Raw genomic sequence first — 121896 nt, 5'->3', positions numbered from 1 at the left:
GGAAGGGTGGGATTCATTTAACGTTTTATTTTTATGGACATTTTCACTGAAAAATATAATTGTCCCTCTACATTAACTGACTAGTGAATTTTTTTCATCACTTACTGAGACTGAGCAGGTAAAATCTCCATTTTTTCTTTTAGTTCTCATTCTGTGTTTTGAGAATTTGCTTCAGAAATTACTTTGAAGGAAAGCAGATTAGAGAACCGCTTGTGGGTGAAGAGGGGGGTCAAGCGTGTCAGTGTGTGTGTGTGTGTGTGCGCGCGCGCGCATGTGCGTGTGTGTTCTATCTTCCATTGCTTCTTCACCTCTCCAAGGCATGCAGTGATTCTGGCTCCTTATGCTCCAACTGAATCCCAAGGGGAGTTCTTTGCTCACAAATGTAGTGAAGAATTCTGAAAAATCCGTTGGGCCCAGTAACATTTACACATACTGCGATGCTCTACATATCCCCAGGACAGCAGTCCTATCTCCTACTGTCATTACGATTAGAACCCCTGAACGTAGCGGCACTCGGCATAACTCCAGGGTAGGGGGTTCTGTTATTTCCCCAAAGGAATCACATCTTCCCGTCTCTCAAGCTACCAATGCTAGTCAACTCCACAAGGACATAAACCCAACTACGGAGAAGGGTCTGACTCAGTAATTCAAGAAAGTTGCTTATTCTACTATATTGCTGTTTCTCACTCTCTGTGTGTGTGGTTGTGTCTTCAAGTCAGCGTTGACTCCTGACAACTGCCTGGACCAGTCCCTGCAAATTTCTTGGCAAAATTTCAGAAGTGGCTTGCCACTGCCTGCCTCCTCGGGCTGAGAGAGAGTGACTGGCCCAAGATCACCCAGCTGGCTTCGTGCCTAAGGTGGGACTAGAACTCACATCCAACTGGCTCTCGTTTCTCATTAGGTAAAGCAAATCATTATGTATATGTATAAGCACGCACATATGCATACCTATACTTACACCTACACCTATACCTGTCTGGTCTCTTTCAGGTCAAGTTCAATCCCTCTTAACTTCATGGAGAGACCATGAAAGAGATGACAAGAACCATCCTGGCTTTGTCATACCTGATTGAATGGTGCTTTGCATTGTAGACAATCATAATAAGTCCCATACTTAAGAGTTCCATGAAAGAGTCCTTTGGATTTTAGCCTTTGAGATAGATAGATTAATAGGCGTATGTATTTTTAAATTGTTTTTCAAATTAAATTGTTGGGAGTTGTAGGGCCTTTCTCTGTTGCCAACTAAAGTGCCATCTACACATCCTTGAGCTGATGTAAAGCAACACTGGCGTAAAACGTTCCCATTTTTCAGTCCCTCCCCTACCTCTGCTATAGTTATTCTGATTCACTGCCAAATGGCGCTGTCCTGACTGTGCAGGTTTAATGCATGATAAACAAAACAAGTGGTTGACTCCTCCAGTTTTGTCACCTCTCCTGTACTGTCATGGTGCTGCAGCTGGAATGGGACAGGTCTGGCTCCAAAACTCAACCTGTCTTCTCTAGCCTTTTTCTTGTGTGTCTCCTCCTCTACCCTTATATCTCCTTCTACCATAATTTGAGGTTGGTTTTCTTCCCCCCCAAAATAATATTAAAACAAAAAACTTTACTCAGGTCACCACAGCAGCTGAATCTCAAGCAGTGCTGCTACTTGAGATTCCTATCCCTTTCCCTTTTTGATACAGCAGTGCCAAATTCCAGGCTCTGTTGAGGAGGCAGCAGAATGGTGGCTCTGCCATTCTGACGTTATTTTAGCCTTTCACTGAATTGGTAAGGGCCAGTGAGTTAACGCACTTACGGTTCTAACAGCTGAGCGGTCTACTGACGTTGTTCCGTCCTGATAGATCAGCAGCACAGAGCTGTTATATCCAGTTTTTGAGGGAAACAAGACCAGAAGGGCAGCAGACAAGGACCAGAAGGGAGGGGATGTGACTGCATCAGCATGGAATGGCCAGTAAACCCTGCTGGGATCCATACATAACGGAGTTTACACACTCTGTGGCTGCCATTGGACGCTGGAACAGCTAAGGATGACTTGAGGTTGTCTCACTCACGAGCTGGATGAGATGACAGCAGCGTCACGGGATATGATGAATGGAAAGGTTTGTGCCAAGGTTAGGTATAACGGGGAAGACCCGTCCTTCCAGTATATCTGGAGGGCTTCTCATTGCAGAAAGCAGATATGACACTTTAACAAAGAGGAGTGTATTTCTACTGTGTCTATAGCTTTTCAGCTTTCATTCTATAGCAACATCTTCACCATAACCCCTTAGACACTGGCATAATTACATGAGTTACATTAATCATAGTGATTATTAATGTTCCAATTTTAGGTTAAATGTTGAGCCAAGAACTAAACGTGTGGGGTTCCCCCCCCCCTTACCTTGAAAATGACAACACTGCAGGTGACTAGGAAGTAGAGTAGAGGCTACTGGCAAAAAACACCAGAGCTGCACCATTTATGGAGGAAATTTCACCTTGATATGCCACATGTAGGCATTCTAACTTCCCTGGGAACTGAGCTGTTCCGGTAAGAAAAGGCAGGAGGGAGTATACTTCAGCCCATCCCTGCCTGTCACTTCTCCCGAAAAATTTCCCTCCTCTTCCTCTACAGGATAAAAAGTGCAGCCTCCAGAGGTGGAGCCATCATTCAGCCAGAAGCTGGGAGGGCAGCAAAGAGGCTCGTCCTGCCGGGGAAGGGGAACGCCGGAGAAGCAAACGTTAATACGGGCTTTTGGTTGTCCACCTTTGGCTAAGCTGCTCATCGTTCTTCTTCTTCTTCTTCTTCCTTGAACTTAAGGGCTGCAGAAAAGCGACTGGAATAACCAGGATCTGGACGCAGTAGAGGAACAGACTGACCCTAAAGTTGCGAGCAGAAGCTCCGCGTTTCTCTTCGGAAGCAAAGGGACGGTCGCGTAGCCTCGCCGTGGCTCTCCCCCTCTGGACGACTGTTGCTCCGTTCCGCGGAACGGTTGGCTCGCGCTCTCTGCTCCCGCGCTGCTGCCCCTGGACCCAGGACGCTGCCAGGACGCGAGAGGGCTGCCCATTCGGTTCCGGTCCGGCCTATTGATTTTTCGTGGGAGAGGAGAGAGATCCAGGATTGCGGCCCCGCGCTTGGACCGTCTTTCTGAGTAGAGATGCGGAAGTTCTCGCGGGGGTAGTTCGGAAGTTTGCCCCCGCGGGCCGGGCGGCTGGGCTGGGGGCAGAGCCGCCCTCCGGCTGCGTCCCTGTCGCCCCACACACGAGGCGCGCTCGGACGCGAAGAGCCGCCGCCGCCGCCGCCGCCGCGCTCGTCCGCTTCGCACCGCAGGAGGGTCCCGTCTCCTCCTCCCGGCCGCCGCCCCCTTCCTGACCGCGCTCTGCGCAAGGTCCCAGCGGCTCCTCTCTGCCTGCTGGCCGCCTTGACGTCAGCGCGGCTTTCCCGAACTGCTGCGGCGGTTCGGGCTGGAGAGCTGGCCGGCGGGACCGAGGCACAGCGAGGCTGGCTGCGCACCCGCAGCCTCCAGGCGAGCGCAGCCGCGGCCGCTGCCCGCGCCCGGCCCCCGCGGCGCAGGTTCTCCGCGCCGCTGCGCCAACGGGCCGAGGGGGCAGCGCGGTCCGCTGGCGGCGGAGGGCTGGAGGGCAGCCCTGAAGAGAGACCGCCGAGACCCCGCCGCTGGAGGTGACGCGCCGAGGGCAAGGCGAGCGCCCCCCGAGCGGGCCCTGCCGTGAGGCGGGAGGGTCGCTCCGCTGCTGCGGTCGCTGCGAGGAGGAAGAGGGGCAGGAAGAGGCTCTGGAGGGAGGCGACGGTTCCCGGGCGCCGCTTCACCGCAGGGGGGGCAGCCGCGCTCCCGAAGAGCACCGGGCGAAGACTTGCCGGGCGGGCCGAGGGCCGGGCGGGGCCGGCAGCCCCATCCGCGAGGGGACCCCGAGGCGGGGAAAGCCGCCGGCCGGCCGCGCGGAGGGGCGCCCGCACGTGGCAGCGCTGGGCTGCGCCCGCGGCGTCCCGAGACGCTTCCGGAGCCAAGCGCCGGCGGCGGCCCCCGCGGCTGCCGGTCCCTTTGGGCGCGCTGCGCTGCGCTGCGCTGCGCTGCGCTGAGCGGGCTCGCTGAGGCGGAGGGGCCGCCGCAGCGCCCACGATGGCCCTGAAGGACGGCGGCGGCGGCGGCGGCACCACCATCCTGCCCATCAGCGAGATGGTGTCGTCGTGCTCCTCGCCCGCGGCGGCGGCGGCGGCGGCGGGCTGCGCCTTCCCCGAGGTGGTGGAGCTGAACGTGGGGGGGCAGGTGTACGTGACCCGGCACTCGACGCTGCTCAGCGTGCCGGACAGCACCCTGGCGCGCATGTTCTCGCCGCGCCGGAGCGCCCCGCGCGAGCTGCCCCGCGACAGCCGCGCGCGCTTCTTCATCGACCGCGACGGCTTCCTCTTCAGGTACGTGCTGGACTACCTGCGCGACAAGCAGCTGGCGCTGCCCGAGCACTTCCCGGAGAAGGAGCGCCTGCTGCGCGAGGCCGAGTTCTTCCAGCTGGCCGAGCTGGTCAAGCTGCTCTCGCCGCGCGTGGCCAAGCAGGGCTCGCTCAACGACGAGGGCTGCCAGAGCGACCTGGAGGAGGGCAGCTCGCCGGGCAGCGGCGAGCTGCTGGCGCCCCACCCGCGGGCCGGCGAGCGGCGCGCCGGCTTCCTCACCGTCGGCTACCGCGGCTCCTACACGGCGGTGCGCGACAACCAGACGGACGCCAAGTTCCGCCGCGTGGCCCGCATCATGGTGTGCGGCCGGATCGCGCTGGCCAAGGAGATCTTCGGCGAGACGCTCAACGAGAGCCGCGACCCCGACCGGCCGCCCGAGAAGTACACCTCCCGCTTCTACCTGAAGTACACCTACCTGGAGCAGGCCTTCGACCGCCTGTCCGAGGCGGGCTTCCACATGGTGGCCTGCAACTCCACCGGCACCGCCGCCTTCATCAACCAGTACCGGGAGGACAAGATCTGGAGCAGCTACACCGAGTACATCTTCTACCGTAAGCGCCCCCCTCCTGCCCCCGGGGAGACGGGCCCCGCGGCCGGGGAAGCCGCGTAGGAAGGGCCCTCGCGCGCCCCCAGCGAAAAAGTTTCCGGCAGCCTTTTCAGTAGGAAAGCCTCGCCGTTAGGGCGACCATCTATCTATTCAAGTTGGGCGCCGCGCCGCTCCCGGCGACGCTGGGCGGCTCCCCAAGTAAAAACACCGGAAAAAAATAACAGCGAAACAGTGAAGACAAAGGGGCAGAAAGGGGGCCAAACCGGGCAACCGCAGAAAAGCTACCCCCACTGCTCAGAAGGGGCTTTGACCACCCTAGCCAAAAGCCTGGGCAGGGGCCCTCTGAAATCCAGGAGGGTGGGTGGGTGCGGCTGTTCTTAGAAGGTGCCTCGGGAAACCTTGTCAGTTAGAGCCCACCCTTGGGGGGCTTGGCCCCTGAGGCACTACAGTTCATAGGCAGTGTTCGCTTTCTTCAAGGAGCCTACAGCAGCGTATGCTGGATTTCTCCCTCTGGCTTCACACTCACAACAACCCTGTGAGGTAGCTTAGACTGTGAGGGCGCTGCTGTCTCAAGAGCCATGGCTTAGCGAAAGCCATGGCAGAGTGAGGAGTGAAGCATGGTCTGTGGAACTGTGAGTTCCACAGAGACATTTTCAGTTCCCTTTTTTACTTTGTTATCATTTTCCTTAGTGATTCCTTTACAAAAATCATGTATGGGTGTAGGAAAGGGCTAAATAAATGATAACATATTAGCACTGTGCCTAATAGACATCTTATCTGGGTAAATGTGCGGGAACAAATGAAACAGCCCTCCAGACCATCCTTTTTTTAGTGTGAATTCTTTTTTTTTTCCCCCTAGTTGAAATGAATCAGTGCCAAGAATTGTTTTTAAAAGATTTGGGGGAGTAAAGTCCTAGGTAAACGCATAAGTTTGTGTTTTTGAGATCTGTGGGATGAAATGCCAATCGGTAAAGAGGGTGGTTGGCTTTTTCTATTCCCCTCATGTTTCTGGTTCAATTTTCCTCCTCCTCGTATGTTCATTTTTTGGAGCTGATTCACATACATATTCAGAACATGATGTTACGGTAGTCTTTATAAGTCTAAAGTATGAACTGTTTCCACTGATGCAATGTTGACTTGATATTGGTTGATATGGAAGTTCCATATGTGGTTATGGAAATCATGACTTGATTCTGCAGTCAGAGAGTGTGTAAATACGTATGTGTGAACTCGTTTGCTTTCATTTTGCATCAGGAGTATAAATCGAAGGAAAAAGTTCTAGTGGAGACAGGAAGACCCCAACTAGCCTCTTTCCAAGATTTGTGGTGTATGGCTGTAAAACATAAGATATTGGAGAATGGATTTGATCTTTAATTTTGGTCCTGCTAGTGTTAATAACCTCTGCTTTACAAAAATAATCTCTTCTAGGTTTAGAGAGTGATGTGGTTTGATTTTAAGGCTTTAACTGCTTTTGTTGAATTGAAGCTTTGCAGAAGATTAAAGCAGGCAAGGCTAGAAGTTAGGAAAGGTTGTTAATATTTTATCACTTCCTTCCGTTCTCATTAACTACAAAGTAAACAGACTCCATCTGGACATATTTCAGTGGAGAAAGAACAGCAAAAAGAATATCACTTTCCAAAAGACTGCTGGAAAGATCTTACCTTACCCTAAGAAGTAATAAGAGGAAGAGAAGGGGAAGAAAGCTTCACAGTAGCTGTTCTGTTTTTTTTCTTCTTCAATTGCTTTACATTCAGACTGGGAATATATAAATTACAGCTTTCATGTTCAGAAATGGAGAAATAAACTGTAGCTGGGATTGCTGATTTTCATGAAGTACATACCTCGGTTGGCTCTAACTAAAAGTAATTTAACTAATGAAAATGCAGGTGGTTTCAGATAGAAGCATCATCTGGCAGAGATTTTTTTTCTTCCAAGATTTAGGAAGCTCTTAATATTTTTGAGATATGTTCGGAAAGCTCAGACTTAAACCTTGCATAGGAGAGAGAAGAGGGAGTAATTTTTCCTGTTCATCCTGTCCATCAGGAAGATTGGTTCATGTGGATGGTTGAAGATGTGTATGTGCATTGATACATATGCAACATGAAACTGGAGCATTTGAATACAATTGTACATGTGACTACAAGAGAGCTGGAATTCCCACTTTAAAAAAATACAGAATATAATGAAAAGTAATTTATGGATTGTTACAGACTAAGGAAGGCACAGTAGCAACTGAACATAGCTTATGCATCCTGGTGTGTGAGCTCCTGAAGGGGTTATGCTGCACATATCCTAGGTCCATAATTACTGCCATGTGCTGCACTGAGTTCATTCCGTTCCTAGTCTATTGCAGTGATATTAAAAAGGCTTTGTGTTGAGCATTGTGAGAACTAAGACTCAGTGAAGAACCTACCTGATCTTGGTAAGCTTGTGATGAGGGAAGAGAAGAGATTAATCCCGTGAATGACTCTGACTTGTCCATTTTTTGTTATGGAATGCCCACCTCTGTGATGCTAGATACAACTGTGGTATCGTGGGGCTTGGAATATTTAATCTCCCCCCCCCCCCGCCGCCCATATAATCCTATAAAAATTCTCTCCACCTACTGTTTGAATGAGGAAGAAGAAAATTATTGGCCTGAAGTGGGGGGATTTTTTTTTTTCCTGTGTCCAAAAAAGGAAAGGTAAAAGTAGCTCAACTGCCTTGGCATGAAGATAATCTCACCTCTGAAAATTTTACCCAGGCTGTGATGATGATTCTAGAGTTTTTTAGTCATCTCTCAACCACACTCTATGAAATTAATGGAAAAACTTGGGCTGAAAACTTCTGCTCCGTATATGTTCATCCAGAAAGATATTTCTGAAGAAATTACTTCGTGGACATTTCTTTGCAGCACTTTGGAATTTGTTTGCCACGGCCCTTCTCAACTCCCCACACCCGTGGGATTTCCTAGAGATATTTCATTCAAGCGCTCTACAGGTCCACCACTGCTTATAGCTTCAAATCCCAGACAAGGTCAGCCAGAAACTATCATCTCCTGAGGCCGCGGAGCAAGTAAGCATGCAGAAAAGGGTTCCATTTTCTAAACTGGCAGGTGTCCAAAGGATGCATATATATTGATGACGTTTGGAAGAGTTATGGTCTCCAGGCTGGCCAGAGCAGTTCCACATCATAAGGTTCTTGTTTGAAAGAGTTTCTCTTTGACAAGTGCCATGAGTAATTCACTTAACTCCAGCTCCACCTGAATCCTTCAACAGCCGCTTAATAACGGTAGCAGCCAGTCTGAACACATAGCAAAGAGCAAAGACACCAGACCGTTCTATTCTTTATCTGGCTCCTCCTCTGCCTTAATTACATTACTATTTAATTTTGTAATTCTTGAGTTTGCTGTTGTTTGCTCTTTCTCTCTCTCCATTCCATTTTCCTTTGATGTCGTATCTTAGATTTAAAATTTTGCTGTTGTTGTTTTTTGATAGACTTTGGGGCAGAAGAGCACGATGAAAATGCTTTCAATGAAATGAATACATCCTTAAACACAATTTTCTACGGTTATTAACACGGACTCAAATTCCAGTTAATTTTGTTCTTCTCTGTGATTCTTATGTTGCCCTTTAAGGGCGCTGTTGTTGTGATGCCCCGGAAGTCCTGTGCAATCCACAGCCAAATGTGCCACCATTCTGTGGCTTATGCACCCCAGAACAAAGATACTACTGTTAACATACAAAGAGTTTTCTCCCCCTCCCCATTCCTCCTTTACCTTTGTTTTTTAGAGGAAAGGGGCTTTCGGTTTTCTCTCTCTGTCCCCTACCTTGTACCATCTTTCCTCTTATATTCTGTGCTCTTTCTCAGTTCTCCATCATGGTTTGTTCCTTTAACCATTACAGGCTGTTCTGCCTTCCTTGCACTGGTACCTGGTTTTCTCCATTTGACATATTTGGTTCGTTTCTGTGGTGCCTTCTGGGTTTTCATCTGGCAGGTGAGCTTCCTCACCATCCTGGCCAAAAGGACACACGGATAGGCTTCTTTGCAAGCAGATTCTTTGCAACCCACATTCTTCATCTTCCAAGTTCCATCAGACCATTCTTGGGATATGCAGAGTTCTGTTTTGTCTTGTTATTTCCTTGATTATTTATTACCATTTGCATTCCACTCTGCTCCAGGTGGGAAAGCAAACCACAGAAACATGAAATTGACTACAGCAGCACCAACATTTAACAACAGCAGCAGCAGCAATGTAATATTTATGAAAATACCCTGTATCACAAGTCATCTACTACTGGAACACCACTTTCTATCTGTCAATAGACAGACAGATAAAACATTTAGCTGTCCTCTTCAAGGTAACTTTTAAAAAAGCCCTTTAAAGAGAATGAGAATAAATCTCTGTGGGGCTCAACTGCATTTTTAAAAAAGTGTTCTCAGTACTCATGGAGGTTTTTTCTAATAGCATAATACTTGCCAAAGTACATTTTCCCATTCAGATGGTCTCCCCCTTTGCCCCAGTCTTCAGTGTTAATTGCTATTGGTTAATTAGTAAACCCAGGATCAAAGCTATGAAAACCAGACTGGTTTTTATGGACGTTATACCCACCACATTCGATACATTAGAAGATTTAAAACTGAGGCAGACTTTAAAAACCATTTGATTCTTTGCCCGTCCACCAACTTTAAGTAAGGTTTTCTTTCATCCTCTTAAAATGACAAGACATCTGGCATGACAAGAATGGTGAAAATACTGATTCTGGACTGACTTTGCTATAAGCAATATAATACTTTTAGATTCAGATTCATTATTTTGAATATAACTAAAATTGTAGTTTGTGAAGTATATTTAAGAACTGAAGAACAAAGTATAGGCTTTTCACGTTGTGACCGGATCTCTTCAGGATCCTCCTTTTATAGGAAAGATCTGTCATACTATCCTTTCTCACTGCCCTCCTCATCTGTCAGTTTGCAAATCTGTGATTTGGCTGGTGGAAAATATGTAACTTTCTCCACTTCCATTCAGTGGTTATTAGTTTTCTGATTAGAATCTTCTAAGCAGTTTATGAGAAGAGTTGAATACAGTACATAAAAGGAAACTCCAAATATGTCCCTTAAAATTATTAAGAAAATTAAATAGTTTTTAAAGTGCTGGGAAACAGGTTAGTATTGACATTTGTAATAACATGGCTAAGTAGAGCTACTCCTCTGCTTAGAGGACTAGATTGTCTGAATGAAAGTATTAATACTTTTTTAAAAACTGATACACGTGTTTGCTATAAATATTTGGTTGAGTTAATACTACCTTTGTATTACTGAAAAGACCAACTGAAAAATGATATCGGAATTGTTGTGGTGGTTCTAAGTTTTGTCCAGATACCTAAAAGTATTTTATAATGCCTTCTGCTATTATAACTTACCTAAGCAGAAGTAATTTTCTGTTTTTCTCCCCTTCCCCCCTCCCCATAGGGACATTTTGGTTCTAGTATTATTGAATTTCTTTTTCACATACTTGTTGACAAAATGAAGACTTATAAACTCCCTGCAGCACAGAACTGATTTGTTTATGTTATCTTATAAAGTGCCCAGTAGTTGCTAGGATAATATAATGTATTAATTCTTCTTACCCTAGCAATTCACTCATTTTAAATCTTGATTATTTTTTCATTTTAATAGTTTGCCCATATTGTCATCTTTTCCCTGTTTCTTTTTAAAAATATGTGGAATCTTTCACTGGAAGACAAATGATGCATGAGTAAAAGTTCTACTTAATTAAAAATTCCTTGTACCAGACTATTTTGTCATTCTTGGAATTATATATTAAGGAGGAAGCAAACGGTCTGCTATACAACATATAAAATGTGCAGCTTATAAACAGTTTAGCAAGCAATATATCAGCTTATATTTGTTTTTGGAACTTTTTAAAAAATTAAAAAGCTATGAGTTAGCCAAAATTATATTCTCTTGGCTTTAAATGCTGATGGATCCCAATGAAATAATGTAAAAGTGTTTACATTTGGCTAGATTTTATTGACTTTCAGTATTGGTAAAATATTAGCTACTATCTCCTATTTGTTGTTATTGATGTCAATAGCATCTGTTACATAACCTGGAACAGAGGCTAATCTAGGATTTGGTGGACTCCTGCAGAAGACCTCTGTGGCTGCTGCTGCTGCTGCTGCTGTTGTTCTTTTTAAATCTGCCTAGAAACCATAACTATCAGTGTAGAATTCATATTTCTTTTTGTAAGATGTATAGCTGGCTGTGGTTGTTAAAAATCTGATGAGAAAAGCTATTCTGCAGATGTTCAGAAACACTGTGCTGATTACAGAAGTACTGCAGTATCTTAAATGTTCTGTGTTTGAAGGTTTACTCAGATTCAACAACGAAAAGTGTGTTTAGAAAAAGAAAATGTAAAAATCACTAAGAGTACCTGCAGAACAATAATATTGAGAATTAGCAATATTTTGTAATCATCCACTGTTTCCTCATTGGTCTATCTGGTGCAGAGTATATCCCTAAGGGTTATACTTTTTCAAGATTTAGTGGATATTTATTTTAATGCAATCTTAAAAGACCATATGTATATGATTTATGTAAAAGCTATTATTATGAGCATAGAGCAAAATAAAATTGCCACTAACTCTTACAGTCAAGATCAGCTCCCTCTTTCTTTACCGAAGAGTGCCATTCTTACTAAATCGGCACTTCATTTACAAAGGTGTGAAAATGGAAACGCTGCTACTAATTTCTTTAGGAAAAAGAAAAACTAGGCTTCTTGGGTTGCTCCATGCTTACAAAACCTGCCTGGAAATCAGAGACCGGCAGGGGCGACTGAATTCTTCCTCTGATAGAGTCTCCATCTCGGGGAGAGAGGTTGTGTTGACCTGACTCGCTCTTAATTGCCACACTGGGGCTGGTTGTGTGCGCTGGTGCACTTATCCTGGAAGCTAAATGGGCAGGGTGAAGGAACGCCTTTGCAGGGGCCTGCCCTTTGCCCCGCTGAGCGATACAAGCACGGATTCGTGACGGAGACCAGCGAGCGGGAAGGGCAGCAACAGCTTTCTGCTCCTTGCTGCTCACCCTGGTTACCCACATCTTGCTGCAGGAGAAGACAGCCGGGGCAGGAGTCACTGATAGACCAGCTGTGCTGCAACTGGTTCTGCTGAGTTTGAGCTGTCGCTTCTGCAGGGTGGCTTCAGACATCTGCTCGAGATCCAACCGTCTGCCAGCAGCCGGGAGAAGATTCGGAAAAAACTGGACCCTTGATAGTTCCGGCTATTGTTGGGGGGTTATTAATGAGAAACAGATAGGCCATTAATACAGAGAAAGGGTTGAGCTAAGCAGTAATCCGCAGTCGGTATCTATAAAAACGCTCTTCCAGAGCCAGCCAATTCAGAGGGGTGGGGTAAGGTTGCCAGCTGCTGTGGCTTGCTTTTCTTCACTGTCCCTCCGGGAGCAAAAGGGGACGGGAGCTTCCTGTCTGCTGAGGGGTGGCAACAAGCTGCAAGGGAGACGAAAGCACATCTGTTTGCTAGATTTGGACCCCACTTTCTACTCGAGACGGTGGCATTCAAATGACAGTGTCCAGTCTGGTTTCGGTAAAGGCATGAACGTGTTTGATACCAAGCCTGCAGCATAAAGGAAGTCCCTGAGGCTTAAAATCTCATCCAGGACCTCTGTGGGGCGGGGACAAGGGGATGCAACGTGGCCCAAGCAGCATTTTGGCTTGGTGATGCAAGCGCATCCCCTTTTCTGCACGCACTGCAAATATCACACTTGTCTCCGGGAGGGGCAGAGCATGCGCAACGTTTTTGTCATTCTGGCGCGAGTAGCAAGAACTTGCCAGCTCCCCTGGCTTAATGCTTCTGAACTAGGTGGCATTTTTGTTTCAACTACACTATGGATGAAGCCAGGCTTAACTCAGCTGAGTTTCAAAGTAAATGTCCACTGAATTGCTACCTAGTCTGTTCTCTTCACAGGCTTTCAGAAGGGGGAAAAATCTTTGGGCTTCAATCGTGTTGATTTTTAGCACATATTGTGCTTGACAATTAGCCCTGATTCTCTATATGTTTCTGTCCTAAGAGAAGCTAGAGGATTAGGAGAGGGGTTGGAGCCATGCTAATGAGCTAATGCCTTAAATAGATGAAATCCACTTATTGATACTGCTGTGAAATGACTTCTGAACTGATGTGGCGAAGCTTCTTTTAATGGAAGATCTATAGAGTTGATCTATCGCCACTGTTAGAATGCTGCCGAGTAAACGTGAAAGCCCATCATAATAAGGTTGCATGTCAGGAAAGGCAGTGACTGATATTACTCTTTCCTTCTGGCAGGTCTTGGGAGATCTTTGTTGTTGTAGTTTATTCCTCATTTCATGTTGAATGCATTGGGGGGTATGATAAAGGCACTTGTAACCATGTTGCTGCTTAGAGCAACTGAGAAACGAAAACAGGAACTACGTGAATGCTGATAAGAGTTTCAAATTCTAAATACGTTGCCGTTTTGTCAAACTTTGCTGAACTTGATGGTTATCAGTGAATCAGTGGCAAATGAGGAAAAGAGGTTGGAACTTGTAGCTGAAAATTATCCTAGGGAAACAGATGCACTTGAATTTCATTAACTGCCATAGAAGTGTGAGTTGGGAATGAATTCTGGTTTGTGACCTACTTGGCTTAAGCTCAGAGATTGGAAAGGTGGAACAGGGTCTTGTCAGCAGAACCATATCTGTTTTATCCTGACTTTTGCTTTAGGCTTTAAATAAAGTGTTGGAGACTTTATATCATACATTCACTATCATTCATTTATTTATTTACTGCTTTTTCCTGCCGTTGAATCTGCTAGACTCACGGCAACTTACCACAGTATGAAAACATAGTGAAACATCCATAAACAAATAATGGTATACAAGATAGTTCATGAATAATAATAATTAAAAAATTGCAACAATACTCTAGGTAGTATTTCTCAACCTTGGCAACTTTAAGAGGTCTGGGCTTGTTGAAGATACTGGCTGGGGAATTCTGGGGCTTGACGTCCAGACCTCTTAAAAGTTGCTAAGGTCGAGAAACACTGCTCTGCATAATACCAGTAAACATAATAATAAACAACGAACTAATAATCCAGTTCCTAAAGGCATGTAGTCCTTCTCCAGAAGCACGTTGTCTTCACGGCTTTCTGGAAGGCTATCACTGAAGGAGCCAGCCTTGCTCCAGGGGAATAGCTGCTCCAGAGTATGGGGAGCATATCCCCTAACTGTGTAGCCATATACATCGGACCGTCTCTCAGCCCCTCTTTTTCTTTCCCACTCTTTTAAAACCTGCCCTCAAGTGATGAGACCTAAAATGGCTGCTGCCCTGATTTAGAAAAGAGAATGGTTATCGGCACTCTTCCTGAAATACTGTGGAACCATGCAGGTTGTTTTTTTTTCTTTTTTAGCATCATGGCACTACATTTTAGCCCATCCACATGACACTACCCAACCCACCTTGGCACATCTCTGACAACTAAGAACCTGATTTGTATTTAGGGGAGGGGGGCAACAGGATATTTTGAAAAGCATCCAGGAAGAGGGCAGTAGCTATCCACCTCTCTGTTGTTGGCATGCAAATACATAAATATTCCCATGGAGTCATGAGGAACTGATCTTGAATCAAGGGAGTCTTTACCTTTTAGGCAGACCCTTATCTATGTGTTTGCATATATTTTTCCATAAGGAGACCAGCGTGCGTGCATGCGTCCGTGCGTGCGTGCAAGGAAGGAAGGAAGGAGACATCCATGGTCCATTTTTCTTCATATGTATGCTTTATTGTTTAGTATCATACTTTAATAGAAAAACAGTATAGCAATATTTAAGCATGACTTGGGTATTTTTGGTAGCACCACCTTTTTTCAAAAATTGAGAGCTTCCTATGAGTTATCAGCAAAAGGTCCCACGCCTAGGAGGGGAATTTGGAAGACTGGTTTATACTAATTCACTCCACTGGAGCTGAAAGTTGGCTAAACAAATTGACAGCCCATCTTTGCTGTTTTATCTGGAATCTTTTAAGCCAGAATTGGACAATCTTTTAAGCCAGAGATTAAACTTGGGATACTCAGTAAGCAAAGGGGAGGGCCTGCCATTCAGCCACAGTCCTTTCCTTTACCTTGGAAATGCAAATAAAAATTTTGTAGGAATAGCTGTGGCTTTACTGGTCTCCCTCTTTTGTGAGGGAGATGGGGTTAAAAATGTGACCAGGATTTGGAGCTCAATTTACATTCATGTGGTGATATGTTCCACTTTTTTTAATGATCTGGTAGACTACAATGTTTGCGTTCCTGCAAAAACCTATAGGAGTGGCCTAGTTGAATAAAAACGATCTCAACGGTATCAGGTTTACCAGTTCTAGTAACTGACATAGTGTCTGTTCCTAAACACAGTGATGCCAAAATGATGAAATGTCTGTCGTGAAATGCAGGTATGTAATGCAAATAGGTAAGGGGTGGGGTTTACATCACAAAATCACAACACGTGTTTTGTCATTCCCCCCTCCCCTGTGCTTCTGGGAATTGAACAACCTGAACATTAGGTGTGCCAGGATAAAATCAGTCTAAACCTGAGCCAGGTTTTCTCCCTCTTTCTCTCTCAGTGTCTTGAAGTCAGTCTTGACTCCTGGCGACTGCCTAGAAAGTCCCTGAAGTTTCCCTGGCAACATTTTCGGAAGTGGCTTGCCATGGCCTCCTTTTTCCTAGGGCTGAGAGGGAGAGACTGGCCCAAAGTCACCCAGCTGGAATTCATGCCTAAGGTAGGACTAGGACTCCCAGTCTCCTGGCTTCTAGTCCAGTGCCTTTAACCGTTGCACCAAACTGGCTCTCAATCTTGAGTATATCAGTCTAGATCTATAGCATCTTTCTGCCTGTAACTAAAATCTCCAAGGGTTAAAATCCAAGGAAGCAGTTCAACTCTGAAAACAGTCATGGATTGGATGCTTGATCCAGATGAGTCAAAAGGCGTATCAAATAATTGCTCATTGCCATTTAGAGGAAAAGGCAGACTACTCATCTAATACATAATACTTATTATTTATTCATTGGCTCAACTACTGAAAAGCAGGACCTTTCTTCCAGCTGCCTTATGCCTCAGCTTCCAGAAGAACTAAAGATTACTTTTCTTGTACAACATGCATACCAAAAACAGCTGGTAATCCTAGGAAAGAATCAACGATATCATTTATTATAAACGGTTAACTATTTCTATCTTTCTCCTTCCATTTCCCTAATAAAACTGGTATCCTAATATTGCTGGTGTTGGTTCAGTGGGAAAATATATGAATTGCAACAAAAGGAAGTAGGATATTTCCCTATATGAGCTTTTATCTGCTGTGGAGCCTCAAATATCCCATATATGCCTTCTTATAGAGAGCAAAACAACCTACCATTTAATATCTAAGTCTGGTCTTAAAAAGCGTGATGGAGTTCAGGTTGTTGATGGTATAAATTAAAGCAAGCTTCATTTTTCTAGATGCATTTTTTTAGTATTCACTGTTCTGAATAAGTTTCTGAATTCATCTCTCCATAAAAACCAAATGTGCCAAGGAGTTCAATAGTGCCAATAAACTGGAATTTATTTGTTTAAATTTAGGCCTCTGGTTTTTTTTAACTGTGAAGCTAATACTGCAGGAATAGTTGACAGCCAGCCAATAGCATCATAAATAGAGATTGTTTTTTGTGAGTTATATTCTGTGAAAAAATCTTCAGGGTAGTAAATAAGTACTACGAAAACATTTAAGGAATATAACTCTTTTAAACATTGCTTCATAGTCAGCAATAATTTTACTTTTATTTGTTTTTACATGTATTGCCTTCAGTTGTGGCCTAACAGAATCTGTCTAGAACTTTTACGATACAAATTCATATTTCTGAGTCTTACCCTTAGGTGGGTCTAGTGTGGAAGTTCTGGTGATTTTGAAATGCAGCTGATGAGCAACGAACACATTTATTTTAAGCGGGATAGCTGCTAAGTTGCTTCTTCTTTTTTCTTTATATATATAATTTTTAGACAGTGGCAGTATATCACTAAGTGTGCATTAGTATGGATCACCAATCTCTTTACTTGGGGAAAGGAAGAAATAATCTCATTTGCTTTTTCCATGGCATACAAAGAATTGAAGAATGAACTCTTTGTATGCAAAGGAAATATTAAATATTAACAATGAAATAAATCAGAAATAACCAGAAGTTGTTTATTTCTTGTACGCTTTGTTTACTGTCTAACCAGATTCCCAATTAAAAAAAAAAAAACCACCTAAGGGTTGCTCACATGGAACAGACAAGTTCATTAAATCCTTGGTTGGTCTCTACGGCTAAGTACCAATGCATATACTTTAGAGTAATGTTTTGTTGATACTTTGCCTCCCCAACCAGCATAATCCCATTAGATGCAAAGATTTGTCTCATCCTGCATCCTTTTTTGACAGTGGACAATCAAAAGCTTCCCATGTATGCAGAAGGAGGCCATTGCAAGCTCCCTTGGCAGATTAACCTTCCAACTTAGCCTTCTTGGTAAAGTTAAAGATTCCTCTGAGTTGACATCCTGATAACCCTATGGAACAAAAGATAGAGTTTTCTTAGTGGCCTTTCAGCAGCGTACCACTGCCTTCATCCACAATGTTTTCTGGTTTCCCAGTGTGGCATACACTCTAGAATTCCTTGGTGGTCTCTGACCTCAACTCTGCTTGTCTTCTTACCATAGAGAAGGGCGGCCAGATGTTGTCTCTTGCTGAGATTTGATAGAGTATATCTGCCTTTAATTCTTCATAGGAAAATGTGCAGTTTACATATTCTATCCCTTGGTTTGTCCCATTTGTTTCTGCTTTGTACCTTAGTTGCTACCTCTGATTTCCCAACCTCTTCTTCATAAGATCCTGTCTTAGTGACATGGATTGCCTTTGGTGAATTTCCTCAGTTTGTCACTCTGATCCCAGATACCTCAAACCAGCACTTCCCCATCCAGAAATGTTGAAAAACAACTTGGGAAAATACCTCTTGTTGAAAGATATCTTAGACTGACAAACTTTCTAGAAGAAGACAGGACTACGAACTCCATAATGCTTCTTCTCTATCTCAGAGGCCAAGGCCACTCTATTATGGGCAGCCTGTACAATTTGCTCATCTCTTTTAATGAGACGTAAAACATATGACAGGAGTGCCTTACAACTGTTGAGATCTTGCAGTTCAACCTGTTATCCCTTATCTTTACTGAAAAGGATTGGAAGGATCTTGTGTGTTTTACTTTCAGAGAAACAAAATACTTTAAATCCTTGCAGTGTTTGAAATTCTTATTCATCAGATGGAATTCTGAATGTTGAAAGCCATTTGTTGTAGCACAATGAAAGTATACATTTAGAATCCAGATAAAGTTGAGTCTGAGAAAACACTACTTTCCATTTGTCTTGGGTGGGAATTATGGTGTTGAAACCCAACACATCATGGACCCAGTTTGGGGAGTAATTTTTCTTTAGTGTAAAAGAAAGAGAGAAACATTCAAACTGCTCACAAAGTAAATTAGTTTGACCATGGGGAGAGACACTGCATGAATGGCTGCCAAGAATGTCCTGCATTGATGTGAAGATTGTCTCTGTGATCAATTTGATTGATGTAGTTAATAGTCTGCAAACAAAACATTTCCCGAAGTTTCTGTGTGGCTGTTCTAAATGTTGAATCAGCTCCTATAACTAAAGAAGGAACATCAATAACCTACTTCTTGCCACTTTATTGTCATTTTTCTACGGGACATCAAGTCGAAGATGAGCCACTATTATCCACTGTTCACACTACATTATTTTATTTCTAAAAGTGAATAGGTTTGAATTCTTAACCCTTAGTAACACGTGGTTTATATGTATTAAGATGTGAAAATTGGAGTGGAAAGGGTGCATTTAGGGATCAAATAGTTTGCAAAGGACTTCTCAAACATCGTGTTTCCTGCTTCATTCAACACAGGTACATTCTTTGGGAGGAAACGGTCACCCTCTCCCAAGTCTTGCAGGCCAGAACTTTGCTTATGTTGGGATCACATGATTTTAAATGCCCATATTTCTTCAGTTCCTGAAGCAGCCTTCGAAAGCTGCTTTCCACTGAAAAATGATGGTATTAGCGAGAATATAGAACCTGAACTTACTTTTAATTCAGGCCCTAGATACCTTACCATCTGTGTTGGCAAGTATCTTTTTTTAATACTGGAATGAACCCCATGCTGTCCTGGCAGTTAGTGACCAGATTTCTCAGATGGCCTTTTTAATCTTGTGCTTGCCATAAACTGGAAAATATCCCAGTTGACCAGCCTTGGAACACTCCAGGTGCCAGGAGAATATCTGCGTACTGATCGATGCCTGCAGTATGGTTATTCTGTTTGTTCTAGTCTTTGGCATTCTTTACCTTCTGAACTGGTTTATTTATTCTGTATTCCTTAACTTTTGAACTGAACTGATAAATCATATATTTATGTACACTGGTTAGCAATCCTGAGTGTATATCAGTGAGATACAGGCAACAGCATGTTGCAAAGCAGTTTCTGCATGAGAGATCTTAACTTGCCCAGAATAACTTGAGCAGACTTGGGGTAAAATTGGGCTTTGGTTGTTTTTTGGCATACTGACCAAAATGTGCCTACCTTCCATGCCATGTAGTGGGGGATGCTGCCTGTGGCATCGTTATAACTAATCTACACCTTCTCTATTTTACTAAAAAGTCTTATGTGAAAGTCTTAGTAGACCAAACCCTAGAGGAGCGAAGGTCAGTATCTGCGGAGCCATCGCGTGATGGCTGTGACATATAGAAGATTAGAACTTTGTATGTCAGAGAGAAATGGTGAAGAGTGTGAAGTAACAATTGAATGAAGTGAAAATAGATATGGTATGTGTGAAACCAAGACAAAGGGGAAGGATGTAATAGATCCAAATGACAGTACAGGTAGTCCTTGCTTAATGACCATTCGTTCGGCGACTGTTCAAAGTTATGATGGTGCTGAAGGAAATGTACTTTCACCTGGTTCTCAAAGTTATGGCGGTTACAGTGCCCCCACAGTCACATCATCAAAATTCAGGCACTTGGTAGCCTGCCCACATTTACGACAGCAGGGTGTGCTTCAACTCCCCCCGCTTGCCCATCTAGCCTCCCATCTCTGCCCTTTTGGCCACACTGTGGTCCACCACCCCTGCTGCCTCCAGCTGACATTTGCCATCTTCCTCCTCCTACCACCTGGCCCTTCACAAGGCAGCTGCTGGCCATGTGTGGTTTTGAGGCCTCCAGAGGTTTCAAAGCCGCACCTGTCCAGCAGATGCCTTGAGGAGGGGTGGCAGGTACAGGGTGGAGCACAGGGCAGGGGGGCAGCAATGTGCAGGTCAGCGGGGGTGGAGTGCAGAGTGGCAGGGGCAGTGGAGCACAGGGCAGCCAAAAGGGCAGAGATGGAGTACATGGGTGTGTGGGGGGAGTTGAAGCGGAGGTGAGCACAGAAGGGCAGGAGAAGCATGAGGTCATTGCCCAACAACGGCACAATCCTGGCCTATCGACTGCAACTGGGACTGCCAAAACTACCATCACTAAGCGGTGCATTCACGTGATGTTTCACCTAATGACCGCATTGCTTAGCAATGGAAATTCCAGTCTGATTAGGGTTGTTAAGTGAGGACTATCTGTGCTCTGATCTTGTTGCGTACAGTCAATGAATACATGGAGTGATCTGAGGCTTAGGGCTAAATGAACGAAAGGGCTAAAAGTTGTCACAAGTGCATATGAAAACAGAAATTCATACATTAGTGATAGTTGCATTTTAGGTTCCAGTGAATGCTGATAATAGAAAAACCAGGCTTGAGTTTTAGGAAAAAATACGTAATAGTCTGAATTAATGTGATCCGGGCAAAAATACATTCTGTTAGGCAAAAGAATAAATAGGTGGGAACAAGGCAAGAAAGTAGGGGGAAAGTTATTGGGTCAGAGACACAGTAATAAGAATGCTGAATGTTTGGTGAGTATCTGCTTTAAAAGGAACTTTTTGTTTCAAATAAATGTATTAAGCATAAAATTACTCATACAGATACATGTCAAAGGAATGAATAGAAATCTAAAACATGATTAATTTGATTATTTATGATGAAAGGTTAAGCTACTTAGGGAAAGATACAAGGGTGATGAGAAGTTCTGAATATCGGACAGACCATTTTTTGACAGTGTCAGAATTGGATCCTGGGGAATAAGACGCATATGTAAGAATTGATTTGATGATTGTTGGGCCTGACTCCATCTGAAGCCCTAGAGACTGCTAAACAAAGACTCACAGACTGGCTACCAGGCTAAGGAGATACAGTAAACTAGAGAAGCAGAGGCCAATAAGATAAAATGCCCTCTTTTCCAAAGAACCGTCCAAGGTGTACTCCCAACTGCAGTGCAACAATATAGTAACAGCAGAGCCACCAACAGCAGAAACTGAACAGTACTGGAAGAACATAGTGAGAAAGAGAAGACACATAACACCAGTGCAAAGTGGCTGCAGGACTTGACAGCAGACCACATCAATCTTCCAGAACAGGAACCAGTCACCATCACAATAGCAGACATCCAACAGTGGGTCAAGAACATGAAGACCTGGACAGCACCTGGCCTGGCCATGATCCACACCTATTGGCTAAAGAAACTAACAGCAGTCCATGAACACCTAGCAGCACAGATGAACCAGCTGCTAGCAGGAGGCTCCCACCCAGACTAGCTAACACAAGGAAGGATGGTGCTGATCATGAAAGACCCCCACAAGGGAACAGCACTGTCCAACTTCCAGCCAATAACCTGCCTCCCCACAACATGGAAAGTCTTATCAGGCATCATAGCCTCCATGCTACAGGACCATATGGGCCAGTACATGAGCACAGCTCAGAAGGGCATTGGGAACAACACCAGAGCCTCAAAACACCAGTTGCTTACAGATAGAGCAGTTGCCCAAGATTCAAGGTCTGGGCAGACGAATCTGAGCACAGCCTGGATTGACTACAGGAAAGCTACAACTCAGTGCCACACACATGGATCTGTGAATGCCTGGCGCTATGCAGTCGACAGGACACTAAGGACCTTCCTCAAGAACTCAATGGGACTGTGGAAGACAACACTGGAAGTCAACTCAAGACAGTTCACACAAGTGGCCATCAAGTGGTGATGCACTGTCCCTGCTGCTGTTCTACAGAGGCTTAAACCCCCTCAGCCAGATAATCACAAGGACTGGATATGGGTACAAGTTCAAGAGTAGAACTACCATGAGCCACCTCCTCTACAAGGATGACATCAAGCTGCATGCTATGAGTGAATGAGACATCGACTCGCTGATCCACCGACACAGATCTACAGTGAGGACACTGGGATGTCATTTGGACTGGAGAAGTGTGGCCAGGTGGGTAGTAAAGAGAGGGAAGGTAGTTAAGACTGATGGGGTGGAACTGCAGACATACAGTCCAGCTACAAGAACCTTGCATCGCACAGTAACATGGGAATCACAATGAGGAGGCAAGGAAGACAGCAACATCCAAGTACCACCAAAGGATAAGACAGGTCCTGAAGAGCCAGCTCAACGGGAAGAACAAGCTCCATGCCATCAATAGGAACATCTGCATAGTGTATGGGCTAGTCCAGATGAGAGATTCCACAGAAGGTTGTGGAGAATAACATGGCTAAGATCCTGTGGGACTTCCAGATCTAGACAGACAGGCAGAACTGGCCAGTCAACTAGACATCATGGTAGTAGACAAGGATTCAGAGACAGCAGTGGTGAACGAAGTAGTGGTACCACGTGACAGCAACATCAGGAAGAAGGAGTATGAGAAGCTGGAGAAGTACTAGGGCCTGAAGGAGGAACTAGAGAGGATGTGGAAAGTAAAGGCCAAAGTGGTCCCAGTGGTGGTAGGAGAACTGGGGCTGTGACTCCTAAGCTGGGAGAGGGGCTCCCACAGATCCCAGGAGCAACACCTGTCCAGAAGAGTGCAGTGCTAGGAACAGCTAAGATACTGCTCAGAACCCTCCAATTCCTGCCCTCTGGTAGAGGACCCAAGATTGAAGAAGATACAAACCACCCATAGGGGAGAGGGATTTTTTTACACACACACACACGAATATACATAGAGACTGGTGTGTCACAGTTCTCCTTTGCAGGGTAAGTAACACTGTGCAAAACAAAAAAAGGAGTAAGAAACAATAAGGAAAAGAAATAAAGGCCAGGGAAAAGTGGAAAGAAAATAACTGGATCTAGTTTACACCAGCGCTATCCGTTAGTCCCTTCTGTGCCTTCGCTGTCCTCGTGAACCAGTTCTGCTTCCACCATGTCCATGTAGCTATTAATTGCCTTTGCTTCTTCTCATCTCTTTCCTTCCGAGAAACTCATCAGGTCCCTTCCACCATGACTTCTTGGGCTTCCTCATTCTCTTGATCCATTCGCCTCAAAATACTTATTTTGTCCTGTTCGTAACTTTTGCTCTCAGTCCACGTTCATTCAGGACTCTTACATTCCGACTCTTGTTTCACCATTCATGGTTCTTAGATAATCCTTCCCAGCCATGCTCAGCTTCCTTCTGTGTTTCTTCTAACATATCCCTTTCCATATAATAAATTGGACAAAAGGATGCTCTTACAGCTAGCCCGTTCAAGTTGTTTTTCCTCTTTTTAATACTACTACCGTTTTTGCATGTTTCTGCTCTCTGAACTCCAAAACTCCTATTGGCATAAAGTGCAACGTAAATTACATAGAGCCCGTAATTGAAACATACAGTCTATTTAAACAATTATGCAACAACCTATATTAAAAAAAAATAACGCATTGTGGAAGATATATGATTGAAAATAATAATGTAGATAAAATACATATCTTCATATCATAGATTCCAGTAGGAAAAAAGAGCTATAAACACAAAGTCATATCCGTTCATCCAGGAACTTGATTAAAGTGCTGCAATGCTTTCTGTTTTGGTTCATTAATGGCCCGCATTTTAGCTGCTAAACTATTTATGGTTTTAAGTACGTTATTTTTAATTGAATTATTATGGTTCTAATTGTTTTTAATTTATTGTAAATTGCTTTTAATTGCATCTCACTTTGTGATTTGTTTTTTAACATTGAAAAGCAGATTAAATTTTTATGAATAAATGCATGTTTATACAGAATACGTTCCATTGACTTTGATGCAGTTTACATTGAAGTAAGTTAGTAAAAGACTGAAGCTATTTCTCTTATGCGTAATCAACTTCCGAGCAAATACATTTCCACTTTGCATATGGTACTATACTGCAGATACTAACAGTTGTGGTAATAATTGGTTTTAACTTCCTTTCAGCTGTATTGTATCGAATTGGCTTTAATTATTTCTTGGTATTTTTGCAAAACAATTCTTCTTCCTCTAAAAAAGTCAAACGCTTTTAGAAAAAAACAGATGCATTAGGAGGAGGAGTCTGCTGTACCAACTCCCGGTTTAGTGGGCTTTTTTTCTTCTGCCATGAAGATAATGCAAAGAAGTGTCATGTTTTAATCTTAGATAATTTAAGGAGATACATTATCTGTTTTGCCCGTTAATCTGCAGTTCCGGCTTTCTGGTTCCTCTGTCTTTTTCTTATTTGCAATTTATAATGTCCACTTGTTTATTTTTTTTTAAGTGAATTTTCAGTCTAAACTGAATGACAATTTCATTGCCTGCTGTGAGTTTTTCAGAGACCTAGATCCCAGCTGTGCTTATTAATATTGCATGGTTTATTAGGGAAAGTATATTGGTGATTTTTTTTCTCAAGCTAAAGGCCATGGTTAAGTCCCACAGAGATTTGAATGGCATGCTTTCTCTTAAAAGCATTGGCCTAATTATTTCATAACTATATGAAGGAAATCCATACAGCCGCAAATAGTAGTTATTATGTGTTTGTCATCCTTGCATATATCTGTTTCTTCCAATTTTAAAAAGCAAATGTTGCATAAACCTGTGTGAAACAGTTCATTATCCCTGAGTTTTAGTATGACAGAATATTAACATACATAATTACATATTTCTGTTATTCAATCTTGTGTATCCCATACTTTTCAAGTGTGAATTGTACATAATAATATTAATTTGCTTTGATTGGTTAATCATCTGTTGTGGTACTTTGGCATGAGATTAGATCTATGAGGTGTGGATGACAACTATGAGTTCTTGAAGTTTTGAAATGTGTTTTTTTTTCCCCCGTATACGAATTATCTTGTATTGTGTTGCTTCGTGAGCTCAAGGAATAGTTGTGTGTACATCAGATTTGGACTCTTGGAAAAATAAGAATCCTATGCTATATGCATCCCTGAACATGTTCAGTTGTATCATTCCCTCTGCCTTTTAATCCAAGGAGTAAATAAGAGTATTGAAGTAGAGGCCCAGAACTGAACCGTCAGGCTTGACCTAGACCGGTACTGTAAGTAAAAGGCTCACAGTCAGAGATTCAAGGATAAATTCTTAATAAGAGAGTTTTATTACGGATAGCAGAGAAGCTTTTAGGACAAAGAAAATCAGCAATCACAAACTGTAAGGTTCGGGTCCTGTACATAGCAGGGTTCAAATCTTGTTTCTTTCTCTGCTCTGTGTATCGTGCCAAGCTGAGAGTTGTTCATTGGGGAGCAGGATCTGTTGATTCTTGTTGTAATGGACCAGTCTGGTCTCAGATCCTTTGCTCTGGAGTTTGTCCAACCCATCCCTCATGTCTGTTTGATCCTCTCTTCAATTTGATGGGGAACCATTTTGAATATTTAGAGCCAGCTATGTATCCAGTTAATTGCATGTCATCCAGTTCATGTCTAACTAGCTTGCTAATTAGAATATCATGTGATACAGATGCGATAAGGTTCATTTGCATTGTTCATGCATAAATCTCTTTGTGATCTGCTCTTGAATCTTCCTAAGAATCAACATCAGACTGATTGTGGTTCCCTGGATCTTCTCCCCCTGCCCCATTCTTTTATGATAGGGATATTTGCTTTCTTACTGTCATCTGGCATGCTACCAGTTCTACAAAACTTTAGAGATAATGCACAAAGGTCCGGCCAGACCTTCACCTGTTCCATCAGTACTGCGGGATGTAATTCTTCTGACTCCGTAGATTTAAAGTCATTCATTGTCAGTAATTACTCCCTGACTTTGTTTTTATAAATATCAAATTTCAGTTCTGCTTCTTCATCCTGCACTTCATCCTTATGGAACACACACTTTGTAGTTGGAGAAGATTGAGTTAAAATACCGTACAGCTTGAGTAGGTCTCCCTTCTCCTTTTTATTTGCTATTATCACAGAAACTTCCAACTCAGTGTGGCTTTCCTGCCATCATTTGTACAAATCAGGGCTGCTGTATATATTCTTCCTTTGTGACCTGCCTCTGTTTCCCCCTTATAGGTAGCAGTTTGACTGTCAGATTGTTACTCAGGTTTTTTGTATAATCATAATTTCTTCTTCTGTTGTTTTCCTTTTTTCCACTACTTAGTACTGTTTGCAATTTTGCTTTTAGTATTTCCTTTCTTTGGGATCCCCCTATCCCTTTCCTGTCAGCTTCTTTTGCTATGGAATCCTACTTAAATTGCTCTGAGTTTATTGAAGTCAATGGCTTTTGAAATCCAAAATATGTAATTCGCTACAGGTAGTCCTGGCTTAACAACCACAGTTGGGATTAGAATTTAGGCTGCTAAGTGATGCAGTCATTAAGTGAATCATCACATAACCAGACCCGATTTTACGACCTTTTTTGCGGCAGTCGTTAAGAGAATCATGTGGTTCCCCATTGATTTTGCTTGCCAGAAGCCAGCTGGGAAGGTCGCAGATGGCAATCACGTGACCCCAGGACGCTGCAACTGTCATAAGTGTGAGCTGGTTGCCAAGCACCCAGATCATGATCACGTGACTGCGGGGGTTCTGCAACGGTCATAACTTTGGGCACCAGTCGTAAGTCATTTTTTAGTGCCGTCATAACTTTGAACAGTCGCTAAACAAATGGTCGTTAAGCTAGGACTACTTGTACATATATGAGTACAGTAAGATTTAATTTCCCTTAAAATCAAGTATTCCAGCATTATGCGGTCACTTTCCCTCAACCTTCCTGGGGCTAAGTCTTTTACAGTGGTAAGTCAGTGATGGCCAACCTTCAGGTACCTTCCTCCACCTGACAGAGAATGATGTCAGTAGTATGGGCCAGGAATTTCCTGAAGGGATCATGCTCGAAAGAGTTTGTTTGCCAACAGAATTTGGGGTAAAGTTCCCCATCGCTCTTTGAAATACATGTAATTTGTTATTGAAAAGCTTCATCCCTATCTTCTGCTTGATTAAATAGACACCAGCAACAATACTGATTTTATTCCTTCTTCCAGACCTTTACACAACACCAGTTACATGCCCTTCAGTTTTTGTGCAGATGTGGATATTTGTAACACACATTGCAACTCCACTTCCTTTTCTGTTGTTTCCATTTCTTTTGAACAAGTTGTATCCATCAGTTGCTGCTCTTCAATCCAATCCCACCAAGTGTCAGTTATACCTACAGTATTATGTCATGTCTGCCTTCCTGTAATAACAGCTCAAGCTTATCTTTTTTTATTTCCCATACTCTTAGCATTAGTGTTTAGATAATTACGGCAATGAACTTTATGAGCCGATAGTCTTCCCAGTTTTTCATTGAGTGGTTTAATTAGCTGCATTACAACATGTGCACTCAGTTCTACAGCATGCAAGTATTTGTTCGAGATCCTGCTTTCAGGATTTTCATCTTTGGCCCCTGTGAGATTCAGTTTGAAGTATGCCTGCTCAAGCTTGCCATGCACCTTCTTCACAGTCCTTATTAAATGCAGTGTGTCTCATGCCAACAGTTCGTTATCCAGAAATGCAAACCAACTTCTCTCATGTGTGCTGTTTGCCTAATCAGTTATTCATCTGCTGTATTATTCTTTCTTTTCTTCTTCCCTAGACCAGAAAGATAAATAAGAATGCCACCATGAATACCTCCATGTTCTACAGCTTCCTTTGTAGATCATCAAAGTCTAGGATGATACAGTTGTCACAGCTCTTGGCAGTACCATTTGTGCCCACATGGATGAGCAGGAAGTGATAATTGTCAAGGTACTTAATCAGTTTGGTGTTTGTTCTGTCCCATCCCGAACCTGCTCTTCTAGAAAAAGCACACTTCACAAACCAGCAAGTCTGGCTGTCACGTTGATTTCTGTTCCTTGTGGTGGAGTTGTCAATTACTAGGAATTTTCTGGCAGGCAGCCATTGTATCCCCTCTGCTCTTCAGAGTTCCAGGTTCTTGTCCCCTATGTAGCTCTGTCTCTTGTTCCTCCCTGAAGGCTCACAGCCTAATTCTTCTGGGAGTGCCTGTAAGCTGTTTCTGAGCCCCAGGAATTGCAGAATATCTTCTTCATTCCTCATTTCTGATTTTCACTGTGGAGTTTGCATCATTTGTTTCATTCTGTTCCTTATGAGGAGTTGCTTCTTCTGTCTTCTGCTACTTTGGCCCTTCCTTTGTTTAACCTATTCAATTTGGAACCTCTCTGATGAGACTGAAGTGCAAACATTCACTGCTTCAATCCATTTATTTTTTTCCCCAAGCATCACAGAGAGTTTGCATTTGCTACATATGTACTGTAAGTCTTCACATCATGTGTCCAAAGTATGGACACATACAAGCAAGGTCATTTGTGCCTCTAGTGAGAATGCTGGGTTGATTGTTTAGTGATCCATTTGTTTTTTTCTTGAATATTCTTGATAGTCTCAAGAGTCTTCTCCTACACCAAAGTTCAGCAATGTCAATACTCTTTCCTGTGCTACTCCTTCAAAGTCCAACTTTCATAGCGTTGTAGGAAAAATCATGGTTTGGACATTTCTGATCTTTCTGGGCATAAACACATCCTGGCATCTGAATATATTTTCCAAGACCTTCATTGGTACTCTTAAATGCTAGTCTATGACATATTTTTGACTGCTGGGTCTCTTACTGTTAATAGTACGACAGAAGCTATCCACTACTTCAGTATCTTCATTGTCAGTTCTAAGGCTGGTTACCGTACCTGTTCCCATTAGTTTGGTCTTTATCTTTAATTTTACTCCCATTTCCTTGACTTTCATTACTAGAGCTTCCAGATCATTTACGTTATCGGCTGTCAAACTAGCGTCATCAGCACAGCACAGGTTATTGATATGTCTTCCTCCAACTTGCAAACCATGCTCATCTCCTTACAATTCAGTCCCCCGAATATATATTTAGCATATAGTTTGAATAAATAAGGAGAGGGCAGACAGCCTTTTCTCACTTCTTTGCCAAACTGGAGCCATTCTGATTTGCCAGGTTCCATCTGGACTATAGCATCCTGTCCTGTATATACGTTTTGCATAAGGACAATTTCATAAGAACATTCCACAGCTTGACATGATCAACATAATCAACAGCCTTTCTAAAATCAATAAGGCTCCTCCCTCCCTCCCTCTTTCTCAGTTATCCTGTGTGCATCAGCAATAAGGTCTCTTGTTCCCAGATGTTAAAGCTGGTTTTATAAAAGGCCTCAGCCTTTTCTAAAACCAGCTTGAACATCTGTTATCTCCCTTTCCATGTAGGGATCTAATCTACATTGGATGATCTTAAGCATTATTTTGCTAGCATGCAAAGTTAAGGATATTGTGCAATAATTTGCACACTCTGTTAAGTCTCCTTTCTTTGCTATTAGTATGTAGACTGACCTCTTCCAATCTGTTGACCATATTTCTGTAGGTATTCCATCAATTCTCATAGCCTTATCTTCTAGTACTAAAGGTTCTTGTAAATAAGTAATATCTTCTAAGGTATCTTGGATGTTGACATCTCTACTGTACAGAACTTCAGTATACTTCTTCCATTTTTGTGTGATCTTCTTTGAATCAGTTACTCTCTCCCCATGGGCATCCTTCAGCATACCAATATGAGGTTGTAACCTCCTTCTGAGTTGGGAGATCTTTAGGAAGACTTTCCTTGTTTTTCCACACCTGCTTCTATATTCAGTGACTTTATAAATGTCATTGCAACACGATTTGTTATATTTTTCAACACCTCTCTCAAATTCTTTGTTAATTTCCGTTCTGAGGTCTTTGTTTTTCTTGGCTTTGACTTTTCTTCTGGGCAATTTCTGCCATTTGTTGTGACATCCAGTTTGCTTTTTTCTGTTGCTTGGTCTTTGGCAACCTCTCCCCATTCATTTTTAATGACTTCTTAGAATTCATTCCACAGTTCCTCTGGTTCCCTAGCAATAAAGTTCAGGACTTCAAAGCTATTTATTTATTTGCTTGTTTGCTTGTATAGCCATCCATCTCATGAAGGTGATTCTGGGTGGCGTACAGTGATGAAACCACAAAACCCAGTAATGTAGTTCATAAAATATGTAAACCAAACTATAACAGGTGCCTGGGGTCAAAATACATTCCCTTTCAAATCACTAAAACAAAACACTTGTCCTATAGCCAGGATACTGTGGAAATCTACCACTGTCCCCAGTTGTCTCCAGTTGCTCTGAGAAATGCCTTTGTCACTCACTCCACACTGGCTGGGGGGACTCTTTTTCCCCTTTGCTAAGCAGGTGCCATGAGGGAAGAACAAGGATGGGAACTGAAAGGTAGCTTAGCTGCCCTTTCTTGTTTCCACTGTCCAGGTGGCTGCCTGGAAGGGGCGCTGCCCCCCTCGGTGGGAGGGCAGAGCCCGGCAGTAAAACTGTAAAACTGCTGTGAGCAATTTGAGGAATGAGGATGGTAGAGATGTGGAGGTTCACTGCTAAATTATTTTATTTATATCCATAACACTGGTAAGAAACCTGCATGGATGAATTCACCAGAAGTGAGACTCACCTTGAGGGCTTCTTTATCTTTTCTGTTGTCATTACCTTAAACTAAGAATTTACAGTACACTTCCACTAAACGTGATAAAGCCAACTTTTATGGTGACAGTGATGACTGCAATGAATATTAATAAAATACATTTCAAAACAGGAGCCCATAAAGTCTTGATGAGCAATTAGTTGTCAGAAAACAAGTAAAGGGTTTGAACCAATGCATTTAAAATGCCCTGCTTGCAACTCTGTTACCAGAAACGTGACATTTTCTGTACATTTTTGACACTTGGAGCTCAGCATCCCTGGATTTGGTCCAGGGTCACTCAGTTGCTGATCCTTACCATAAATAACATGAAAGAAGTATGAAGCCCAGTGTCAGTAATTGGGGTAATAGAACATAAGCATGTAAACATATTTAATGATGGGAAAAAGTCAGAACTAATTAGGATATAAGATGCAAATGAAATAAGGAGAAAAGCAAAGATTTCAATTTTTCATTGCAAAGAGTGCTTTGCACTTGCTCGTATAAATTTTTTAAAAGCTGGCTTAGGAAATTGAGTGCGTTCCATTCAGGTAGAAAAGGCAAGGGAAAAATTCTCTTTAGAATTTTTATTATTGAGGTTTATATCCTAGGATACTGTTTAAAAATGCATGGTATTTTTACATTTTACATTTACGGTCAAAATTGTCTATGCTTTTTAATGGTATGAAATGATTTAATGATGGGATTCATTAAATCAAAATGTAATATATATCATAAATCTAAAAACAAATGTAGTTCATGTTAGGATTTGTAAATATAGATTTCATAGTTAAAGAAGTTGAGATATGGTGTAAGCTAATTTTGCAGAGAATTCTGTAAAATGAAATTTTTAAAAAGAAGCTGTTTGCTTGCATTTGTGTTTAGAATCAGGCCAGCTGATGATGTAATATGAAAAAGTTACTTGCAACTTGAAAATTTGCTGGGCTTTAGGCTTTTGGAGCAAAGTAAAGTTATATTATTGCTATAAATAATTCTGCAGAAAATTGATAAGGCAGTGTATTTCAGAACATCACACAGTAGCTTCACTTTGCAATATACAAGAAGCATGAGATATGGATTTCACACATTTCAACAAGATACCTTTGTCAGCTAACTATGAATGGGTGCCATAAGACATCACTGGTGCACAGATTTAAAGTTCTGGGTTGGTATTCTGGATCAATGGACCTCTTCATAGAATGTCAGAAAGGCTGTTATGCTCAGAAGAAGATGGATACCTCCTTTTTTTGACTTGAGGCAATAAAAATATTCATTCATTCATTCCAGGTATTTTTATCCTGTCCAGCTTGAAATGACATCTGACGGTTTACAAAGTAAAAAAATAAATCAAGGTCAGAATCCGGCACGTAAACAGTATCAGCATCTCGCACATGGGATACACACGGCCACCCAGTTGTCAGAGGTCAACTCCCAATTGCCTGTTCAAACAAGGTGGCCTTAGCTGCCTCACAGAAGGCTCATGGGGGAGTGTTGGGAGCAGACTGTCCCAAAACGTCAAGGCCATTGCAGAAAAGTCCTGAGAGCCCCCTCCCTGCATGAAGGGAGTAATTGGCCGGTATCTTTAATGATTGCTGGGGGTAAAATCTTGAACACTCTAAATTTCCAATCAGATATATAGTGATTTAATTAAGGCAGAGGCTTTCTGAAATGCTTCCTTACCGTAGTTCTCAAATCTGAGCTGTATTGTTTCTTCTCACCTAAACTGCTCTCCTCCTCTGCTTCCTTCCCCCAGTTTCACATACTAAGATATTCTGGAGCCAAGGTACCTTAATAGGTCAAGCTAGCATAATGAATTGGATTCCCAAGCTTTTTGGCTACCAACCCAGTAACCACAGGATAGATGTTATATTTGCATAACTGAATAGGTGCTACATAGGTGTTACGTTTGCATCACTGCTCTCACCTGTGAGCATCCTGGCTGCTGGGTTCTGTACCAAGTGTAGCTTCCAAGTCATTTTTAATAGCAGCCCCATTTAGAGCATCTAATAGTAATCCAAATCCATGGTGATTGAGGCATGAGTTACTGGAACCAAATCTTCCCAGTCCAGGTAATGCTTCTGCCTGCTGCTCCAGCGGGAGCCATAAGATCAAGAGTACTCCCAAGTTATAGACTTGATCCTTTGGAGGAAGATAAACCCAACAATAGGACTGTCCTGGAGCCAAGATGTTTCTGGAAAAGCAGTTTCATCTTGCTGGGATTTAGCTTGAATTCAGCTTCTCAGAGCGTCCAGGCACTGGGATAGGACTTTCACAGCATCTCTGTTCTGGCCTGGGGTGATGATGTACAGTTGAGTATCATCAGCATAGCTAAAATACCTCACCCCTAACTGATGGATCACTTCTAGCAAATTCATGTAAATGTTAAAAACTGGTGAAGAGATAGCAAGCCTTGCAGCACCCTATACTGTAGCAATCAGCAGCTCAACTGCTTCTCCCATGTACTCCCCACTGACTGGATCATTCACTTAAGTAAATGTGGAACCTCTGCAAGATGGTGTCTCCAGCTCCTATGGGCAGTCCAGTAAGATAGCAGAGGTCTTGAAAAGTCTAATAGGACCAAGAGGGGAGCACTCCCAGCTTCTAGGTTCTAACAAAGGTCATCCATAAAGGCAACCAAAGCTGCTTTCTCCCCATACCTGTGTCCACACTCAGATTGAAAGGAATCCAGATAATCTACTTCATCTAGGAACTCCGAAGGTGTTCCAAAGGTGAACTTCAGATATGTTGTACTCTGCATTACTAAATTTACCTTCCTCAACTCACATCTTCACACTCAATGCATTAAGCTTCCTAGGAGAAATATGAGCTAATATGGAATTGGAACAGCTGGAACTGGACATAAATATTTCATTTTAAGTTTCTTTTTTTTAGTCAAAGAAACAGAATCGTGCATCCTATGTGATTATTAAAAATACTTTAATTTAGTCTTCCCCTAAATTAAAACAGGCATATTTTATTGTTCATCCACCTATAACAGGCAAGAATTGTCCCTTTATGAAAATATAAGAAACAAACTGTAGGGTGTTTTTTTCCTAGTGCCAAGCTACCCAAGTCTACCTCTTTTTCCAATTTAAGATTGAGGCAGATTTCTTTGCCATATCCAGCCATGTAAACAAGAGAATAGTAGATTGGTAGTCTCAATAAGCCAGGGGAGAGAGGAAGAATTCACCAAATTCATTGCTGGTAGAGGCCTAAATGCATCTGATTCAGAACACCATTAACTACATTAAATAGTTCTGGAAGTTTCAAAAGCTGGTACTAGAGAAATAGTCTCTGCTGTGAAACATGGAAGAACATGGCTTTATTTAGACCCGTGATTGCTTAATTCATTCAACTCATAAACAAAGTGCAACTTTTTAATATAGAACAAGAATCTTGTACAGAAATTGTACCTTTTGCAACCTGTCTTTCAATTTCTTTGGTTAGCTGTCTCTTTAGTCATAACAAAGCTGTTATTTTCAGGCCTTCATCAAATGCTGTTTGTGCCTTGATTTTCTCTCTCAGTTTGCTTGCGCTAATACAGAAGCTAGCTAGTCTTCTAATATGGCAATTATGCTTTCCATCTGTTCCCATTTCTTATTTGCATCTACTAACTTGACCCATTGCCTTAAATACTAGCCATTTTCAGAAACACAGTTACCGTGCTAATGCTTTCAATTCATTCTCATTACCTGGAGTCCTGTAGTTTTATTTCTATCCATTTCCAAATCAGTTCCTTGTTTATGTTCCCATTCAGCATTTGTTCAGTGGTTCTACCCTGCAGAACTTTTTTCCCTAGTTCTTTGTTCTTTTTTCCCCAAGATAAATTGGGGAAAATTTGCTTCCCATCTTCTATTTCCCAAAGTTAGACGGTAACTTCTCTGAGATACTCAGTCCTTGAAACCAAGTGATGGAGGCTAGCTAATGAATTGCATTATTTATTTGGATAATTGCTTCTTAACAGAAAGTTCTCCAGATCTGTCATTGTATTAATGATTTGCTTAATATCCGAGGCCGTGCTAGACATGACAATGAGCATTTGGATACTGTTGAAAGTGGCCACTATAAGTAGTTTCAGAATCTAATAAAATGATTTTTAAAATCCACATTAATTATCGTACCATAAGTATCCATGCCATCCAAACCTCAGGTCGTGATCTTCTAACTCTAAAAGTCTCTTGTTTCTCAGCAGTATCTACTCTCATCTGTTCTTTCAAGTCTTCCAATGGTGCACTCATTGCTACTGTAATTGAGGAGATTATTATTAATGCATTTAAAAGAATTGTGTTAGCCAGAGTCACAGTGGGCTCTGATCTTGTGTATCCTACATAGGAAGCCGTATGTAGCAATAAAGTAAAGTTGGCCAATTTTACGCATATTGAATATTAGAGGAAACTTCCAGAAGGCACCTGGAAGAAGTGTGATATACTGAAGGGGCTTAATCAGTGGGCCAGTAATAAAGCAATAAAACTAGCCATTCTGTGAAGTGGTTGGACTAATCTCAGCATTGCATCAACATATCAGTGTGGTATAGTGGTTAAGGTGTTGGACTGGCACTGATGAGATCCAGGTTCTTGTCCGTCCTCAGCCACAGAAGCTCACTTAGGTGACTTTGAGTCATCACTCTCTCTCAGCCTAACCTATTTCACAAGGATGTTATTGTAGGTAAAAATGGGAGGAGAGGGCACTGTGTACACTGTGCCTTTAGCTGTGCCTTTAGCTCCTCAACAAAAGTGGGATATAATTGTAACAAATAAATAATAATAAATAAATTCTGGGATTATGGTCCAGAACTGATGGAACTGAAGAAGGTGAGAGGTGTTTGGGGGGCCTTCATCCAGAAGTCACCCCAAAAATCCCAAGTTTAAGGATAAGGTCATTTAATGGAAGATGTCTATGTCCTGAGTTTTCACTGGGTGAAGGAAGGAAACTACCTTCCAGCCTTAACAAAGTAGTTCAGTCTCTTAATCTCCAATGGAGACGAATACCATATTTTTCCGTTAATAAGACGCCCCCATGTACAAGACACCCGCCACTTTTCCAACCCAAAATTAAGAAATCGATATTTTAAAGATAGTGCAGAACACATTTTTATTTAGTAATTAGTTAACATTTACCTGATACACTCGGTGGGAGGAGATCCAAACCGTCTCTCTGCACTCTATTTCCAAGCTCTTTTGCATAACTGATTACATTCAATCACAAGTGAAACTGCAGATAGCTTGTCTCTGCAAACAGACTTCCTCCAATTGGTTTGTTCAGCATCAGCTGACATCAGTTACATAAGGCTCGTGATTGGAGGAAGTCTGTTTGCAGAGACAGTATGGGCAGTTTCACTCGTGATTGGAGGCTTGTGATTGGAGGAAGCCTGTTTGCAGAGACAAAGCATGGGCAGTTTTGCAACCACGCGGTTCTCTCCTCGGCTTACTTCCTTGCATAAGATGCCCTTCAATTTTTAGCGTAAGGGTTTTAGAAAAAAGTATCGTCTTATAGTCGGAAAAATACGGTAATCTGTTTCTGTGATGGAATGGAATTATGAAGGCCAGGCTCAGGGAGATAAACATTTTCTTAGCTCACCAGAAGAGTGTGGGAGGTAAGAAAATGTTTATCTCCCTGAGCCTGGCCTTCATAATTCCATTCCATCACAGTTTCAAACCAATATTATGTTTCAAGTGTGCCCATGTGGATCACTTAAGGTGAAAATGTCCAATAATGGAATGTACTTGAGGCTGATTCTTTGGTATCTGTGCAGATAGGCCCAGGATCTCATGGGAAGTACACATCTGGATAGATAGGAAGATGTTACAGTAGATACTGGTTATGGTTGACCCCGGGATGGGCCCTTTTACTCATGTCCATTCATGGAAATGTAAGCAGTTATAATGTGGTACAGTACATGCTCTAAGAGAACCATGTACCACCTCAGCCAAATGGGTTGGTGGAGCATTTTAACCAGATCCTGAAGCAAATGTGATTATTTCTTGTCCAAATGCAGCTGTGTCAGTAATAAAAGTTGCTAGGAATGTTTCTGTTAGCTATCGGGGAAATTCCCCAGTCATCATCATCTAGCATCTCCTCATTTGAGGGTGGTGTTGTTGTTTGTTGTTTGTTTTGTTTTGTATTTTGTTCTTTGGGATGGGGTGATCCTGAGGCTGGGCCACTTTAATATATTGATATTTTACCCAATGCCTTGGATTGATCCCCAGTACAATCTTAGTTGCATAAGATAACTCAGATTATTAAAGAAAAAGAGCAATCAGAAGAAAAATTGGGGATAATTAAGGAATCTCATAACTTGTAGCAATATCAGCTGGAGTTTGTCCTAAGGCCTGGTGGTGCTGTTAAAGTTTGCATAGATCTTAGACCATTAAACTAGGTTTCCAAATTTGATACGTAACCCAATAAGTGTAGATCAGTTATTGGGCTGACTGGAGCAAGCTCCCTGCAGCTCTTCCTTGGGCTTAACTCAGTTGGCAGATACCACTAACTCAGTTGCCATAGAAAATGGTCTCCTCTGCTGGTCATTTTCACTTTTTATAGGTACTTTTTGGCTTGCAGGAGGCAGCTGTTAAATTTCTACGGCTGACAGATTGTCTACGTCAGGTGTTGGAAGAGTTTGCAGTTCCCTCTATAGATAATATTATGTGTAGCAAGTCCTGGGGAACACGTATATAACTGCACGTCAAGGACCGGAAGCCCTGTATCAGGCAACCCGTATTGCTAATCCATCTGATAGCACAATAGCCTGCCAAAAGATTCGGTATTTGAGTTGTTTGCGCCAGAATAATTCAGCCTGTCCAGCCATGCTTTCGTAAGAGCCACGCCTCGGACCAAGAGCTCTCCTTAACTGAGAGTGCAAAATAAGAATATAAGGAATTGGAAATTCTGCTGCCTTCCTTGTCAGTTGTGTTTTTGCGGGGGATGGACGCATCCAGTTCAAGAGTGAGTCTCTCTAATGCTTCTCAAAAGAATATTGGACTCAGCCCGTTGGAAATTACCTTGTTGTTTAGTCGTTAAGTCGTGTCCGACTCTTCGTGACCCCATGAACCATATTGCGCCAGGCCTTCCTGTCCTTCACTGCCTCCCTGAGTTTGCTCAGTTTCATGCTCATTGCTTCAGTGATGCTATCTAACCATCTCATCCTCTGCCGTCCTCTTCTCCTTTTGCCTTCAATCTTTCCCAGCATCAGGGTCTTCTCCAAAGAGATCTCTCTTCGCATTAGGTGACCAAAATATCTGAGCTTGAGCTTCATTATTGATCCTTCCAATGAGCAATCAGGGTTGATTTCCTTTAAGATTGACTGGTTTGACCTCCTAGCAGTCCAGGGGACTCTCAAGAGTCTTCTCCAGCACCACAGTTCAAAGGCATCAATTCTTCGGCGCTCCGCCTTCTTTATGGTCCAGCTCTCACAGCCATACATTACTACTGGAAAAACCATAGCTTTGACTATGCGGATCTTTGTCGGCAAGGTGACGTCTCTGCTTTTTAATATGCTATCTAGGCTTGCCATAGCTTTCCTCCCAAGGAGCAAGCGTCTTTTAATTTCATGGCTGCAGTCTCCGTCTGCGGTGATCTTGGAGCCCAAATAAATGAAGTCTGTTACTGCTTCCATTTCTACCCCTTCTATTTGCCAGGAATTGATGGGTCCAGATGCCATGATCTTAGTTTTTTTAATGTTGAGTTTCAAGCCAGCTTTTGCACTCTCCTCTTTCACCCTCATCAAGAGGCTCTTTAGTTCTTCTTCACTTTCTGCCATTAGGGTGGTATCGTCCGCATATCTGAGGTTGTTGATGATTCTCCCTGCAATCTTAATTCCGGCTTGTGATTCTTCCAGCCTGGCATTTCTCATGATGTACTCTGCATATAGGTTAAATAAGCAGGGTGACAGTATACAGCCTTGTCGTACACCTTTCCCTATTTTGAACCAATCGGTTGTTCCATGACCGGTTCTAACTGTTGCTTCTTGGCCCGCATACAGATTTCTCAGGAGACAGGTAAGGTGGTCTGGTATTCCCATCTCTTTAAGAATTTGCCACAGTTTGTTGTGATCCACACAATCAAAGGCTTTTGCATAGTCAATGAAGCAGAAGTAGATATTTTTCTGGAACTCTCGTGCTTTCTCCATGATCCAGCGAATGTTGGCGATTTGATCTCTAGTTCCTCTGCCTCTTCGAAACCCAGCTTGTACATCCGGTAGTTCTCGGTTCATGTATTGCTGAAGCCTAGCTTGTAGGATTTTGAGCATAACCTTGCTAGCATGTGAAATGAGTGCAATTGTGCGATAGTTTGAGCATTCTTTGGCGTTGCCCTTCTTTGGAATTGGAACGTAAACTGACCTTTTCCAATCCCGTGGCCACTGTTGCGTTTTCCAAACTTGCTGGCATATTGAGTGCAGCACTTTAACACCATCATCTTTTAGTATTTTAAATAACTCAGCTGGAATCCTGTCATCTCCACTAGCTTTGTTGTTAGCAATGCTTCCTAAGGCCCACTTGACTTCACTCTCTAGGATGTCTGGCTCAAGGTCAGTGATCACACCAGCGTGGACATCAGGGACATTAAGATCTTTCTTGTATAGTTCTTCTGTGTATTCTTGCCACCTCTTCTTAATCTCTTCTGCTTCTGTTAGGTCCCTGCCTTTTTTGTCCTTTATCATGCCCATCTTTGCACTAAAGGTTCCTTTCATATCTCCAATTTTCTTGTAGAGATCTCTAGTCTTCCCCATTCTATTGTTTTCCTCAATTTCTTTGCATTGTTCATTTAAGAAGGCCTTCTTATCTCTCCTGGCTATTCTCTGGAAATCTGCATTCAGTTGCTTATATCTTTCCCTTTCACCCTTGCTTTTCGCATTCCTTCTTTCCACAGCTATTTGTAAAGCCTCATCAGACAGCCATTTTGCTTTTTTGCATTTCTTTTTCTTTGGGATGGTTTTAGTTGCTGCCTCCTGTACAATGTTACGGACCTCCGTCCATAGTTCTTCAGGCACTCTGTCTACCAAATCTAATCCTCTAAATCTATTCATCACCTTCACTGTGTACTCACAAGGAATATGATCTAAGTCATACCTGAGTGGTCTAGTGGTTTTCCCTACATTCTTCAATTTAAGCCTAAATTTTGCAGTAAGAAGCTCATGATCTGAGCCACAGTCAGCTCCTGGTCTTGTTTTTGCTGTCTGTATAGAGCTTCTCCATCTTTGGCTGCAAAGTATATAATCAATCTGGTTTCGGTATTGACCATCTGGTGATGTCCATGTGTAGAGTCGTCTCTTGTGTTGTTGGAAAAGAGTGTTTGCTATGACTAGCTTGTTCTCTTGACAGAACTCTATTAGCCTTTGCCCTGCTTCATTTTGTACTCCAAGGCCATACTTGCCTGTTATTCCGATTACTCCTTGACTTCCTACTTTAGCATTCCAATCCCCTATGATGAAAAGGACATTTTTATTTATTTTTTTTTTGGTGCTAGTTCTAGAAGGTGTTGTAGGTCTTCATAGAAGCGGTCAACTTCAGCTTCTTCAGCATCAGTGGTTGGGGCATAGACTTGGATGACTGTGATATTGAATGGTTTGCCTTGGATACGCACTGAGATCATTCTGTCGTTTTTGAGGTTGTACCCCATTACTGCCTTTCCCACTCTCTTACTGACTATGAGTGCAACTCCATTTCTTCTAAGGGTTTCTTGCCCACAGTAGTAGATATAATGGTCACCCGAATTAAATTCACCCATTCCCGTCCATTTCAATTCGCTGATTCCCAAGATGTCGACGTTCAATCTTGTCATCTCATGTTTGACCACATCCAGCTTGCCTTGGTTCATAGATCTTACATTCCAGGTACCTATACAATATTGTTCTTTACAGCATCGGACCTTCTTTTCGCTTCCAGATACATCCACAGCTGAACGTCCTTTCGGCTTTGGCCCAGCCGCTTCACTCTTTCTGGAGCTACTTGGAATTGCCCTCCGCTCTTCCCCAGTAGCATATTGGACACCTTCCGACCTGAGGGGCTCATCTTCCGGCGTCATATCTTTTAGCCTTTTAACATTGTCCATGGGGTTTTCTTGGCAAGGAGACTGGAGTGGGTTGCCATTTCCTTCTCCAGTGGACCACATTTTGTCAGAACTCTCTGTCATGACCTGTCCGTCTTGGGTGGCCCTGCACGGTATAGCTCATGGCTTCACTGAGTTACGCAAGCCCCTTCGCCACGACAAGGCAGTGATCCATGAAGGGGGGAAATTACCTGCCTTCCCATTAAGGCCTTCAATTGCATTAGCCTTGTATATAGTGTAATGGGCAGCTAACTTACTGATTCGAATTCATATGGATCATGCCCTTGCAGTCTTGTATCTGGCCACTCAAAGACATGCCCACTGAATTTAATGGGACTTACTCTCAGATAAATGAAAGGGGAATTGCAGTCTTGCATTTTATTTGAATCAATGGGAGTTAGGGCTAATGATGGCCTCTACATCAACTTGATATGCCAACTGCACTCTTGTGGCAAGTAACAAGGGCATGACAAGGAGGAAACAAGTTAAATATTCCAAATCAATTTGTAAGACAGTTCAGGACAAATCCCCACTTTGCCAAATAGTGGTTAGTTAGCCTTTGGAAAATTATGATTATGAGGAAGTATTTTATAGGTGGTAAGAACATGTTGACAGTGTCATGTGTCAACTTGAACCTGGCGGAATAGCTTTCTTCATCTGTAAAGTTCATTGGAGACTCTGGAAGACGACTGTGATCTTTCCATTTAAAAGAGGAATAAGAACATCCATTTATGCTGCCCTGGTCTCCTTGGGAAAAAGGTGGTTTACAAGAATAGATAAAATGATAACATACTTCAACTCATTTACTATCTATAAGATTCTGCTTTGTCTGTCACAACTGTTTGTAGAATAGAAGTACTGTAGACTCTGATTTTAGAATTTTGGATGGGGATTCTATGACCCATATATCAAATTTCCTAGGGAAAGATTATTTAGGAGCTGGCAAATATTACTGTGTCTGCTGTTTGCTGTTAAATTTTAGCTCTATATTTTCTGTTTATGATTCATAGATTTAGAAATCTGAATGTTAAAGGATAGTTTCATAAAAAAACAACCATGACTTTGTTAGATTTGCTGCATTTTCCAAACAAAATGGCCTCATACATAATTTGTCACACCTAAAACATAGAAATAACACGACTATCAAAAATGTAGGCTAAATGAGTCTATTTGAGGGGTGGAGGATTTTGTAAGTAAAGAGAGAAAAATAAGGGGAAAAAACCAACCAAAATAAACCAGGAAATCAGGTGTTATGAATCAGTTATTTATAATTTTCTTTCTTTTAGTTTGAACTTTTCTGCTTGAGAAAGTACAGGCATTTTAAAGTGGTGGTAGGAAATTAGTTCATAAAGAAGAGAAAGTTTAATATACAAAACAACTGTATGTATTATAGAACCTTAACATTTGGTTGTAAGTTAATAAGGATATGTGATTATTATGTTATGTTATGTTATGTTATGTTATGTTATGTTATGTTATGTTATGTTATGTTATGTTATGTTAATTATAGCTAAGTACGTTCCTTTTCCTCCAGACCAGAATTCTTAATTGTTAATGGCATGTTTTCTTTCTTTTCATGGCCTTCGTTGCCTTTAGTCAGTTGAATTGTATACATTCCCCCAAATGTTCCTTCTCATCTTTACTCATTGATGACATTACTAGAAAACATCAGCAATACCACAGTTAACTACTATTGGTCAGTAACATAACAGCATTAAATTGGATTGAATGCTAGCAAACTAGCTAGCCTCCAGTAATATTTGTACCCAGAACCATATGCTATTTTTTATTGTTAAATAGACAACCTTATATTAAAATTATGTCGATGATAAGTACTGTAGATAAAATAAAAAGTAGTGAAGACATCCATTAGAAATCATTTCAGTTCATATTTTCTCATTTTCTTTTAATATATTCTATTCATTATGATGGTGAACAAAATATTTACTTGTGGAATGAAGAGGGCTAGATAGCAGGAAAGACAGGAAAATACTAGGTACTAAAATAAAAATACTTCAGAGTTCAAAAGTTTCTAGAATAAAAATGAATCTAATAAGAACAACAAACACGAAACTAAGTTCTTATGGCCTCTAATCATGTATGTTACATATGGGCCATGAAGTCAAGATTTCACAGCCAATGGCCATATTGCTTCGGCCCAATATTGGTTTTCCATACCTAAGTTCAGTTCCTGGGACTGGAGTCTTAAACCGAAAAGAACTAAGACGTTACATTTTATTCTTGCTATTGTAGTGGTAACAAGAAAGGTGTTTTTCATTCCCTTGCTTTATTTATTCCTTGGGTGGCTGTGCTACTTACATTGTTATATTTACTCTTGGTCATCTTGGGTTTTAGAAAAGGACAAGATTATTTGGTCTATTTTAGTGCATATATTGTAGGTAACTTGTACACTCAAAGCATCACATGAATTTGGCTCCCCAGAAAACAACATTGCAAGGGAACCGTTCCTTCAAGTCTAAAGGTTCAGCAGCATTAACTCTGCATATAAAAATGCATAAAGCTTGTGGTGATCTTTATGATACTAATGGATTTACTTCTGGTATATGTACAGTATTTTATACTTTAACCTTAGATGCCAGTGGAAAACTTCCTCTTGCCTCATCAGGTGTTACATATACTTAAAATATTTCGCTCTCAGCAACTTTACGTAAATATTTTATGATGATATCACTCAGACCTGTGCAGGTGCAGAATGTGAGTTTTAAATCCTGCAAACTTCTCCATAGTGAAGAATTTAATTTGAACATGATGTCCAATGTAAATGTAGTCCTTTCCATAAGCCGTGCACATTACTTTGCCTTAGTACTGAAAAATGAAAAAAGACAAGATAGAAAATATGATTTTAGGAGTTCAAATTTTCACAGTAACTCTTTTGAATTCTATGCGCATGATGTATGCTATTGCACAGCATGCAGCATTTTAAAATAACTTGTAACTAAGACAAGTGAACAATGGAAAAAGGAATACAGTTATTCTGTGTGTAAAACACCCTCCTGTTGTCATTACTACCCTTAGCAGTGTGTTTTTTGTTTCAGCTTTCATCTGTGTTGAGTCTGTTCTAGACTTCGTTGAGATAAAGATGAACAGGATAGACCATTTTTTCCTGGACTCATTTGGACACAATTACTTTGCTGCGCGAATAGCTGTTTATGTCATTAATTACCTAGTTTTCCATTTTTTTTATTATGCACTGTGTTTTTGTCTATTCCAAATTAAGTATTTGTTTCTTTCAAAGGTCTCCTACAAATAAATAGACAAATAAATAATAATCTGGTACGTTGAAGTTTCTGTGGTGAAGGAACCTTGGTATTCCTTGGTATTCTTCGTTTCTAGATGGACAAAGCTAATTAACTCACACACCCATAACTTACCTTTCACATGCCTGATGGAAAGTGGATAGTTTGTTTTAAACTTTATTTGATGATAGGCCACACTTCTACAGTCTATTCTGAGCCTTGATCTGAGTATATAAAAGGTGGTATATATTTCTCCCAGTACAATCTAGCTTCCAAGTATTTTCTTATTGTTCTAAAAAAGAAGAGCATAAGAGAGAACAGTGCAAATGTGAATACGTAAAGAACATATGAGAAAGAGACAAGGAGGGAAGGAAAGAAGGATTAGAACTTTAAGAAGAGGAAGAAAAAGTTGCTTTTTGGTGAATGGGCAAGGTTATCTTTGTTCTATAAATTATATTTGCAGACTAAGATTCCTGCTCCACTAGAAGTGGAATTTAATGGGTGATTATAATATGTCCTCTGTTGAATTTACATTTTATAACAACATGATTGTCCAACAACATTCATTGAAGGTTCTGGTAGGAATAATAAGTTCTAAGATGTCCAAGATAGAAGTTGATCACAAAAATGGATGCTCAGTAACTGTTGCTGCTTTTCATCAACTTTAACTGTAAACCTGTGGATAGGAAAGTGCAACAAAAGGAGGAGGTTTGGCCACAACACAAAGATATGTGTTTACATTGTCTGGTAAAACATTTGAGAATAAGCCCATCAGTAAATGGTGAAGAATCTTTCGGAAGTGACATATTTTACCATAATGTAAGAGGAGAAAATGGTTAGTAAGCAGGGGAACGTTGACAACTGAATAGGCTTGTTTGGGGGAGCCAGAGTGAGACACAACTTCTGCAAGAAACATATGATTGGCAATGTTCTCTGGACAAGTTCACATCAGGTGTATTCACTGAACCTTCTTTGTGCCTGAGTTCTTTAGTTATACCCAGCCAGTAAAACCTCGCCATCTGTGAAGTTAGGTCTTCTCTCCGTTTTAGGGTCTTTCTGCAGGATATTCCCTCTCGAAGAGCCTTTGCTGAACTGAAATGTCTCAGAATCTAATGATATGATATGAATATTTTCAGGAATTCAGGTTTTATTAGGAAAGATGAGGGAGGGACTAAGGCAGGCATACAGGAATCACAAGGATCCAAAGAAGCCTGGGATTTGTAATCTGACACTATTTTGCGTGGTGGCTGCTGTTGTATTGGGAAAAATTCAATCGAGTAGAAAGAAGACCTACATCAAAAGCTTGAATTGGTCTGTCTTGTATGTTGGGCTGTCTGCCAAAAGATTTGAGCCATTTGGCAGAATTGTCAGCTCAAATAAGAGAAGATATTCCTTGACAGGTTCAACTCCTTGACAATATCAGTGATGCTTGGAAGATGCCATTATCCCATTCTGCTGATTTTCTTCCACTTTCCAATGTGTACGGAAATGTGACAACATTTGTGGCTCATCTCCTAGCCATTAGGTCTCCTAGTGCTAATTTGGGGCAGCTCATTAACACAAGGGCCATGCTGAAATGCACAACCACAAACAGAATCTCAGTGAAGTCAGAAAATAAATACCTGTATATTTATAATTGCATGCCAATATTCAGTGGATGGAAATCCTAAAGCATCTGTATTCTTGTGGATGATGACCTGAGGCCACAGAACCAGATCGCCGTAAAGCAAGACAGCAGATGCAATACAATTCAGAGACATTTTCACAAAAGTTTGCAAACGTTGATGCTTCTTCCCCCCCAGTTGCAGATGGTGATGATTTGGAAAAGGAGATTTTGATACATTCAGTATAATGTGGAAGGGGATGCAGTACGTGACAGTATAATAGATATTTCCTTGCTAATATATAACCATTGTATGCCTATCTATATCATTTATACACCAGCCAACACTTAATAAATGCTTTTGATAGTCAAGTAGGTGGTTTCAATAATACAAGTAGTCCTCATTTAGTGACCACAGTTGGGACCAGCAACTTGGTCATTAAGTGAAGCAGTCACTAAGTGAAACCGCAACTGTGCTTATGATCTTACTTCAGCTTTCCATTGCTTTATTGACCTACTTAGTTGTAAATGTGAGGATTGGTTGTAAAGTTACTTTTTCAGCACTGTCATAACTGCGAACGGTGTTAAACAAGGCAGTCGCTAAATGAGGACTACCTGTAAACTATTAATATAAAGTTATGAAGATTAAAAGGAAAGACATTTGTATTTTTCTCATTTCTTCTCATATATTTTTGCAACTCTATTTCTTATTAAACCCTATGTTCTGAAATGCACAAAAGATCTCATTCCCACTGGACAAATTTTTCCTAATAGCACAAAATGTATTCAGCTGTACATTAGAATAAACCCCAAGGAGTGATAAAATGGACAGGTAATGGAAGGATGCCTACATTGTGTGAGTTTTGTAGGACTCCTGCTTATGAAAAACTTTTAATTAAGGGGGAAAAGCCTTTAGCCATCTTCCATAGTTAAGGAAATTGATGTTCCTCTTCAAAAATGCATTTGACCTTTCTTTCCTGTGGAAAAATATCAGAAGGGGGTGGGTGGGAGGAAGGTAAATGACGAAATGTGCATGAAACATCATCATGCAAATGTTGTGGATTATATACTTGTCTGGACATAGCATGGCAGGTTTGTGTGATGACATCTCATGTGAATGTTGTTATTTTGGCATCATCATAGTTTGCTGCAGGGCCTCTACATATCCTATTTTAAGAGTGTGTTTTCAGGAAATTCAAATTTTCTGAATTCAAGAGTTTGGGTTGATTCCCCCACCCCACCCCAAGACTTGCAGGTAGAACTGAACCGAAAATGTCCTTCCCTGAAGACTTTATTATACATGTCAAGCCTCACCCATCTGGGCAGAATCAAGGAAGCAAGAACTACACAGACTTAATTAAAGCATTTTTTAATGCCAATCTGGAGTAGATACAGGATCTTGGAAAGTGTCAGTGGAATTTATAGTTACTTTGTCAAGGTGGAGTATGAACGAACTGAAACACTTCTTCCTAGATTTCTCATTATACTGGTGTTGCCGTTTATAAACTGCCAACAGTTTAATAATTTGCCTTCTATCTCTTGTCTGTGTATATCTATTCTGATTCCCATTCCTTTCCCACCTCTCCAGAATCTCTTGCCCAATCATTTTAAAAACTTTACTTAAAACAAAGGCTGAATCCGTGTTAGCACACAAACCTTGATTTACAAGGGGCTGCCACCCCAGGTTATCAAGCCATAGGGTCAGCGTATACTAGTTAGAGATGGTGGCTATGTCTGAATTTGCAAGCCGTGGACAGAACCCAATATTGGCTGTTATTGCGCCTCCAGAATCTGCACCCTCATAGAAACAAGAATTAGCTTTCGAAATGCAATGGTTAATAGCAGGAAAATTAAAAGAGAAAAAATAAAGTTGCCTACTGTTCATCTAGTTATTAGACACATAAGAATGTGGGGGGTTTAGTGAATAGTTGTTGCCATTAAATCACCCATTGGAGCTGCTGATTTACGTCTTAACTCTGTGTTTAATACACTGTAAACAAACAAACAAAGATGCTCTTTACGGTAGAGGAAATCTTTAATGTCAGTGTTCACACAGAAGTAAGGTGGATTAGGATAGGGAAACTCAGCTTGGCATAGCTTATAGAGTGACTTAGCAAACAGAATTGTATTAAGGAAGCAAAGAAGGCTCAATATGCTAATTAACACCCCCCCCTTCATATTTCCAAGTTATATCCCCACCCCTCTTTATTTATTGATACTATTTATACATCACAGTAACCTTAATTCTTGGCTAAAACACTTCAAGATCTAGCTATATTTCATATGTGCATAATACATATACAACACAAGCAGATTTAAATGTAGCACATTTGAGAGGAGAAGCTATGAGGTAGGAGAGGAGATTTTGCTGAATCCTCTTCCATCTGCTGATTCAACCCCCTCTCCCCTCACTATTTCTATGCAGTCATATGTGGGAAGTTAAAAATACCAGGGCCAAACTGTTTTTGAGATTCTAATTTATTTTAACTAACTTTCACTAGAACAAACCACTGTTTCCTGAGTTCAAATGCCTCACTGTCTTTTATATGTAAAGGAAAGGGCTGAAAGCGTGTTGCTCCAAGTTTGCACACCTGCTTTCTAACCTACACCTAACTATGGGCGTAAAAATAGCCCATTTTAAACACTGGATTTGCTTTGTCTTAAAGAAGATATTTATATCGAAAAGGAATTGGCAAAAGGAGTCATTCATAAACATTTACGATAGTTTGATTTTTGTAAGAAAAGTATAGGGTGGTATTTTAGAGTTGGTATAAGGTGATGAGGAGAAATAGAGGAATATGTCGGTACTGGATGCTAGTAGATTAGGATGCAAGGGAATAAAATGGACATGTGAGAAGGAGAGTAGTGGAAATGCTGAAGGATGTGGAGAGTAACATTTCAAGCAGCAGTCAAGGAGATCGCGGGTGCATGAGAGATCAGGCGGTTCATTATGCAGAATGGTGAAAGGGACAGAGGAGGGCCTGTGGTGAGGGCTGTTGCTTCTCTCATTGCCATAGCTGGTGGAGACAAGTTGCTGGCATTAGAGTTTTGTGTCTTGGCCTGCAGAAGGAGCTGAGTGCCAAGAAGGAAGATGGAATAAAGCACTAGCAAAACGGAGGAGATCCTACAGGAATACTGAGGAGAGTGGAAGTTGGAGTTGAGAGGACACACTGAACTGGAACTGGTCTTTTGGCAAAGAACTGGGAAGTTGTGTGATTGAGACTGGGCTGTATGACAGGTATTTGGGTTGGATGTTCCAGGAGAAGGGGGACTTCATTTTGATGCAGGCCCTCAGTTCTGGGCCATCAACCTCTGTCCTGGGTCCAGGAGCCAGATCCCTTGCATCCATCCATAACTTGGTAATGGATGAGTTTGTGCATCTGGCTTTTATCACTGAGAGCCAGTTGTATGAAGATGTATGTAGTTGTATGTAGTCTATCAGAGATCTGCCTCTGTAGCGTTCTAGTCTTCCAGCAACCTCAATGCCAAGATTTGGGAAGGGCGATGCAATGATTTTTCATGGCACCTGAGCTGTGACGAGCAAACCAATTTCCTGTATAGGCATTCATGCTCAGTTTTGGGCATTTGGGATATTGGGGGTGTCAGGGGATGATTTTGGCAACATAAGTCTTCTGGAGGCTTAAAGCACCAATTTTTCCCTTTAAACCTCTTTGAACCAAATTCTTGCTTACTCTGGAGAGTACTGCAGGAAAAGGCTGCAAACGCAGAGTTGTTGATGACCTCCCTTTACTTCATGAATAGACTGGCCCTGGAAACTGAGATAATGCTGTGCTGGAAACAAGCCTGTTTGCAATCAATCAAAAGTGCTTCAGTAGCTGCAGTATTAAAGTCAAGGATGGAGATGGTGACCATTATTCAAGAGGCTTAGTTAGTGAACAGGTGTGCTTCTTCGTAGGAGTTAAGGTGTGAATACCTACTGTACATAGGAAATTGGGTTATAGAGGCAAGGGGTCTCTACCAGCAACAGCTCTACATGAGTTCTTGGATCTTGTAGTGGACTGGGGTTGGAGTCCCCCAGGTTTTTAGTTATGGAGATTTTAGTCTCCATGGATGGAATCTGGATGGACAAAGAATTCCATGATCCCAGGGCTCATGGAGGTAATTCTCACCCAATGCATATAGGTAGTCATCTTCTCAGAGGAGATGAGGCATGATCTGGAGATGGAAGTTATCAGTCTTTTGCCACTGCCAGATCATTCCAGATCAGTTCATGGATTGCCAGCAAGCCCAACCTCTGCCAGTATGGAGCACTGATGGACTTTAGAGGTTTCCTGAGGATGCTTTAGGATTTTCCATGAAATTAAGCAGCAAGTTCTTATTGGAACTTGAGAAGCACAGATAAGTATATTGGATGGAATTGTTCCTGAGCAACCTACCTATGGTCATTGATTTCTTGGGGCTTCTTAGTTAACCAAAGAGCTCTGAAAGGTAAAGAGACTTAAGAAACTTCTAGAGCAAAAAAACACTCTTAATGAAAAATGAAAATGAATATGACCAAACACTGCCACCAGACACAGCTACAAGTTCATGTTTGGGAATGTTATTGCATCTTACTGCAGCATCTGCAGTTTCTAATCCAGCCTTCTTGTTGAAGGCTACCCATATACCCATACCCTTTTGGAGAGGAGCAAGTAAGAAGTTTCTTCTGCAGGCTGCTGTGACATGTTTGATTTTAGGAAAATAAAATTGTTCATGTTCACTCAGGGTCAGACGCTGCTTGGACAGAATTTAGTGAGATGACTAGAGTGATGTTTTGCGAGGATATCTGGAATTCTTTTGAACTAGTGGAGTCTGAGGAAGTGGATAGGTTTCTTGATAGCAAAAGCTCAGCCACTTCCAAAATAGGATCCTTGCCCAACCTGGCTCCTTCAAGAAACTACATATATGCCCATGTATGGTTTTGGGCCATGATAAATGCTTCTTTAGTGAAGGGGGTGGTCATTATCTTCCTTGAAGGAACTGGTGATATGCTCCCTGCTGGAGAGGCCATCTCTCAATCCAACCACATTGGACAACGTCTCTCCAATTTCCAATCTTACCTAGTTTCAAGCAATTCTAGACAAAGTTATAAAGCCTCAGCTACAGAGAATTCTAGATGAACTGGATTATCTAGATCTTTTCCAGAGCCTTTGCCCAGTTGCTGCCTTTTTTGGACTGGGAAGACCTTATGACAATGACTGATTATACAATTAGACTAATTAGACTACTGTAATGCCCTCTTCCTGCAGCTGTCTTTGAGGATGACTCATAAACTGTAGTTGGTCCATAATATGGTAGCCTGGCTGCTGACAACCATAGGTCACTTCAGGAGCATCACGTCTGTGCTGTGGTTACTGAACTGAGTTGAATTCAAACTGCTGGTGCTCACCTCTGAAGTTCAAAATGGCTCATCTCCCCCTTACGTTCAAGACCATCTCGTCCTACTAGTTTCAATCTGAGAGGAGATGCTGTAAGAATGGAAGGGCCTATATGTGTGCAACAGTTATCCCTGGCAGTTTGGTTGGTCTTCCTATTAGCTTTTTAGAAGGATTTTAAGACAGTTTTCCTTTGAGAAGCATGTGGGATCTAGTGATAGGTTCAGGTTGCAATTTTGTTTTGGGGGGAGGTCTGGGGGGTGTTATTTTTTATTGTCCATACTTTTTTGGTTCTTGTGAACCACCTTGAGTCAGCTTGACTGGGCAATATATACGAATACTGTGTGTAATAAATAAGGCAAAATCCTGTTAGACCATATGTTTTAATTTCTTCCCAAGGAATAAAAGATTCCATTGCAGGCCATCTGCTTCTCCTCTTGCTGATGTTTGCTGTTCATATGAAGACTCGTTTCTTGCCTTGTAATTAAGTGTCTGAAATCAATGTTGTTTTCCATAGATTAAAAAAAAATCTGTCTTGAAATCATTTTTTTTTTTTCAAGAGTCATTCATATATTTTTCTTTGGAAATGTAAAGGAATGTTAGTGTCAGCCCATTGGGCTTTTGTGTGTCAGCTGTTTCTACAATCAAGACGCCTTTTTCTGTTGATCTGTTCTGCTAAAAATACTCTGCTGTCATATGAGCAGAAACCGTAGTTGCTTGCACTTTTCAGAAACTTTTACAGTTAAGCTGACTGATTTAATGGGGGATGTATTTAGACTGGTGAAAAGTTGACCTAACCTCTGAGAGTTTTGTAAATAGGCAAAATTTAAATCGAAATGTATAATTTCAGACCTAAGCTTGAACCTTTTACTTGCAGGTTGGAATCTAAAATCTTTCCAGTGAAATATATCTACATATAGAATATCGTAGTCAGTATTAGATGTTCTTATCTACTTGAGGAACAGATGTTACCTCATTGCATGCATATAAGAAAAACATGTATATACATCCAAAAGCTTTCTTAAATGTCATTAAGGACGTAATATTTCAACAGACATTGCATAAAACTTTCATTAGTTTGTGTCTGTGGTTTTGTGTGCATATATCTCTAATCGCCCCTTTCATGGATCACTGCCGTGTCGTGGCAAAGGGGCTTGCATAACTCAATGAAGCTATGAGCTATGCCATGCAGGGCCACCCAAGCCAGACAGGTCATGGCGGAGAGTTCTGGCAAAAAGTGGTCCACTGGAGAAGGAAATGGTAACCCACTCCAGTATCCTTGCCAAGAAAACCCCATGGACAATGTCAAAAGGCTAAAAGATATGATGCTGGAAGATGAGCCCCTCAGGTCGGAAGGTGTCCAATATGCTGCTGGGGAAGAGCGGAGGGCAATTCCAAGTAGCTCCAGAAAGAGTGAAGCGGCTGGGCCAAAGCGACGCTCAGTCGTGGATGTATCTGGAAACTATCACCAAATAACTTGGAAGCTATCACCAAAAAAAGATGTCCTTTTCATCATAGGGGATTGGAATGCTAAAGTAGGAAGTCAAGGAGTAATCAGAATAACAGGCAAGTTTGGCCTTGGAGTACAAAATGAAGCAGGGCAAAAGCTAATAGAGTTTTGTCAAGAGAACAAGCTGGTCATAGCAAACACTCTTTTGCAACAACACAAGAGACGACTCTACACATGGACATCACCAGATGGTCAATACCGAAACCAGATTGATTATATACTTTGCAGCCAAAGATGGAGAAGCTCTATACAGACAGCAAAAACAAGACCAGGAGCTGACTGTGGCTCAGATCATGAGCTTCTTACTGCAAAATTTAGGCTTAAATTGAAGAAAGTAGGGAAAACCACTAGACCACTCAGGTATGACTTAGATCATATTCCTTGTGAGTACACAGTGAAGGTGATGAATAGATTTAGAGGATTAGATTTGGTAGACAGAGTGCCTGAAGAACTATGGACGGAGGTCCGTAACACTGTACAGGAGGCAGCAACTAAAACCATCCCAAAGAAAAAGAAATGCAAGAAAGCAAAATGGCTGTCTGATGAGGCTTTACAAATAGCTGTGGAAAGAAGGAATGCGAAAAGCAAGGGTGAAAGGGAAAGATATAAGCAACTGAATGCAGATTTCCAGAGAATAGCAAGGAGAGATAAGAAGGCCTTCTTAAATGAACAGTGCAAAGAAATCAAGGAAAACAATAGAATGGGGAAGAAAGACTAGAAATATCTTCAAGAAAATTGGAGATATCAAGGGAAAGTTTTGTGCAAAGATGGTATGATAAAGGACAAAAAAGGCAGGGACCTAACAGAAGCAGAAGAGATTAAGAAGAAGTGACAAGAATACACAGAAGAACTATACAAGAAAGATCTTAATGTCCCTGATGTCCATGCTGGTGGGGTCACTGACCTTGAGCCAGACACCCTAGAGAGCGAAGTCAAGTGGGCCTTAGGAAGCATTACTAACAACAAAGCTAGTGGAGATGACAGTATTCCAGCTGAGTTATTTAAAATACTAAAAGACGATGGTGTTAAAGTGCTGCACTCAATATGCCAGCAAGTTTGGAAAACGCAACAGTGGCCACGGGATTGGAAAAGGTCAGTTTACGTTCCAAATCCAAAGAAGGGCAACGCCAAAGAATGCTCAAACTATCGCACAATTGCACTCATTTCACATGCTAGCAAGGTTATGCTCAAAATCCTACAAGCTAGGCTTCAGCAATACATGAACCGAGAACTACCGGATGTACAAGCTGGGTTTCGAAGAGGCAGAGGAACTAGAGATCAAATCGCCAACATTCGCTGGATCATGGAGAAAGCACGAGAGTTCCAGAAAAATATCTACTTCTGCTTCATTGACTATGCAAAAGCCTTTGATTGTGTGGATCACAACAAACTGTGGCAAATTCTTAAAGAGATGGGAATACCAGACCACCTTACCTGTCTCCTGAGAAATCTGTATGTGGGCCAAGAAGCAACAGTCAGAACCGGTCATGGAACAACCGATTGGTTCAAAATAGGGAAAGGTGTACGACAAGGCTGTATACTGTCACCCTGCTTATTTAACCTATATGCAGAGTACATCATGAGAAATGCCAGGCTGGAAGAATCACAAGCCGGAATTAAGATTGCAGGGAGAATCATCAACAACCTCAGATATGCGGACGATACCACCCTAATGGCAGAAAGTGAAGAAGAACTAAAGAGCCTCTTGATGAGGGTGAAAGAGGAGAGTGCAAAAGCTGGCTTGAAACTCAACATTAAAAAAACTAAGATCATGGCATCTGGACCCATCAATTCCTGGCAAATAGAAGGGGTAGAAATGGAAGCAGTAACAGACTTCATTTATTTGGGCTCCAAGATCATCGCAGACGGAGACTGCAGCCATGAAATTAAAAGACGCTTGCTCCTTGGGAGGAAAGCTAAGGCAAGCCTAGATAACATATTAAAAAGCAGAGACGTCACCTTGCCGACAAAGATCCGCATAGTCAAAGCTATGGTTTTTCCAGTAGTAATGTATGGCTGTGAGAGCTGGACCATAAAAAAGGCCGAGCGCCGAAGAATTGATGCCTTTGAACTGTGGTGCTGGAGAAGACTCTTGAGAGTCCCCTGGACTGCTAGGAGGTCAAACCAGTCAATCTTAAAGGAAATCAACCCTGATTGCTCATTGGAAGGATCGATAATGAAGCTCAAGCTCAGATATTTTGGTCACCTAATGCGAAGAGAGGACTCTTTGGAGAAGACCCTGATGCTGGGAAAGATTGAAGGCAAAAGGAGAAGAGGACGGCAGAGGATGAGATGGTTAGATAGCATCACTGAAGCAATGAGCATGAAACTGAGCAAACTCAGGGAGGCAGCGAAGGACAGGAAGGCCTAGCGCGATATGGCTCATGGGGTCACGAAGAGTCAGACACAACTTAACAACTGAACAACAACAATCTCTAATCACCCTTACCAAAGATATATATGCACACATATAGGTATATATGTGTGCATATATACCTTTGGTGAGGGTAATTGATGCCCCTTTTCTTCTTTTTATTTATTCCCATCCAGGTTTATTTTCTCTGCCATCTTTGTTTCTTTTGTGTTGTGTTGTTTTGTGTTTTTTGTGTTGTTGCTTTGTTTTTAAATGTTTTTAACAATTTGTCAGTTACCCAGAGTTGCTGGGAGTTGGGCAGCATATAAATTTAATAAATTATTGTTGTTATTTATTCATATTCAATTTAAATAATTCTTATTACAAGCCATTCTTTATAAGAAGAATTTATAAGAATATAAGCCTACCTTATATTTTTTCTAGCTAGTGAGAAGAAAATATAGTGGCATTAAAGCTACAATATTATGCAGCCTTACTTGAGAATATGTAGCCTGAACGTAGCGTGTTTTATTTCTGAGGAGATATATATAACCTCGGCCAAGGTTTTGCTCTTGAAGACAGGTAGACAATTTGGTGACTTCCAGATGTTTTGGACTACAATTCACACAATGTCTTGCTCTGGATTATATTGACTGCAGCTGATAGAAGTTTAAATCCAAAGCATCTGGAGGACACCCTGTTCTAGAATGATTAAATCCTGAAATATTTGTTAATGTTTACATTTTATTTGAAAATGAGTAATCTGCATATAAATTATTCAAGGTAGTTTACAATAGTTCACATAATACAAAATGTAAAGGTTTTAAAGAATATAAAGTATGTTTCTTGTGATCCTAAAATTAGATTTATTCAACCTTAACTCAGAGAATGTTTAGAAAGTGCTGGCTATTGACTTCACCATGCTGAAAGTGGATGAAGAAGCAACACCTAGTCTTATGATTTGGGCTTGTTCCATTGCTCCAAATTAATATCCTTAACAGGGTAGCAGCACAGGTTAAAGAAACAAATGTTCTTTTGAATTATATACCCCAAATATGGGATTTCTGATGACATGAAAAACACTCATTTCTATTTATGAACAGAATTAGGCAAGAAGTCTTTTTAATGAAAGACTTAGCAATACAGGTCCTCACTTAATGACTACAATTGGGACCAGCAACTCTGTTGTTAAGGGACAAGTTGTTAAGCAAAACATCACGTGACTGCACCAAACTTATGATGTCAGTTCTGCTGCAGTTGTTAAGCGAATCACCCACAGTAGTTAAACGAGACATCATGTGACTGTGACTTGCAATTTTACTGCCAGCTTCTCCATTGACTTTGCCTGTTGGAAGCCAGCTGTGAAGCTTACAAATGGAGATCACATGACTGTGGGACACTGCAGTGCTCGTAAGTTTGAGGATCAGTCATAAAGTTATTTTTCAGTGCTGTCATAACTTTGAACAGTCACTAAATAGGGCTGTTGTTAACCGAGGACTGCCTGTATTATTCTGGGCAGTCAAGGTTTAATTATGTTGTAGCTGCATGGCTGAGCATGACCGCTCTCAGAAGGCTTCTGGGGCTACACAACCAGTGTCATCTGTCTTGATGTGTGGCTTAGTAGTTACTGCTGCCACCATTAATCTTCCTGGGAGTTACCCTCTTGGTATTTTTCTAGGCATCCTCCCTCGTAACCCTGGCAGGTAAGAGAGACAACACTGGCCAACCTGACAAGACACAAGTTGGATAAAATTGTATTGTAAAAAGTAACTATTCCTTCTGAAGTCACATGTAAAATGTTTAGTGGCAAAGGACATTAAATATAGAGCTGTCTGAAATGCAGGCAGCAGCTAAAAAGAACTTCCAGTAGGAAGATAAACAGGACACTGTAAGACTCCAAGCAGATCAAAATATGCCACTGATTTACTACTATCATAGGAACAGTGTAAAGAGGTGCCAATCAGCAAACAAAAAACAAGTCTTAACCATGACAGACAATAAATTAGACTGAATAATGAAAAACATAAACAGCAGCTAATTTTTCCTATTCCAGAGAATAGGTGACTCTTGGAACGGATATCACTTCTGCACCAATTCGTTACCTGCAAAATTCTAACTTTTATCGAAAGTTGGGGGAGAGTCTTAGCTCTCTTTTTCTTTCCATCTCCTTGGCACACAGCTTCTCGCTCCTTTTCTCCTGAAGTTCTCCTGCAGTCTCTTTTAATGACAAAAACGTCCCCTCTCTAGCAGAAAGAGGCAGGTCCTGGTAACCTGGCTTTGTACATGACCCGGGGCATACATCTGTCCTCCATGCAGATGTAAATTCTATATTCTGAGGTGAGCGAGTGTGGACTGAAACTCAGACACATTTGCATATCAATGAATGTCGGGTAGATGCTCGACTGGCCCTTCACTGTATTTAGTATCAGCAATTCCTGGATGCAGTTCGGCTGACCTGACCTCCTTCAGAATAAATCGGTTTTCCCTGACTCTGCTTTATCAGTCTTGACTTCAACCCTGCTACTTCAAAGAGCACTTCATAAATATCTGATGGAAGGCCTGTTCTTTTAACAGACGGACTGAGCCAAAATTCAGTCCTTCCTTTGTTATCTCTCTCTCTCTCTCTTTTTTTTTGGGGTCATCTTCACTCAGCAGCTGGTGTACAATTTCTTTTTCTCCATTATTTTGAACATGTCAAGAGTAGAAAACACAAGTCCTTTTTATCTTCATAGTATCCATCACCAGATCAGTTCAGCCCGTGAATTGCAGGCTTTGTGAAACCATCTCAGTATTTCTGCAATATTTCTGTGTCCTCTTCCTTCATGACCTGTCCTTTTTCCCCCACAGCTTCTTCTGTTGTTGTCATTCTTTCTTTTGTGCTTGTCAACATGGTTGCTCCTTTAATATTTCTTTTTCTTGTCTTCTTTTTTTTTAATTCCTGAGTTCTGTCAGCACTATCAGGTAGACTAAAGCTAAGAAACATCCATTCTGCAGACCTAAAGCTACTTCTATTAGAACAGCTGTAGTAACAGAATCTTGCAAATCTGAATGTGCTTCCTTTCTTCCCTTTTAATTTCATGATAATGGGTGGGGGCATCCTTTTCATAAATTACTTTCTTGACCTGGCTCACGTTTCATTTATCTGATTGATGCCTTGGTAGAGCAGGGTTCCTCAACCTTGGCAACTTTAAGACGGGTGGACTTCAACTTCCCTTGCTGGCCGGGGAATTCTGGGAGTTGAAGTCCACCCGTCTTAAAGTTGCCAAGGTTGAGGAACCCTGTGGTAGAGGACCTTCCTTCTGTCCTTCAAAGCCATCTTCTTTATTCACTACAGGTTTTTTCCCCATTAACTTCTCCTGCTGTAGAACTTTATGCCTTATTGCCCTGAGTTTATTATATAATGTAATTTTTCCATTGTTTCCTTTCTCCTCCTTTTCTTGTTACGTGTTTGTATTTTAGTTCTTTTCTGTTTTTCTCCTCTTTGTCTAGCAAAGCAATTTAAAAATAATTAAAAAGACAAAAGACAAGGCAGCTGCTCAAATGATATCAATCATTTTATTTATTTATCATACTTATATAGCCCCCCATCTCACATAAAAGTGACTCCGGGCGGCGTACAACATTTAATGAAAAATAATAAATGCATAAAAACAGTCACAGTTAAAAAATAACAATAATAATGCATTTCACACCAGATGAAGCTCCTGGATTGTGATGGAAGGTACCCACGAGGGGGAGGGTGATGGGGGAGATCAAGGCTATCAGGAGGGAGGGGGCCCATTCCAGGAGGGGGGAGGAGTCAAGAGGCGGCACAGTCCGCAGGGGGAGCGCGGGAAGCAAAGGAGGTTCAGGGCTGCCCCTCCCTAGAACCTCCCAGGGCATATCCTTATTATTATTTATTTTCTAGTCTCTGTCTCTAGCCAATTGCACCCTAGATGGCTGTACAGTTCCTATCAGTCTACGCTCTCCATATTAAACATCACCTCCTTGTTAGGTTTTAGCCTCCTCCGTGTTCCTCCAAACACTGGCGCATCGATGCATCTTCTCTGTCTCAGTCTTTTTCTTCACCCCGTCTTCTCTAGAACGAGTTAAACAGCTGGTCTCCTTTGAATTCTGTTCATAGGGTGTTCATTATAATTTTGTATCCATCTGCATATTTGAATATTTAAAACTCAGGTTTGTCATATTTGCTTAACATGGTTAAATCTGACTCCTGCTTAAAGTCTTTATACATGTCATTCAACTATATCTGCATTATCAGACGCATGTACTATAAATTAATATATTTGGTAAGATTACATATGTTCGTATTATTTCAAGGAGTTCAAGAAATAATTTATTAATGGAGTTGGGTATTTACTGTACTAATATTCATTTGTATAGGTTGATGTTTGCAACAAACCACATTCATCTTCTTGATTTTTATTGTAGCTTTATATGCTGGATGTAACTATCCCACATTTATAATATCTAGGCATATAAATGCCAATCCCAACATTTTATTTTAATCAGAGGCCCTTCATTCGCAATCTGGGAATTAAGCTACATTAGGCAATATTACCATATTGTTGTAAGGAGGATTATTAAATTAATATGTGTGTATCATTTTGAGCATTTGAAATGCATGAAGTTAGCGCTGTTAATTTGAAACATGCACTAGGTAATTTGCAGTGGATATTTTACAGCTGATTCCCTTGATAAAAATGTTCTCCAAAAGTTTTTTATCTATTGATAAGCACTTTACTCAAATTAATAAATTCATCTACAGATTTCTTAGTGTTTCTTAAACTATATTCGGTAGACAAGTGTTCCACAACCTGAGAAGAAGGAAGGAAGAGGAAGAAGAAGACGACAATTTATGTCCAGAGGAATTTAGAAGAGGTTAAGGGTATGCTGTTACCCTCCATAGGACTTCTATTTCTTCAAATATTCATGAGTGTATGGGTATATTGTTGGGCACTCAAAAGAAAGAGGACATTCTACCATTGTATCACTCATATCACCATTGCTCATGATGAAGTAAAGTATAAAGATTAGTACATCAGGTTAATACAACCAAGATCTGGGCATATCAGCTACAAAGAGTTGATTTCTCCCAACTGTATTCTTCAAGAAGTTCAGTACAACACTAACTAAAGCCCCACTATTCAAACAGTGCTTTCTTGTGTCAGTCTCAGTATAAGGAGCAATGTGCCGATTCTCCCCTCTCTACATAATGCCGTGATGTCAGCGAACACCCAATCATAACAGGTAGCGCATAGCCTGTCTGTGTAAATAATCACTCCCAATGACAAAAAAATTATGTCGTACCAGTGGAGGTGGGCCCTTCAGCGATGTCACTAGTGCAAGAAGGAAGAAACTCCTCACCAATTCTCATGTGTTGCAATTTACACGCACCACAAGCAATGAGAGATTTTATTTTGGAACAACCTAGCCTTTGATTGCAGGCAGCATCAGCGTTCCCCAAGGGAGACTTTTAAGGCAAAATTAGAAGGCACAATCTTCTAGTTAGAATATTCATGATAATGCTATTTTTCAACTCTCTTGCCAGTCAGCCAACGCCATGCTTGTAATTGCTTGTAATTCCTTCACTAGATGTGCCCGTCTCCTGGTATATCACTGCTGCTGTAATAAAGGTTTGCCCCAACCCGAAACAAAGAGAACTGGCCTCTTAATACCAATCAATCAGACTAACTAGTTTCTACCCCACTTATTTAATATACATCAAGCTGATCTCACCTACATGTTGCTCTTGAATTTGGCCTTTAGTGCAGCCCCTTTGGTGACGGTATAGTTCCAGAGGTGTTTTATTAAACAAGCTTGCCTTATTTAATAAGATTCCTTGTCTCTGGTAGCTCACGTGATCATAGCTATTTGGTTTTTAATTACGGTTTAGTAGGAAACCATGGAATGGTATCACCAATTTAATAAGACCAATTGCTTCCCTGTATTTGCATTTAGTTTCTATACAAAAGCAATTTGCTGTTGGTGTCTAAAATGAGACTATACTGTGAAAATCAAATACCAAAATTTTATGCACATTATCACTGTGCTCTGGGAATAAATTGTAAATTGAAATAATAAAGGTCACCTATACCTAATATTACATGGCATTAGTCTAACAAGTCAAGCTGCTTACTGTGTTTTCTTTATCTCTCCAAAACATATTATTCTGTGAATTTGTTTTAGTTTTGATAAATCTGTATATGAATGTTTTGCAACAGTTGGCAATTTGTCTTTTTCTTGATTTATTGCTTGCAATGAGGAATAGAGGGAGAGAGAGGCTAATTAAATATAATGAACTTCCGGTGCACATTTATTGAAATATTGACATTTCATCACCAATTAGACTATGTTCTTCATCTCATTATCCTGTTACCTTGGCTTTCTTAATAATTTTACCAAGAGGGTTTTTTTTTTATTTATTTAAATGTGTTTTGTGTGAGAGAGAGTGAGGTGGTATAGGAAATGATTACTGTTGATAACTGAATACCCAACCCTAGGGCTAAGAAATGTTAATCATTCTGCCTTTTAAGGCCTCTGCCGTGCAAATGATGTCTGAATTTTGTAATGGAACTTAGTTTACATTTCTACATCTCTGCTCTGTATCAGAAAAGAAATGTTATGGCAGACCACACTTCGCTGAATGATAGGGCAATATGAAGTACTTGAAAAGGAGGCTGCCTGAGCAAAGCACCGATCTGTGGAGCATAAAAGCAGCCCTGTCCCCTAGGAAGCTACACAGCTGCATCAAAGCATCTTCTGGCGGTCTAATAATAGGTGTCCATGCACAAACACCATATTGGCTGGTATGGCTAGTGAAGGGGCTTTCCATCTGCGTGCTCGTGCAGACTTCCAGGGACAGCCTCCGGAGCAGCTCTGCAAACCTTCAGAAGGCCCCATTTGTCTTGATCTTCTGAGATGGGATGCCTCACTCCTCCTAACATGCTCTGCAAAGCATGGCTTGTGGGCGCTAAAGAAACGACTCTGCAAGTGGCAACATCCGGTCAACCTTGCCCGCCTCAGAATTAAATAGGGTCAAGTTTGGTTCATACTTGGGTGGGAGACTACTAGGAATTACAAGGGCTGCTACTTGAATCCTTCTACGACTGGTTGCAGAAGATGATATTGGTAGATTATTCCTCTCCTAGCAATTCTGCTACAGGGTTTTTCAGGGTTAGGGTTAGGGAAAATAGGGTTAGCAGGTAAATAGAAATGGATAGCATATCAAGATTTATTAATACAGGAAGAGGGAGAACTTAAGATGAAGTCCAGAAAACAATTGCCTGCAGAGGGATATACTGCCAATGGTTTTCATGTGCACAATTAAGAGAAAGATTTAGTATAGATAAAAGGGTAATTGGAATTGAGCAACATAAGACAAAATTTGAAAATGAATTATGTACAGAGGATGAATGTGTAATTGCAAAAATGTACAAGCTTTCATTAAGGTTTGAAACTGAAGAAGAACAAGTTAAGGACTACATAACAAAATGGGCTGTGAATTTTGCTTTTAATAAATGGGAGAGAAAGTGGGCAAATGGGATGAAATTCACTTTCTGTTATAATTTAAGAGATTTATAAATTATAATAATTTATAAAATGATGTACTTTAAGTATATGACACTGGAGAAACTATCAAAGATGTATAAAGGTACCTCAGTTCAATGCTGGAAATGTGAAAAACATGAAGGGACATTTTATCATGCATAGTGGACTTGTGAAAAAGCTAGAAAATTCTGGATAGAAATACACACAATGATAGGAAAAAAAATCTTAAAGATTAATACTGAGAAAAAGCCAGAACTTTTCTTATTGGGACTTATGAATAGCCAACTAGGAAAAAAACTCATGGAAGATCGATTTTATACATGGTAACCACAGCAAGACCATTAGGTGCACAGCAATGGAGGAATATTGAAATTCCCACAATGGAGGAATGTCTTGTGAAGATGTCAGAATTTGTCAGGAATGGCGAAACTGACCTGTCTGGTCAGGGATAAAACAGGAATTACCTTTTTAAAAGATTGGAAACCTCCTATGGACTTTTGCTGAAAATAGAGAAAAGTGAAGTGAGGATTTATGGATTTGATCATTGAAAAAGGACTAAACAAGGGGCTGAAGGGATTTTTGTAATATTAAGGAGGGAAGTTGGATAATACACTTGTTAATCTCTGTTGCAGAGAAGGTTGGAAATCGCTTATTTTTCTGACTTTTGTTCTCTTAGTTATTTTTTTTTCTATCTTTCCTTTTTTTCTTTTTTGCCTGCACTTTCTTTTTCTTATCTTTATTTCTTATTCTTTCTTCTACTTTTTCTTTTAGATTTGTCTTTTATTGTTTGAAAAAAAATTAATAAAAATTGTTTTTTTTAAAGGAAGGGGATTTCAGGGGATATGAACTGTGATAATGTGGTATTTGGACTTCTGCAGTGAGTTATACCTGGGCTGGTGAAAATAGCTTACTGATGATCTTTCAAAACAGAAAATAGCTTACTTACATTCTTTCAAAACAGAAAAATAGACTGCTAACTAGGGCTGGCTGATACAACCATATTATGTCAATGCTTTATTGTCTGCACTGATTGCCTGTCAGTTTGGAGGCCAAATTCTACATTACTCTATTCACCTGTTCTGCAACTTTCTGTATGAGTTTTATGTTGTTTTTCTTTCCTTTTTTACTTCTTTTAACTGTATACCACCCAAAGAATTCCTGTTGAGCAATGTAAAAGCATGGTAAATAATAATTGGCTTCATTTGTTTATGATATTGTGCTGTCCAAAACTGATGTATAGGTGATCTGCTGTTTGGATAGATTTGGAGAAATGAGAACTGGAACTTTAAATGACTCTTATTTGACTGCTTCTTTGTCTATAAGAGTTCAAATGAGCTGTATTAACTTTTGCTGATGATAGTAACAGCTTTTGCTGAAGCTAATAAAATACAATCTAAGAATGTCTTCCTGGTTTGGATAACAATATAGATATTGATTAAATAAATGCATAGTGAACAGTGTATGTGCAATGCAGCTACTTATTCTTTCCTATCTAATGAAAAAACTCCTTTAATTGGTTAAGCAGACAGTCTTTATTTTAACAAATAGGAGGAAAAAATAGAGTAATCATTTATACAGAGACTTTTTATGTAGTCTCCAAAAAGTCATAGAGAATATAAAGATGTATTCGTTCGATTAACCCAAGTTCAGGCATTTCACTGTAATGGAGAGCTATGTATTATGCAACAATAGGTGTAACAAACACTGATAGGGAGAGACTAGATAGATATATAGATTTTAACCTAATTTATTAAATTTGTATGCCAGCTGATTCCTAGCAACTCTAGGTGGTTTACAAATTATTAAAACATTTAAAAACAAGTAAAAAACCAGAAAAACAACACAAAACCAAGGGACAGAGATGGCAGAGAAAATAAGTCTGGGTGGAAACAAGGAGGAAAAGGGGCATTAGTCATCCTTGCCAAAGGCATGGGTGAAGAGCCACGGGTTTGGGGCCCTTTGAAATGGGGATGTTTGAATCTCAGGGGGAGCCTCATTCCAAGGGCAGTTGCTGCTACAGAGAAGGTGTGCTTCCAGGCTCCCAACTGATGCCACTGTTTAACTGATGGGACCTGGGACATGCCAGCCCTGCCAGATCGATCTGGCTGGGCAGATGCTATGGGGTAGATACAAATACAGACACACATATAACAAAAGTTTTAGGGGGCTTCTGGGTGAGATTCCATGGTGAATGTGATGGACTGAAATTGTGGGGGCCAGAGTCAGGGAGTGAAGAATGCTCTTTCATCTCCCGAAGCGCAGGGAAGAGATAAGAGGATGAGGCTGGCACCTCTCTGAGGAATGCAGGCTATGTTTACTGTCTGACCCTGGGAACTGGTTCCAGTCTGGGAAGATTCTTGATAGAGGTTGTAGCTAATAAACCTTGCTGGATTGAATCTGCATGGTCTCCTGGAGTTCCCTGGGCTAAACCTGACAGTGAACTAGACATCCCTAAAGGAGCAGGGATGGCATTGCATTGGAGATTGATGGCCAGACAGTGAATGCTGGTTGGCGGAGTCTCTCCAGACAAGGAGAGACCATGAGATTGCCCATCTACACTCCAGACAGCTGCTCCTCATGAGGAGACCACAGGAATTGTGGTTTTTGTGGTCAACTTGTGAGTCAAGTGGCTGGGAGCCAAGCAATTTCAATCAGGCTCACAACCACAATGCAGCCTGTAATGGACATAAGGTTCACAAAAGCCTCACTTTCTTAACTACTATTGGATGCAATCAATTTAAAGTAAAGAGAGATCTTCCGATCAGCAGGATAAGGGAAAGCCACTTGGTGAGTCAATCATCTTTCTGGTTCAAAAAAAGTGAAAAAAATAATGTTTTAAAGGATTTTAAATTACTAGCAAAAAGCTTAACAAGGAATGGATGTGAGAAAGTTTAAATGGATAAAGGGGACAGTAATTTTGAAAGATTAATTTTGGCGAAAGTGCTTGTGAAAACATTGGAACTGAATAGACGAGCGGGCTGGACTTTCATGGGAATGTTGTTTGTTTCATATTAAAGACCGCAGACAGTTGGCGGATTTTACAAATCAGAGAAGATCAAGGTAACATGAGACAGACTGTATGACTGCAGCTACGGAGTGCCAAATGAGACTAAAGTATTAAGGATACAGAAAGGCAAAACGGGGGGGGGGGGAAGGTTGGGCGGAAGCCTGCCTTCTACTTGTTCCCTCGCAACTGAGGCACTTCCACTTTGGGACGGCAATGTTAGAATGGCAGCCACCAGAAGAGCGGCAAAGGCGGGAGAAGGGAGGGGAGGATCGTGAGGGCAGCCTGCGGAAAGGGGGTCGCCCCCGAGGCGCTGCAGAAGACGTTTGGGGAACCGGGCAAGCAGGTGTCTGAATCAGCTGATGCCAACCTGGCAGCTTTTGAAGGGAGGACGGAAGAAGGGCTCGTGAGGAGGAAAGAGGGAACGAAAGAAGAAGTTAAGGAGGTTGACGAATCGGTAGGACAAGTGACTGGAGATGTAAAACAAATGAAGGACAAAGGGGAAATTTTGGAAAGTAAGGCAGAAGTTATAAATACATTGGAAAAAGATTTAGATAACCTGACGTTGCTAGAATTGAGAAAGAAAGAATTCCGCTTGAGATTCAGAGGGATTCCAGAGGATTTGGGTGACAATATTAGAGAAAGGATTACTAAAGCCTTATCAAATTTTTTGGAATGGGATGAAGAGGATACAGATGCAGAAATAAATAAGGATAAATACCAGATTTGTGAAACTAGGAAATGTTCCAAAAGAGATCCTTACGCACTTTGTCAAGAAGTCGAGAGACCAAGTTCTGCACCAGCATTTTCATACTAGACTAAAGATGAATGATACAGGCGTAATTGTGCTTAAAGAAATCCCGATTACAATGCTGCATAAGAGAAAAGAGTACTTCTTTCTGACTGATAGACGCAAACAGAAAAAGATTCCATTTCAGTGGGACAAACTGGAAGGAGTGATTTTTACTTTCAAACAGCAGAGGTTTCGACTGAATTCTGTGCAGAAAGTGAGAGAATTCTTGGAAAAATTCAAAGAAGAAATGAAGGAAACATAAATGGATGTGACAGTGACAGATGAGCCTACACAAAAGCCTCAACAGGTGCAATAGGAAATTGAAAAGTATGTTATTGTATTAGGTGCTACAGATACTACAGGTATCCATTTTTCTAAATTTTTGGCCTAATTATGGATTACAAATGCTTAATGTGGAATATAAATGGAGCAAATGCTCCTCAAAAGAGAATACATATTTCATTATTTGAAAAAATTAAAACAAGATATGATTTGTCTACAAGAAATACGTATTAGAAAAAAGGATACAAAATATTTAATTTACAAAAATTTGGGTTAAGAATTTATTTCAGCAGGAACCAAAAAAAAAAGAAAGAAAGGACTTGAATTTTTTTGTATGGAAACCTGCAAACTACAACTAGAACTTATACTGACTGATGAGCATGGTAGATATGTTGGGGTAGAAGTTAATTTGCATGGGGTTAAGACTCTGATATTGGGAATTTATGCCCCAAACGAGAACAAAATAACATTCTGTAAAGGACTTAGGGACAGACAAATGGACTATTCCTATGATAATCTGTGTCTAATGTGGGATTGGAATTGAGTGGTCTCCCCACAAGAAGACAGAACTGAGAAAAATATTAAAATTACACAAGGTAAATTACTGAAACACCAGAACTTGTTGCTGTATGGAGACACAAAAATGGCAGTTCAAAAGAGTATACTTATTTCTATGAAAGATACAGATCTTTTTGGTATTATTTGGATTTTGGAGAACTTGGCTACTAAGGTTTCTAAAGTAGAGATATTACCAAAGACTTTTTTCAACCCTAACCCAGTGAGTTTGGTTTTAAAAGGAAACTTAGTTTTTTCAGATGGAAGTTAAATGAAACACTGCTACAAGAAGAAATAATAGTAGAGGACTATAACAAGAAATTTTAAAAAAAATTGGAAATAATCTTAACAAAGGCACAGATGTAAGGATGGTTTGGGATGCAAGTAAAGCTTTCATGAGAGAATATTTTATACAAGAGAAAATGCAAGCTATTTTGGATGATATAAAAAGAAAAGAAGAAGAAAAATTAAAGACATCTCCAGAGAAGATAAGTATTTCCCAACAAATTAAGCTTCTACAGTGACAATTATCTATGTTAACAGGAAGAGAAATGGAAATAAAAACAAATTACGCAAAACAAAAAAACGTTGAGTTTGCAAACAAACCAGGGAAATGGCTGGCATGGAAATTACGAAGAGAAAAAGAAAAGAAAATGATATTAAAATTACAAGAGGGAAATACTGTGATAACAGATAATGTGAACATGCAAAAAGCATTTCATCAATATTATTCTAATTTGTACAAAGGACAAGAAATTTCCCTGGAGAAAATGGATGAAAATTTAAAGGAACAAAGTTTACTGAAGATTACTGAACAGGAACAGATTATGAATGGACCTATAACAATAAGGGAAGTTTGTGATGCTATAAAAAAAAAAAAACTAAAACAGGAAAGGTGCCTGGACCAGATCATTTACTGGCTTCTTATTACAACTGTTTCAAGGATGAACTTTTACAACCTTTACAAAATATGAATTCTGTTTTACAGAGGGGAAAGATGCCAGACTGTGATGGAATGGAATTATGAAGGCCAGGCTCAGGGAGATAAGCATTTTCTTAGCTTGCCGCAGGAGCGTGGGAACTACAAGAGGATGAGACTGGCACCTCCCTGAGGAATTCACACTGTTGTGGCTGGCTGACTTGGGAGCCGGGGTTTCAGTCTGGGTAGATTGATGTCAGGCCTAGCCCAAGGAACTCCAAGAGACAATACAAAATCAGTTCAGCTATGTTTATTAGCTACAACCTCTAGCAAGAATCTTCCCAGACTGAAACCCCAGGTCCCAAGACAGACAGCCACAACAGTGTGAATTCCTCAGGGAGGTGCCAGTCTCATCCTCTTGTAGTTCCCACGCTCCTGCGGCGAGCTAAGAAAATGCTTATCTCCCTGAGCCTGGCCTTCATAATTCCATTCCATCACACAGACAGCTGGAAAGAGGCTAATATAGCATAAATACCTAAAGAGGGCCAAGATTTGACTTTAACAAGAAACTATCAGCCGATACCATTATTGAATAATGACTACAAGTTTTTTTACAATGATTTTGGTTGAGAGGTTGAAAATAATTTTACAAGAACTTATTCATGAAGATCAATGTAGGTTTTTATCTAAAAGACAATTAAGGGATAATATTAGGAATGTGTTGGCGTTTTTGGAATATTTGGAGCAACATAATGAAAAACAAGCTGCACTGATTTTCTTAAGAAGGCCTTTGACAATTTGAACTGGGCTTTTGGGTTTACAAACTTTGGAGAGAATTTTATTAAATAGGTAAGATTGGTTTACACTTCAAGGAAAGCACAAATAATTGCTAATGGAGAACTAAGAAAACCCTCTGAGATACAAAAAGGGACAAGACAAGGATGCCCATAAAGAGGATGCTCTCCTGTTTATCTCAGTTCTTGAAATATTGAATAGAGATATAAGACAAGATGAGAGAATAATGGGAGTAAAGATCAAAAAAGAGACTTATAAATTAAGGGCATTTGCTGATGATTTGCTGTTGGTTTTCAAGGATCTGTTAAAGGGAATAGAAATATTAATGGAAAATTAAAAGAATGTGGTATGCTAGCAGGTTTTAAGACTAATAATCAAATGATGATGTTAACAAAAAATATGAAAATAGAGGATCAAACAGAACTGATGAAGAAAACTGGTTTTAAGATTAAGAAAAAAGTAAAGTATTTGGGTATCACCATGACAAATATGAATTGTATGTTATTTCAAATATTTATGTTAAGATATGGAATGAAATTAAAAAGGACATGTCAAGATGCGAGAAACTACAATTGTCATTGTTGGGGAGAATTTCTGTGATAAAGATGAATGTTCTGCCTAGAATGATGTTTATGTTTCAGACAATACCCATTTTGACAGCTGATGTACCATTTAAACAATGGCAGAAAGTTTGTATGGCAAGGGAAAAAGCCACAAGTTAAATATAAGGCATTACAAGATGCAAAGGAAAGAAGAGGATTAGGCTTACCTGATCTGAAATTGTATTTTGCAGCTTGTTGTTTGGTTTGGATGAAAGAATGGGTATTGCTGAGAAATAAAGGACTTCTAGAGTTAGAAGAATATGGCCACAGATTTGGGCGGCATTTGGTACAATAAACTCAATGGTAGTTTTGATTTTAAAAATCATTATGTTAGACATGCCAGATTGAGAATATGGAATAGATATAAATCCAGGACCTTTATGGCTTTCAGCACAAGAAGCATTTTATAGATGAGAAATAATAGGCAAAGATAAATGGTTAACATATCATGAGGTACTAGAACTGTGGAGTCTTTGGGGTTCTCTGAGCTTGGTTCTTTTCTTGCAAACGTTTCATTACAAACCCCAAGGACTCCACAGTTGAACGCTGAGCTACGCATATTCACCTCTATTGATACTAGAACTTTATCAAATAAAATCAAGAGAACAAGTGATGACAGAGGAATATAGTTGTCAATGGTTTTCTTACAATTTTCAGAAAGACTTAAAGTAAACAAAATAATTCATGGTATCAAAATGTAAGACAGAATTTGAAATGGAAATGTGTAGAAATGCTGAACATGTAATTGCTAAAATGTATAAACTTTTTCTGAAATTTGAAACAGAAGAAAAACCAGTCAAAGAATGTATGATAAAGCGGGCTAAAAGCATTGGTTATAATACACCGATGGAACACTGGGAAAATATGTGGTTGAAAGGATTGAAATATATATAACAGTATGTTATAATTTTAAAGATAATTTTTATAAAATTATGTACCATTGGTATATGCCACCAGAAAAATTATCTAGAATGTATAAAGGTACTTCAAATTTATGTTGGAAATGTGTACAACAAGAAGAGTCATTTTATCATGCTTGGTGGACATTTAAAAAAGCTAGAAAATTTTGGGTTCAAATACATACATTGATTCCAAGGATTTTAAAGATTAACATTCAGTTGAGACCAGAACTTTTCCTCTTGGGATTGATGGATAAACAGTTAGAAAAGAGTCATGAAACACTGTTTTTATATATGATAACTGCAGCGAGATTATTGTATGCACAAAGATGGAAAGATTTGGCAATACCTACATGGAGGAATGATTGGTGAAGATGATAGAACTTGCTGAAATGGCTAAACTGACTTGTTTGATTAGAGAAAAGACGATATCTACATTCATTGGTGACTGGAAATCCCTTATGGACTTTTTGCATAATTTTTTTTTAAATGAACTTAAGATTTATGGTTTTGATGATTAGGCAGGATAGATTATAGAAAGAAGAGAGTCATGATGTAACTTTAGAGAGAGAGGTTGTACTTATCACTGCTGTGAAGAATATTGGAAGCCACTTCTTTCTATCTTTTTTCTTTTTACTTCTACTTTTTTCTTTCAGCACTTTTAGCTTTTTCTTTTATTTCTCCATTTCTCTTTCTTCTTTTGTATTCTATTTTAGTTTGTATTAGTTCTTATTGTTGTTAAAAATTTCAATTATGTTTGTGTGTGTGTGTGTGTGTGTGTGTGTGTGTATATATATATGTATGTGTGTCTGTGTATATATACACACATATAATTATTGAAAATTTTGGGTAGTCTGTGTCTTCCTCAATCTCAGGTCCTCTACCTGGGAGTTTGAGGGTTCTGTGCAGTACTTTACTGTTCCTAGCACTGCACTCTTCTGGACAGAGAGCTCTGATGTTTCTCTTGGGATGTGTTGGAGCAATTCTCCCAGCTTAGGAGTCACAGCCCTGAGTGCTTCTACCATCAGTGGGACCACTTTGGCCTTTACTTTCCACATCCTCTCTAGTTCCTCCTTCAGGCCCTGGTCCTTCTCCAGCTTCTCATGCTCCTTCTTCCTGATGTTGCTATCACTTAGCACCGCTACATCGATCACCACCGATCTAGTCCTTCTAGATCCTTGTCTACTACTGCAATGTCTGGTTGATTGGCCAGTACCTGCCTGTCTGTCTGGATCTGGAAGTCCCACAGAATCTTAGCCCTGTTATTCTCCATGACCTTCTGTGGAATCTCCCATCTGGACTTGGGAGAGTCTAGTCCATACACTGTGCAGATGTTCCTGTACACAATGCCAGCTACTTGGTTGCCTGCATCTTACACCCTGCCACTATGTGTCAGACTGTCTCTGAGGCCTCTTTGCACAACCTGCACCTTGGGTCCTGTCTAGTGTGGTAGACCCCTGCTTCTGTGGATCTGGTGCTCAGTGCCTGTTCTTGTGCGGCTGTGATCAGTGCCTCAGTGCTGTTTTTTAGTCCAGCCCTTTTCAGCCACTGGTAGGATTTCCCAATGTCAGTTAATAACCCTTAATGTTTTACAGAAGTTAAGACCAGAGGAATGTTTATCTGTGACATTTCAGTACTCCTTCAGCTGAATACCTCCAATTTTAGGATATTTATCATGCTAACACGGAAGCTCAGAAGTTGTGAAATGAACATTCTGGAGAAGAGGAGAAAGAATATTCTCCTGAACGAAATTCTATTAAGTCTAAATGGCTGCGTATCATTATGCAATTGAGCAGTACTGTGGTAGTGCCCTGCCAGTCTCTCTGAAGCAATGTTGGTAGCTAATTTTACTTTTCTGCAGGCTAGACTTTCATTGTGCTTATCCAAGTGGGAGGAAAAAATAAGGCAAAGTGAATTAGAACTGACTAAAAAAATTGCAGTAAAAGCAATTATTGCCTCATATCTTTTGGCCAGATTTGCCTGGGATGATTAGAGTTGTAGCAATAACAATGCAATCTGTTTTCATTAACAGAAGAATTCAATGTGGTCATAGCAAAATTTCTGGTGGTCTGTGTGTGTGATCCAAGAAGGATGCAAGCATTATAATCGAGAGATGAATAAAATGTGCATTTTTTCGCTTACATCTTGGCAAAAATTTATGCAATGATATTCTGATCGTTCCTCTCCTCCCAGGTTTTACTCTGAGTGAGAGAAGAGATACTTGCTTTCTTCCTATTGCATCAGAAAAGGCATAATAAAGACCATTGGCCGTTTCCTCTGCCAAATACGTGCCCACGTGTCAGGATCAGAAATTGGGACATGGTTTATGTAATCTGCCATGCATAGTATGGTTAAGAAAACAAAGTATTCATTGCCCCTTCCACCATCTCCCGAGATTCAAGCATATAAGACATTAGCAACTGGGGTCTGAAGCAGTATTTAGAAGTGTAGGAGCAAACTTCTAGAAGTCCCAGTTAAGAAGTAGGTCTATGTCAATTGAAATATGTAAACAGTTTTTGAAATTGTTCTGGGTAGGAAAGATCCTTGACTGAACACCCAACCAGTTCTGGAAAATAAAATACGATTCTAATGAGAAAGGCTCTGAACCATCCAAATTTAAGATTGCACCATGCCCTCTGCCTGCTTATGATGACTCTGCCAGGGTCATATGGCAAAGGATCTGCCAAAAGGAGTGCTCCAAGCCCAGCCAGATGGAGAACATTTTCTTGGGCACATTCCCAGTCCTATCCATCACCAGATGCATCAGTTCAGACTCCTCAGCTTCCAAGTCAAGATTGCCCATGTCATTGTCAGGATTGTTAGGATGAACCTTACAAACTGTTTTTATCCCAGTCAATCTAGCAAAGTCAATAGATATGCAGTGGTTTCTCCAGCCCTTGAAATAATCTGTTATCTAGAAAAAGGATAAATAATAAATGCAGGTAGTCCTCAACTTATGACCATTCGTTTAGTGGCCATTTGACATTACAGTGGTGCTGAAAAACGTGATTTATGACTGCTCCTTGCACTTATGACTGTTGCAGCATCCCTGCAATCACATGATCATGATTCAGGCGCTTAGCAACTGTTGCACATATATGAGGGTTGCAGCATCCTGCGGTCATGTGATTGCCATTTGTGACTTTACCAGATGGCTTCCGTTAAGCAAAGTCAATGGGGAAGCCAGCAAGTTATGGTCACATGATGTTGCATTTAATGACCACAGTGATTCACTTAATGTCCATGGCAAAAAAGGTCATAAAATCAGGTGCAGTCACATGCTGCCTCACTTAATGACTGCACTGCTTAATGATTAATTTTTTTGATCCCTCTTGTGGTCGTAAGACAAGGACTACCTGTAAAGTGAGTCCAGGGTGCTTTTCCACTATTTTCTAATGTCAGTGAACAGTGCGTGAATGTGAAGGTGCTTTACTTGAAAACCAACATATATTATATACAAGGATTTTCAAAAGTGCTGGATCAAAAAGGAAATCCTCTCAACCAGTTGCAGATCCTTGCCACATTCTGCCATGTTAACTGTACCCAAGCCTTGGTCTTGAATCCAGAGTAAAGCATTCAGACAGAGATAGTGAAGATAAAACTAATGGAAAGAAGGGAAAATCCTCTGCATTAGAAACAAACCTCTTTCTAATGCAGAAATGAAGAACCGAAATCACCCATTTTATGTGTTTTTGCTCCTTTAACTTCAGGGAAGGGTTATTTCGGCTGAGCTAAGTAGTTTCCTTCTCTGCTAATAGTTTTTCTGCATTGTGTTTCATGGTACCTGTTTCTCTGAGCCTCTCTCCCTTCCTTTCCTCTTCCACAGTTTGTACAGAATTGCATTGTTAGGGTGAATTAACAACACGCAGTGCAAAAATTGTGACCAACTGATTTTTTTTTTATCTTAAAAGCAGGCATTAGCAGGTCTGATTTAAAATGGAGCCACAGAGCTGGGGAAAAGGAAGTTAATATTCATGCCTACTATCATATATTGCAGATTTATATGAAAAGCTGTTCTGAATGGGTCCAACCAAGTTTGGCTGTATTTCTGAGTTTTCTTAAACATGGCAAGGAAAAAATGCTTAAGTTTATCCACAAAACTGGAATAGATATATATTCAGAAATAGCTAGACCAGGCATCCACAATGCATTAGTAAGCCTCCTAAATAGTGCCTTCAGATCCCCCCCCCCCGATTTTTTTTTATTAAATGAGCAAAATAAAGGGCAAGCTGGAGAGAGGAGAGGGATGGATGGTCTGCTGACTTTATTCCGTAGAATGTTTTGCATTTATCTGCCAAGCTTTGGAACAAACTTGGGGCACATGAGATCTGGGACTTCCTGGTAGATCCATAATGATCAGTCAAAGATTGGGAGATCTTTCTCATCCGTCATAAAAGCAAAGTACTTGATATCAATTCTTCGCTATTTTAGGAAGGACCCAGATCAACAGAAGGTTAGCATAAACAGGTTTTCTCTTAGAGACAGGTGGAATGGATGGAGGCAGCAGGGTTGGGAGGGGGGGAGTTGTCAAAAAAAAGCAAGGTGACGGAAGTGGCATTGCATTGAAACCCCACTCCTTTTCACATGTATCAGCATCGAATGCATGTACAAAAGGGGGGGGTCTTGCATCGCAATGCCAGTTCCTCCATCTTGCCGATTTTGGCCCAGCGGTGTCTGCTGGGCGTTGGGGATCCCTTCCTTCTTGATAAACAGTTGCATTTATTTCAACATCCAAGATGCACACAATCAAGTTCAATGATTTGAAAGAGTAATTCCCCTTTTGAGAATTTCACTTAACCATTACTACAGAATTCTCCACAGCAAAATCATTGTATCACCCTAAAGTGGATAAAGGAATGTAAAACAAAATGGGGTTTTTCCCCCTATTTTCAATAATAGTCACACAACTGCCCATCGTTTTGGAACGCTTGTGAGCCCCAAAATGTATGTCAGAAAAAGGGTAAACATTTATTGAAAACAGATCTGATTATGAATATCATATGTTTTCTGTTTAAGCAAGGGAGATACCAACACCAGTGTTTGTGCAATAAAAAAACAGTAACTATTATGGTGGGAAGCTTTCAGAACATTTAACATCTGTAATAAAATCTCAAGACACGCATTCCGCCTTTGCTGTTTTGGGCAATCTTACTGCTACAGCTCCATTTCTTTCTGCTTCTGTACTCTATTAAGAAGCTAATTATGTTTATTAATGCAACATTTGTTCTGTAAACTTAGTTATTAAAAGGGTTTTTTTGTCATGCCCAACACAATTTTATATAGAAGTCTCAGTTACATATCAGTGTTACCTTCAGTCTTTATGGAGAAAAAGGGACCTGCAGGATCAAAGTCTTTCATCCAAATGATGAAAGCAGCGTTGTGCTGTCACAATGCAAGTTCCAACCCTTTTGTCCATGAGTGTGATGTCATGATGCACATACAAAAGGGGTGGGGCTTGGTGGTGCAATGGCACGACACTGCTTTTGCTGTTTGCCCTCCTGTCCATAAATTTCTGATTCTTCCCTCCTCCACAAGGCAGGAGGATCCTTACATGATCCTTCCTCTGAGCACCTGACCTTTTGTAACTTTGCAGTGATGTTCTGGAAAAGTAGGGATCGATTAAGGTTTAAGGTTTTGGACCAGGACTGGAAGACCTAGGTTCAAATCTGTCCTCAACCACTGAAGCTCCCTGACTGGGCTAGAGTATTCTGAAGACACATATTTCATTGTCCCTAAAAGTAAAATGAATGGAGATATGTCGGAGGGCAATTAAGATTATATTGGGCTATGCCATTTCTACAGCCTCCCATTTTCTATTAAGATTATGGCGCTTCCAGAGCTAGGAAGGAGACAGTAAAGTTTGTTGTCTCTTCACGGGTTCTATACAGAGAGGTTACATGAGGTGGACTCTTACTTACATGCTTGTGGGAATCCTTTATAGTTGGTTTTTAAAAATTAACTTACAGGATATTGAAGGCTTTTGCAAATCAGTTGTTGTATCCTAACAGTCTGAACTCTTTTGTTTATTAGGACCACCACAGAGAACAGTGTCTCCTAAACAAGAACACGAAGATCGGAAGCATGAAAAGGCAACAGACAAAGGAAGTGAGAGTGGAACTTCTTGCAACGAATTGTCCACCTCGAGCTGTGAGAGCCACTCCGAAGCAAGCACTCCTCAAGAGAACGCGACTAGCACGCAGCAGCCTACAGGGCACCAGCCAAATACTCTAACGTTGGATCGCCCATCTAAGAAGGCCCCAGTACAGAAAATGCCCCCACCAGACAAACGCCGAAACAGCGAACTTTTCCAGACTCTCATGAGTAAGTCCAGAGAAACAAACCTTTCCAAAAAGAAGGTGTGTGAGAAGCTCAGTGTTGAAGAGGAGATGAAAAAATGTATTCAGGATTTTAAAAAAATCCACATCCCTGATGATTTTCCAGAACGGAAACGTCCGTGGCAGTCTGAACTATTACAGAAATATGGGCTATAGTTTTTCAGTATCGAGTATCACATCAGTGGCGCGTTAGGTGTATATTCCATTGCCGGTTTCTACCGAGTGTACTTCTTCTTGGTCTACTCAGCGGAGTTCTGCTGCTTATTCTTTCTGTGAACTGGATGTTGGATAGGACATGGGCTGACCGTTCTCTTTCTTTTTTAAAGGATATAATTAATGAAAATAAAACCTAGATTCTTTTATAATAGTTAAAATGTGCATGATCAAGACATTTGGGGTTTCAGCCTTCTCATCTGTGGAATAAATATATCATCAGGTCACTCACCATTCTGTGTCCATAACAGTGGCAGTGATATAAAATTCCACTGCCTGGAATTCTGTCCTCAGAATGGGTCTGAGGATACCATAATAGAATTCAGTGCAAACGCATTTTTAAAAGTTAGCACAAATGAAGCAGATTTCCATTTTGCATGAGCACCGTAGTGACAAGTAGCTCACACAAGGGGGAAAAAAAAAAAGGGGGTTGTATGCTGCTTGGATAAATATTTGTTCAATGCCAAGATTATAAATGTAAAATGCCTTTGGAATTGAACCTTATGAGGATTTGTGTACGGCTGTGTGTCTGTTTTGTAAGGATGGTGTAAATATGCCTTATATTGTTTAATGATTACACCGACATTCATCTAATTAATGTTTGCCAGGGTTATTTCTGTGAAATGCAAAAATATCAGCAGATTGTGAAACTGGTTTGATGATCTGAAAATCTTCTGTTTTCATGTTAATCAAAGATGTTGGAAAAATAAAAATAAAAATGACCTTGATGTATTTGTTTAAAGGGGCCTCCTGTTAGACTTTCCTGATTTATTTATTTCCTGATTCTTGTTTGAACCTTCAAGTACATTTTAAGAAGAATTTACTCAGTGTTCTCATCTATTCTACTACCGTGTTGTAAATAACATCTTATACACAAAACTGAATAATGCTTGGGTTATGAGTTTTAATTAAAATGTTCAAGATAAATTCAACAAGTTAGAAGAAAAGAGTCTTACTGATTAACGTTCAGTATAGTTGTGTTAACATCTCACCATGAGCGCACAAATTTTATCTGGCAAAGAAAATAATATCTCTGAGAATTGATAGTAAATTAGTGTTAAGGTACTAAATTTAAAATACCCCTAATAAGTTACAGCCGTCAAAATACATTTCACAACGCATGAAAAGTAGCACTTACTCATGATGACACAAAATAATCTAGCAAAACAGATTTCCTTATAAATTAAGAGTTTGCAGAGACTAGTGAAATATTGTACAGAGAGTTTGTTTTCTTAATTCTACTGTTTCATGCTTTTGTATGCAACACTGCTAGCATCTTCAGTCATTTAGTTCAGCAGATCACACCTGGAAGAGCTCCTTGGTGCCACAAGTGTTGAAATGTTTTCAAGTATTGAGATTTTATAGCCCATTTTATTTAGTGAATTTATATGTTTAAAAACATACTCTTGCAGTCTTGATCAGCCCCTGGGTAAATATATCCAAAGAATATGGAGCTGTGGACCCAAGTGAGCAATATCCTAAATATCCTTTGTAGGGCATCAAATTGAGGGTATATAAGTCTCAGAAATCAAACAAATTAGCACCTTCTCATGCTTATGCCAGACTTAGTTAAATAAGTTAGATCACGATTTTGTCACACTTTGTAACTGTGCCCAAGGATTTCAGTGGATCAGTTCTAACTATGATTCCATACTAATCAAAATCTTTTTCCTTTCTCGTTTGCTTTTATTTTCCCTTCCCTGCATTTCTACTTGGCCTTTCTACTTAAAATTATGAGTGATGAAACTTTGCATAGATTATGCTCCTTATTTGTGAAGATGGGTGTGACTAGCCCAATATTTGTATGCGTGGATCAGATGGAAAGTGACTAAACATGTAGAAAAAGCAGATGAAAATTTGACAGTGAGTTAGGTGGCTTCAACCAGCCTGTGAAAGTAGCCCGCAGCGAAGATTTTCCTAGTGTTGTGCAACCATTAGCTTCCACAAAGCAGTTGGAACTAGAGATCACACGAGATTCAATGCTAGTTCAAAAAACCTACCAGAATTCTGGTGATTTTTTTTTTTAGATTTTTTTTTTATCCTGCCTTTATTATTTTTAAAAATAACTCAAACATACATACCAAATACTCCTTTCTCCTCCTATTTTCCCCACAACAACCACCCTGTGAGGTGAGTTGGTCTGAGAGAGCCAATTTTTCTTTTTGCCAGGTGGACAGTTTACATTAGGAACTTTCACCCTTAAATGAGATATCAGAGCGACTTGCAACTGTATAATATATGATTTAAGGTTAAAATTGTAGCTGCAAAAACAGTCAGCAAAATACTGACTAAATCAAAAGGGACGCAGGGACTTTCATCTGCCAGTAGAAGGAAAACTGGAACCTGATTTGACAAATCTCCTAGGCTGGGAATTCTAGACTGTGAATGTTGGCATGGAGATGATTTTTAGCAGGATCTACACTAGATCACCTTCTGCATTTAAGACACAGGGGTTGCAATAATTTCCCAAAATGTAATCGCTGCTCGGATGGTCCATAACAGTGCAGCATAATACACTCCCTCTTTTCAGTAAAGTGAGCACAAAGCACGGAACTTGCAACCGAGGGAAAAATGGGAGATGTTAGAAATGCAGCATGTTTGGGGCAAAAAGAGAGCAATGCGGTCTCAGGCTTCCGTTAATCCCATGTATTCTCTTTTCCTTGTTCAATTTGCTGCCTGCAAACACACACAAATTCAAACGATTGTTCTTCCTCATTTTTATTTCCCTGGTTTTGCTTCCTCCCCTTGGTGAGTGGCCTGATCTTGTGATCTGAGTTCGCAAAAAAGATTTTACCAGCAAAGCCAATCTTAATCCTTTCTCGGCTGATTTACAATCTCTATTAAAAAACTGCCCAGCTTGATTTTCCTTGCTTATATAAATAGTGTACACTTTTCCCTAGCGCAATCCTGCAAGAGAAATAGATAGTAATACTACTTCCGAAGACATTCTACTCTGCAATGCACGGGAGTTGCAGTTTCTGGAAAGAAAGGTCATAAAAGCAAGGGGAAAAAGGGGGATTTTGAAGGAAAATAGCATCAGAAAGGAGGGGCTGGAATGTGTGTCATGTATTCCACAAGTGAGACAATCAGTCACTGCATCAAAGGAACAGAACTCTTGGCACTATCCTGTGTCCAGAGTAGAAAGAAAGAAAGCAGGCTCTTCCCCTGAAAGTATTATGGGATAGGACATACAGAATTGGTTGCATGGATATATCTTAGAGGCAATCCATCCCCAATACACCCTTTACGTTTGTGGTGTTTCCTGTGTCTGGGCTTTATTTTAAAGAGAAGATACTCTACACACAGTATGCACCACAGATCTTCCGTGGAGCACATTACAACTTTTTATTATCACATAATTGCAGAGTAAGGGAGTGTTTCTCAACCTCAGCAACTTTAAGATGGGTGGACTTCAACTCCCAGAATTCCCCAGCCAGCCATGTTAGAAGATTGGAATTAGAGATTTCATTAGACAGATAAAGCAATTTTCAGCGTATAGTTATTGATCAGTAATCCTATGCACACAATTCGGTACCTAACCTACCCACCAAAAATCTGCCCTCTAATTGAAAATTATCTGAGCAATTAGGTACAAAAAAAGAAAAACACAGACTCACACTGTCTGTACAAATACTCAGAATCTCTCTGTAAGAAAATGTTTGTGCATGTGTAAAGGTATATGAGGGCGGGGAGAAGAGGGGTCAGAAAACCTTTCCCACAGTGACATGATGCAGCCAACTCTCTACATCAGGTACTTCTATTATTGATTGCACAATCAATGGAAGATGATTGTAAAGAAGATTCATGCACATATTTCCCTAGGCAGATAAGTGTCCACCACATGGGGCATGCAGGGCTACTCAAAATTTAAACTTTATGAAAGACCTCAACATATTTACACGTTTGATTCCTTTACATGGTCCCAGACCATGAGTTAGGTGGGAGTTATGTTCTCTGAGCTCTCTGCCTCCTAGGACCACTCTCCTAATATTGTTGGTAGGGCTGAACGTCCTCCCATACCAAATCTACCTGCATTGATCTTGATAACATTACACAACAGGTCACCTACTGCCTCTCCTGGACAAGTGTCTAAAAGTAGCTAAGCAGTCCTTCAACTCCCACTGCATTATTTTACTGCCACAGATAAACCCAACAGGGAGGAGTAGCTGCTGCATTACTGCCAGAGGTCAAGACCTAGATTCTTCAAGGCTTCTGGTAGTGTCCCCCTTTGCAATTGCATTAGCAATTTCCCTGCTCCAGAAAATAGTCTCCTCCCCAGCTGCCAAGAAGGTCAGGGATCCAGCCTACAAGTGGCAGAGCACACCTGTTCACCTAATTGAAGGTCACAGGTCAAGAGGATTCCTAGATACCTAAGCAAGACAATACCAAATCATTGTCCTGGATCTTGCCCACATGGAGTCAAGATTTAAGCAAATCTGGGTGATTTTGTCAGTGAAATGTGTTAACTGGTCCAAAGATAGGCTGGAGTTGATGTTGGTTCTTTTCTAACAGAGAACTGACCACCTGAAACATGGCTGCAGGACATCAACTCATTCATGCAATGTAAGAGAAGAGAAATAAAGATGGTTCACCTCTCTAGCACTACAGATTAGGCTCAAACATGGGCACATATTTGCCCTCAATCGGATTCATTTCTTGACTTTCTCCACCAGTGCTCTAGCCATTGTTTCTGTTGCTTCATCTCCTGCAGGCTCTTAGTAAATGAGGGAGCTATCCAGGATCAGCCAACAGAGAGAGGCCACTCAGGAGCAATTTCATCAAATGCCCAGGTTGTTTCATGGTGCCAACAGCAAACCACACTCTCAATGGGATTTGTCCATCCGATTGTAGGAAACTCCCCAAGCGCCCTCCAGAAGCCATCTGGATCCATGTGGCGGTCTGGGATGGATCACTCAAATAAGTCCAGTCCTAAGGAGGTCTAGGGTATAATGCCCACTGTATGCAGATCACATAGCAATTGCTCCAAAGCAAAGGCAAGATCCAGAGTGTGTCCGTCCATGTGTGTTGGGCCTGAGATCACCTGAGACAAACCCATGGTTGCCATAGTCCCCAGGAACTCCTGGGCCTGATTGTCTTGGTGCCTGCAACATGGAGGTTGAAGTTTTCCAATACCAAAGTGTTTGTGTGTGGCGGGGGCGGGGGCTGTCTCCATCACCAGTCCAGAAACCATTTCTAGAAACCCAGGGAGTGACTGTGCTGGGCAGTGAGATGGTCAATATATCAACAAGATCCCTAATTTGTCTCTACAGACCAACTTAACACACAAGCGTTGACACCCTGCTGCTGCAGGAACAGAAACTCCGATCTTAGATAAGGTCTCCTGATAGATCAGATTCCCCAACCCCAGGCTCAAAACTGATGCAGAATCTGAAACCCAGCAAGGCAAATTTCAGGCAGAGCAATACTGCTGCCCTCACCAGCCAGGTCTTGGTAATACATACACACTCCTCCACCCATCAAGGCCAGGTGCCCTGACAATCTGGCCACCAGGTTCCCCTGTTGGGTTCCTCAGTCAGAAGAGAAGATCACCACTTGATTGGAGATTACCCTTTCCCTGGAATGGTGTGCCCAGAGGCTCCTACTGTATCCCCTGCAGCCTGACACAACTGGGATACTATAACTAAGTGCCCCTCTCCCTATCTCCAAGGCTCCACACTCCACACATTCCCAACATTGGGGTCAGTCAATCATACAGTGCAATCATATCTCATGGGAGCACTACGGGCAGGAGGTTGGTAATCTAGCAACTCAGTCACCTCCTACCCATTCACTTTCTGATGTCACCTCCTCATCATCAGTCCCCCACACCGTGCATCATCCTTAAACCTTCAAATTTGCTACAGAGGTGCGATAAACAGCCCAGACCACTCACACTAGACCCAGACTATCCCTATAGCCCTCACCGTAGCCCATGCTACCACCATGGGCTCCAGTTCCTCAGGGGACTGCCCAAACACAGGTCTGGGGTTCAAACTTGTATTCTGCTGCAATAAAAATGTGCTTAGACAGATGGAAATGGGCTCCTTCATGTAAAGCATTGATGTTTCAGGAGATCCTTCTCAGCCAGTACTCAAATTTCACATGGCTATGCTGAGAGTACCTTGCAACTTAATGCTAAAGGATACAGAAGAGCATTGAAGCTCAAGATCCTGTTCCCCCATGTCTTAGTTCTCATTCATTCATTTACTCATGAACATAACTGCAAAGTGAATAATGAACCGTTGTCCAGAATGTCAGAATCTGGAAGTTGTTGTTTTTTTTTAATCTTTTGAGTGCTCTGGATTACAGAGCAAGCCACTAAGAGCACAAGAAGGTTGATTGCTTTTGCAATGTCCAAGTGTACATCATTCTTCCATTGTAACAGTTCGTCTAAGGCTTCATGTAGGTCATGCAGCAAAGGAAGATCCACTGTGATGGGCTAATTGTTCTTCAGTTCATCCCGTATTCCTGATCTAAATGTTTCATACGACACATCTTAAAAATTCAAACACAGTTAAAAACTCCCTACAATAAAGTAATGCTGCTTACATACACATATTGGAGCTGGTGAAACAGCTGTGAATCTTTCTGAATTGTATTGGTTCTTTCTTCCGTTGTTTGTGTAGTCTTTGCCTGGAGGAACCTGAGGCAGTTGACACCAACCAGTGCTTACATATTGACACAATAAACCGTTCCAGAGATTTAAAAAGCTGTGGCACAGCTAAAAGAGGTGTATTGCCCATGTGAGGTATAGTTCAAGGGGAAAAGGAAGGTAAGTTGATTTGGTTTCCATTCATGTAATGAGATGATCATCATAATCAACAGTCTGCTTGAATGTTTCTGCCAAATTGAATACTTACCTTACACTCATTAAAAAAAAAAAAAAAAGCAAGGGGGGGAATGGATCTGTTTTATCATTGGACTCGTTTGATTGGCATGCCTTTAAAAGGCAAGGAAAATTAAAACTTCCTGTGAACTTTGGTGCAAATGTTACTATATAAAGCACTAAATAGGGAATTCAGACATTCACATCCTAAAGCTGAGTCAGACGAACGTTCGGTTTCTGCATAACTGAAAACCAATTTTCCTCTCATTGACAACAGCATAAAATGACTTCTTTGAGGATCAGGATCACTATCAACAGGAAGAAAATAAAATATGATGATCGTGCTCAGTTGGAAGTATTTAAAGCTGTTTTTGCCAGCACCTTTTCTTTCTGACACATACAATTATTGTAAGAGAGAAATTATTTCAGCGGTCACATTTCCTGTGAAACAAGAAACTGTGGGAAAGTTACTGTTTCCCTTTTCCCCATCAAGTCATTAATTATGCTTTGGATTCACAGAACAACATCAGCGGAGATCTACCGAGCAAGTGCTTCCTGGAATAATCAGAATGCAAAATGAAAATGACACAAATGCTGGAAAAATGCAAACCATTTATCCTGATAAAAGACGACATGATTTGTTTTTCAGAAGCTTGATGTAGAAGCTAAATTATATTTCGGATGAGATAATGCAACTCATTTCCATTATTCATAATCTAAACTTGAAGTGTGTTCGGATAAACATGAGATCTTTTGTACTCATCATTTAAATAGACGATTGCAATTCTTTGGTCATTATTCAAGTAATAATCTGATGGTTCTCGGGCACTCGGTTATTGTCTTGCAGGTGTTTCATGACCAGCTCGGCGACATCATTGGGGCAAAGGAGAGTGGGGTTTGCTGGATGTTTCTATATAGTAGCTTGCCCTACCAGTCTTGATGGGATGGTGGCTTCCTCCTTGATGGTTCCTTGATCCAGGTACAGTTTTCTCCCTGACTGCTTATCTGGGTGGCGGAGGGAATGTGTTCTAGGCGGTTTCCTTTCTAGGCTTCTGACTGTATCTTTCAACTCATGATCTGGGATTGCGTCTTTCAACTCATGATTTGTGATGCCTGATTTGCTGTTTTATGCCATTTGGAAGTTTATGTTGGTTCTCCACAGGGCTTTCTTCAGTCCTCCCTGAATTCAGGGGCAGTATGTGAGTTGTAGAAAATTAAAAGCCAGTTATACCCTGTGATGGAAAATTAATAAAATAAGGCTGGAAACTCTCCCCCCTCTCCTTCAGCAAACTCTTTACTCCCACCCCCCTTGCCTCTCCTGCAATCTCTTTTCTCCACTTCCTTCTGCCATTCTTTGCTCGTGCAAAACAGGACCAGCTCCAAGCTATTGCATGACCCAAGAGTGACCATGCTCCACTGCCAAAAATAGCCCTCAACACTATCATACTGAAACAATGGGAGGGCCATCACCTGTCTGCTTAATGGTTTGCCCTGGTTCTTATCTCACAATAGAAAAACCATTTATCCCCCATTTAACACCTATCCAAACCTATCCTCGAATCAGATCCCTCAGATTTCCTGCCTCTCAACCTCAAAAGTGTATAAATTCTATGCTTTTCCATTGTTCAGGGTCCCTCTTTCTTGGAAAGCAGGTACCCAATGATCCTTGCGATAAACATGGTTCTTCTCCTCAGCATTGTGCTCCTGTCTTTGGCAAAAATTCCACGACAACCCAGGAGCAAAGCTCAGTGTTTCTCAGCCTCAGCAACTTTAAGATGTGTGGATTTCAACCCCCTGAATTCCTCAGCCAGCATCTTAAAGTTGCTGCGGTTGAGAACCATTGGTATAGCTGAATAAAAGAAGTGTCATTTAAAGAGGAATTGTATCATGCTCACCTTCACCATTGATTTAATGAATGGTTCTATTTTTAATATGTCCAGTAAAAAATGTCCAATTGGAAAAGTTTCATTCAGCAGCAGGACTTCCAGAATGGATGAAAGGGTCCAGGCAGATATATACGGGACAAGATTGTAAGCTATTGCTCAACATTTGAAAATCCTTAATGTGACCGTTGTAGCTAAGCTTATCAATTACTAGACACATTCAGAGAATTTGAAGTATGCCATCTAACTTCCCCAGGATGTGTATCTCCTTTGGATTTAAACAGAGTATTTATCTTGAATTATTTCCTGAGGTTTAAAAATATTTTTTCTTCTTTTTACTGAAACACAAATCTATTAGGGGTTTAAACAGCCAAAATATTACAAAGGTAGGTTAATCTGGCAAACCTAGATAGCATATTAAAAAGCAGAGATGTCACCTTGCCGACAAAGATCCACATAGTCAAAGCTATGGTTTTCCCAGTAGTAATGTATGGCTGTGAGAGCTGGACCATAAAGAAGGCTGAGCGCCGAAGAATTGATGCCTTTGAACTGTGGTGCTGGAGAAGACTCTTGAGAGTCCCCTGGACTGCTAGGAGGTCAAACCAGTCAATCTTAAAGGAAATTAACCCTGATTGCTCATTGGAAGGATCGATAATGAAGCTCAAGCTCAGATACTTTGGTCACCTAATGCGAAGAGAGATCTCTTTGGAAAAGGCCCTGATGCTGGGAAAGATGGAAGGCAAAAGGAGAAGAGGACGGAAGAGGATGAGATGGTTAGAGAGCATCCCTGAAGCAATGAGCATGAAACTGAGCAAACTCAGGGAGGCAGTGAAGGACAGGAAGGCCTGGCGCAATGCGGTTCATGGGGTCACAAAGAGTTGGACACGACTGAACAACAAAGGTTAAACTAGGAGGTGTTCTTTTTTAACCTTCAAGTCAATTCTGACTCTCAGTGAGAGAATGGTCTTTTCCATATTACAGAAGTGGTTTGCACTGCCTTCTTCCTATATGGTGTTTTTTTTTTTTACTTCCTAGTCTAGGGTTGAGAGTGACTGGCCCAAAGTCACCCAGATGGCTTCTGTGCCAAGGTGGGTCTGGCACCTAGCTTTCCCTGCTCTTAGTCCAGAGCGTCAACCACTACACCACATAGGATCCATACCAGCATAGCATTTCAAAAACAAAGTACAGTGGTACCTCGGGTTACGAACGCCTCTGTTAACGAACTTTTCGGGTTACGACCAGCTCCAGCCGCAAAAATTTACCTCAGTTTGCGAACTCCACCTCGGGGTACGAACAGGATACACGGCCATTTTCCCTCCCGTGACACGGTCCGTGGCCATTTTTCCACCCCTGATATGTGGTCGTAGGGAGGGGGACTCTCCCTCCAAGCAATAGCCGCCTCCCTGTCCTCCACGCCAGAACGGATTATCAGTAATTACATTGAACCTTATGGGAAAATTTCCTTCGGGTTGCGACCAATTCAGGGTGTGACCAGAGTCATGGAACGAATTAAGTTCATAAACCGAGGTTCCACTGTTTTAATACATTTCAACATCAGGGCTTATGAAAATAACTGCTTACCAGATCTATTAGATATACAAACAAAAGGGAATGAGTACAGGCAACCTCAAGGGGACGGCAAGGGTGGTCAAACATCAACAGATGTTATAATGACACCATCATGCAAGACAGATGTCCTCACACAAGTAGGTAATTGCAGCATGTGGACAATTGTGTAATAGTAGATGTGAGCCATTTCAGCGTCATTGCAGTTTGGTACAGATGCTGCTGGAAATTAGCTGTCCTTTTCAGATAGCTGAAATGATTTTTGCATAGATTCCCACTTAATTTGTGTAATCTAATGATTCATTTAGTAAATCATGTTCCATGTTTGAGAGATAAACCACAGAGAGATAATCTGAGGAAGCAGTAACTTTAGAAACAGCTTTGAAACTTTTGCAGAAGAAATGGGCTCTGAGCCTTCAGAAGAAGAAAAAGAGGCATGGCTGGATAGGAAAACAGATCCCTGAAGAGCAAGGGGTTCTGCCCTCAAAAGACAAAGAGAAGAGCAATTGTGGTTGGTTCATGAAATGTGCTATCTTCCAGAAACATTGATTAGGGTTACACCAAAACTACTTTCAACATTATAGGAGGTATTATAGAATGAAATGGGAATGTTGCTGGAATAGGACCTATTAAACTAGTAAATAAGAACTCAGGAAGAACATTGGCTCTTAAACTTAATGGGGTTCATTGTCAATATAGTAAAGCTGAGTGCATGGGAGGATGACTCCTGTAATTAGTATATGACCGTCAAAAAATTGTATGAAAGGAACAGAAACAATGGAAAGGGGCAGAAGTTGCAGTTTGCTAAAATTATCCACCTCTGCTCAGAAATCCAAGTGAACAAACTTGGTAGTACTCTAAGAGAGCATTTGAGTGTAAACAACTAGAAGTATGAATAAAAGTAATACTGTGCCTTGGGTCATCTGCCCAACAAAAAGATGTGGATAATATTTCCTAAAAGCAAACTGTAAAACTTTCAAATAACTTTTATGGGTGACTTTAATTATTTTGACATCTGCGGAGAACAGAACTTTCCAAAAACATAACTTACTGGTCTTGTTGACATCTCTCTCCTTCAGGAGGTGAAGGAAAGCATAGGAGAATCAGCTATTCTTGACTTGATACTAACCAATGGGGATGGTTTAGTTGAAGAAGTAGGGTAACCATTAGAATATTAAAGTGACCAAATAATGCTGGAATTGTTGCTTTTAAGAGAAACTAAAGTTGAGTATCAAGTATTTATCCCGGACTTTAAAAAAAACTGTTAATAAATTGAGAACAATAGAAGTAGGGTTCTAAAGCAGGAGAAGTTAATGAGAAAAAGAACTCATGATAAGTAGGAAAGAAAGGAAATATTAAAAGAACAACAATTTCAACAGGGAAAAGAAGATGACAGAAGAAGTCTTTTGAAAGAGGTACAGATTATGAAAAAAGTACACAAAGATATATCAAAAATGTTGAGATGGTATCAGGAAGATTACAGTTCAGAAGAACTGAAGTTGGTGAGGGATGGAGTTCTTGGGGTTCTCCAAGCTTGGTAGCTTTCTTGCAGACGTTTCGTTACCCAACTAGGTAACATCTTCCGTGCTGGACCTTGGTGAAAGATGCTAAGAAGATGAAAAAGGGCTTCTTTTTGCTCTTCTTGACATGTTCAGAATAGAACAGAAAAAGAAGCAGTGACAATGACAAATGAGTAAGAGATGAGAAAGAAAAGGCCAAATATCCCTAATTTTGGCTCAGTCTGTTGGTTAAGAGAATATGCATTCCACCATACGATTACAAAGAGCTGTTTGAAGGTGCAGGGCTGAAGGTTGAAACCGATGGAAACATTGTTAAGGAAAAACTATTTACATGCTGGCTGGGGAATTCTGGGTGTTGAAGTCCACACACCTTAAAGTTGTTGAGGTTGAGGAACCCTGCACTGGAGGAACTTGGTGATACTTGTGTAGTACCGCAAGTCCCAAGAGACATTGCAGCAGAAGGGAAGAGGGAGGACTTAGGTGAGGAGTTGAGGAGACCCAATGGACAAGGGTGAGAGTGGCATGGCCAGAACTGTTATGTAATAAAAAGTTTTAAGGTACAAATGATTGTGGAGTGTTTGTTAAGTACCCTTTAAGAAAGGACACAATATGACTCTGCTAGACAGCAACAATGGTTTGTCTTCTTAAAAGAAAAACAAACGGTGGAAACCAAGTCTGAAAAAAGGAACAGAGCACTTTCAATTTCCCCAGTGTCAGCCAGGTCAGAAAACAGACAGCCCAAAGATCCCAGGAATGCTACCTTATTATTATAAGGTACAATAAGAGAATCTTGAAAGCCTGGGCAAGTTTTCCCTCTGCCCCTTCTCACACCAAACAGACTCAAGGCAGAGCTATCTGGAGTTCCTTTCTCCCACCTTTTCCTTTCCCAGCACTGAGTTGACTTTTATTTTGCTTTAACTATGCCTCCATATCTTCTTCAAGGTTATCTCTGATTCTCTACACCCATCAGAAAGAAATCTGTTTCAGGAAAAAATGGCTATCTTTGAAAGCATAGGTAAACAAACATTTACCAAGAAATCTTGCCTGACAAGGATGTTGCAGGGTATGGCCAAAAACATCAAGATGGTGGCCACAATGCTGTGATCAAAGCATCACCTGTTTTTATATGCCATGCACCTAAAAAACAGGTGAAATGTTGATCACACCAATGTAGCCACCATCTTGATTTTTTTGACCATATTTTGTGGACACCTCTGTTGCTTAAGATTACTTTTGATTTGGCTGTGGTCAGATCCAACTTACTTCTTGCCCCATCCTCAGAAATGGCTGGTCACCATTTCTGGAGAACATCAACAGACCATGTTACCCTCTGTGCTCCTCCACCCATCTTCTACCAGTGTTTCTCTGCTCCTCTTCAAAAGGATGCTTTTCCTCCCTAGATCAACTTGCATGTTCCTGCCCATCTCAGCTACAGCATTCCAGTTGGTTGTGGACTAACCTCAGCAGTTGATCGGCTACTTTGCAAAGGTAAAGTAGCCAGTCAACTTCAGCCGATGCTTACCATGCACTCCAGAAGGTTCTATACCTCCCATCCTGAACCTTAAGAACATAGTGTAGTAGTCAAGATCTTTATTTAGCAGAGAGAGGGTGGCTGGTTTGAAACCCAGCAGCAACTCTTTTTTTAAAAAAAAATCACATTTTTTTCCTGAAGTAGGTAGTCTTTTCTCCTTTGATTTTTTAGTTCAAGTTCAGAGTTTTATCCTTCTTCTGTTTTTTCAGTCCCTGAAGGGGCAGCATTTCATCCACAGCACCCAAATAACTGAAAGAAATCTGTGGGTTGTGGTAGCCTGCATAAAAACAATATACAGCAGAACTGAGAATAGTAGCATTTGGAAGAGGAGTCACAGGGTTGCTGAAATAATGATTGTTATTAAAGATTGGGCAACAGGGTTGCAGAAGGAAAAGCTGTTTTTAACTAGAGGGATAAAAGCCAGAATTCAGGATCCAGTATAATCAGTGGCATTAAGCTACAAGGACATCTTCTCCATGACTATGATTTTATACAAGATAGGATGTTTCCCTTTTCTTCAATAGGAAGATACTAACACCTGTATCTTTTACAGCAGGGTTCCTCAACCTCAGCAACTTTAAGATGGGTCGACTTCAACTCCCAGAATTCCCCAGCCAGTCTCCCAATTCTGGGAGTTGAAGTCCACCCATCTTAAAGTTGCTGAGGTTGAGGAACCCTGTTTGACAGGATCACCGTCAGATCATTCTAGACCCAAAGAGGCTGGAGATGATTCTCCACCCATCTAGTCCTTTTTTTAATGCAACAAATTAACAGACAGATCATTACTCCATGACAGATCATTATTCCATAGCCAATCCAGACCCTTCTTGAAAACTTTCAGTATAGCAAGGCTCACTATCCCTTCTAAATCTGTTTATCTGCTTACCTGGTTTTTCCTCCAAGTGGGATTCAGCAGCGCTGGAAAAGGCTGCTAGCTACAAATTAAGGCTGAACTAATCTCTGCAACTAAGTCTTTGGTATTCTCTACGTGCAGACCAAGGTGCTTTCATTTGTATAAAAATAGGCCAACTCTTTAATGCCAAGGCAAAAATGATAATTTAAAAAAAAAAAAAATCCCACACAGCTCTCTTTGCATTATATTATCAGCTCACCAAACCTTTCCTGCAGAGGGAAGATAAATAAAAGAGTTGGGGAAAACAAAACGTAGTTCAGGCAGAGAGCTCAGAAAGCTTAACTTAAGTCTCCGCTCTACTCAACAGTTCTAGTTGCAGTCAATTAACATAAGACCTCAAGGCTCAAGAGAAACCACATATATGGTGAATACAAAAGTGTAGCAGTTAAGCTCTCTGACCCACAGCTGTTTTATACAAATCAGAGGTTCTTACTGTGACATTAGCATTTGCAAAGTTCAATCAAGTGTGTTTGGAGAGGCTTATAAAGACAGTTTTGTTTTAGTGGCAGCAGAGAGCAGCATCTGGTGACCTTGTCTGGGTTGGGCAGTTAAGCATGGCTAATACTTGGACGGGAGGTCACCAGGAAATATTAGGAATATAGGAAGTCCTGTAAAAACGAAAAGGAAATCAATTTCATATTCTTGCCAATAAAAGTACATGGAGCCTGTGAAGCGCCAGGAGTCAAGCTCAATTTATTAATATTTATTTAAGCAATTTGTTGAAGGAGACATTCCTTTTACTTTGCTTGGAGACTGGTAACAGCCCTGTGAGATCGGTATCTCCTCCATAAACTTTAGCGGGATGGAGCGGAGGCCATACCGGCTTTCGGTTTCAGCAACTGATGTCCATGTTACAGACTTCTACAATCTTCTCCCTTCCATGGAAGTTAGTTTTACCTGTCAACAATGATAGGTTTAGATTGGTAGTAGGCGACTAGCTCCAAGCACGGGTGACCTTCAGAGGAATTTGAACCCTTCAATCCTGGGGTAATTCTATACCTATTATAGCTCTTGAATAATAGGCGTAAGTCCACATAACCAGCAGTGAAGACTTAAGGTCCAAATAGATTTCATCCTATCACATTCAGCTTGCTAAACCCAGGTCCTGGATGTAAATTCAAATGATGGACAGCAGGACAAAATATCTCCAAATGCTACTGATCTACAACTCTCAGCAGTCCTCACGATTGGGACATTTATTGTAAGCCACATCTACTTTCCCACCCCCTTTTGCAAGGTGTCAGGATTTGATGACAGACTTTGGTTTCCTCCACTAATGAGTTGATGTATGTAGAGAGTGTTCTTTGACAGTGTCAAGATTGAAAATCGCTGTGATAAACAGGCAAAGGTAGTCTCCTGCTTGTAGCTTAATAGCCCTCCAAAGAGCAAGCCTAGTTTTGTCTTTCCCCACAAAGTAGGCTCTTTGAATGTGACATTCAGCCTTTTATTAGGAAAATCTGGCTGCCTATTTTGATCTTATCTGCAGTGATGCACCTGACCTGAACAAAGGATTTGCCAGTTGAAATGCCACGTGATTGGTACAATACCAACTTTACCTGCAGACATCAAAGGACATATGAACTAGCCAGACATCCCTGGATAAATTGCCTCTCCTAGTTATTGTTCAATATTCCTCATTTTACATATATGTTTGAATGCAAGAAAGGTTGTATATATCAAGGATACACAGCCTACAGCTGAGGTCTCTAAACCCATAAAGCTGCAGCCAAATTGATTTTTATAATGTGATTGAGAAATTATGAAATACATGGGGAATTAATAATGTGGCATTGTGTTTTATATTAAATTGAATCAAATTTAGTTTTGACCTTGGTTTCACCTATTTCTTTTTGTGACTACCACCTGCTTCAGGGAATGCATCCTCAGTGGAGCCCCTTTCAGCTCTTGGTCCCAAAAGAGGTTATGTCACCCTGAACAAAACCCGTAATTGTTCTTGATGTGCAAGAAATATAAAATATTTAGGACCCAGCTGGGGAATGACCAGAATTGATCAGCAACCACTGGATGAGCTTTGTTCTGGTTTGCTTTCATGTTAGTGATGGCCAAGAGGAAAATGTTGTCGATGGGGAGACTTTGTGAAGATTCCAGCAGCAGAATTGTTGCACCATTAGACAGGATTAGGTGACCCATTTCAGACACCAGATTGGACAGGTGTCTAAAAGAAAATGGCAGCAAAACATCAACAGAGTTTGTTAAAAAGAGGCTTAAAGCACAATGTTTTGGTGTGTAATGCCTGCAGCTAGTCAACCATGCCATCCTCTTGGATGCTGTATTCCAACATATTCCCACCGGCTTTTCTACTTATCCCCCAGAATTAGTGACCATCCAGTGGTAGCTGGTGTCTTTTTGCCCTTCATCTCCCAAGTAGGATTCCTGTTATTTCTGTTGTTCTTGGCTTCTTCTTCTTGATCCTGATAGTTCTCAGGATGTTTGGCCACAGAGTATGACATTTATGGATCTCTTTTTTAACTTCCACCATGAAACGTGGGACCACAATTCCCAGAATTCCCAACCAGCCCAACCTTGTATTTGGTTTCCGGTTAGCCATCAACCAGCAGTTACACTAGTCATTTTCACTAGCAAATTTTGGCAGCAGGATCCCAACAGACTTTAAAGACTGTAAAATAAGCAAGAGATTGGACACCTGGGTTTTGTTTGCTATACTGTCCCAGTCTAAATTCAGTATACATGGGGTGGGCTACATAACAACAAACTTATCCAATCACAATCACAGCCATTATTTTAAATGGCCACTCCCAGGGCCAAAAGTCCACCAAAACAAAACAAGTTTTTGGCCTTTATGGAACATCAAGAGAGAGAGGTCCAGGCATACCTCCATAATGCGTGTTCCATAATGTGGAGGACCACAAAGGAGAAGGCCTGCTTTCTAATCCATGCTCTTTCACCTCCTGTGGTTAGGATCCTGAGTAACCCCTCTCTAGATGTCCAGACAAGATGGGTAGAATCATGTTTAGTAAGACAAGCCCGGATATATCCCAGTGTGACACTGTACAGGACTTTATAGGTAATAATCAGATCTTTGAATTGGGCTTGGAACTAACCAGTGCATTGACCAGTAAAATAGGCATAATTCTGCACTAATGTCTTCCTTCGCCAACAGAGTAGCCACTGCACTCTGAACCAGCTTTAGCCTTCAAGTCATCTTCAAGGGGTAGCTTCACATAGAATATATTGCAGTAGTCCAATCGTGGTGATCCAGGCATACATTACTGTCACCAGGGTTTGATTGAATTCAGTGGGGATTACACCAAAGTAGCAACTAAAATTCAGTCCTCTTATTTGTTACTCTTCCTAGTTATTTTTCTGCTTTCCTTTAAGGAAATGATCTGCTTTAGGGAATATCTTTAAATATATCAAACCATCAGATCATTACTTTGCCTGTGCCTCATTTACTATATGAACTTTTTTTGGTCCCAGTCTTCAGTGAATGTTAATGGATATTGATCAGTTGTTTTAAGTGTAGAATAATAGATTCGATTTAATGATGGTGTAATATCTTTATAATGGCTGTGAACAGAATACACTCATTATTTCCCAGGGATACATGAAGTCTGGAGTTGCTTCTGCACTTGATGGATGATTTGATTGTTGTAGGAAATTTGGTCTGAAAATAAGAAATGTCTGTCATTCACAAATAGGGAAAGATCATAGCTAAGTAAAAGGCACTTGCTTTGACTACGGGAGGTTCAAAGTTCAAGCTCCGACAACCCTGACATTTTAAAAAAAATATCCTTACCAATGAGAAAGAAAAATATCTGTGACTCTGGAAAGGATACGACCAGAGGTTTTGGAAGAATCTGTTGCTCTGGACATGATACTGGTTTACAGAGGCAAATAATTCAGGACTGGCTGAAGTTCTGAATTGTTTGACACCTTGTAGCCTTTAACCTTATTAAACTACCATTACATGTAGACATGGATACATTTTCTCAGAGTCTTAAACATTCAATATTTTTAGGAAAGAAAACTCCACTATTGCCAAGAGCTTCTCACTTTTAAAAAAAATAATAGAGAAATAGTAGTGCAGAGGCCAACTAATGACAATAACCCTTTAACATTAAAAAGAGAATTTTAAAGAATTCTATAAGCCAACCAATGCTGCCTCTCTGATGGTATTCTCTGACTGTTCAAAGTATTTAGAGGTCAGAACAAATGAAGAATGATTTCAAAATGCTTTGGAGGAATTAGGGAGAAATGCAAATTTGCCATACAAGAGATATTGACCAGAGAAGAAAAGATTTATAAGTCAGTTTAAACCAATGTTTCCCAACCATGGCAACTTCCAGCTGTGTGGATTTCAAATCCCAGAATTCCCCAGCCTGCAGAGCCCCTGCTGGGAATTCTGGGAATTTTCCATACTGCAGCAATGTGTTCAGAGATCCACTTGAGTCTCTGAATATCAAGAGCTGGAGAGAATAGGAGGGGGAATTTTCATCTGCAGGCACAGTTGTGGGTTCCCCAGACACCTACAGGGATAGAAATGACAAATAACAACATATTTCTCTCTGTAACCTTAGTATTTATATAAGCCTAGCCAAATGAACTAAAGAATCATAAAATGTTAGAAATTATTCTATTTCTGCTAGAGAAATCTGTCACTTTATTAGGTCAATTAATACAATGCACTAACTCGCTCTTCCTTTCCTCCGGCTTCATTTTCTTTCATTATGGAAACCGGGAACCAAAACTTTTAAAATAGCATTTCTTCTTCATTTCAAAGAAGGCTTCACTGACGTTCATCCTTTCATTCCAGCAGCTGTGATTTCTTCAGATTTTATTACGTTTGACTTTACAGATATGCTGGGCCTATATAATGTATGAGGCACCAAATGCAGGTCAGTAGCAAAGAAGGCTGTTTGAAGGAATTTTTGTTATCCTTTGATTTTGACAATGTGTTTGGGTCTCCTAAAAATGAAACAGCACTGGGGCAAATGCTTAGGACATATAATTCATATTTGGTGCTTCTGACATTGTCACACGCCAGGCTTAGACTCAATCAAAGAGTAATTTGTAGCACCAGTACTGAAGGATAACCTTGTTCCTTGGTGAAAGGATGCATCTGGGTGGCCTTACCCTACTTCCAAGGATACTGTAATCTCTTTCTTCTGTACAACAAATGAGTCATAAATCTTTACCATTCTGATGAAAGAAATTGCCCACTATAATGTCACAAAAAGGGTTGGAAAGAAATCAACCTTAAAATGGCCGTAAAGGATTGAATTGCTCATTTGTGTTCCCTAGGAGGTGCTGAACTGGTATAATTATAAATCAAGTTCTTCCTTATCTAATCATAGGCCTGTAGGAAGAGATCATAACAGGGAGCACCACAAACAAAAACGTTCTCCCTTTGTCGCGTGGTCAGATCCAAAGTTCCCACCCCAGCTCCATTGAAATGCTTTGGAAAGGATTATTAGATTAGAACATACTTCATATCCACAGCTGCATGCTATGATTCAAACAAATATTCAAACTGGTGCTGGATCATGAAGTGCTTTCAGATACTCGTCCAAATCAGCTAAGGACGTCCCTTCCTTCCTCACCCTTTAGATGGGAAGAGTCTACCGACAGATAGCAGCTGTTGAGATAAAACCACATGCAGATTCTTTGGGGTTGGATGTGATGTCCTAAATCACACCTTCCAGGTCTATGATTTTATTCTTCTGACCCCTCACGGCTCTATGATTCTAAGTATGGTGGCCCAGCAGAACAAAGATCTGGATACGTACGTGAGATAACAAATACTCCAGTAACCGTGACCATGGAAAGCTCATGTGGATTTCCCATCAGGAATAGCAACAGGCCAGAGAGAGCATGGGAGTTACAGAGGCATGGCAGGAATACTCAAAACAGAATAAGGAGATTGAGGTGGAGCTAAATGAATCACCGGGTTGCCTTTTCACCATGAAAAATGCTGAGGGACCCACGCGTGAACTGGCAGTTTGGGGATTAAAATATCTGAGCAGCTATTTGTAGAAGATTTAAAATTTTAATCTTCTGTGCATACAAATATTTAAATAAATTTTGGAACACATATATTGCATACAGATTGTAAGCGTACTTACTCTTTTTATGTTCGGTATGAACACTGGGGCTTTACTTATCAAACCTATGCTAATAAGCCTCTCTAGCTGTGCTAAAGGAAGCCAAGTAGGAAGGAATCTGGTTAGCAATTGCAGTTCAAACAGCAGTTACTTTGGATCCACCCAGAAAACTTTCTGAGCTATCTCCTGTAGAGATCAAGATAACGTGCCTGAGGACGACTCAGAATCCAGGGTATATCATTGTTTGGCCGCAGGGCATTTGGTGATATTATCTAAGAAAAGCGAGGATAATTGATAATGAAAAGGCTTATGCATAGTAATGAATGCATCATTATTATGCATCAGGTAATGAATAATAACTGCTGAGGTCAAGGCTTGCACAGGTACGTTGGATCTCATTGGGCTCATGGTTTGTTTGTTTGTTTGTTTATTATTAAATTTGTATATGCACACACGCTCCCCCCCCCCCCAAAGAAGGTTTTGTGGCAAAAGTTTGCAGACTATTTTGTTTGCGTGGTCTTCCTTTGCGGAGTACCACTTTCTCCATTCCTTATGCCTCACCCTTTGTGTTTGCTTCATCTTCCATCAAACCCAGTCCTCGTTTCCAAATGGCTAGCGTGCTTAGCTCAAAAAGACTTTGTATCATCTACGTGATGTGTCAAGCAAGGGTTCATGTACCATTTAATGAAACCCACGTTAATTTATTATGAACAGTACTGTAGTTCTAGCTGATGGTGGAGAAGGTGGGTGGAGGTCCGGGGCCTGGGTTCAGTGCGTCTTTGACAGCTGACCGGCAGATTGCAAACAACAGGTCAGCTTGGCGGGCAGCGTCTTCTTAGAGGACTCAGCTGTTTAACGACAGCATCAAATGGTGTTTTTCCCTAAAATCATATGCAGCAAAAGTTGCACCACAGGACAATAAAAGGCTGAATTTAGAAACATATTGGCATCCTGTGCTGATAAGTAAAATTGACAGGAAGCAAGGAAAAGGGAACATCTTAGAAACTCATCAGCCCAATACTCCTAGAATTAATTCAACAAATATATTGCTACAACACATACAATGGGAACATGGATATGTTAAAAAGAAGTCAGATGCTCATTTGCCAAAAAATTACAGATAAAATATAAGGGTGTATAACCAACTATGGCTCACCATTTTTTTCCAAGCCAGCTAAATACCGAAGCCGAATAACAGTTCCCAGATGCAGAAGAGCCCTAACGCTGGCAAGATTTAATGCCCTCCCAACAGCTATTCTTCAGGGGAAATTACAGGGCACCCTATCCAAACCAAGACTTTGTCCTTGTGGTGAAGGAATTCCTGAAATATGAATCCAGGTTTTGTTACATGATTATTATAAAGATGCCTGGTTACGGCTAACCGCTCCCACCCCGGTCAGATTTCCAGGCTACTTGGATCCATTTTATTTAGAGCTCTTACTATCCGACCCATGTGAGGTTATTCTCTCTGAATGTGGCTAAGTTTTGTTTTGCCATTTGTAAAATATGCCATACTTCGACCATGCGAGATGTATAATTGTTAAGTTTAATTTGTGTTGTTTACCCACTGTCTCAGAATTTGTTTTCTTACTGTTTTTGAATTTATCAGTCACCATAACGAAGTTGACTACTACTAACCACTTATATTTGCACTACTTTCAGATATGGCTTAGTCATGTAGAACTATCAGGAAACATGAATTAATTTAGTCAAAGGCTGTTTGATCTCCAGTGGTTATAAATTAAGAACTGGTTTGAATCTTCTGTTGTATTTTTTTTTTTAATAGCTATTTAAAGATGAGGCTTTGCACCAACTTCCCTTTTATTTATATATTTTATCTAAAGGAAGGAAAGACAGTTCTAAAAAAAGAGTGCAGGGACAATGGCTGATGCCACATGAAGTGTCTGTGGGCCACTTCATGCCCAGGAACATCTGGCATGGCTCCATGTCCAAAGCCCTACTGACAGATCATGACTTTCTTGTGGGCACAGTCTTGGAGAAGCACCTGAGGAGGAAATCAGGCACTGTCTGGAAAAATGCCCTGTGAGGACCTTGACTTAACATTGCCCCTTCTGGCCCACCCCACTCTGCAAGCCGGAATGAGTGATCTCAAAGGACATCCATGCAAAAAATAAGATTCACCTGGCTTGCCTCTTGGCTGTTCCCCGATCTCCTCATTTGCTAGACCCCCTGATGTCCACGTCCTGTTTCAGCCATGTTGCCATAAAGGTAGAGGTGCAGCTTTTAGTAATTTTGCTCCTTCGAATCAATGTTGTTTCTAATAATCTGAGACATGTGCACCCTACCGATGAGTGAGCATTATAATGAGAACCATTATCCACCTGGGGACTAAGATTAATGAGACAGCCCTATCATGCCCAACAAATTTACTGGTGCTTCTTTATTTTGAGGAGAGGGAGAGAATACATTCATCATTTTCATGACAACCAGATGACTGCTGGCGCTCACTTTAAGCCTTAAGCGTTAACGCTGGGCCAGGTATGCGGGGAAGACAAGAGCTGATGGATTTGGCCAAGGCAAGCTAGAGGATTTTGTGCAGGGATCATTAGCAGTGGAAAGCTCTACGCGCACCCTTTGCCAGCGAGAGTGCTGCTCTCAGGTCTTCGTATGAGCTAGTTCCAGTTGGCAGCTCTTCCCACTTACCGAGCTAGACGGACATGCATTAAGTTATTATCGTCCATATAACTTCCTACAAGTGAGTTCGTTGCCCTTGGAATAAAGTTATCTGAGGATTTATTGTGAAGAGTAAAGGCTAATATGTGTAATAAAAAGTGTGTCATGATCGAACTGAGTGCAGCTGAGAATGTATTTTGTTTTCTTTGGATTATAATTCAAAAACCATCCATGGGGCGCAGCACACCATTTTGCTTTAAAGCCTGCAAATACATCCCAGGGAAACAGATGTGATTCCAAAGGCCGAGCTCTTATCGCCTTTCCCTGTACTCATGGTAGTAAAGATGTATCTATTGCTTGATCGGCGGCTATTGGAGCAACATCTTTTTTCAAGGAGCCATGGTTGCCATTAAAGAGAGCCTTCTAATTGCTCATCAGTAAGAAAGTGACATTATCTGCTGATTGCCTAAAAGCAAACAATCTCATATGTCTAAGGGAGCATTTTCTACTAAGTTGCTATCAAGTGGCTCTTTAATTAGGTTATTTTAAATGAGCTGGTTTTCTTCCGGCAAATTGAAGCAAAGACTCTAGCAAATGTGAAGCAAAATTGCTAACCTGTTTCCTTCTAGTGAACATTCAGAAAGCTACAGGCATCTGTCTCAAATTGCCCTAGATGCAAATGCAGGGGTCCACAAAATTGAGGAGCCAGCAGATCCATTTGTGGGGCAGAATAATTACACAAAGGGGGTGAGGTTGCATTTCACACACATGGCCAAGACTTGGATTTCTTAACCTTTCTGGATTTTTGTTAAAAGGGAAGTCCTTTGCTTTCAAAATAAATTTTATTGATTAGATGTATCGACCACCCAGAGTCATAACACACTGGCGTGGCCTATGAATTAAATAAATAAATAAATAAATAAGGCTAAGCCTCTTTTAGGTAGAGATGACAACTTTCATGTGTTTCCTACTTCAAAACAGCAGAAAACCTAAGGCCCATCAGTGCAACAGGAGGCGGCTCAGGTGAATCATAAAAACGGCAAGATGCTGGAATATATATTATTTTAGTGGGCCCATGAAGCACAGGCCAGTGAATTCTCAGCAGTGTGCACAGGTTCTTACTGCATTCATCAGAATGTTGAAAGGAGCATCGTGATGATGTCACACCCCAAGTCCCTCCCCTTTTGTGACATCATGGCACACATAGGAAAGGGGTAGGGTTTGCGTTGCTATGAGTTTTTGGACACCACTGAGAACCCTACAGATTGGATCACCTTTTATTCTCAGTAGGTGGTGTTCCTGAAGACTGGAGGCAGAAAGACTTGAAAATAGTTTTGAATTACTTCTATTGGGAAGGTGCTTCAGGAAGCCAGCAGTACACAAAATGGTCTATCTACCCCAACACTGAATATCGTTTGCCCCCTACCCTAACCTTTTTTATTAAAAAAAAAAAAAAAGCCCTTAAACTCTGTTTTTTCTACCAGGCCTTGGGTTAACTGATGGTAGGGTCCTCAACAGTACTTTGCTGATAGGGCAGTATTTCTCAACCTTGGCAACTTTAAGATGTGTGGACTTCAACTCCTAGAATTCCCAGCCAGCATGCTGGGAGTTGAAGTCCACAAAACTTAAAATTGGCAAGGTTGAGAAACGCTGGGGTAGGGATAAGCCAAGTCTTCTGTGTCGCTTCATCTTTTGATAATTGTTTTTAATCGTGTACCACACCCAGAGTTGTTTGAGTTGGGCAGCCTAAACAACAACAACATCCTGTAATCCACTGCAGCTTCCAAGTTCTTCATTCCACCCCATGCACCAAATAGTATTTCTGCTAGTATAAAATAAATATTTCTTCTGCTCGGGACCCAAGCTATTAAGAGGTGAGCTTCAGGGGTTGAAAAATTAGAATAATGTTTGGTTGGCGCAGATGTAGAGAAATGATAGAAAGCTACTTTGCAATATCATTTCCTTTGTTACTCTAATTCAGTTGAGGCTTATTGGCAGTAGTTCTCCAAGGATTCAGGGAACGGGCTATTCCCAAGTCTGTGTGAAGGTGCCAGGAATCTGCTGTTTGTTAGGAAAGCATTTGGTAGGATTTCTTTCTTAAGTATTCTCTTGATTGTTGCATTATCCTGGCTGCTGTTTTCTGACTAAATGTAGAGAGCAATTCTGTACACAGAGAAAGCTATTTTCAAATTCCTGCCCTTACTGTTCTTCTCTGCTCCCTCCTGGTTTTTTCCTAATTTACAGGTTGCTAAAAGAAAAATGAACATTGGTAAGAAAAGGAGAAGTGGAAACTCTGCCTTGCTGGATAAGACCTGCCTCAAATCCATTTATTTCCCACATTTACTCTCCAGATGTTTCTGAGAAATGCTCCAGGAAGGTCGTTACTGCTACCAAATTCCAAACATGTTACCCCCCAATATAAAAAGATTTTTTAAAATGTATTTATTTTCTTATTTACTTCCATTGCTTCTGATGGATACATCTGAAAATGGTGCACAGCTAAGGAAAATAACATGGATTAAAATGCAAGACCAAAACTAGAATTACCATGAATAAAAGCATTTAAAAAATCCTCAGCATGGCAATCTGCAAGTCATGTCACAAGATGGACCTCCTGTGAGAGCAAACAGATCCCAAATGGATAAGGCCCTTATACACCAAAAGTAGAACTTTGGACCTCACTCAGGAGCTAACAGCCAGTGCCAGGGTTTCTCAACCTTGACACCTTTAAGATGTGAGGACTTCAATTCCCAGAATTCTGGGAGTTGAAGTCCACACATCTTAAAGTTGCCAAGGTTGAGAAACACTGGCCTATGCAGTTGCTTCAACGTTCCCATAATAGGTCCATGTTCAGATGATCCCTTAGTACCTTGACTACTGCATCCTACAACAAATGAAACTTTTTAACCAGAAGACCAAATACTTCATGAAATGTCCAGGTACATGTTCTTCTAATTCTACAGTCTTGGCATTTCTACTTAGAACCGATTCAATGCGATTCCCTGAAATGAATTGGAAAATCTGCCCACATGGTGACATGTCACCTCCCACTTTGCATCTTAACCATGGGGTGAATCTTTGCTCCTCCCAAAACATTGAGCATGGTCCTTGGTCTCCAATATAGGGGTGGTATAGCACTGCAGCTGAAAACATCTCATTTAGTGTTTGTTGAACCAATGATCTAGCATTAGTTTAATTAGATTATACCCTACCCTTATCCTCTGCTTTCAGAGCAAGCTTGTATTTGCAATCCTTTGAGGCTACCCACAATTGAGACTAACAAAGAACTGAAAGAAGGACATCAGCAGATAAATATAAAGATCCCTTATATTTATAGGGAATTTTAAGAACGTACTAATATTTGGTACATGCTTCCCCATACATAAAAGTAATAGTTTATTGAATTTATTATATATAGGGTCATTCTCGAATAAATATAAGACCTCGTTAAGAAGCAAATGGTCATTCAATTTTATGGAGATTCAGGCTTTAGTTGGTAGTTAGCCAATGGATTTAGTACCGGCTCATGCTGGCTTTGCTTCCCTACTGAAATAATACTACAGAATATTCAGTACTTGTTTAATGGATGGTAAAAATCTGTTTTGTTGGAAGATCTAAATTGACGCAATAGCAACCTTTTGCAAAAAGAAATGCTGTTTTCAAGGATTTGAAAACTGCAGACTCTTGATCCAAAGAGCTCGTTTTTGCAATGGTGCAGTGAAATTGCTTGGACTTAAAATATCTAAAAGGCTCCTGTTTAAAATTACTTAGTACTTTTTATTGGCATGGTGTTAATTTGTAGCAGGCATGGTTCAGTTCTTAGATGTAGCATGAATATTTGAGAAAGCTACCCATTTTTTATTAAGGGAAGTTTAATTCGAGGAAAGCTAAAACTTAGATATTTATTGCATTGCGGGCTTTCGCAGGCTGTTTTTTTCCCCCCTCTGTAACAGGTTAACATATCTCTGAAAATTATTTCAAACAGGAACCCAGTTCTAAAATTAATGCAAAACCTTATTTTGCACTCTGCTCTACTCAGGAAAGGTAATGGTATGATCCCATTTCTCTCTGTTTTTGCAGCAGGAAACAAAAGGAACGGTGAATTGGATTATAATCAGATCACTTAATAGTTTCCATTCATAACAATAAAACAACCAGTGGACTGAAAAGAAAATGTAATGGTTTGGAGCAATTCTTTTTCCTAAAGGAGATGAGTTGAGAAGTCTCTGAGGTACCATCACAATTTTCTTCACTGTTTCAGACAGCAGAGGATTACTTACATTACTTATGCTAAGCCAGCATTTCTCATCCTTGGCAACTTTAAGACCTGTGAACTTCAATTCCCAGAATTCCCCAGCCAGCAAGGCTGGCTGGGGAATTCTGGGAGTTGAAGTTCACAGGTCTTAAAGTTGCCAAGGTTGAGAAACACTGTGCTAAGCAGAACTGAGAAGCTGCCATGGGTAAAATTGCCCCTCCTCAGATTTTGAATTCATCCACCCAAAAGAATATGTCCCCCTTAAATAACATTTATCCATCTTTGTCAACCAAACATGTCTGATCTATTTTGATCCACCACTAATTGGTTTTGCCGTTGTTGCTCCCCCTGCGGAGAGTAAATGGTTTGTTCTGGGTGATTTAATTATGCTACTTTGCGCCCTGGTGTAAACCTCCATGCCTTCCAACCTCTTTTGACAAACAAATAATTCTTTTGGCAAGTCAAGGCAAACTTAATCTAGTGTGGTGGATAGAAGTGCAAGTTAGGACTCCTACAATAATTGTTTGCTCTGGGAAATGTTTTATAGCCTTAATTATATTACCACTGGAAAAATCAGTGGTTGTGTATTTAAATTCATTTGTTCACATGATGTTTTCCCCCCCCCCAATCCCCAAGGAGTAATACAGCAAATAACTATATTTAAAACCTAAAACACTAGAACTGATGTTCTGCAGGGTTTTTTCGTTCGAAAACTGACTTTCAACAAGCAACCCAATACTTTGTGAAAAGGCTGTTATCCGATAGGGCTATAATGTCATCAAATGAAAGGCTGCAAATATGTTCCTCCTTTCGACTTATTTAAGGGAGTTGAAAGCTGGTTAATGGGGACTTAAATGAGCTGCAAATGACTGTGTAGGAATTCTAGTTGTGTAATGCGGCAAATGCCCTCATTAGTGAAACTGAGCAGAAAAAAAATTAATTGGGATGGAAATTAAAAAAAAAATAATTCTGGCACTGTACTGAGAGGCCACAACCATTCATTGAGGGCACAATCCACTAAAAAGGCCCAACGAAATGACTGAGAGCTTCGTTAAGGACACGGTATCCTTTGCCCAAAAGAAAGCTTGCCCTGAAAGTTTAGAGTTGAGATCGGCATGGAGGTGCATGAAATTTGGAGGGCTTTCCATCCCATACGTGCAGCCCCGTATTTTAGAAACATTTGTTGCACTTCAATAGCCACCTAATTCCTATTTATATTTATATATGGTAGTACAGAGTACGTGTGTGTGTAAATTACTCATCCACAGTGTCATCTCACACCATTGAGTTCAATGAGGCTTGCCTATTTGGTCATCTCTCTCTCTCTCTGGACAGTAGACCCTTCAATCAGCATTGATTCCTATTGACCCAAGATGATACCTTTGATTATTATGATACATTGTTCCTTCTGCCCACTGTCCTTCCCTTCTACCCTTGATAAAGAATTCTGGGACTGGTAGTTCTAGAGCAGTGTTTCTCAGTCTTGGCAACAATGGCTGGGAGTTGATGTTCACAGGTCTTAAAGTTGCCAGGGAGATTTGTCTTTGTCACTCATCATTTTTATTTCCTAAAAATGTCTATAGGCCGAATAAAGATGAGGTTACTGAATGATGCTCCTGTTCCCCCTGAAAACAAAACACCCAAAACAAAACCCAACGAGAGAATGAAAAATGGGAAATGAAGCTTTCTGGGCCCCATGGGAGGTTTCTACAGGCACACTGGACACATGGATGCCAGGTTGATAGCCTTGTTTGAAAGCAAGGACTTTGAAGGGTTGACTTTTATGATCCATTTGGGGCAGCAAAATGACTTGGATTACCCAACCCCTAAAATAAGATTCTTTTCTAAGAGGTACATCCTGTAATGTGGAGGAGTCACTAAGGCTGGGTAGCACTTTGTGAGAGCACAAATGGGACAGCTGCCTGTCCCTTTGTGGGTGCCTGTGATTTTGCAGCACACGTAGAAAATGGTGCTGCTTTCATCAGTCTAGTCCCATTTCTCCCCCCCGCCCCCGCTAACTCTGTTGCCTGCAACACCTTAAGACAGGAGTGCCTTTGCCGTTTGAAGATACAGTGGTACCTTGGTTCACGAACTTAATTCGTTCCACGATTTTGGTCGCCAACCGAATCAAATTTTCCCATAAGGTTCATTGTAAATATGGTTAATCCATTCTGAACCATATGTATTTTTTTTAAAACCACAAAAATATGACACAAAGTACAGTACAGTACAGCACGAAGAGAGAGGACGCTAACCTTGCTTGAGGTGACTTCTGGCGTGGAGGGCAGGAAGGCAGGTGGGGAAGCGGATATTGTTTGGAGGGAGAGTCCCCCTCCCTACAGGAAGCCACGACCACGTGTCAGGGCAGGGAAAATGGCCGCGGATCCTGTTCGTCACCCGATGCGGAGTTCACGAATAGAAGCAAAATTTTGCAAACGGTGCTGTTCGTGAACCGAATTGTTCGTGAACAGAAGCATTCATGAACCGAGGTATTACTGTGTTGCGTAAAAGTGCTTTGTTTATGCTCCAAAGCAGTGTTTGGAGAATAGCTGAACAGAATTTCATCAAGGAAACAGAGGCAATGTTCATGTTCAATTAGCAATGCTTCATAGAGACCAGGATTTGGATTTTCTTTTTCTTTCTAGAATTTTTCCCACAGGTGCAGGATCCCCTTTTTTCAGATCAACAGAAAGTTGACCCATTGGTTGCAATAGGAATTGACTGACCGGCTTGTGAATTTGGTTCCCTCCTTTTTATAAGTTCTGACCATGGTATGCCTTTACTAAGCTGAAGAAGTGTTCTTCAGAAGAGAAGACACTTGGCCAAAGTTACTTAAAGCTGCCAAAGAGTTCCATTCTTATGAATAGCAGGCATGAAGATTGGCACAGACAAGCATCTGTCTCTTGATTTACAGGGTTACCTTGTAGAGAAAGACGGTGCAGTTTTCATGTGTTTGATGCCAGTTTATAGCCTGATTCATGGATTAACTCAGAGTATTTTGCAACAGATGACTTTTTTTTAAGAAAGCAAAGACACAGGATTAATAAACACTCTTGACTGACACAGTCTCAAACTGAGCATCTTTCATTAAAGTACTATTCAGATGTTACTAGCCCTAATCCATCTGATGAGGAGCAATTTCTGCAGATAATAGTTTCCTAGGAAACTACCCTATTAGGAGGGCAATCGCAATCCTGAAAATTGTATTTTTATATAAACAGACCATATCTCCATCTAGAACAAACTTTTGATTATAACAGATTATGGATCCTTGAAGCATCTACAGGTAGACCTTGCTTAACAACCGTTTGATTAACAACAGTTCAAAGTTACAACAGCCTCAGAAAAAATGCTTTACAACCTGTACTCACTCTTAATGACATCTCACCAACCCCTGGAGTCATGGGATCACAATTTGCAACCTTTTTTATGATGGTCATTAAATGAATCACATAGTCATTAAGCAAATCTTGGCAAAAAACATCCATTGGCGAAGATGGATTTGCTTAACAACCACATGATTTGCTTAATGACTATGTGATTCGCTTAACAACTGCAGTGATTTGCTTAACGACCATCATAAAAATGGTCATAACATCGGGTCCAGTCATGTGGTGACTCACTTCATGACCACCCTGCTTAACGACCAATTTTCTGGTCCCTATTGTGGTCATTCAACAAGGACTACCTGTAATAAATTGATCTCATGCTGAGAGTTCTAAATAGATAGAATTCAGTTTTTGATTCCCCAAAGAGCTTTTGCTATGTAACCCTATTTAGATGAAGGCAAATGGGAGAAACTATCTTAATTGGCCCCTAAATAACTTATCATTCATTCAGTCAACCATTCAGTCAATCAAATTATATGACTAGCCACCTGCCTAGTGATTCTGCATGTCTAGCAAAGGCTAAAAACATTAAATACAGTAAAATGGTAAAAATAATAAAATACAATTGTAAAGAAAGCATTCTGCCCCAGAGACTGGAGATATTCCCTACAGAGTCCTAACACACACATATAACATCCTGGTCCATGCTGGGGGAAGAACCATGTCTTCAGGGTCTTCTTAAAGGCTGTCAGGGTCAGGGCCAGCCAAATCTCAGGGAGGAAGCTGTGCTATAGGGCAGGTGCTGTGACTGAGAAAGCATGTCTGCTAAATCCCATAAGACGGCATTGTTTAATTGATAGGACCTGGTATATGCCAGCCCTGTCAGCTACGATAGGCAGAGATCACAGGAGACAGAATTCCCACACATATCCAAGCTCCATGCATAAAGGGCTTTATAGTTGACCACCAGGGCCTTGAATTACACCCAAACGGTAACCAGTGCAGATGGCTAGACTCAGGATATCATCATTGATTGGGCAAAGCAACAGTCAGTCTCCCCAAGGATCTAAGGGTAACTGCCCAGAAGGAAGAGGAAGGAGAAAAGGAAGAACAAAGAGGATCTACCTACCAACATTTGCACAGGAGGCCCAGATGATCACTCTTCGATCATCCTCTTCAATGGATGTGTTGAAATCAAGACTTTATTAATGGAGATCTTAAGTAACTAGTTTAATTAGGCCAACTATATAGACTTATGTAGAATTCTGTATGATTCTTGCCTTTCCTACATTCCCCTCTTTCCTAGTGATTTCTTTTTTATAGGTAGATATTCGCCTTAAATAGTTTTAGAAGCAAACTTCCCATTAAAACATTCCCTTGGGCATGCCCACATGGTTACACAGCTACTCCTGTGTTTCACACTTGGCACAAAATTCATCAGCTTCTATACTTCTGGGCTTTGAGCAGGCAAATCTAAAGTATCTTGCTTTCTATTTTCCTAGAGCTGAGCTGAAGGGAGAAAGGATAAAGCAAGAAGGGATAACAGCTCTCCTGCTGGATAGACTGGAGGTGGGGAGGAGTTTCAGCCTCATTGAAGGCAATCTGTTGCAATTATCTTTTACTGGATAATTTACTGAAAGAAGACATCTGCCAGAGAATTTTTAAATTATCTCCCCTTCCAGTGTAGAACAATGGACCTTGATAGATGATGGTCTACGTATACTTGGAGATTATGAGCCTACAATATGGCACATAACATGGACCAGCGGATACGTTCTGCTACAGTTTTTCCTGCCTTGTCCCCCTCCAGATGAGTTGGCATCAGCAAAGCCTTATGACTATCGACGACATTAAGATGTCAGAGATTAACTGTGTTTTAGTTCTCTCGGTCCATTATAGTGCTCCGATGAAGTTTATCATTATTTCTGTTTTTTATGAAAAAAGGTCTGTTAGAAATGCTCTGTTGCAGGGTTCCTCAACCTGGGCAACTTTAAGACGGGTGGACTTCAACTCCCAGAATTCCCCAGCCAGCAAGGCTGGCTGGGGAATTCTGGGAGTTGAAGTCCACCCGTCTTAAAGTTGCCAAGGTTGAGGAACCCTGCTCTATTGGATCCTGCACTGAGCTAGATTATATTCCCTCTAAGGTCCCTTAGTCGGACACGACTTAATGACTAAACAACAACAAGGTCCCTTACAACTCTATGATTCTGTGACTTGATTTATAGGCTTATGATTATTGCATCTGGACCAGTCTGAATGTATCATAATACCACTGTACAAGGCATTGCATAAGAATTCCGTCTGATGTGTTTCTGTGGCTCTTTTCTGATTTTTAAAAGTCTTTAAAAGAGACCAGTCTCTATTAAGTAGGAAATACAAGAACTCTCACAGGTGGGAAATATACACACAACGTTCTTCCAGTAGATAATAGACATTTGAGAGGAGATGTCTAATTTAAACTGAGCATTTAAGTCTTTCATCTTTTCCCCAGAATATGAAAACAAATTCAGACATATTACCCCGAGGTCCAGACACAAGAACCAGCTACATTTTCAAGTGGTAAATCCAGGAAGAGTTTTACGATTTGATCTACCTGACTTATCTGTAAGCAGTGTGCATCGGCAAAGAAAAGAAAACACATGGAAATTTAGTTGCATTTGTAAAGATGAATATGATCTGACAAGCTAAGACTAATCAACTTCACCCAGGCTCATCAACAGTAGAAGCAAAGTTTATCAGACAAGGTCACAGGAGAGAAGCTGGGGTCGGAAAAGCGACAGAAATTGGAGGAGGGGTGCATGTGAAAATAAAGATGTAGACTGGACGGTCATTAGATTTTGTAGCCAGGACACTCATTAAAATTCCCTTTGGAAACACTCTGGAAAGGAAACCCATGAAGGGGAGATTACCAGCCCTTAGCAAAGACATGGTACAAAATGCTTAGAAAGTCCAACAATAATTACTATGTAACCCACACTGCTTTTAAAAGACAGAAATAATTCTCAGTTTACATTTTATCATCATGTCTATTATCATATAATTAAACTGTCACTACCTGTATTTACTGTGTAATTAAGTGACAAGTGTTATCATGAGAAGCACCGAAATAAAAATAAGAAACATGGCACCTTTGCTCTTCCTTCTATTAAGCCACCCTTTGTTTTAGAAAAGGAAAAGTGGAGAAGGAAAATTAAACTTCGATAGTGGTGGAGCTTTTCAGAATGAAGAACACCTTTCAGAACGTGATAAATACATTCATGTACCAAAGGAAGTCAGGAGTGAAATTTTGCCTGTGCCTCTATTTACATAGCAGAAAATGCTCTGAAAAGCCCTTCATGTTTTGTTAACTTCCAAGAACCATCTGGATGACCAACAGTGGAATTTGCAGAGTGGGTCACGTGTATGTTTGGTAAAAATCAGTCACAATCTGCAAAATTTAAGATAGTTTCTTTCCCTCTCTTTTTCCTTCTTTGTTTAATCCAAAGAAAGAGGAGGAAAAGGAGAGGGAGGCATAATCTGCTCTTCTCTTTCATGATTTTTCAAGAATATCCTGGTATTTATATTGGGCTACTGGACTATTTTATGACATCATGGAAGATCTAGCTTGGCTAGTCAAGCAATCAAATTCTGTGTATATGAATATGCTCTTTAGTATATACTGTATAAGTCATTTATGATTGGAATGATCACCTTGGAACCCCAGAACAATCTGCTTTATTTTGGTTATATTGCCATAAAGAACACTAACTGTTGTACAGGTACATCCATGTTTAGAATGGATTTGGAGACTAAGTTAAATTAAGTCAATTCTTCCGCCAGAAAAACATAGCAATCCTATTTGTTTGGGCAGTTTGAGACTTACTGAAGTTTAACTGCTTCCTGAACCACCAAACCCCAAAACCATATCACAGCAATTCCACAGGCATTCCATCCACTTGATGGGACTCCTCTTCCACGCCTACCTCAACCACTGGAAGATAATTCTGCAAAGAGAAGCCACAGCATGTCTTCCTTTGCAATGTGAGAAAGAAGGACAATGCTGTGGTTCTCAAACACAAATTACACAAGAACCCAGTTTTTAATATTTTAGGAACAATGTTAACGGACACTGATGCAAAATTAGAAGAGGAAATCCACTTCATGGACCACAATGTTCAAGAGCTGGAACTGGGAAATGGGAAGTTTTTCTTTCAAATGTTGCAAAAGCCATAAAGTGGTGCAGATAAATAATTTCAGGACTGAATAGTCTTGCTTGGCCCTTTTAGACAATCACAGGCACATTTCTCTCCTTCTCCCCTCTGTTCTTCCTCCAAAATACCCTTTATTCTATACTTTGCAACTGCATTAGTGTTTTATGGTGCATTACAAAAATGAAAACGTTTGCCAGCAATGCATAAAAAAAGAAATACTCTGAGCTTCAGCAGTTTTGAGTAATTCAATTCAATCATGATGCCTTCAATACTACCAGGACAGAAAGGAGTTTCTATTTGCTGTCCGATTCCAAATGCATTGACTTTCTTTGGAGTAAATCCCATTTTATTGTCAAAAAGTTATTTCGAATTAATGTAACTATGTATAGTACCTGCAGAACCATCTGTACCTGGGCTACCTAAGAAGAAAGGAAGGTGAAGATGAGCTGGTTCAGCCCCTATCATATTCCTGCAAGTCCAGAGCTGATGCTGGGCCTGTCCCGATCACCTGCCATTTTCCAGATGATCTTTTGTGGGAACCTGTGAGCTGCGAGGCTTTGGACTTCAGCCCTAGTTGTACTATTGGTCATGACCTCTAGGCAGGATTGGGATATCATACAAGGCAACAGATTGTATATTAATTTAGTCTGCAACATGGTGAGGAAGGGGCCTTGAGGGAAATATTCAGGAGTTGTTACAAAAACAAAAAAAGGGCAGAAGCATTTCTGGAGCTCTGGATAAGGAGATAGTATTAGGAAGAGACTCAGGCTGGCTTCTCCCTGACTCACTGGGTTATAAGGAGGAGGGGAGGAGAAATACAAGCAGGCTTGCAAGAATCTGTTAATATAGCCTATCTCAATAAAGCTTAGTTCTAGTCTTCTTATGGAGACTGTTTCCTGTTCTGGACAACCTCAAAGAGGCTGATAGGTGAACTCTGTGCTGGTTTTAGTGCAAGTAGAAATAGCCTTTGCACATTATTCACATGGCATTCCATAGAGATCAAAACACCAATGTCTTTAGAGGGGTGTTTTGGTGGTGAGCAGTATGATCAAAGCCCTGGCTCTTTGCACATGGATGTGGCATCAACACAGGTATATGTAAATTAAGTTGGCTATAGTTGCCACCCTCTATGCCTAGAGTGCCAGATACACATTCTGCTTAGGATACAGATGGGCAACTTGGGCCCTCCAGCACCTCCTTTGGTGCCTATCAGGATTCTTACCCCACCTAATGAAAACAAAAAGATTATTTAATTGAAAATTAAACAGAAAGTTGGCCTGCAGCAAAGGATCAACCTCTAGCATCATTTTTATTTACAGAAATATTGGTGAATCACGCATATCCACCTCGTAGAAAGCAGCCATATGGTGTGGGTCATTCACCTTCTGGAAAATTGATGTTTTCTACCTACCCATCCACCTGGTATAAAGCAACCAAGGGGGTGAGAGTAATTCACCTTCTGGAAAATTTATGTCATTGATGCCATGCCCACGATGGCAGCCATTTTATCACTAGCCTAGTTTCTCTTGGCGATCATTTTCTGAGTACACAATTACCACATACATGATAGTTATCTCAAGTGTCCATTAGCTGCCTCGAATACTCATTTGAAAAGAAAGGCAGGGTATAAACTGACTAATAAAAAAAAACATTTTTCCCTTGGTTCAAAAAGAAAACCTTCAGAGCAAGCCTGTATAAATTGTTATCCACATAGATGAAGTCAAGTATACTGACCCATTGAGTACAAACAGGCTTCATATATGTCCTGCCTACCAGGGACTCCAAAGACAGAAGGCTATCAACTATCAGCTATATTACAATTCCTAGCAGATTTGATGAACTCTTCTTGGGAAGTCACAAATCGTGCATGCCTTGTTCAGAATGTTAAAAGACTGTGATGGTATTTAAACCAAGTCTTCATTTTCATTCTCATTCACATGCTAACTCCCGTCAGATAAAGGAAAAAATACTGCACCATTTTTAATTTTTTAATCTTCTTTTAACTTTCTCAATGACGAGTGGGCTCTTTAATCAAGGAAAGATGGAAACCCTAACGATGCAAGCTAGTGAATATTGAAAAGGTCAACATAGTACAATGCACTATTTTAATTTATGACGCGTCTCCTACATTCTAAAGATTAGCACACCTCTGCAGAAAAAGTTTAATTCTGTCTCCCAAAGGCAACCCATCTATAAGACAGTATGAGTGTTATTTTATAGAGTTCTGCAAAGCACTGGAAGTGTGTCAGTAGGAGTGGAGAAACTCTCTTCAAAGCATTAAAGCAGCCATGTCTTTGGAACTTCTTCTGGCTGCTGTGACGGTCTCCCAGGGGTCTGTGTGTGCCATGTCACTTTGCCATCACTCCCCGTGGAAGTACAACCTGTCTTTTTTTCAAGCTATCTCACTTGTGCAATTGTCCGTGTGTCTGTTTTAACTCCTTTCCCCTGATTTTTTGGGGGAAAAAATGCAAAGATCAATATAATCTTCAAATGTATTCTGTCATGACACCTTTTGATGCCTTTTATGATATGCCTTTCTGGGTGTTTTTAAGCCAAGAATTGAACCACTGAGTGTAGACAACAGCAAAAATCAAAAGGAAAAAGTTTCAGTCCGTGGAGTTGTCTAGGTGCTATAACTCAGGCCCACCTGAGTGTAAGTATAGGCTGAATGACTTCCTTGATCAACCCATACCACAAAGCCAAGTAGCTCTTTGGAGTAGATGATGCCGTGAACAATGGTCTTCATTGGCCACATGATAGAGGTCATGTGTTCATGCAGCAGCTACAGACATGTGCTGCTGTGGCAAAGGAAATTCACACATATGTACAAACATACTAATAATGCTCTTCCCTTCCAGGGTAAGCAACATTATTCAGAGTGTAGAAAAGGAGTAAGAAATACTAAACTGAAGGAAGTAAAGGTCTAAGATAAGGGGCACCAGGGGAAAGGAAACATAGCCAATGTTAGTTGACATCAACATTAGTCATTATTCTTCTCTGTGTTGGAAGTGTGAATTCAGTTGCATTAACTAACAAAATTCCCAACCTACTGACCACAAAGGACAGTCGGGAGTTCCTCTGTGGGCTTTGTCTGTGAGATTCCTAATCAAAACATGCTTTCTTCCTGCCTTGTTTTTGCAGGCAGGCTTGTTGTCTTGGCTCTTATCTGAAATGATTTAGTTATCTAGGAAATAGGCTTTTACATATCCTTCATGTATTTTCCATAATAAACTTTTTTTCTTTTAAAGTTTTAAAGTTACAATGAGCCACTTCATTAGTCCATGTTCAATTTAGATTCCCACACTCCAGAAACAAAGTTCATAATCTCCTCAAATCTGGCATATCTTTCTGTCTTTACCAGTCACCCTTGGTTCCACCACATCCATCCACTACTTCATACGTTCCTTTTTGTCCTTTAAACTTCTGACCTCTCTCTTTTCTAAAATGTTGAGAATCTTGCCAATCCCGTTCCATCATAACTTCCCTCCACTCCATTCTCGCGGAGATAGCTTTCGGTTACAGAGAATGAGAAATCAAACAAGGGGAGTACATTCATCATACCAGATTGACTGGATTTATAAGCTGCCCTCATCCACACTGATTCTGGTTGGTGAACAACAATTCAGAATGCAATACATTAAAACAATAATATCAGGTGTGTGTATATAATACAGTAAACTTGCTTCTCAAATAGTGGTCAAGGCACCAGGCTAGCAACCAGGAGACGGTGAGTTCTAGTCCCACCTTGGGCACAAAGCCAGCTGGGTGACCTTGGGCCAGTCACTCTCTCTCAGCCCTAGGAAGAAGGCCATGGCAAACCACTTCTGAAATCTTGTCAAGAAAATTGCACAGACTTGTCCAGGCAGTCGCCAGGAGTCAACACTGACTTGAAGGCGCGCACACACACACACAAATGGATTTATATAAGACAATCAGCATCTACAGTATTTTGCTTTATAGAACCATGCAAATCAAAGAAGTTTTTCAACTGCCAACAGGAGAGGAAATGAGAGACCAAGATGGCAAGACTCAAATGGGAGAAAATGCAATTATGCAAATTGACCTTGGTAACAATTCTAAGCAGGACTTATTCATGTGATATATTGAAATGTTTAAAAAATCAGTTGACCAATATTATTTTATTTATCCCTTGTTGCAGAGAAGCTCAGATTATGATTCCCCACTCTCATTTATATGTATGCCTATTTGGCCTAGCCTAGAGATTTGATGAATTCCCTGGACATTTGTTCTGTAAGGAGTGTTTGACCAACAGTCTGTGATATGGAAGATGTCCAAGGAACTAAGGAGAAGCTGACAGTACTGACTTATAAATTTCTGTATATGACTGAATCAATGAAAGGTGCCTGCATTCCTCCATTCATTATGATTCTGCAGAACTCTGAAATTGAACTGTAATCTGCACACTTCATTAAGAACCCCCATGTGGCTGGTGAGAGCACTCGTTGATGAAACGTTAGGAACTGGCATATCTAGAATGGGAAGTGACGTTGTTAGAGACAACTTTCACATCTTTCACGTGGTTGATGACCAACTATATAACGTCAAAAGCTTTTAAAACAATATCTATAGTTTCTCTCCATTTTGCTATAGAGGTATAATAGTTAAAGGGATAAATCAGGAATGAGAAAAGCTTTAATCAAGTCCACCCTCTCAGAGTGTTGCCGTTATGGAGAAAAATCACCATTAGCTATTGAAGGAAGAGCAGCATAAAACTCTAATGAACAAGTAACTTAAATAAATATTGTATAGAAAAAGGTTAAGACTGTCAAGCAAGCCACAGTTCTTATTCACCGACTAGATGTATCTTTTCTTTGATTTGGCTTACTTTAGATGTGTCTCAGAACATTATATCTATATCTATACCATTTTGTTGGAATGGTATAACTCCTGTGGGTGGGGATTCAGGCTTCATGGTTTCCTCGTTTACCTCTCAACCAATGTACGTTCCTTCTCTAGTCAAGTTAGGACTGATGTGAGTTTTACCTGAATGCTGTCATTTTCCCCCAACATTATCCCAGGGCAGGAGGACAGAGGAAATCCTTCTGAAAGCACCCATTCGTACTGACTGTGTTACTTATCACTCCCCTCTCACTTGGTCTACTATGTAAAGTCATCAGATGTCCAAGCTTAGTTTAAACTTAGCTCATGGTATCTCAGGTCAGTTGGTGAATGTGATCCCTAAGAGTCATATATAATAAATCTGTGGCCCTGAGCTTTACATCAAGGTACAAATATGACAACTAAATAAGAAGGCTATAACAGAAACAGCAAGATCAACATATCAGTACAAAATGTTGTAAGTAATTCAACTGTGACAAATATTAGATGCAGTGGCATCGGTTGTCAAACCGGACAAGGTAATGGTCACAGCAATGCATGCAACATTAAGACATCTACAAAAGGATGGTACTGCTACAACTGTTACCTTCTGTTAGCTCTGCGAGGTAGTCCAGACAAGAAGTACTAGGAGTACTAACTCTATCTTTATTGTAAGGTTACACTACCAGAATCTTGCAAGACTGTACTGTAGGCATTTCTCCCCTCCTTTCCTTTCATTCTCCGGAAAACTAGGGAGGGTCCCTTCTGAAATGTTTCCCAAGCCATCCCCCCTTCGGTGGGCTGAGACCTCTTTTACATGCCAGTTGTCCCATCCGTGTCTCCCAAGGTCATTCCCACATGCCATGACCTCTTCTGTCTTCTTGATCCTGCCCCCTGTGGATGCTGCTAATCAGGTGGAATATTTAGGAGGGCACAGATTTATCCTTTGCTACTGCAGAAAACACAGCTGTAGCTGAACAATTTCCACTAAGTTGCATGAAGATCAATAGAGATTAGATGAAAGATGAGGAACATTTGAAGAAACACCTTTTAAAGACCAGTGTGACACTGGAACATAAAAAAGGGTGGAGGACTTTTCTTGGAGACCCTGAAATCACATAAACTACTTGTCCTCATTGCCCTGGCTTTACGTATGCATGCATTAAGCAAGGATTGGAACTGAGGAGTTACAAATCTCTCTTCAGCTTTAATGGTGAGATAGCAGAACTATGTGCCATTACAATCAGTTGAAGGGGTCAGTGGCCTCAGCTGCAACATTAACCAAGTATTAGTTCGGCCTATTTGTTTGGCGAGATATGCACACGAGCAACAATTCTCATAAAAGAGAAATAAAGGTTGATTAAGAAAAATGTGACATACTGCAAGAAAATCATTTCCCCCCTAAATACATTAATTTCAATCTAAGCAAAGTAACGTAGTTCCTGCAGTGATAACTTCTATCAGAGCAACTCAGTCATATTAATTTAAAAACTCAGTAGCAATGGATCAAAACCAATCAGCACTGATTTTTAACTAGAAAAACTGTGTTTGATTATGGGCAACAGCAACCAAACATTCTTGCCAGATTCTCATTAGCATAACCGATTGCAAACTTTTGCCAGACATTCATAGTTTCTATGTAAATATCATTAACTAGAATTTAATTTAAAACTCATTCAGGGGAATGGGGATGAGGCTTTTATTGTAAAACGTAATTCTCTTCGTCCCTTCAGAATTTGATATGCATAATCCATTTGCAATAATAAGGAGGTATGTTTGAAGTAATAAATAAGAGGGATATTCACATCTATTCAGAGTTTCTGCGCATTCCGGTTTTCACATGAGTGGACTATTAAACTAGGATAGAGAAATGTACATTTGTATATTAAAATTAAAAGAAGCTTGCTGGACTGTACTCTCTAAATAGCCTAAATAAACTTGTTTGTGTGTGTGATGTGATGCACACACACGCACAGACACACATACAGACATTCAGTGTACTTAAGAATGCGCAAAATGATCCTCGTTTCATGCAAACAGCAAGTTTTGTTGGAATCAATCTATAATAAACCAGAAATGTGACTCCAGAATTCACAGCTCTAATATGTGAAGAATTTATGTTGAAAGTCAGTTTGGTGTAGTGGGTAAGGTGCTGGCCTAGAAACCTGGAGACTGTGAGTTTGCTGGCAGAGTGACTTTGGGCCAGTCCCTCTCTCTCGGCCCAACTCATCTTGTAGGGTTACTGTTGTTGTGGGGATAATAGGAGGAGGAAGCAGTATTAGCTAAGTTCAGTGCCTTGAGTTGACTAAACTCTATAAAAGGTGGGATACAAGTATATATATAGAAGTAGGAGAAGGACTGAGTGATTTCTCTGCATTCTGTGGCATTGCCACTGTCACAGAATAAGGAAACAATAGTTTTGGAACAGATTTAGAAATGATTCCTCCTGTTCTCCACCCGTGAAAAGAAGCTATTTTCTCCTCCAGATGTTCTCATTCCATCTAACTCATGTTGGAAGGTCTCTGTCAGTTGAGGTTGATGCATTTGCCTCAGACAGGAGAAGAAGAACAATGATTTTCTAGGCAGGCCAGAAGATGTTAACAAACTTCTCGTTTGGCCCTGTTTGTCAGTAATAACAGTAGTGATCCAGCAAGTTACTGATTCAGTCCACCCCGTCTATTCTTCCTTCACATGCTGGCAAGAATATTGCAATGGAAATTATGCTAGGATTGGCCATGGCCTGAGGCTTTCCTTACATCAAGAAGCTGGTCAGGGGATCACAGGAGATGTCAGTTGTTAGAGAGGAACCCAGTGCCTTGTACTCGTTTCCACAGACAATCTAGCCTTCCTTTTGATTTTCCTGCCCCGTCTTTAGCTTGAAAAGTAAGGGTTAGGACCAAAACAAACATTACAGCAGCCACCAGTAAAAATTTATCTTTCTAAGTGCTTGAGACATATCAACTCACCTACCGTATCTGTTACTCCAGTCATATCTGCTTAGGAAATATGCCATCACTTATCAAAGAGGCAGGTCTACGCTGAAATTAAAAACAGAAATTGGGGTACGTAGTTAATGCAGTTATGTGGTGTGATGTGCATGGTACACTTACATGTGCAAACCCTCTATCTGGCAGCAGTTCATAGCCTTGGAGATAGAGTTTACTGCATTAGCAGTGCAAATGCACAGCTCTGTCCAGGCTGAGGCATTGCTAGCCATACTGGGGGAGATCTGTAGTAGCAAAACCCAGTTTAAAAAGACTTTATAACTTCAGATGTGGAAACTTAATTTGGATCAATGCAATGATACCAGCCACAGTTGTTTTCTCAATTAACCCCTTCCTGCATTTTGCACCAGCTCAGCCAAGTGGCAGTTCCTGGCCAATGTTGGTTGATCTCTGATACCATTCAGTATTTCTGTGGGATACTGCCAGCAAATCCCAGGACTGTAGGCTAGATGGGAAGCTAAACAAAAACATCCTGGTGGAATGCAAGATCAAGAAAATTCACCAAGCAAACTACATTGATGCGTCCATGAGCTCACCAGAGTCAAGCTTGCTTTGAAGAAGATTTTGCCTTTACTTTTTGTCTATCAAGAAAAATATGTGGTTACAGAATATGATTTTATACACACAGAAGCCAAAGTGGTAGCAGTAGTCGTAGTTCTTCTCCTCCTCCTTGGAAAGCTGAATTAAAACTCTTCTTTCAAAACATGGATTCTGAACTTCCTTCTCACAATCTCAACTATATAGGATACATATGGCTGTTTGGGTATCACTAACATGGAAACAAAGGGATATACCAATTTGCATAACCTTTGCAAAGGCTAATTGATATATAAGGGATGCACATTTAGAAAGCATGATAACAATTTCAATAAAAATTCACTGTATTTAATGTGAAGATGAATCAGCCATTTGACCCACGTGCCTGGTTAGTTTTCAAGCTCCCCTTTTGCATGGCTATTTATCTTTGAAAAGCACTTGGCTTAGGTAGAGCCATGCTGTCATGATGCAGGCGGGGTTTCTTCCCCACTTGCGCACCCCAGGAATGCCCATGGCTCCAATCCCCAGTGCCTTTGCAGCAGACACTTTAAATATTTGTATAAGCAAGATACTGACTGCTTCAGTCTTACTTGTAACACTGTTTTGGTATAACTTTAACATTCTGAGGTACTGTAGAATTTATGAATATTTGTTTACCAATCAGAAAGGTGGAAATACAAAGGTAGGTACTAAGTGGGAAGGAAGGAAGGAAGGAAGGAAGGAAGGAAGGAAGGAAGGAAGGAAGGAAGGAAGGAAGGAAGGAAGGAAGGAAGGAAGGAAGGAAGGATCATTTAGCAATGTTGTAAATACAAATTCTTATCTTATGAATCATTGGTCAGCTTGGATGCTCTTTGTGAATATTCATTTCAGTAGTACATTTTAACATTAAATTTACCTAATTCGACATGCACCATCAGGCAGAGGGATTTTAATGAATACCGTGCCACTTTAACTGCACTTCCATTTAACGCTTTAGATATGTGGTCCCCTTGGGAAGACTGCTGAGAACCACAGCTGATTAGCGGAAGCTCCTTTTCATTGTATAGTCGTGACAGGCTCCACTTCAAAAGGACATGGAATTTGGACTTTCAGCAGATGAAAATGAAATGCATTGTGTGCATGTGGGAGAAGGGGGGAGGACCAGAACTCATCTGTAATAAAGGAGGAGAGCAAGGACTTGAATGACAGCTAGGTGGTTAGAGTGTTCACTTCAGACTCAGAACAGGTTCAGAAACATAAGCATGGTCCACAACAGTCCAGAAGTCCAGCTGCCAAGGTGATAAGTCATCTGATCTGGGTTGAAGAGCCAGGGTTTAGTTTGCATCCAAGGTTTAGGATGCAAAGCAGGATTCAAGAACACAGAAATCCAGATCTGAAGTTGGTGGGGTTGTTTCCAACCAGAGTCTAGCTATTGGTGGCTGTTCTAATAGCCCAGCCACAGTTGTGGTTCAGTTTTGAGCTCTTGCCCCTTTGCTTCTTGTGGAGCTGAGCAGTGGCACACTGCTCAGCTCTCTAGAATGCCTGATCCTTGGATTGGGTGTTCTTCTGGGATCAGGTACCGGTCAACTAACTCTCCCTCCCCCTGCTGATTGCTCGCTTAGTCAACCTCAGCTGGTTGATTGCTTACAGAATCCTGAGGCCAGTAATCTGATGGATCAATTTTCTCAGCCTCTGAGGTATCAAAGGAGACTATCACATATCCATTTGACTTAACTCTAATTATTATATTGGTCTGTGAATGTCAATTGAAATTCAGTTCATTTCATCTTCCCCATGCATTCTGCAGCACTTCATCTCAAGCGTGTCTGCAGTTATGAAATCAGTTAATGGCCATATCAAAAGAATCAAAGTTG

General features: G+C 40.7%; 1 protein-coding gene across 1 annotated transcript; it reads left to right on the top strand.

Moving 5' to 3' along the window:
* The first annotated feature begins 382 nt into the window (after positions 1–382).
* Positions 383–77797, top strand: KCTD8 (potassium channel tetramerization domain containing 8). The gene is made up of 2 exons (XM_088131164.1): positions 383–4995; positions 76415–77797. The coding sequence occupies exons 1-2, from the start codon at positions 4116–4118 to the stop codon at positions 76873–76875; spliced, it is 1341 nt and encodes a 446-aa protein (XP_087987290.1). The 5' UTR covers positions 383–4115; the 3' UTR covers positions 76876–77797.
* The last annotated feature ends 44099 nt before the right edge of the window (positions 77798–121896 follow it).

This window comes from Python bivittatus, unplaced genomic scaffold, assembly GCF_059951505.1.
Source record: "Python bivittatus isolate LINGU-HERP-01145 unplaced genomic scaffold, Pbiv_v1 ctg000970_np1212, whole genome shotgun sequence".
Taxonomy (NCBI): Eukaryota; Metazoa; Chordata; class Lepidosauria; order Squamata; family Pythonidae; genus Python; species Python bivittatus.
The sequence above is the reverse complement of the archived record's forward strand: the minus strand, read 5'-3'. Positions and strand labels throughout refer to the sequence as shown.

What these genes read in the sequence shown, in the direction of transcription:
- KCTD8 (XM_088131164.1), top strand. Translation starts at nt 4,116, where the DNA reads ATGGCCCTGAAGGACGGCGGCGGCGGCGGCGGCACCACCATCCTGCCC. An exon ending in CACCGAGTACATCTTCTACC is followed by an intron (nt 4,996 to 76,414) that starts GTAAGCGCCCCC and finishes TTTGTTTATTAG; the next exon opens with GACCACCACAGAGAACAGTG.